Source organism: Manacus vitellinus, unplaced genomic scaffold (genome assembly GCF_001715985.3).
Source record: "Manacus vitellinus isolate BGI_N305 unplaced genomic scaffold, ASM171598v3 scaffold_4_pilon, whole genome shotgun sequence".
NCBI classification, from domain to species: Eukaryota; Metazoa; Chordata; class Aves; order Passeriformes; family Pipridae; genus Manacus; species Manacus vitellinus.
In genome coordinates this window covers 43,939,621-44,083,799 of record NW_021940604.1, presented here as the reverse complement: position 1 = coordinate 44,083,799, position 144,179 = coordinate 43,939,621, and the positions used below count along the sequence as shown (strand labels likewise).

General features: G+C 37.2%; 2 protein-coding genes across 3 annotated transcripts; one reads left to right on the top strand and one right to left on the bottom strand.

Moving 5' to 3' along the window:
* The first annotated feature begins 4,025 nt into the window (after nucleotides 1-4,025).
* Nucleotides 4,026-27,795, top strand: GFRAL (GDNF family receptor alpha like). The gene is made up of 10 exons (XM_018077845.3): nucleotides 4,026-4,048; nucleotides 5,456-5,529; nucleotides 7,278-7,412; nucleotides 13,809-14,255; nucleotides 14,959-15,015; nucleotides 15,611-15,938; nucleotides 17,861-18,120; nucleotides 21,008-21,106; nucleotides 26,629-26,710; nucleotides 27,708-27,795. The coding sequence occupies exons 1-10, from the start codon at nucleotides 4,026-4,028 to the stop codon at nucleotides 27,793-27,795; spliced, it is 1,593 nt and encodes a 530-aa protein (XP_017933334.2).
* A 7,279-nt stretch (nucleotides 27,796-35,074) lies between these two features.
* HMGCLL1 (3-hydroxymethyl-3-methylglutaryl-CoA lyase like 1) lies at nucleotides 35,075-107,422 on the bottom strand. 2 transcript variants are annotated; one of them, XM_029962871.1, is made up of 10 exons: nucleotides 107,350-107,422; nucleotides 105,523-105,642; nucleotides 87,839-87,916; nucleotides 86,686-86,793; nucleotides 83,260-83,355; nucleotides 81,424-81,572; nucleotides 63,047-63,110; nucleotides 59,659-59,847; nucleotides 39,686-39,811; nucleotides 35,075-35,791 (listed from the first exon to the last, which is right to left on the bottom strand). In XM_029962871.1, the coding sequence occupies exons 5-10, from the start codon at nucleotides 83,353-83,355 to the stop codon at nucleotides 35,678-35,680; spliced, it is 738 nt and encodes a 245-aa protein (XP_029818731.1). In that variant the 5' UTR covers nucleotides 86,686-86,793; nucleotides 87,839-87,916; nucleotides 105,523-105,642; nucleotides 107,350-107,422; the 3' UTR covers nucleotides 35,075-35,677. The 2 variants fall into 2 exon arrangements, with proteins under 2 accessions (XP_029818731.1, XP_029818732.1); XM_029962872.1 differs by lacking the exon at nucleotides 107,350-107,422 and adding an exon at nucleotides 106,978-107,129.
* Nucleotides 107,423-144,179: the final 36,757 nt, after the last annotated feature.

Below are 144,179 nucleotides of genomic sequence, written 5' to 3'. Positions count from 1 at the left end.
ATGGGAGGGAGGAATTGCTTTTCCCTAAAAACCATTTGACATAGAAAAAAGTCTTATGTATTCAAATGTTTCTACAAAGCCAATTATTCACAGACTAGATGTTATTTGAATAACTTATGTAAATATTTTTTCTAGGTTTTGCTTTGAGCTAATGTCATGCAATGTACTATCTATCATGGCAGCTATAGTTTTATGAAGTGCTTAATCACTTTATGTTTTAGCCTCCCCCAACAGCTGTTTTACTTGACATTGTTGCAATTGCTCCATGTTTACATTGGTGTTGAAAGAAAAAAAAATTGCATTTGTTTATATATTAAAGTTTTCTATTAAAAGAGAAAAGGAGAATACTCTTTTCCAATTAAAAAAAAAATGAGAAATATCTAAATGGAAAGAATGTTTAAATATCAAATAAAATAATAGGAATTTCTATATTTCTCTGTATAAGCTTAATATTTGAGTATAGCTATTATGTCAATGTTATTTCAAGAAATTATTTTACTTTGTCTCTTCTAAGAAAAGAAAACCCAACTAATTGTGGAAAGCACAGCAGGATTTGATTTTTTAGCTATTGCAGTTCCTTTACCATTAGAAGGCTATTTTTGCTCTTCAACCACAGATAATATAGAATTCTTAAAATGGGAAACAAGATATACTTTTTTCTATATAATTTGAAATGATTGAACAAACAGCTGTTGAATTAAAACATTACAGAAATAGGAAAATGGAATTTGAAAAGTCCTCTAAGTTTTTCTTCTGTTTTCATATAAGCAAGTAAAAATTAAAAAAAAATAAATAAAACTAGTAATCTAGATGCAAAATAATTATCAGCAATCATTTATTTGAGACATAAAATGTCAATTAAGCCCAAATTTTGGAAGGCTACACTTTAAGTTCAGAAAATGTATTTTTAGCTTTACCTTGAAGAGAGAAAGAATGCAGAAAGTACCTGGTTATCCAAGAAAACTTGGACAGCATAGAAGGGGAGTAGGTATACTTTTCAAACATAAAAGGTCACAGGTCACGCACAAAAGACGAGCAAAATTCTTATGCCTTGTCAGGTGTGTTGCTCAGATCCCTGTGAGATTAACAGGGAGGGAAAGGGTACAGGATTTCTCACCTGGGCCAGGACATAAGGAACTAAAACAACAATGTTAGTGATACTCTTGGAAAAGTCCTAATTAGCATCTTTCTAAAGGGGGGTGAACACCACCTGCCAACACAACTTGTCTTCTTTTTGTTGCAACCTTAATGCCAGTGGGATAAATTGTGTTAGTTAAGTCAGTTCTGAGGCAAGAACATCACTAAAGGTCAATGGCAGTTTTGGGCTCTTGCAGGTCTTCTGTGCCATCTTAGAAATGGAGGTTCTGGCCTTAATTTTCTCTTTTGTAACAGAAAATGTCTCTTTTGTTCTCTTTTTTCTCTTTTCTTGTTTTCACTTAGATCTCCAAAATTAAAATATCCCAACATTTTTAGGAATTTCTTTTAGCCATAATTTTAACTTAACAGTACTTTTTATGTGGAGAAAATAAATAAAAAATGAGACATTAACAAATGATTCTGGGTGTTCCTCTGGACAGTTTTTGTTGAGTAAATAGCATATCTTTCAGATACAAATGATACAATCAGAGCTTATCTAAGATTTGAAATTGTAAGGATAGCTAGAGAGTGTTAACTAAGGACTGGGAACTTCCATGGTTATCAAGCTAAAAATTGGTTAAATATGGTTATCAAGATAAAGATTTGGTTATTTTAATGAAAAGACTTTTCATTCAAAAATTTCTGGATTCTACGAAATAAATATTTTTGATGCAAATATTCATGTTTTTATTTCTTTAGTTTTACAAAATTTGAGAACTATCTAGACCTTTTCTTCTTTAGCTCTGATATGTTTTCAGGCATCATTTCATTGCAAAGACTCCACAGCCATTTAAAAATCTGTTGACTTATTGTGTATAGTAGTGATAGGGGGTTCTTTGCCAGTTTTAGGGCCTTTTACTCCAGAAAGATCTAAATATTTGGATACATTCAAAATATTAATCAGATGTATTTCTTTTTTAATTAAAATAATCACTGGGAGAAATAAACCAAATGGTAAGCAGTAGTTATTAATGGAGATAGAAATGGCTGTGAGAAGAGAGGGTAAGATTTTAAGAGCAATATGGAATGTAATGCCCTTTGCATGTGAAACAAATTTAAGCATCTTAAAGGAACTTCTGGACTTCTTATCCATCAGAAGAAAAAAGGTGATGAATGAGCATTTCTTATCCAGTGTACAAATACTGAAAATTATCTGAAAGCTGAACCTTAATTGGGTTTTATTGCCTCTAGCTGTTTTGATATTCTAATATTTCCACTGGCAGGTTAGAAGCATAGAAATGGAGTTCTCATGCCATTGTTTCTGCTTGGCCACAGCAGCACTGAACACGGAGTTTAAATCACGACATATTTGTTTCTGCAGATATAAATTGTTGTGCCACGGTCATTTTGGTACTTTGTCTCTCAACATATTTCACAGCCTTGGAGGTCTGATATCTTGACCTGTTTCTCCTTTCTTGTTGTCACTGTAGTGATAAGCTTGTGTCCTGCAGTCACAATGAGTGCAAGATAATATCTCCTTCTCTCCACCGCCAAAAAGGTTTTTTTCCCCCTTTTCTTCTAGACTGCATAGAGGGTACCATCTTGTTCCCTGATATTATCAAAATTGTTGATATTAAAAATCCATGTTATTAACCTGGTGAGTGCTTTATAGCATGGAAAGTACACTAAATATTAGCTTAACTCAGCCCTCACTGTATGATAACATACTGCTGCATGTTATTATGGTTGAAGGCCAAGAACCAAGGTAGCTCTCAAATTGAAAATTTGTCTTGCAGCTAAAATTATATTCATCTCTCAGACCGTTCTTTCTACAGGTTTTTCTGTGGCTGTTGGATGTACTGGGTGAAGTAATATTTATTGAATACGATTTAAAAACAAACAAATATTTAGCAATTTTGTCACTAGGAGTTTAAATAAATAATGCAATAAAATAAATAAGCTAAAAATCGTGTTAGAAATAAAATGCAAGATTGAATTTTCCTGAGCTAAACAAAAACTAAACAAAATCTGGACTTGGGTTTGTCAATAGGCACAGGATTTCAACCACTACATCTCTTTGACAGATAACCTGAAAGTTCCATTATGGTTTTTTGTTTTAAGCATTCAAGGACCAAATCCAGTTAAAAGTATTCTGTAGTGAAAATAAGATTCATGAGTAGCATGGAGAAATCAATAGAGATCTGTTGTTTCCCCCTCCTTTCAGTGCAAAAGCAAAGAGCACACACTGAAGCCAGCAGGTGTATGAGTGCATGCATTATGGTTGATTTATTTTTTATTAAGTACCAAGTCAGCTACTGACTTTTGTATGGCAAACTGTTTTTGATGTATCTAAGTGAAACTCCTGAAGTTAGACTCACAATCCAGTCTAGATCCAGACTCACAATCCAGTCTGGATCTAGACTAACAACTGGTTAGTTGTTCCCCTGGTTTGAGTCTTAACATGTTCCACAGGTCTTCTTTCTCCTTAACAGATCACGGTCCTATTCCACACCTGAGATGAAAACAAACAAATTCACTTCTAAAACGTGTTGAAAAGTGCTTGCAGCAGATGATCGGACACAGCAACAGGCATTTTCTAAAGAGCTTACAGGCAGCAGTCAAAGACTTGCTCTGTTAGTTTCTCTCGAAATCAAGTGAGAACTGAACGCGGACGGAGTGCCAGATCCCGTGGAAAATACCAAAATGCCCCATCCGAGCGGGACGCACCGGGCCCTGCGGCGGCGGGCGGAGTGGCGAGGCGCGGTGTGGCAGTGTGGCGGTGTGGCGGGGCGGCCGGAGTGTGAGGCGCGGTGGTGGCGGTGGGAGTGTGGCGGCGCGGGTGTGGCGGCGCGGCGGGGCGCTGGGCCCGGCGGGGGCTGAAGGGGCGGTGCCGCTCCCGCCACCTGCCGGCTGGCGCGACCTGCGGGGCTGCACGGCCCCGGCCGGCCATGGCCCGCGCTCCTCGCCCTCGGTAAGTGCGGGGGGCGGGAGGGGACCCCAGCCCCGGCGGGACCCGAGCCTCCCCGTAGCTCCTCTCTGTGGTTTCCCCTTTCGGGTCTATCCCCTCTCCTGCTCCCGGTGAGCCTCCCAGAGACCTGTCGGGATTCGCACCGGCTTGGGCAGGGTCCGGCAGCCCGGCCCCGGGGAGCGCCTCTGCCGCAGGGGTGAGGTAAGGCACGGCAGGGCGGCGGTGAGGAGCCGAACCGGTGAGGAGACCCACGGATGGGACGCCTTGTCTGAGTAAACAGCCACTTGTTTGCTGGCTGGAGAGTGCTGGATGCTGGCAGGGCTACACAGAGGGCTGCTGACACTTCCTTTGGGTTTGAGTGGAGAAACAGGGAAAATCAACAAAGCTGGGACAGAAGGATTTGGTAGAAGAGAATACAATGAGAAAAGTATATTTTTACTTCTGGTGGGGTTTTTGTTGTTGTTGTTTATTTATTTATTTATTTCTGTTATTCCCCCTCTTCTCAAAACCCCACTATTGTAAACTTGTATTCCACTGTCAAAAATATTTTGTATGTAGTTCTTCCCGAGCTCTTGTTACAGTAAAATTGTCCTTTATTGCTTTTCAACTATATTCAAAGTATATTCAGCTATATTTTGCCATTCTCCTTTGGAGCTAGCTATCTTGTTGGTCTTGCCATTGGATAGAAACCACAGCTTTTTTTGATGTTATTCATTATTACCTGCCAGAGAATAATTCTGCAGTCTCAGAATTGGGAAATGTAATTCCTCCATTCCTCAGTTCCCAATCTGCAAAATGCGGGTGCTAAAATGTTCTTTTTTTTCTCCCCTTTTCACTTTAGACACCAAATTCTACAGAACATGGAATTTTACACCTACACAATGAATCAATAGTCACTTGCATAAAAAAACAGACATCTGTGGAAATTTAAATATATGTGTCTTCTTGTCAAAATGGGTCCCTATAAAAGTTTTAGCTACTAAGGTGCCCTGAACTCTTTTAAGCAGGAAACAGTCAGTATTCCAAACACTTGAGTAAATAACAAAAGTGAATGACTAAAGTAGTAACTGTAAATTTAAGCAATTATATAAGCTATAGTACACTGGATTCTAAAATCATATAGGACAGTGTTTCATGTATACTTCTGACAGTGTACCCCTCCATATTGCTAAGGAAACAAATGACACATCCATAATATATCATTAGACCTAGCAAAGCCCTTTCTTTGACTGAATTGCTTTCAATCATTGATTATGCTACTCAGCTCTTTATTTTGCAAAAATATATCCTTGTTTTTGTGGGCACAGTTTCCAGGTGGGTTTGAAATAAGCAACAGTCTTAATCCTTAAAAAGTAGCAGGTGCTGCTAGTTGGCTGCTCAGTCAGTCCTACTTTGAGTATCCATTTTCAGCCACTGCTCCTCGAAAGCTGTTGGAACAGGAGGGAGACAGCAGAGTCTTTGTGCTGCAAATCCTAATCAGATGCGTAAATCTTCTGTTATGTCAGTACCTACAAAATAGGCAAATGATCATTCAGCAAAGTACCTTTTCTTAATAAGTTCCTGCGTTTGTAATTTTGTATTGTCTTATATAGAGAGTCATTTTCACCCCTTAAGTATTTGACAACGTTTTTTCTTCTGTCATCTGAATAAATAGTGAGTAATTTCACAGTTAGACCTTTTGGAGACAGTCACAGAACTAAAATGTTGTCTTAATCAGCCAAAATTGTTCCTATGGGTGGGCCAGCTGCCCCTTCCTCAATGTCAAGAGGCAGGAGCTGTTTCTATCAATCGGTTTTCAAGGTTGACGTACAAACACAGCCTAAAAGAGTATTTCAGGCTGGAAGTCACTGAAATCATCAACAGTCTTGCACAGATCTGAGAACTGGCAGGAATATGCACAACTGAGGAAGGATTAGCACTGGCTATAATAAGCACATGTGGCCTCTTCTTTGGCTCGTAGGGACATTAGATGCTGTTGTACCTGTAGTATTAAATGTTGTTTTATATTTATCAACATGCATCCAGAAAGTGTTCCCTACAGCAGCACTATTATATCACTGGTAAATATCATTTCCAGAACGGATGTCATCACCTCTAAACAGTACTGGCTCTTTAAGATTATTTAGATGAATATTTTATATGTAATTTCTTACCCTAAAATGTATCATTGGAAAAATTTAATTTCTCCCGGTAGGGTCTGGACAAGTCTTGAAGGAATATTTCATGCCTCTTGCACATGATGTTTAAGGGATTAAACACTGCTGGAAACTACTCAAATTCCATATGAATTTACATAAACATTTGGGGGGGGGGGAAGGACACTTGATCTAGAAGATGCTGTGTCCTTCAACAACTAAGGAAAACATTCGCATCAGGTGTTCAGCAGCTAGTTTGATAAAGCCTGAAATCAGTGTCTGAAACTTAGTTTTATAGAAAATAAAGACATGTGGTTACAATTTAGAAGTTGTGTTACCATGGGAATGTTGATGAAACCCCAGGTGATTTTTCTTTTCTTAGCAAGGCAATTTAATTTTCTATTGATAAGTCACAGGTGGTGATACTTTAAAATTTTTTACCTTGAAACCTCCATATCAGTCCTCAGTTTCAGAACTTTTTTATGCAATTAACAGGCTCAGTGCCTGTTAATTGCAGATAAAGGGAAGCAGATAAAGACATAAACTGGGGGGTGGTGCTTTCAAGAAATAATGAATCTGTGAAGTAAAAACAAAGAGAGTGAAGAGTACTCTATTATAAAATAAAGTTGCATTTATTGTCTAACAATTGTGTACCTGTCAAATCTTTCACATAGTTTATTCATAGGAATTCCGGTATAATCTAGCTTGGTGAGATTTCATGCATATAAAATGCTGTTTCCTCTGAATTTTATACTGTTTTTCTTTCTGTAATTTATTAGGGATCTTAGAACTGCAGTAATTTCTATATGTCTGTGCACTGATATCATATATAGCTATGGTTGATGTTACAATACTGGGGTAAAACAATGCAAAATATGCCACACTGCAACTTCAGAAATTTAAATTTAATTTTCCAGTTGCAAAACTGAGGAAAAGATTTCTTCTGTTAAAAAGTAACTTGACAGAAAACTTGAATCTATAGATAAACTACAGTAAATTATATTTCTGTAATCTCTAAAAAGGGAAAAGGTGTAAAGGAAAAGGTCAGTACAATATCTACTGTATTAACTATATAACACTGTATTCTGTTTTCACAGTTTTGTTCATGTATTTCACATGTGTATCTACTGTCCAGACTACTGACTGTCTGCATTTGAGGGAGCAGTGTATAAATGCTGCAAATGGATGTGAGAGTGTCTGGAATGTTGTTGAAGATGCCTGCAATATTTCAGGTAATTCTTTATGGTATACACATCTTTATTTTGAGTTGTTGTATCATACATATTGATAGTCTATCACAGTATTGCTGTGGTAACTGAATGAATCAATGAGATTTCAAAGAGAAAATTACGGCAACAGACAACTTCTGAAATCCTTGACAATGGCCAATGCTATTTTTAGTAACAGTCATATTGTCCTTTCAATAAGGTGATAAATGAAATTTCTGCACTATGAACAAAGTCAGAGTCTGAACCAAGTCAAGAAGTCTGAATTCAGCAGAACTTATACTCTTATGGGATCCAGTTAAAAAAAGCCAGTGTGCAGCTGGAAAAAAGTTCCAACTTTGTTTTACATAATTTAGAAGAGTTGATCTGCTCCCTCCCTGGAGGTGTTCAAGGCCAGGGTGGATGGGGCTTTGAGTAACCTGATCTAGTGGCAGGTATCCCTGCCCATGGCAGGCAGGTTGGGACGAGATAATCTTTAAGGTCCTTTCCAACCTAAACTGTTCTGTGATTCTGTAATCTCACACAATACCCAAAACAATGTAGTAGTTACTTAAATTCTTAAATATTGCACTACAATAAGAAAATAATCAGATAAAGAAAACCTCAAAGGAAGTTGTGTTTTAGGGAGGCACACTGTAATTCTTCAATGAATAGTACCTACGTGTCACAGTAATTCACTTGCAGGCGGTGATAGTATGATAAAGTGCAGGTTATGACATGGTTAAGCCTCCTTGAATTGTTAAACAGATTCTCGCATAAATGAGGGCAGAAAATCAGTCTCTTTCTCTGTTTATTGCACTTCCAATATCTGATGCTTTATTTCCAAATAAACTATGTTTTAAGTAGGGAAAGACCAGTTATTATAAGTTTGACCTGAAACTCATCCTAATCTCTGTGGTTGTTCAGATGAAACTGTTCCTTTCTCCAAAGGCCTGTTATCTTCTTGAACAGTTCTTGGCTATCATTTACCACCTCTCTCTTCCTTTAAATCCGTCCAAGACCTTGCTGTTGCATTTTAAGTGTTCATCTTCCAGGTGCTGTTGCACTATAGTCTGATAGTGTCATTAGACCAAGCTAGTAATGACACCTTTTTTGACTGTTAATGTCAAGGGCCTTGATTTGCTGCTACATTGCTACATAAGCACTAGGAAATGATAAGGGCCAGGGACTCTTTTCTGACTGAATTCACCTGTCATGGGCAGGATGTAGAGGCATCTGTATCTCCATGGAAACTTCCCTTCTGCTTATAATGACATTATTTGAACAGAACCAGGAATGTTGTGATGCCGTAATCTGTTCTGAGCCTCAGCTGCAGCAGAGTTGACAGTGGGAATGCCCCTCTGTCTGTCTTGATGTCACGACCTGATCCCACGTTTGTTTGTGAGGGAAGCCAGGCAGCAGAAGTTGCTTGGCTTCATGGTCAATAAGCCATTGCTGAAACATTCACCTGTAGTGTAATCTACCTGAATGCCTCTGTCTGTCTGATTTGTTGCATAGATTTGATGGCCCAAATGTCCCAAGGCAATATTTAAAATAATTAAAACAGAAAATTATCTGAGAGGTCCTTCTTAGTGTGTCTTTTTCCAGATACTTATCTGCTTTGCAGATAAAAGTATCTGAATACTTTTAAGAATAGATGGACTAAATGAAAAAGACATGATAACAGTTACAGCAGTCCCCAACAGCATTTCCAGAGTCTTAGTTTATAGTCCTCTGAGTCCTATCCTTCTTCTACCTTTTGGGCTTTTTTGGTTTGTTTGTTGGTTTAGGGTTCTTTTTTTTCTTCTGTTATTTCACTGAAAAAAAATAAATATTTCTGAGCTCTGATTTAATGAGGAGTATAAATTTTCTTAATTTTTCTGAACTGAAAACATCTGTGTTCAAAGAAAAAACCTCAGATCACTTAAATTTTAAGGAATCTCATTTTGAATTAGATTTGGATGAGTTCAGTTTTCTTACAGTAACAGAATATTGAGGTTGGAAGGGATCTCTGGAGGTCTAGACTGTGGTCTCACCAGTGCTAGAGAGGAAAACTATGGACTTTACTCTGCAGTCTTCAACTGCAGTTCCCACTGAGACAACTGAAAAGCTGACTATGCAAGAACAGAGATTATCACTCTGGAAGTGTCAACTTCTACTCTGTCATGCTTCTATTTGTGGTCCCGTGTACATCAATTATGTACTTATAAATAAATCTAATTATGGGTAATGGTTGCCAAATATTAGGTTAAGTGGGTATTTTTTTTTTGGAAATGCCTTGGAAGCATATGTGTAAGATAAAATATATTACCTAGAACTAATCACTGGTAAAACAGCAATAATTGAAAACCAGCAATAAAATATTTTCTGCTGTTCATCACAGCTGAATCAATACAGTGTACACACAGACCAATACTGATAATAGATTATTTCTACACAATTTTCCAGAAGTCAGGCAAGGGAACCCCATAAATCTGATGTGCTTCCTGATTCTGTCTGTGCCGTTTGTATGTTCATAGCCCCATAACCTTCCCCTCACCCCTGGTTGTCAGCTGCTGTGACTCAGCTCACAGCACATGGGGCCATTCTGAACACAGCCCTGTGTCTGACTTCTGACCATGACATGTTAGTGTCGTGAACACAGGTGAGCTAAGTGAGACTGGGGTGCTGTATAAGATATACTGGGTTTTGTGGGTTTTATTCTTCTACCTCTATTCACCTCCACCCTTGAAGTGTCCTCGGGATCTTGAAGAAGAAAGTCATAAATTTTGTCAATAAGCTGATTTTTACTCAAGCCCCTCCTGATCTTTGTTGTTCTTTTTCTACCCATGAAATTCATTCTCCTGAAATTCTTCTATTATCCCTTACTCACTTGATAAAACACAGAGGAGAATATCTGCCCACCTTCTTGAGCCTCCCTAGTTCCCATGTCACCATATTATTTCCACCCTAGTTTCTTGGTCAGCGAGTATTTTATATGCATGACCTTCAGTAGACCTTCTGATCTCCTTGGCTACTGAAAGTGTGAGGTCTAAGGGTCAGGGTCATGCTCTACTTCTGAAAATGCAGGAGACAAGTTGAAGATGCAGCTGAAGAGATACAGGCAAGCCCAGGCACCGTCACCACCTCCTTTGCTAATACAAGGGGTGAAGTGGGAACAGAGACTGAGAACTGCAGCTCCTGCTGGCCTGTGACATTCCCCTGTAGCAGTGCATTTTTTGATACGCCCCCAAACCCTCCTTAGCAACAGCAACTGAAGAAAGGGCAGTGCAGACACAGTTTGAAAAAGGGGTGGCAGGATGTGGACGTGCATTGTGGAATAGATGATTCTCGTTCCTTCGGGCGCAGGCAAAATGCAGTTTCCTCTTCCAGAACTTTGCCTAGATTGCTTTCCACTGCTATTTGTGACAGCAACATATAAATGATGTTAAAACTCCAATCACATTAAATCTTGCCCATGGTGGTAGTGACACATAGCTTCTCACTTTTCAGTTTTACTGGAGTGCACAGTCTCTGCTGCTCCAGGCTAGTGGGGAAGCAGCAAGGCAGGAAGCCAGACAGCAGCATTCACAGGGCAGAGAAAATAGCCAAAGTGCTTGGTAGATTAAAACTGATCCTCATGCTGCCCTGGGATCTGGTTGGATCTCATGAACCATGTACTCCTTGTCTGACATATTGCGAGACACTATCTATGAGGTGAAGAGAGCAAATGTGCTGGTTTGGGTACCTGCTTACCTGTTTTGACAAGGTAGCTCATGGCTTTAACAAAATAAAACTTTCTTAAATGGTGTTAAATTGCTTCTTATGTAACATTCTGAAGTAATGTGTAACTTTCTTAATAATAAATAATAAAATACTTTGAAAAACTTTCAGCTCATAATGTGGAGAATTGATTGATTTACCTTTTTACAAAAACTAGTATATGCTCTTTGTTACACATACAAGGAAAATATGACCTGGCAGCCTGTGGGAGTGTCTTTGTCATTGAGTCCAAGTGCACACACAAGCAATGAGCTTAAAACTGGGCTGGTAAGCTAGGGCTTCTGCATATTTTTTTATGTTAACTTCTCCTTTATTTTTATTAAAAAAAACCCTAAAAATCACAGTATTCTTGGACTAATTTAAATTTGTTATCATTCTCAGACAATGACCTGGTTCTGTAGAGTAGCTGTCCAAGGGTATATCCAAATGGCACTTGTAGGCTCATGCTATCCTGACATGAGTTAGAGAATCTGACTTAGTGCTGACATCTCCTCAGCCTGGGGTTAGCATCACCATTATCACAGGACTAGGTCTGCCATCTGTGTCCTCTCCCTCACACTCTGTTACACGGCAGTGCCTTAGCCTGCACTGTGAATTCCTATCCCTATACCAGGCACCTCATTTCTACATAGGACCAAGATCAGTCTCTCAGGGCCTCAGTTCAGAACGTGCCCCTCCACTCCTTTGCACCTTTTCAGTTTGGTCTCTGTGCCTCATCTACTTATAATAAAAGGTATGCCTTAAAGGTTTTATGTACCTTGTAAATGAGAACAGATATTCTGGCAATGGGTCAGATGAAATAAAAGAAGGGAATATTGTACTCGCAACTTTATTATATTACTCTGAATATTATTTAAAATTTGTAAATTATGACAGGTTTTCAAACAAAATTAAGTGCAAGCCATCTTCTGTTGGCAAAGCATATTATTTTTGTGCTTCAATTGAATTGTTTTATATAAACATATCACTTAAGCGCTCATAAACATTAACAACATTATAATTTTAATGGTGAGTTCTAATAATAAGTGCAAGGCAGAAGACACTGTTGGATGTAATAGAATCATCCAGGTCCGGGCTGATGATTACCTAGAATTAAAAACTGTGTCTGCACTACAGACAATATCTGTAGCATCACAACTTTACTTGGGAAACAGTGCAGCATTAATAAAGGTAACTAAACACAGTTTTAACTATGAAGACCAAACTGAGTAATTTTGTAACCCCCATTTTAACTGGATTCAAATTTCTTTACATATTTCTCAAATCTGAGAATTCCTCTGCCAAATTATTTTTGTCTTTTCTATGATATTCACACTCCATATAAAAGAAATGCCATATCTACTTTAAAATAAACAAAACCAATAAAATGTATGTGATAAATTCAGATAGTTTCTAAGGCTCTTGCTCAATCCACTGGAAAGCAAGAGTGAAAATACAATGTGTGTTGAGGGCTACTCATTGCCCAAGGAGGTTTGAGCACCACTGGATTTAGGTTATATATAGACAGATCCAGCCACCTTATGAAGGGGAGTGTGAGGAAATGGGGATGCACAGTGGTGCAGTTGTGTCACATTGTGTTGCAGGAGCACCTTTACTACATCTGGGAGAGGTTACTGGATGTAGGAAACATAGTCACCACCTTCATAAAGCTGTACATAATATGTAAAATGCATCTTTTAAAATTTCTGTTGTAATCAATGGGCCCAGCTCCTCTCAGTTTATTTTATTATTCTGAGAAGTCTTATCCCTTCAGAAAACCTGTCTGTAATTGAGAATTACTCAGTGGACAAAGAAATTGCAGTTTGTGACCCAGTGTCTCCTGGCATAATGATTAGCAAAGCTGACACAAGAGGGCTAAAATCAGCCAGTGAATGAGAGTTTGGAATGCTGATTCATGGCACTGATCCATTACTCCCTGCTGGCATCAAACAGCATACATCAAATAGTAGTAGAATATATGGCTTTATTGCAGGGGAAATAATATCTTGATCTGTTACTCCTTTCCCCAAACAAGAAGGATGCATATCTAAAACTTGACATTGATGTCATTGGAGCAGTTGCTTTTGCTTCTAGCAAAATGAAGTAATTTTATATTTTTTTGCTGATTGAGATGACATTTCTCACTAGCATAGGAAAAAAGTTCATATGGAGTTACACTAGTGTTGAGTTTACCTACAAAGGATAGCATATGGTGTTGGTAGGTACTTTCATGAGTAATTCTCCCTGTCTAACTTAAATTACTATTTCAGGTAATGAATGAACCATCTGCTGGCATTGTGATTTTCTCTTTACAAATTATACATTGGATTAAGATGATAATCCATGATATGTCCTGTCTGTAGGTGGTTAAAATTATGTGAAATGTATCCCTTTATATGCAGTAATTTTAGTGAAGATTTCTTTTACTACTATTTTGCAGCTGAATTGTTAAAGGGGACTGTACTATGCAGATAACAGCACACAGTAAGCATGAGAAAGATTCATTAGTCTGCAAGAGTCTGAAATTATTCTGTGTTTACCTACAGCTCAGAATGAAACTAGGGCTGTTTCATTCATTGTATTGCATTAAGACAATTATCCTTTTCCTGTGTTTTGTGCTGACCTGTGATGATGCTCCATCTTCCATTTGATTTATATCTCTGTTTGTACCTATTTGTACAGAATATTTGGAGTCTTTCTCAAGATCAGACACTGAACTGAGTTTTAGGCAGCACAGAAACCCCAAAGATGAAAGGCACTCAGAAGAATTGGAGAATGATTGCCGTATTGCAAAACAACGCTGTCGAGAGGACCCTTCCTGCTTTGCCCTGTACAGGAGCTTCCAGAGAGCATGCCAGGCAGATGCAGCAAAGTGCAGGTTTCCAATGGTCAACCAGGAGTGTTTGTCAGCATGGAAAGAACTGATGAAAACAGTGCTGGGACAGTGCAAGTGCTCAGAGCCACTTCAGATGAGATGCATTAAAATATGGAAGGGAATATTTAACAACCGTTGTTTACAATACTCTCAAGAGAGCCAAGCTTCAGCACCCAGTGGACATGATGACGACAGTGATGATGATGACTATAATGCTGATGTTGATGATGAGAAGAATCTGGTCACTGACACAGGTTAGTGTTATTCCAGCAGTCTGAATGCTTTCATACATAACAGTAGTGTCCACAGTCAGTAAAAAAGGTTTTCTTAATCATTTGCACTTTAACATTGAAAATGAGTTCATTTTAAAAGGCCTGTTTATAAATGAACTCACAATATGATACAAAAATGATAGCCTGGGTGCAAATACTTCTGTCCTTCAATATGTTAATTTGATACAACCTGATCCAAATCAGTCCATTTTAGCTTTTCTTTATGACTAGAAACAGTATAAGACCATTAACAATAATTTTCTAATAGCAAAAATTGTCGGCTTGCCTTGACTTTAGGTCATGACAAGCAGCTGGTTCAACTTGAAAACTAGTCCACTGATGAACACATTAAGGCCTCTGGCTTTTATTTATTCACAAGAAATCTGACTTTATAATGCAGTAAGCTCTAAGAAACTCTTCTTGAGTTCACAGGTTCTATAATTATGTAAAGAATGTTATCAGCAGCCTTTAATAAACTGTGCTTTGATCCCAGAACTTATAAATATATGTAATAGAGGGTTTAGAATTTGTTAACGGGTTCTACTCAGTGAAACTAATTTGTTTTATTCTTGTTCATTTTTACTACTGGCACTATACAAGCAAGACAGCCAATACTTTAAAGTTAAAAAGCTAAGCTGAGACATTATTTATGACTTATGCCTGTATCTGTGTCTTTTTCTTCTAGACAATATTAGTATGGAAACCAAATTACAATGGGGTTTATCTGCTCTCTCAAAACAAGGTAAGTCTGAATTTACTTATGAATCCTAATAAATCATTTTAGTTCTATTTTCAGATAGTGTACAATGTACCTCGAGATTGAAACTAATACTTTTCATTCAGATGAGTGAGCAAGGAGTCAACAGATTCAACATAGTTTTAATTAAGCCACTGAGTAGATAAGAACTCAAAAATGCCAGGTAATAATCATGATCCTGTTAAATTTACAGAGGAAAATCTTATCCCATAAACATTTTAGGGGCAGAATTTTTTTGATATTTTTGGAAGGTTTACAGTGCAGTCTAGAAATATCTAAACTAACTTTGAAAGCACAAAAATGCCGTTTATATTCTCTCCTTCATTACTTATTACATAGCCTAGCATAACAATGGAGATCTCAGCAGTTTCAGGAGGGTTGCTTATGAGGGCCAAGCAGTGGAAAAGAGAAGTATGAAGATTACACAATAGGCTTAAAAGAAGCATTGCTGAAGAGCTGGATCAGAATTTTTGGGAGTCAGACTTGTTTTTACTGGGAATGTTGCAGAGAGGGTGACTACCGGTCATCACTTGAGAAAAATTTTCTTGTGATTTCATTTTAAAACTGTTATTCTTTTTAGTGTACACAACAAATAGAACCTGTTTGGATGTGAACAGGGAGTGCGTTGAAGATGAAGTATGTAACAAACAGTTGTCCCTGTACCTTAAAGTTTGCTCAGTAAATAAGAAGTGCAACATGGAAGAATGTCAAGCAGCCCTAAGGTTCTTCTATCAAAACATGCCTTTTGAAGTTGCTCAAATGATGATATTTTGTGATTGTATCCAGCATGATGAATCCTGCCACAGAGCCAAAGAACTTCTTCATGGCAAGCCCTGTGCAGTTACTGCAGTTCAAGCCCCATCGTGCCTGAATGTAATCCATATGTGTGAAGAGAATGAATTGTGCAGGTTAGTAGTAGAAGTATTTTGTACAGTAAGGTGCTTTTGAATAATGATTTGGTCAAATCGTTTTTATATATATATGCTTTATATCTCATCTATAACAAAATTATTTTCTGCACTGAATCTGCTGTGTTTGACATCTTCACAGATGTTTGCATCAACTGTAGTAATTCCAGAAGTAATTTCACAAGTTAACTGAAAAGATTAATTTTCAGAAAGGTCTGGAATCTGGTGATGGTTTTTCTTCCTCCTGTATCATGACACATAACACCATTTCTGCTGGACAAACAATACTGTTGCATATTTTCATTACCACTTTCTTCAGATAACACCTGCCCATCTGCCCCTTTGCTCTCTAGCAGTTTGCCCAAGTGGTGCAGCAGACCAGATGAAGTTTGTTTGGTTAATTACCTTTTCAAGCGCAGAGTCTGACCCTTTGTACCCAACAGCCGTACAACCAACTTGGCCTGTTCAGAAAACTTTTGTCTTACTCCCTTTGTCTCCAGCATACCGATTCTTGCAAAAAGTTGGCCTGAAACATGCACAGACCACTAAACTTATGAAGAATAATGCCCTTTCAAGATTTTATTTTATGTTTAAAAAACATGCAACAGGATTAGCCCATATTTGTAGTTCTACTTAATTGCCACCATTTGTGGATGGTCAATTGGCCCACTTTGATTTTCAGTTTAGTTACCAGTTCCCTTGTGAATTAGACCTGAATTTTGGCTCAAAGCTGTGCTCAAATTAACCTTCAGTCAGCATACCAGGAGGCCAAAAGATGATTTTGGTTTTGTACAGATTATTTAGGTTGATGCCAGTGGGAATTACCTCTTTTTATGTCAAAAGAATTGGGCTACACATGTATGTCTGTACCTGTGTAAACATGTAGTATCATAATTGAAAATTTCTGAAGTCCCCATAATTTTGGGAACATTAATGTTTCCTGGCACTGACAATAAGTGCATATAATGAGAAATTAATCTATTAATTATGGCTAGGCATATCTATAAATCAGGAGATGAATAAAAATAATTCCTTAGAACAGAGGTGGCATCTGCTTTGAAAACTTTGCTCGTGTAATGAAAATATTTACAGAAATTTCTTAGCCAGTATTGTAACAGTTCATGCTTTTCCATGTGACTTCCTTATAGCCATTACACAATATCAACAGCAAATTAATAACCTAATTTTATGATTAAGGAAAAATAATATCTTAATGTACAATATACAAGAATTTACCTTTATCATCCCCTAACATTTAATGTAAGTGCTAAGAAATCTACAGATTTCTTAATTAATAATAGATGTTTTCTATTGTCATATACAGTGCATTAAAGGCCAATTTTATTCCATCCTAAGAGCAAATAAACTGAAGATTATTGATCTGGGAAACAAGTTATTTCTTCTTGTAATTTATCTCCGCTATCAATTAATCTTTAAGTTCAGTTGAATTACTTTACACTTTCCTGAGCCTTGGACATTTTGTATTTTGTTAGCATTCAGGGGGACAAGGGGTTGACAAAGAACGTAGACTATTTAATGTAAAATAAGTTGAGTGTTCATTCTTCCTTCACACTGCCCAACCAACTGATCCATGAGAACAGCACCTAGTGTGGTTTCATTGTGATGACTGGTCTGATTCCTCTATCGGCATTTTTTCTGAGTATCAGAGACTGTTGGAATTCACACTATGCTTTGCTGGGGAAATCTCCACAGGTGCTGATTAGAAGAGCAGTTGCTTTTTCTCAAAATCAGAGCAGAAATTAGGCTAGCTATCACTGAATATTGCAATTTTTGAAGGCTTAAGTGGTAACTTGGAAATACACTCTATTTTAGTGGTGATCCTTAAATGTCTTTTCTTGAAATCACAGTTTTTACAGTGTCATTGTATACTTCTTTTCTTCTTTTTTTTTTTTTCCCACCAGGAAAAAATACACATCTTTTCGGTCAAAGTGTTGGAGACACGTGACAAAAAAATGCTATGATGATGAAGCTTGTCTTGAAACTTTAATCAAGGATGACATGCCCTGTTCTGCAAATGCTGATTGCAAAGCAGCCTACATTAGCAACTGGGGCACAATGCTGCACGTGGAGTGTACCTGCCAGAATCTGCCTCCCGTGGAGCAGTCTTTGTGCAAGCTCTTCCATCACATGCTTCACAGCAAATCCTGCTTCAGTGAGTTACGTGAGTAACACATAAAACCTCTAAGAATAATTAAAGAGTATTAAGATGCTGGCTTTCACCAGATCTTTACTATATCTTTGATACCACAGATTTCAGCAAGATTTATAGCTGCAGCTTTTTTTTAAAAAAGTCCAAAGCCTTCCTGTCATTGGCTTAATGTTGTACTTTGGTACACTGTTTTTTACAAATAATATGAGGCAGGATGTTGGTTTTCTTTCTTTTCTTCTTGGAGACTAAATATTAGTCTACCTTATGCTTATTGAGCAATAGACTTCATTCCACAGAAAATACTTCAATTATTTAAATAGGACTTTATATAGGAATGGAGGCTTTAGAATTTGGTCTGCTTTAAAAACACTGGCCTTAACTCAAATGAAATGCCTGCACTTTCTCAGAACCAGTATCACCTTTTATGTGCTAAATAAATCAGCTACTTATTTTTGTTAAATATAAAGGTCCTTGTCAAGTCTTTAGTTAAGAGAGAATTGCTAATGCAATAAATGGCATTGGGAAAGAATATTAATGTTTTAGTCTGAATCTGGAGTGTGCCTTTAAAGCAAAGCTCCTGTTTGTCCCCACTCATAGTGTCGTGGGTTACATCATGGTGTGGTTCTGCATCACAGGGTGGATTTCTTGGATTCCTGCAGCTTAAAACTGCAGGAATCAGTCACCTCTGCAATGCTCCAGCTACATCCAGATTGTCTGGTCCATTGACCAGATCAAGGATCAGAATATCCTCCTCTCAAATCTCCGATCTATTACACTAGCTATTTTGCTATATAAATCCTCTTAGGATATATTACCTGTTAGTGCATCATACCCTATGCCAGTCATCTTCTATATGTAATTATATATATTCTCAAACTAGCTTGAGAGGTAACTATATCTAAATATTACAATGAAGAGCAATGGCTTTTTCATAGTTCTATCTATGGACTACCTTTTGAAAACATACTAATTGTGTACATTTATTTCATTGAAGGAATTAGCTGCTTTTTTAATTCTAGTGACCAAAATGTTACCACTGATAAGAGTGTAATTTTCTTTCTTGTCACTCAAAGTCTATCCAGAAATTATGATAAAGTTGCTGAAACACTGCCCTTAATTTAGTTAATCATTACTCAAACTCAGACTCTGAGAAAATATTAAAAATCATATAACAACTCCCCTGAAAAAGCAGGGGACACACTTAGATTTGAGACTACTGGCAGTGATTTTGCTTTTGAATGTTACTTGTTTGTTTGCTTTACAGCTGAATTTAATGGTCCAAATGAGTGAAGACATTGTTGTATTAGTTATTTCTTTACCTACAAAACAAAAAATATGATCCTCATGTCGGAATAATCAAATAATTGCTCATGAGCTTTGCCATTCCCTGAAGCAGCCTCAGGATAAAATGGTTTGAGGTTATTTTGTGATTGAAACTTCCCTAACCTAATTGAGATTGAAGAACAGAAGCTTACATGCTCATGGGGTGTAACAATTTCCTGGTAGTTAAACAAAACTCATTTAGGGAAACAGGACCTTGGGCTGAGTAAAGGATCAGTACCTACTCTATACTTGCAGGTTATTGTGAATCTTGCTGCTTTTTTTTTCTAGATGTCTAGTTGTAATGCAGCTAAACTGATGATGGTGATGACTATGGATTTTATTATAAGGCACAATTTTAATACCATTATCTGCAAGGCAGCTCAGAGACATGGAGTGACTACTTTGTTGCAGAGCCCACCCATCCCCGTCTGCTGACTCATTCATCTGGCCTGAGTGTGAACTTTGGATGACTTTCACTCTTACAGTGGCAGTGATTTTTAACTCTGAAGTCTTTCTGAATAGGCAAATACCCAGGGCTAGGAAAAGGGATCTTTACCTCTAGAACTGGTGTGAACAGACCCACAAGTGGTGTTTACACCATCTCATCTTCCTACTCTTGTATGGCACTACCTTTGCTAGGAGCAGATGCTCTCGAGGCTGTGCTTACAGGATTACATTTGCTGCAGACTCAGTAAAAGGCAAGAATTGTGACTGGCTGCTATATGAGGCAGAAGCACAGTGTGGATCAGTGCCAGTGTAGGATTGGTGTCACAATAGGAATAGGCAAAAATGTCAGTGAGAGAAAGCTAAAATTGAAGCTTCCAAAATATTTTAACTCTGGGTTGTACTTTTGGATCTCACAGAAAAAAAAAATAAATTGCAGGTAGGTTTATCTATTTTTTATTTGGACAATGTTCCAGGTTGAAAATGTGAGCCTTTCTTATATTGTTTTCATTCCTAAAGGGAATAAAAATTTCTCAGTTTGGAGTTCATGTGAGTGACCATGCAGAGTCTTGTATGGTTTAGCTTCCTGCTCTGTAAACTGTTCTACTTAGGTAAACCCTCTATTTTTCATTTCATTCTATTTTTCATCAGCAGAAGATGCATATTTTCAGATACGTTCACGAAATTATGCCCACTACGAGAATAGGCCTTTGTGAAAAAATGTATTGATGTCTGTCTACTCAGAGAATAAACTCTGTGGTTTGGAAATTACTTCTAAGTACAACCCATTTTTCATCACTTTTATATTGGTTTGATGGGCCCAATTCTTCTGGTGGGCCTATTTTTAAAATAGTTTATGTGAAAAGAGAACTTAAGCTGTTTTGTGGCAGAGAATATTTTCAAAGTGTGCTTGTCCCCCATAAGACAAACTACATGGGAGGTTTAACTGAGATGGGAAAGGAAAAACTGTTATGCACTCATTCAACTTGTTCATGGAGTATCAGTAAGCAGTATTTTTTAAAACTCCCTTTACAAATTCTGTGGTGGTTATCAAAATATCAAACTGCAATAGTCACCTAAATTATTTTTTTTAAGCAATATTTTGAATGGGTAATTTCTTTCCAATATTCAGGTCAAATTTCCATTCAGAAGAATGGTTTTGGCTGGGTAAATACAGAAATGCCAGGGAAGAAGCCTTCTGGAGCACAGCTCCATTCTTCTGCAATTAGTGGTGAGTTTGGGCAGATCACTCCATAATTTCCATAGAAGTACTCTTGAAATATCCCTCATGTATGATAGAAAAGACTAAAGGTTGGGTCCCTTGGGTGGGTTCAGGCAAGCGAGCTCAACCTCTTCCTATCCTGTTCAACCTGGATAGCTCCCTACTTGTTTGGCTTAGCTTATATAACCACAAAATAAAGTTAATGAGACTGAACCAATTTCTCTGATAAGTGCTTTTGAAATAGATGTCTCACGATCACTATATTATAATTGGGGAAAATTAAGCTATTAAACCTTCCAGAGCCTGACTCTCTGTACAGTCATTAGAGAGTAGTAGTCGTAATGTGTAATACAAATTATTAGCTTTGATGTCATAACTACTTTTATCTCTCTTGACTTTTTGTAGTAGTTACAACAACAAAATTAGGAACCTGCAGTAAGTGGTCTGAAAAGGGGCTTGTGTTATGCTTCATCAGACTTTACCTTCTCATACTAAAGAAGGACACGCAATTGTGGATCACGATATCCCATGGGCTGAAGAGCTATATCTGCTTTTATTTCAATGCATTTACAGTAAGCAACTAAGCAACATAAAGTTAAAGGATACTGAATTAATATATAAATTTTCTCATTGTTGAAATAATATTATTTTATATTTTCTTTTGAGGGACCCAGTTACAGAGTGAGAACACTAAAGAGCTTAATGCACAAATATCAACTCTAATGAGAATGACCTGTTCTACCTTGTGGAAGACAGATTGCAATACTCCAGACATTACTAAAAATTAGTTTCCAGAACGGGTCATACAGAACACTTTAAACAGTGAAAAAAATAATCCAGTCTCTGGATGTAGTACAAAATGAAGGGACTTCTATCCTCTCCATCCTTCAACTATTGCTGAAGTGGGCAACCTGGGAAGTATAATAATAGACTAAGGGAATGGGATTCCTGAGACCTGTATATAATAATAATAATGAATAATTAAGCATTTGGCCGTAGTGTTGGCATTAAAACTACTTAAGAATTATGCATGTCATCCAAGTGCTCTGTGTAGCCAGAGAAGAAAGTCAGGGACCCTCAAAAGAAGATTAATCCTATATTTTCGGACTGCATTTTCTGGAAGCATGGACTTCTTTTTACCAAGTACAGAGGGAGCCTGAATCTCTTGCTGGAAAGAGACTCTAGTGGTTAAATAATGCAAGTCATAATACAAGAAATCCTGCTCTAAGTAAGAAAATGCAAAATGCAAGATATTTCACCCCGGGACTAGTTCTAACTGCAGACCCTTTCAGTGAGTAAAATATATTATACATTTCCCTCAGGGATTCAGATAAATATTTGCAAAAAAAGCAGCCTGCACCCAGTTAATTCTGTTCCCACTGAAGTCTGAACACTTTCCAAAACCCTGTCCTTGAAGTCTTAACAGAACTTTGGATGGCCTTAGAAAAATAAAAAGAACGCTGACCAGCCTAAACTATACAATAAAATATTCCTTCTATTGGAGCTGTCATGTACTAGATGGGGACTCTCTAAGCCATAAAAGTCTCATAGGAAGCCAGGCAAGGAGAACAATTTGATTCAGGATATCTACCTGATGATAAAAACCACATTGCAAATTGTTTCATAAGTCCCACAGCCAAAAAACTAACCCAGTATCCTAGTAAATTTGCTAGTAAATGTGCATTACTCAGGCTGCAAAGGGAGTTATCATCTTCACAAAATATTTATCTTTAATGAAATCAAATCCCAAGAAGAATCTCAGGGTGCAGAGGCAAAACAGTTAAATTGTCCAATATGGCCTTTTGTGTGTGTGAAGGCTTTTGAAGTTATTTGCTTCTTGGCTATTTTCTGCTTGGAAAGCAGGAGATACAATCTGCTGATGTCACTACAATAAAATATCAGAAGAAACCTTTACTTAGTTTGTCACTGAAAGATACAAGAAACTCTTTCACCAGTTGAAATGAATGACCATCTACAGATGACCATGCTCAGAAGAAAACTCAATATTTCTTCAGCTTTTTCTTAATTTTTTTCTTCAAAAAATAGCTTACTGTTCAAAAAACCAGATTTCTCCATTCTACTCAGCAGCGTTGTGAATCATCTCATTGGGTAAGACTGCTTTAATAAAAGGAGTCTTTCATAATAAACAATAAGTCTGAACATATATACATATATCCAAATATATTTGCAAATAAATAGAACTGCAGTAGTTCAAAAAATATTATTCCAGCTTTTGGTGTAAAAAAATTATACCAGGATTCTGTAAAAATCTTGACTGGATCTAAACACATTCCCATTCTCAGGGGAGAACAGGCCAACACAGTCACCTGTGGGCTGATAAAACTCTCTTAACAAGATGTGATATGGTCAGAGTCATGACCATGTAAAAGTTAAGGACACTTTTGCTGTAAGCTTAGGTGGGGCCAGAATTTTATGTCATTTTGGAAACAATATCCAAAAATTATTCCATTTTTGGAAAAAAACCCTGATAAATCAAAATTTCTCCAAACTTCAAAGATATTTCATATCTTAATTATGCATTTTCAGCCTGGTTTTGACTTTATCCTATGCAAATTATCTCCACGATTTTACAGATCCACATAATTTAAAAGATTGCTTCCCACACTTTAATTTGAAAAATTAAAAGTGTGTGAAGATAAGCATTGACATTCATCAGCACAGAGCTTTGGAGCTAAGTTAGGGGTTTTTTATGGAAGAGAAAGCAAGAAATACAGAATGTTTATCCTGTTCTTGTGAGATACAATAAAATTGGGCTTGACCCAAGACTGTTGAAATTAATCTCATTTTGTCATAAATTGTAGTGTTATATATTTTCTGCTGAGGAGTTGTGCTGTGCTGAGTATCTAGATAAACAAGTAATTGGCAGGGTTTATCTATAATTATACCAGCTGCTGTGGGAACTGAGATTAGTTCAGCTCCAGTGACTTTAATTTGTAAGGTATGAAACATTGTCCATCTGACTGTTTTTTAAATGTAGAAAAACGCCTGTGACAAGCTGTGGGTAGCCAAGAAACGTCTGAGCACAAGCTGGCATGATGGTCGATGAATATGCACTGTGTATACAGAAGCAGGTAGATTTACAATAGAGTGTAATCCCACTAATTGTTCCAGCTGTTGACCCACAGTTACCCTCTACCAAGCCTCTTGACTGGAAATGTCCGTGTGTCTGTGTAGGCAGCTCCAGCTAGTGCTTCAGTGGTACCTACAGCCCCAGTCGTCGTGTCCCTGAGGACATCATGCAGACACGGGGGCCCTGCTATAGACCTGCCAGGAGGTGAGGAGGCCCAAGAGTTTCTCATGACTACAGGCCACCTCCATGGCACAGAGCAGCGACCCCAGCACCTCACAGCCCCATGGAAACGCCAACCATCCACTTGTGTCTCTGTACATACCAGTAGTTTAACCACAAAGAATATATAAAATGCAGAATTAGCTTTTCAGCCACAAAGTTTTGCCTTCTCCTGGCCTCACAAATTTCCTTCCTTCTCTGCAGCTCTGAGAAAATACATGGTTTCTAGCATGATCTCATCACTAACATCCTTCTTTTGTTCCCAACAGAACTTTATCAACATCTCTTTTACCAGCAATTCACCAAAAACACAACATTTTTTAAGATTTTGACAAAAAAAATAGAAAAATTTCATTTCATTTGATCATTTAAGAGTGCTTTTTTAATCAAAATGAAACACCTCCTACAAATTTTTGAGAAAAATATCACAATGTTTCAGTGGAAAATTATTAGCCCATTTTTAACTACCCATGGCTGTTATTCCTAAAAACTTGTAAGGTGTAACGATTTTCCTAGCATTGTGGTAAGTGATGTACTTTAAAAACTTCTTTTTGCCTAAAATGTGTGTGAAATTCACTTCCACTTCAAAAAAGCAGGAAACTGTTATTCCTACAACTGCTCCTGCACTTGTAAAAAGGTTTTAAAAATGACTATGTGCAAAATTAAGATTCAGAAACTGAAAAAATGCCTACAAATTACTCTTTTGCAAAAACTCATTATCTTAAAGAAATGTTGTAACTTGAGAGGTGGGCCAACTGCTGATCTGGTTTTTAATATATGTTTTTAGCAATCCTGCTCTGAGACGAGAATGGACCTCACACCTCTTTCTTCAAAAATTCACCATGTTAAATATCTTTCAATAGATTGCTGGAATAAGTGTTATGTTCGTTCTGTGCAACTTGTGATGGTTCAATCATTGCTTTAATTTTTGTTGTATTGGAAAACTTGAATTTGAGGTAGTTTTTTGAGACAGAGCACCATCGTACCATAAAAGCCAGGCAAATCCAACCCCCTGTTCAACTCCTTGCTTGCCCTGCTGTAGAATAAATATTCACTCTCTTACTGGAGCTGCTCCAGCATCCAAACAGCCTGTGTTTGTATTACACTGTATGCTACATCTGCTGCATTTATGCAGTGTATACAGAAATGTCTCATTTAGGGTTTGTGTGTGCATATGCACAAACAACACACAAGACATATAATAACTGATAACTTATTCAGAGACCAGAATTTGGCCTTCTCACAGCCCAGATAAGTGGCCCAGTGATGAGGCCAGGAATCCATTTCTTCTTCAGTGAATGTTTCACCAGCTATGTAAGGTAGAGCAGCTAAGGCTCTCTGCATTTGAGTTTCTATGTAAATAAAACTTATTTGATTGTATAAACATGACAGAATCAGTGCAACAGGAAAGTCACAGAAAGGTCTCGTGGTTTTTGTTTGCGGCTCTGCATTTATGCCCTCCTGTCAAGTCATCTAACCTCCACACCTCTCCATACCATGTCCAGGGCTTCCATTACACTCTCAACTGAAATATTTCCTTCAGAATATTTGATCAAAACTGATGGATTCATTCCTTCAGGAAGAATAAGTTTCTCCTCATTTGGAAAACAAAAGTTGAAACAGCTCCCAGTTTTTCAACAGCTGGAATTTTTAGCACATAAGCCACCTAAGTGACTTTTTGGTGAGAAGCCTAAGAGAAAGAGGAAACTGCATGGGAATGGGGCCCAGAAACACAGTTTAAATCAAAATCCCATTTTACATTAATTTGATTCTAGATCAAGTATTGCTGTACACTGTAATTATTGTAATATGTGAAAAAGGAAAAGAAGGCTAGAAGGCAAGTAGGAGCCAGGTCTGCTCTGATACACAGAAAAAAATTAACATTTTAAAATGAATAGGGAGAATACTCTAAAACACAAATCAGAGTAACAAGCTGTTCCCCTGGAGCAGAGTAAAAGGTAGTGCTACTCCTGTGAAGTGCTATTGGAGCTGGTATTTACTAAAAGAAGTCTGAAAATTGCTTTGTACCAACTGGCGAAGGAAGAGTCATTCCTACCATTGTCATACCATTTTAGGTGTTTTCCCTACTTTTAATTACTTATGTCAAAATTGATAGCTATTTTAGCTTACATATGTATGCATTCTAGTTCAGATCTCAAATCTGATTCTTATTACTGAGAAAGTAAACACTTCATGTCTGTTTTCTGTTTTTTACTTTTAGGTGAAACAGTCTACATTATTGCCTACTCCTCCTGCATAGCTCTCATATTAGGAATAGTCCTGTTGACTCTCCTCAACATCAGGTAATTTGATAGGGATATTAATCACGGGTTCTAGGAAATTGGAAAAGCAGAAAATAAAATGTTTTGACTTGGTTAAGAGGTAGACACTGCGTTTGTCTTTAAAAACAGTCCCAGTGATGGAAAGAACTGACATTGTGGGTGTCAGCAGGGAAGAGTGAAATACGATGCGTATCTACAATGCCCTCCATTCATGCAGAGATCCCAGGCTTTAGGAGGTTTCATTTCCTGTCCCATGGTAGGGGAAGGTGAAATCTGAATTCAGAAATTCTGTGAGGCTACCTTCCTAGCCCCATAGCAGGCAGCAGTAATGCAAAAAGGAAATGAGAATATTCAGGATTATAACGTATTTAGAAACCAAACCATGAATGCTGCTATTGTAGTTAATATTCTTGCCAAATGCCATTTTTGCTGATAGGATTCTGTGAACAACACCCATCATCCCCACCATCCTCCCCTCCCACCCCCTGCCCCATATGAGAAACTGCCCATACACCAATGCTTGGTAAGAAAACAGAAATGTGCATTCACTTAGTTAAATGAATATGGCCTTTTCTTAAATGATACATTTTCTTGGACCAAATTAAATGGCCAGATTTCAAGAATTACACTGTCAGATGATAGGTAACAGAACATGATGTAGCAGGAGCTATATATAGTGGAAGGGATATTGAGTCAAATTTCATTATTAAATTCAGAGGCAGATCAAAGAGGAATCACGTAGAAAAATGCAGAAGGCAAATCAAGAATATATGGGAACAGAGACTTCCTCTTTAGGTTTGCAGTTACAGGAATATCAGCATATAAATAAAACTCAGATTTAAAGAATACAGAGGATGGAAGAAAGAACAGTGCATTAATAACAATGAAGCAAATTATTTTTTACCACAGTGTTCATCATAAAAAGAGGGGAATTTTGCCACTGATTTCAATTAAGCCAGAGTTCAAAACAAAAGCTGTACAGTTTATTGTTGAATACATGCACATTCTTTGTTTTCAGAGCCTGCAGAACAAAATATGAGTCAAGAAGTCTCTTGCCAGACCATTCTTCTGAAACATTTATGGCCCATTATAAAAGTCACAGATGAACTACTCTGTTGCTTATGCTTTTTAAGGCTATTCTTGAAAGCCAGCCTGTACAGATGTGATAATAAAATATATATTAGAAAAACTACTATAAATTACGGAATTTTGTAGTTAGGAATACAAAATATTTTTATATTTATTAGCTCATATAAAACCTTTCACAAGCCAAAAGAAAAAAAAGGTAGAAGTGTGCTCTCTCTTATTTGCGTAGATTCACAGATCTGTCCTGAGCTGCACATTTCCTATATTTTTAGATGCACATGGCAGTGGTATAAATACTGCATCAGCAGTGGCAGTCTTTGAAGCCTACCCTTCTGATCTCAACTCATCTGGAAGAAAGAAAAAAAATCAAGTCAAAAACATTTTAGAGAGCTGATAAAGAGCACATTTGTGATAGGTTTGTACACTAGGCTCCCAGATACCAAGTACCTGATGTGGTATTTTTAAGGCAGCAGTCACAGGTAGGCTGCCTGTAATTCAATGGTGGAGCACTTGGGGGCTAGGAGAAGATCAGGATTACAACCCCTTTCAGATCTAAAATGACTATCTGGACTACTGCTTTGACCCCAGAATGTTGTTGCTGGAACTGGTTTTAATTTCTCCTCCAATATGCTTCTAAAAGAAACGAGTGAGGTTTGCCACGTTTAATACAGTAAGTTTAGAAAGCATTTTTTGGTCTGAATGCCCAGTGGAGAGAGCCACTTGCTTGGGGCTGAAGTGCCTGCTTCTCAAGAGAGAAGCTATGACCCATCTCATTATCTGTGTTTCCTATTTGTTGCCTCTAGGAAAGACCCGAAGTGCCTTATTCTCCCCTTGCACTGTACTGGGAGTCATGGTCCCTAACACACCGTTCTGGATCCCACTTCCTGGCTATGGGCTCTGGACTTCTCTCTGTAGCTGAGTTGTTTGGCTAGATTTAAGCTTCTATTTGTTACCAGTGAGTGGTCTTTGTCAAATCTTGGTAACAATCTGGTTCTGGTGAGCACAGGATAATGCACTGGCATTTCTTATTCCACTGTTATCAATGAGTAGCACATGTATTGTCTTGTTATAATAGCATCTGATTAATTAATTTTATTTTGAATGTGATTAATTTTAATTTTGTTTGAATTATCACTAAATGTAATTCAGCTCCAGTTTTGACTATGACAGATGACTGATCTAGGGCTAGAAATTTATGTGATCAGAAAAGCAGGGATCTCTACTCTTCAATGCGACTTTTGCTTCTTACTTTGGTAGCTTGTGAAATGATTAGTGTGAGAGCAAAATCTTAAGTGTGCAGTTCTGCTGGGGAGAGGTTTAGAAATTTTTAACAATTATTAAAATATGCATTTTCCCTGTCTTTATCATCTGCATAAACCAAAAAAACTTGTTCTTGTTTTGCAGTCAAATGTTTTGTCATTACTAAATCAGCATTTGGACAAAAATTCAGAAACAGAAAAATGCAGTTATTTTGTTAATTAAAAAGATCTCCTTTGGCAGTCCAGCAATTTGCAGCACTTAGCTCACCTCCCAACATAGAGGTATTTTAAAGTGGTATATTCATATTCTTCATCTTAAAACTGTGAAGTAGAAAACTGAAAATACTGTTGAGAATATGTTCTCATCAGTGTTGGGTAAAAACATTTCTTTATGTAGGAAATGTACTTACGACATGAACCTTGTGCTGGTTTTCAGTCTGACTTCAAAAAACAGTGATACAATGCTGAAGCCTCCATGTCACAAAATTTGAAGAGAGCCATTTAAATACAGATTTAACTAAACTTTAGTCAACCACAAAAAAATCACGTTCTTAGAAGCTTTTTGTTTTCTAATTATCTTATACTTAGACACTAGAATTCCAACTCATATATGTGCTTAGACACACTGACACTCACAAACAAATATGTAGAACATATTTCAAACTGAGGGTAAGTATGTGAGTTACTCTGAAAGACAGCAAGATATTTAGTGGCTATTGTGTTGCTTCTGTGATTTTACAGGCTCTCTTCTATAGAGATGAATTACATGCTTAATGGAAAAAGTACATTTCCTCCATTATGCATGCAAAAAGTATTATTGTGATTCATATTTCGTAGTGATACTGCATTCTGTGAATTGTATCTAGGTGTTAGTTATTAAATAAAGGAATTTCTGCTGGGATGATCTGTATTCAGGTGATCATGATTAAACTCTGCTTCATGAACAGTTTTGTGATCATAGAATCATAGAATTGTTTAGTTTGGAAAAGACCTTTAAGATCTTTGAATCCAGTCATGATGGAAGAAAAGGCAGTATTTTTGTAAGAGCTTCATCATTAAAAATGTTTCCCCTGAAATATGACATCTTCCCAAATGAGGAAAATTAAGTCTCATTGATGACTTGGAATTCCCAGGACACAGGGTCATTTTGGGTAAGGATGTGGCATTTATCCCCTTTCCGTTGGAGCCAGGACTTTGCAAAGTGAAGACATGAAGATTGATAGGGCTAGAGGAAGAGAGCATAAATTTTTGCCTTACAGCACTGTCATTTGAAAGGGGGAATACCGGGTATTTTCTTTGAGATTGTTTATGCATTTTATCTAAAGATTGTTCCGAATCAATTGTGTAGAGTTTTTGAGACAAGTACACAGAAATAGCTCTTTTTTATGCAGTATTAAAGCTACAAGGCTGTAAAGTCCAGGTCTCCACTTTTCCTGTCTTGCCACAGTGAGTCTTGAATTCTTCAAAATGAAGATTTTTTTCTTGGCCATTCTCACCTGTTTGTGTGGTGAGAGAATGAGCTGCTTGGACAGACAGACGTGAGCTTGACCTTTTCAGGCTGTTGTGGCAATCGCATCCAGGTACTCTGAGTTAGATGTCAGATCAAGCTAGTAACAGAAGATGGATGGGAGCAGCATCAACATGGTCCCCAAAATGGTGCCATAAAACATAGAACACCATTCAGTTATCTCAAAAATTACTGTGGGTGTCTTTCCACCAGGGAAAATACAAACCATTGCATTCAAACTAGTGCAAATAATTAACTGCAGCTCATGCAGAGGCACTTCAATAGTAGCACGGGGTAGAGAATTTTGCTGTTGACTTTGCCAAGAAATCTCCCTGATCAACATGTTGATGTTTCAGACCACATGCTGAAGTCATTTAGTCTCCCATGAAGTATGTAGGGAGTCTTCATCAGACATCACTTGGAGGGCACAGATTTCTACTCTGCATTGGAATATGTGAAGTTAGATAATGCCTCATGAAATTTTTTTCAACTCCTACCTCTACTCCTGGCTGTAGCTTTTACTGTTTAGTTAATGCAGGAAAGAAATGTTTCCCTAGTAACTTAAAAGAGATTTTTCTTCTCTAAAAGCCCACAGGAATGCCAGATAAAAAGGTAATCCTAAGAAAAAGCACTCAAAATTGATTACTAGGTAACAAAGTCAACACAGGCATACATGTCAGTGACAGCTTATATTTGCTAATGCTGTATATATGAGCTGGTTAGTCAGAGCTGCTGATTCTGGTGTAATACATGAGTTTATCAGTTTCAATAAACACTGAGACAGATTTTATCTCAGCTAACACCACATATTGCAAAATCACAAATGCATTTAACCAAGAGGATACATGACAATTCCTTAACAAAATAGTATCTCTTTGACATCAGTTTCAAAGGACTAAGTTGACTTTGGCTGCATTCCTTTTGCCTGCTGTGTTATTGCAGCAATGAATATCACTGCATTACAGCAGGACTGTAGAGAAAAATAATCTTCAAAAATATAACAAAAGAAAAGCATTGATCAGCAAGTCAAGACTGAAAATAAGTATCTTTCATTTACTTCTCCAGACTGATATATCTGTTTAGTCACTTTTCTAGGTACTTCACAGTCAACAGAGAACTTAAGGCAGTGTCAGGAATCATAAAAGAATTCAGTGGCAGAGAATACTGATTTTCAGGTATCACAGTAACTAAACAATATTTCTACCCCTTAAAATAACTCAGTGAAAAAATAGGCAGGTCTCATACATTCACCCTAACTTTTTGGACAAGTATTATTCCATTTCAACAGCACTGATACCAAGCATAAGAACTGTACCTCACAGACTTGCAGTCTTAATTTTGTGACTCCTTAATACAATAATAAAAGTTTTATGAACTCAAATGATGCTATTAAGAGAGGAAAATTAGCCAAAGCCTCTCTGGACTTATTCTCAAGACCAGAATATTTAGTTCTTCTTTCCATAAACTCTGGTTATACATGAAAATGAAACATTAAAGTGCTGGTGCAGAGCCAAATTGCCCTAATACATAAAAGTTTAAACTACAAACCAAGTGCTGCTGGAAGACAAGGGCACTATCCATGTATGGGATCCATGTCATTGCTGTCTTCTGAAAGGCACTGAAGAATGATTATACCCATAGTAATGGAACTGATCAACTTGTCCTCCACACCAGCCGTGCCTTTAGAACAATTTAATATCTTGACTAGCCAAAGAAGACAGTATTTGCTTTTCTAGCTATTGCCAACAACATGGGATAAAGAAAAACTACTGTGAAAGTATTAAAGAAAATTCCAGCAATATGACACTGGTTAGCTGTTGAACCTCCAGAGGTTCAGACCAGAGCACAGAACAGAGACTACCCTGGGAACTCCAGTTTACATACTCCATGGCCTTTTCACATGAAGATGATCTCCATGTTGTTCTGTGAGATCTCTCCAGTGACTTTGATACAGTGTGCTACAGAAGAAAGTCTCCAAAGCATAGAGGCTTTGGTACATCTCATTTGTCTCCGATAAGCCTTGGTGAGGGCAGTCAGTAACTAGTTCTTCCCTCCCACACGCTCTCAGAGCCTTTTCACCATTAACAGCAAAACAGAGAAACAGCATGTCCCCACATTCCAACAGTGTGATCATGATATTCAGAACTCTGTTGATTTTTCTTGATACCTTTCCACAAATAAAAACGTATATATAATTTTTATAATGACACAGTGATAAGAACACCTGCTCATGGAAGCCATGATGCGAACCTTCCACAGCCAGAGGGTTACTTCAGGGTGAAGTGACAACAGTGTACTCAGGGGAGGACACTGGTAGGGACTAAAAGAACAGACACCACTACTGATGGGTCACTCTGAATAAAAGCATAAAGATTAGGAAGTCAGAAGCACTGGAGAACATCATCCCATGGCTTGACATGTTTTTGAAGGAGTGTAGCATAGCTATTGATCTTAAGAGAAACATATGCCTATTCTGTGAAGCTAAAGATTGGGTGTCAAAATGTTCTGCACAGTAAAAATGATGCCAACCCAGGAAAGCAGAGCAGAAGCACTTCACATGCCTAAAAATTTCAGTAGGGACAACATGAGATGTTTCAGGACTCTCAGTCACACTACAAGTAAACAAGGATTTTACAGGGATTGCTCACCTGGACCCACAGACCTAAATTCATCCCATGTGGCGTTTTTGGCACATAAACACTAGGATGGTTTTTGGTTGGTTGTTTTATTGTGGTTCTTTTTATTCTGTGTGTTTCTTTCTGTCTTGTAACAATCCTGACAAACAATCTATTTGTCTGTGACCTCCACCCCAGATTACTATAACTCACTATGTGGTTGAAACTATACGTGTGGGTAAAAAACAGGCTCCAGATATGACTGCTCATCTTTTCCAGTGCTCACATCATTATAGAATAACAGACCAGCTTCCAAGTAGTTTGTAAAACAGATCCAATAATGAACTGAGACATTTTAGCTTGTTCATCCCCATGATTTAATAGGTACCCTGTTTCACTGCATAGGGAGAGTTAAGAGCCTTAGAATTGCAAACTGGACAGCCCAAATGGCTATGATATGATGTGCTGTGCAGAGAGACATATTGGAAAACTCCTCCACAGTGTAAGGATCTCCTACAGCTAAAGCTAGCAAGGCTTCATGGTAGTTAGGAACACAGACTTCTAGAATTCCCACAGAACTGAGCAGAGCTAGTCCTTTTATTCTATAGTCTATGTTCTACATATGTATTTTATTGAACACAAAAATTGTGTTAGTAGTAAACCCACTTATTTTTATCTAATATGCTGTAGTTAGTATATTGAACAAAAAAAAAAGGACAGTGTGTGTTCAGTTCCTAACTTGGCTGACAACTGAAGCCCTCACCACCCACCTTCAAGGAAAAGAACTCTGCAATCTGTTGCAGAGATGTTTTTCCTTGTGATCTTTCTGGTCTTAGGAATTTTTAATTCCATCCTACTCAATGGCACAACTTCATGCAGATCTACTTGAAAGTGTGTTCTTTTTCAGTTATGTATATAGAGGGGTGGTTAGATCCATTGATTAAGATGCCCCAAAAATGTGTATTTGAATCTCCTCAGGCTGAGCAGCAAGCTCAGTCTCACATCATTTGCCTACTCTGACATTCAGGCTAATATTTAAAAGGTGGTTTGCATCACAGCTGCTTTTTATTTTTTTCCAAGGGCTGACTTCATTTGCATTCTTGGAGAAACTAAATCTTGTTTATGTGGATTAAACCTGCTCACAGGGTCTTGGGTGGAAGAAAATTCATCAGGCCCTACATGAGAACTGCATACTTCAGCTCAAAATGAGCCAATTCTATGTCTCCACAGAGAAAACTAAGAGGAAAATTTATTGTTAAATGGGAAGATATTACAGTGTGGTTAGTCACCTTCAGGGGTAAATGGCACTTAAATTAGGGAGTATTTAGGATGTCAATTCTGGCACCAAGTTTAGGCTTAACTACTAATTATTAGTCTAAGTACAGCCTAAATACTGCTGCAGATTCCTCACTTCATTGGATTTAATCCATTACAGAATTTTAAAATCTGTGAATGGTTCAAAACCTGGTTTTATTTAAGTTCATGTTTTGATATATGAGCCATAGTGTCTGCTAAATAACAAAGCCCCAGCTGAAACATGGGAAAAAGAGGACAGAGCTTTTTTTGTGGTGATCCAAACATGCATCCAGGGTAGGTCAAGCAAATCAAGATGCTCACAAAGAATCACTATCAGTAGAGCACAGAAAAAAATTATAAGTGGTTCCTTTTGTGTAAGCTAGTGCAGCAGCATTCTGTTATCCTAAAAGGCTCATGACTGATGAGGGAGAATATCAATTCATAGCCTATAGAATGAAAAATCGAATTGTTTGATGAGACCTTGGATGAAATTTCACCCCTTCTACTACTATGAACCTGAATGATGTTGAAGAGCTTGACAATTTTTGTTTGCTTCATATAATTAGGTTTTAATAATTTGACGAGAAAAGACAACTACAACAAATTTAACATACATAACAAATAAGGAAATTTGCATTATATTTGAAGGATCTGGCAGACTGTCACTCACCACAATGTCTTGGAACAAACTAAAGTTATCTATAATTTCACAGATGTTAAACAAAACAAAATTAAAAAAAGTTCTATTGCTAAAAAATTCTTATGGTGAATTCAGATTTGTCTCCATGTTCATAACACAAGTAACTTGACAGATGAAAAGTAAAGATTCAGATAAATAAAACACAATAGAATGGCCACACACAGCATGGGATCTCATAAACTACTGCAGATATTTGTACTGTTCTGAAAGTCATCTTGATTAAAAATTAACTATGTATTCACTGTTTCTATCCAGTTTTCCTGAAAAGAACTAAAAATTCATTTCTTTTCCTCTGTAGAAGAACCAAGCATGTGGTTCTCTACTACAATCATTTATTTCTTACTTACAAATCAGACAATTCTTAACAAGACAGTACAGTACAATAATTCTTCCCATAATTAAAAAATTATATATTCTATTTTGCTTCTTTGCTGAAGTGGTTTTCTTATGTTTGCTTTCCTGATACAAATGTCCTTGGTCAAGGTAGATGAAAAATGTGATCAAGCTGCAAAAAAAAAAATCCATTTAATTGACAGTCCCAGTATTGAAGGAAGCTTGTGCAACCTTTGAGTTTGTTTTCTTGTTCAAAGCTGTGCAGATGAAATTTCCAGCTTCCATCACTGCATAAAGATTTACTCCCTAAAAAAGAGGTGAAAAATGTTAAGAATAATAAATGTACATGATGAAAATGCTTAGACTCTGAGTTTTTTTGCTCCGGGGTCTAATTTTTGCAAACAATGGGCCTGATTCATGTTGTAGGTCAGTAACACTGATCAGCAGAGTTAGAGTGATCTACAGAATAGTTACAGCAATTTACTGAATAGTTACAGCTTCCCGTTGTTTGGAAGGTTCTACCACTTTGAGAGTGATTTCTTCTCTTAACAGCAGTGGACCAAATGCTGGAGTAATATTTTTCAAACTCAAAAGAATCTGGAACAAAAAACTGGAATTACACCTAGAAGAAGTTGGAAGAAAAACGTAATGTCTACATATGTGCTGTACTTCTTTATCACCCAGTGCTAAGGAACTTGATGTATTTAAGTATCCCATCTGCAGCTCAGGAAAATGGAGGAAACACACTTGTATTGGCAACTGTGTTCAGGGAGAAACAGGTTCCTGTATTCTCATGAGTAAACATAATCTCCTTCTTGAAGGAGAATTAATCCAAAATTACAGTTTACATTGCTATCACACCTGAGCAAAAATTTGCAGCTGCTTGATCTGCCCATGCTAAAAAACATGTCCCTTGAGCAACCGCTTTTTAACTAACATAAGGTACATATCAGTACTGCTTAACTGTGAAAATGAAATCAGATTACTGATTAAAGAGGCAAAAATACTTCATTATCAGTCTCCTGGATTACTTGGGTGTAGTAAAAGTTTTAGAGTTAGATCATATAAGTGGTAATAATACTTGCTCCAAAGGTAGGAATTTAGAAGCCAGTAAAGTTCCTGTAGAAGGGATGCAAAAGGGGACTTTGAACTACCAGTACACTGAGCAGTCACACAAAATTGGGAGAAGGGTGTCACTCAACATTAAAGAGTACAAGGTGTATTGGAGCAGAAATACACTTTCACTTTCAGATTAATATACTAAAGTTCAGACCAAGACCTGATTTAAATACTTAATCCTGTAATTGGTTCTAGCAGTTATTTCCATGTTCTTCAGTAAACTTGGCCTTTTTCATTCTTGGAATTCACTAAAAATGTTAATGAGAATAGAAATTACTTAACAGAAATGTAATCAAAAATATTTTTAATTTGAAAAAATGCTTCAGAGTTTCCAATCAGCACCATGTAAAACATTTGGTCCTTACTTAGGTTTAGTTTGTAAACCCCTATTGCACATAACGTAATATAAAAAAATTTTAATGCATCTGTGCTTTTTAACAAGGCAGAAATGAGCAACATACCGCCATGGATATATTTGGTAGTTAGATTACAGCAGATGTCAAAATAAACTCCCCAAACTATCCAATATTCATGTTTTCATCACTGCCTAATGTGCTATGTGTTGATAAGAAACATACGTTCACAGTTCACATTCATTAAATGGAGTACATGCATCTCTTCTTTTTTTGCTTTCTTATTCAAGTGGTGTGAACCAAAGAGGATTACCAGGAGGGCACAATACTTGGCACTGATGAGCATGACTCACAGATGAGAATGGGACAAGAGTAGTGACAAGTCTTTGTAAGGGTGTTGAGCCAAAATAGCACGTCTTCAGATAGATACTCAGAATATACTATGTAGTAACCACTCCATATATCTACAATTACTCCTTGACACCAAGGCATGAAACCAAAAAAACAGAAAGAAAAGTGCCTTCAATAGTATCTAAGTACTTGGACAAGTGCCTTAAGTCAGACAGAAGGCAAAATCCTTTAATTCCCATGAACTTCAAAACATTCAGCCTGCCAGAGATTAATTTCATGGGTCACTTCTTGATTACGTGTTCTGAAGAACAGTATAGAAGAAGAATCAGTTATTATTTTGATGTATCTGGTCAATCTGAACTCAATAATGTATGATTTTAAATACTATCCATCCTTTGCTTGACACTTCGAGTGACTTCAGTCAACAAACTGAAAGCTTTAGTGCGTAGCTGAGATGAACATGAGAAAGTGCTCCTTGCAAATGGACAGCATTAGCAATTAAAATTTCATTTTGTGCCATTACACAAAAAGGAACGTATTAATAGATTTGTGCAATAATAATTTTACAGAACTGGCAACGGTACCAAAACCAACCAACACTACAAAGACCAAAGCTCATATATTAAAGTAATAACTTTGAGGCTCCAAGTCTCTCATCCGGTAAAACACACTTTATTTAATGGGCCAGAAAGGATTCAAAAAGAAAAGCTTTGTGTTTTTCTTTTGCATAATCCAAAATTTAACAAAACCACCAACAAAGACAACAAAACAAAAGGGCAACTAAGTGTCTCATGATGAGATTCTCTCCATGGGATTTGGTATCAACCTTTAGGACAAGCTAGATTCCTGCTTGGACACCAGACCATTAACAGATTAATCAATCTTATCAAGAAGCCTGGAACAAGGTATATTTCATAAAATCAAACTTTTTATTTAATTGCTTCATTCCACTATGAGTCAGTTGGAAAGGCCAATGGGTATTTAGCCCAAGGAAAGACTACTGAAAGCTTAAGGTAGTACACAGCAATGTAAAGTGAAATGCAACATTTGTCCTACTTATTTCAAGGACCTGTGTTGTTTCAAAAGAATAAACATCATCTTCATGAAGAAAAGCTATCCCAATGTGTATACAAACAATTCAAAATAGAGTCCACTTGTAAAATGGACACTTGTGATTAAACCTTTTCTAAACAGGTGTCTGACATCTACTCAGAATTCCCTAAAAAGCAAATGAAAGCAGATGAACTCTTACAGTGAACTCTGTAAGACATTGAATATGCTTTAACAGTGCTCAGGGAACAAGTTTTATAATCCTTTTATGTCAAGGAACTCTATCAGCATGTATACCACACTGAACTGCAGCCTACAAACAACTGGTAAGCTCCTCAGTAACTCAAATCTTCATATTTCAGACATCAGACATTTCAGTTTCTTTCTGCAGTAGTTTAAATGCAAACCACACACTTTGCAGTTTTGGCAGCTCTTTATGTGTTCTCCTTTGAACTTGACTCTCAGAGTCTGTGTATCAATTAAAGTCGCTGTAATGCTTGAGTTAGCACAAACACATTGTGCTAGAACAACAGTGGCCAACAGGAAGAACAAAGAGCACACATTCATTGGAGAAGGTAGTATTAATTGGTTCCCACAAAAACGGAATAATTAACTTGCCAACCATGCTGGAGATACTAAAAGTGTGCTCTTGAGGTGTGGATGCTCACTGGTAAGGTTCATTAAAGTGCAGCTCAGTGCAGATAAGCTGCTCTACCCTCTACTCCAAGAACAGAGCTGGAAATAAGAATTACTGTGAAGCCTGCTAAGCAGTAACAGGTTTTGTATAATTTTGAAATATATTAAGTGGATACCTGAGAAACAACAATGCCCTCTGCTTGGACTCCAAACACCACTTTTTTTTTTTTCAACTTTGAAGCCAGAAAAATTTACAACAAATTAATAAGCACTATGAACCAAATCCAAAACTGTGACAAAAACTGGGGTCCACTCAGTCTTTCCACTGTAGAGCTGATAAGCCTTCTGGAGCAATGTTTTGTGGCTACTGAGGCAGAGCCTGAGTAGCCTGAGGCTACTCAAAGCAGCTGCTACTAAACTCTAGTCTGCTACCATAGCTCCAGGTAGGGAAAGGGAGATTATTCAGATTATGTTAAATACACAAACCAATTCTACCCTAAATTGCTAATGAAGACAACATCATTCATGTTATGTGTCAAGCTATGTCAAAGCACTGAGTTTGCAAAATTTACAGTTGGCTCACAGTATTTTATTGTACAGCACAAGTAATTGGCAGGTATGTACTGTATGTTTCCTAGAAAAGTATTTTTGTTTTCCTTAAAGTCTAAAGTAGAAAGTAAAAATATCTTACTGTATTGATTCCCAGACCATTAAGCATGTATATCACATCCTCTGTGGCTACATTTCCAGTAGCACCTTTTGCATAGGGACAACCACCAAGTCCTGAAACAGATGAATCCACTACAGAAACTCCCATCTGGAAAATAACAACACAAAACCAAAACATCAGCACAAAGTATTAATTACATTTATTGATAAATGGCAGGCTGTATGGATTAATTACATGCAAAAAATATGCACTTCTCTACAAATGGATGTGTTCCTTGGAGGAAGTTCCTTATAATGGAACAATTAGTCCTGACATCTTTATAAGGTAAGACTCTTCAAACACAGGATATGGAACAAAGAACTAACAGTCCATTACATATGATTTTGACAGATAAGATAATTGCTGCTTTAGAGTCAAACAGAGGTTTATGCTTTTTCTCTCTTTATCTTTCAACATGTTTCTAAGTAGCCTGCATCTATTCTTGTAAATGCTTTCATTGAACCAAACACAATCAATGGAAGTTCTCCTTAGATATAGGTTCTGAGCTTTACTTTGAATATTTTTAAGGGAATACTTGGTGCATGGTGTTAACCTTTCTCATTTTAACTAGTCTTAAATTAAGACTTGAAAAAACACTCAGCTGTCATAAATTCATAATTCTCTGATTTTTATTTTCTTACTGCTGCACCCAAGTGCCTTCTCTCTTCTGATCCTCTCAGCATATTCATGATAAAAAATAGTAAACCAGTTACCAATTCTGCCTAGCAGATAATACTACATTTCCTATGGGATAAAGCCTTCCCTGGAAGACAGACTGGGAGGGAAAAAAACCTGAGCCTGTAATTTCCACTGATTTGAGTGAGCGCTTGCACCCTCTTCATTCTGTAATTAGATTTTAAAATAAAGCTGAAATTGAGAAGAGATCTTTTTCTGTTACATGTTAGGTATGTGATCCAGGACACTGGGTCTCCCTTGTCAGACAAAGCTTTTCAGTCTTCCCCTTGAAGAAGATCAGATGCCTCTGGAGGCATTCAGGCTCTAAAGATAATCACAAGCAGACAAGGGTATTAAGCAGAACAGTCATCAGCTCTTCAAAGACACCAGCTTCTTTCTATCTTAAGTACACTGAGGGTTCTCCCCATAGGGCTAATTTAGGCAGACATACACCAAAACTGTAGAAGGAGAAGTCAGGCAGACTGAATCAGAGTGCAATAACAGCTCAAATTCAGGACAGGAGTTCCACTTTGACTTTGGGTCCAGAGAAATTCATATGTTAAACCATGCCTGTTACTTGCATTTGCAAGTCAGTAAGATCTGCTTTGAGGCCTGGCTGAAGAGAGAGCTGATTTCCCTTCTGAGGGACCTACCTACCCCTGCCAGCTAGTCCAGAACCCTGAGCTTCTCCTTCACAGCCATGCACACAACTAGCTGGCAAGGTAGGCAAACAATATGTCCTGCATTTTGCAGTTGCTAAGACCCCTATCCAAATATACCTATCAGTTGTTTTGGGTATTTTTTTAGTTCCAAAATAAACTTCCCTGATGTTTTGTTGTACTTGCTTCTACTTTTAACAACACTTTCTGTAGTTTTATCATTGGCCTTACAGGCTTTTTAAAGTTCCAACGTTTCTGGAGGGCAATAATAAAAAGTAATCCAATGAAGTGCTGTTCCAGGTCCTTTTCTTGGACAGGGAATGTTATCTTGAGCTAGGTAGCTTCTCAAAGCCTGTAATAAGGACCTCAAAGGAGTTGAGGTGTGCAACTGTGACAGGCAAGACGATATGTTTAATATTGCTCACACAATGAGAGTCTCTAAGGAAGGATATTGTCCTTTAAAGTACACTAATCTGTGACTTATGGAGCAAATCACCAAAGTACATTTCACATTTCAGTCACTTGTTACACACTTTGTGTAACCTACCAGTCAGAAAATGTGTTATATGACACATCTGTGTCTAATACACAAAGGATAAGCATTTATGATAGCTTTCAATTGGAAATTCTCTCTTTTTGCATTAGCTGCTAAGATTCATGCATTTATGCTGGAAGTCATTGCTACAAGCTCCACAGTGGCAACTTTCAGGCTTGCAGGTGTCCCTGCAGACACACACATAAGGCCTCTTAGTGGAAAGATTTAGGGTATGGTGAGGTTCTGCAGAAAAGAGTGTCTGACATGGATGTGCAGGTTGATACAAGCATGCATTCCACTACCATGCCTGCTCTTTCAGTTTAATTTTAAGACTTCAATTAGAAATTGCTGTTCCAGCGATGAAAAGGTAGAAGGTCTTCTCTGTGGTGACTCATGATGGGACCCGAGGGAATGGCCTGAAGTTGTGTCAGAGGAGGTTTAGGTTGGATATTAGAAAGAGGTGTTGGGCACTGGAACAGGCTCCCCAGGTAAGTGGTCACAGCACCAAACCTGACAGAGTTCAAGAAGCATTTGGACAATATTCTCAAGACTCTTGAGGATGGTACTGTGCAGGGCCAAGAGTTGGACTTGATGATCCTTGTGGGTCCCTTCCAACTCAGCATATTCTGTGATTCTGTGAAGGAAGTGTCTTTCATGGAGTTTTCCCCAAACTGTAAGGTTATATTGTAACTTCTAGAGCATTCTTCTTGATGTACTTATTTTCAATAACTTTTACATGGTGATAAAAGCTATAGGCAAATAAATTTATAAGGTACATCACAGCTGTTAAACTCCCAAGGAAGATGAGCAGACTCAGAAACAGCTTCAGTAGCATATAAAGAGTCACATTCTAGTCCCATATAAAGAGTCACATTCTAATCCCAGTGAATTATCTCATTAAATGCTTGTCCTTGTGCAAAAATCGGAAAAAATATCAAGTAAATTGTACTTGTTGAAAAACAGCCAAAAAAAGTTTGCCAGGTCAAAGCTGGGGAGAACCTCTCCCTCTGCAGTGTGTATTACTATCAGTAGCCTGCTCCAGTCGGTGACAGTAAGCAAAACCAAGAAACGATATTCTGCCAGCATTAGAGGAGCATGTTTTCTGAAAGCATTGAATAAATATATATAAAAATTTCTTGATATCCTTGTACAAACACTTGTGATGCCACTGTAATCCTGCATTTGCAGTGCAAGTCTTGTAACACTGAGGAACAGGTTGCTTACAATCATTTGTTTAAAGTGATTGTGAATACATGGAGGAGTACAGGATACTACAGCAACTTGATGGTAACATGGAACACATATCTTTGTCTAGCCACATTTTGTATTCTCAGGCAGCCTTGTCTGCGTTTGATTCAAACTACCTTCCCTGGAAGCTAGAGTAAGCTCAGTCAATTTAGCCTAATGTAGATGCAAGAGCATAAAAATCCTAATGCCTTCTGCTGGCTAAGTAGTGGGAATGGTAACTTGCACATGACTGGCAGTGATAATTGGTCTGTCTTTTCAACATTGACTATTATGGCTAAGCAGAAAGAGGAGAAAGTCTTAATTACAGCTTTACACTGGTAATGTCCTTGGTGTGGTGGCTTTCATCCCAGTACAGGACTCTTAAACCATTACTTCCCAGAAGCAGTGTATAAACATGAAGTCACTAAAACTGCTTCTCCATCAGGATGGATTTGCTATTTGAACATTAGGCCAGTTGTAGACAAGGTCTTGACATGGTGTATATAATACAGCAGCTCTGACTGACCTCCAGATCTGGCAGTTCTTCAAATCAATGCTCTTAATATGCAATGTACAGATGTCTCTGCCTTTAAGATAATGTCTTTTAAAGTTCTCTTCACAGTGCTTCTGATAAGATGTCCACTGCAACATACAACTATTTCAGCAGCAGGGTCAGCTGCATCTGTCTGCTCTTGCGTGTTGTACAAATGTAATGTGTTTGCTGATTCATGTGCAGAATCACTGCAGTTCATCTTCAGTGTGGCCCCATTCAAAAAAGACCTTAAATAATCCATAGTCCAAGCTCCATTCTAACAGTGCTAAAAACAGATGTTGGAAAACATCCTTCAGCAGTGCTACTAACTAATTTGGAGGTTGATATTACAGCTGAGCCTGTCCAAGCACAGTCTGAAATAGCACCTAATAAATAAATTCTCTGCAAGTCTGAGCAGCTATGAAGCTTCTTTGCTTCTGCAGCCATTAAAAGCATAAGGGACTCTAAAAAAAAAAAATCTAAAAATTGACTAAATATGTAAAACAAGGTCTTTTCCTTCATTACATCTCCAGTATTTTTCAGGCTTTTACAGGAGATAACAAGTTTCAAGCTGTTTAGCAATCTGAGCTTGCAAAGTATTCACTGTCAATAGGAGATCTTTAAAAAGCTTACAGTCTCATTGTCACTTCCTGACAGGCACTAAATTGTGCTGACATTCATGAGAAGTTGCACTGCAGCTATTCCATAGGATATGTCCTAGATGAGCACTCACCCAGCTACTTATGTGTGGACATGTGTGAGGGTGAACAATAGCTTGGCTTCCAGGACAACTCTAGTGCTCCAATCTTTTTTGACACTTTGCAGCCTTTCGATAATCACTAAATTCCTGACAGTGGTTCCTGAACACCTTCCAAACTTTAGCTTTGGCTAGCTTTAGCTTACTCTCTAGAGAAGGTAGAAGACTTCTTGCTCCTGTCCCATGCTAACTTCCCAATTCCCCAATGAGAGAGCAGGGAATTAAATTTATCACCTTTGTCAAACAGCCAATTTTAACAGGAAACCATTATTGCCAGTGAATAATAAATGCTTTATGTTTCTCAGTTTGCTTTACTGCCTCCCCATAACTTCTTGTTGGGACAGTCAGTCTCCTTCCTTACTGATCTTTAAACCTGGCTTTGTCTGGCAGAAGTTTAACTTTGTCCCTCTCTTAAAAATGGTAGAGTCAGCATCAGTAACCCCAGGAATGTATGAGGTATAAATCAGAAGCTATAAACCAGGTCTCTCATAAATTAGGCTTCTTCTAAACTATGAGATTTTGAAATCATAATATCAAGGATCCTAGGTATGCATTAAACAGGCAAAGATTTGTTGTGTGAAAAAGTCTAGGGGCTTGTGTGCCAATGCCTTAAAGATAGGTGCATGTAGGTTCAGCATTTGTTCAAGGAAGGGAGAAGGGAGGGAGGAAGAAGTAAAAGGAGGACCCACACATATCAGGTCAAAGGTTGTCCACAAAAGGCAGCACAAGACTAATGCTATTTAATCCTGAAGCCTGGTCAGTGCCTAACTCACACTCTTGGCATGGTATGGTTCTGTCCTATCACTGTGTCTCTCTGGCATCAATCTGCTACCCACACCACTTGGCATGCCATCAGGGAAAACACCTTATCCTGTAGAGATAGAGGTAACCATAGAAATATAAATAACTATGCCAGCAATGCTTCATAAGGTTCAGTGATCACAAAGGCCCTTTCTTGATTTCCATTATCAAGTTGTCTAAAAATCAAAGCTTGCCATTCCTCTGTTTTTCAATAAAACAAATGTATGTAAATAAATATTATTTTGGTATTTGAGCAAGTAGAAGCATAAATTTCTACAATAAGGCAATAAAATGGGGTAACATCTCTCTGTGGAAAGCCCTGAAAGTTATTTGCATTTCCTTCCTACTTCTTTTTCTCTCCACTTTTGCTAAATTAACGCATCACAAAACATGCTTTTCAGAGTTAACGCTATTACTACTGACCACAGGGTGTCACTGTTACATTAAAATATCTAATTTGCCAGTTAATTTCGTTTGAAAATTAATACATTCAGCGGGAAGAAAAGAAAAAATTCTTTTCTCCCAAAATATATTGAGATGCAAGCAATTTGTGGGCAGACGTGCCACACAAAATAGGTCAATACAGAATTCCTTTAACTTATTGCACACATCTTTTCACATTGCTACTGACACATTTATTATAAGCAAAGCTAGCAATGACATCTAGAGTTAAAGTTCCCTAACACTTTCCATCATAAGGCCCTACTTTCAGTTGTTTATTACTTTGTCAGCCTTTAACTGCTGGAACTTATGTTTTCTAAACCTTGTCTCTGCCTCGGGCTGGATTGTTTTGAAAGTTTTAGTGAAAAATGGGCTTGGCCACTTCCAAGAACAAGTTCTGGGGAAGAAAAAATACTTTGTTATGCTAATATTCAATAACTTTAACATGAATTTCTTGGAGATGCTCTTGTAGTTTTTCACTCTCAGATTTGGCACAAGAGGGATACTGATCTTAAGAGATCACACAGTCTGGACTTAGTTACAAGCTTAGGGAAGTTCCACCTCACTGTCAGGACCTAGTCAGTCTGGGGGTTAAAATGCCCAAGGGTCAAGAGACCAGCAGCTGACCATGCTCTTTCCTTCAACCTCAATAAAAAACTGTAAAGCAGTTTCTTTGAAACTGAGTTTGAAAATCTGTGGTTTTGACTGACGTTGAGTCACCTGCACAAAAATCCTCTCACTGGTGGGCTAAAGCAGTGACATTTGTGCTGAGGACCCACTTCTTCAGAGAACATTCATGGATGTTTAGGGGGAATCAATCCAATTCAACACAAGACTGGTTTTGAGATTTTGGAAAGCTAATAAAAATCCTGTGCCATAACACAAGGAATATCGTGAGGCAGATGTTCACAAAACACTATTTGTATTGCCTATGGAGGCTTATTCTGCTCCTTTTAGGAATAAGTACAATCTTTTATTTACAAAACACGGGGTTTGCTGATGCAGGGCTGCGCACAGCTCGAACCCTGCTTTGCTAAGGATCACAAGGCTGCAGGGGGAGCAGGAGGCACACGCCAAGGTCTTGTTGAAACCCATGAAGATGCAATGATCATCAGAACACTGAGCAACTTTCCAGTCTCCCTTCCTTCCCTCCCCAGGCAACCCAGGGCATTGCCAGATGCTGCTGATGATTTGAAGTAAGTAGTTACTGCCCCAGATGCTCTTCAGCAGAAATTGCTGCTCTCAAGCAAACCTCTGAGGATTTAACAGTTTGCCTACTTGCTGTGTCGTGAAATAACCCAATCTATAAACGTGAAATATTTGTTCTATAGATATAAGTTTGGACACAGTCAGAAGACCAATTAAATATACAGAGCAGAGGAGATAATAATCTTGGGATCTGGAGGGAAAGGGAGAACTAGAGAGAAAAGGCAAAGGGCAGTTTTGGGGTAGGCTGGGAGAGAACTGTCTAGTCCAGAGAAGCAAAAACTGTGCCAGGTTGCCTGTGCCCTACATGTAACCAGTTGACAATCAGGTTTTTCTCACATGCTACATACCAGTGTAAATGAATAAAAATAAATCGAAAAATAAACAAAGGGCTTTGAATGGACAGAGAAGACAAAATGATTACTTAACTTGATGGTAAAGTTACTGAGGGTAGTTTTGGGCAGGGAAAATTTTGCTGGGACTGGAGAAAGCATGTTTGGAACTGCCAACAATGAAGGTCCAGTGAAGAAAGAAAAGAAAAAAAATCCACTCACTACCATTGAAGGCTCACAGAAGATAAGCTAAGTAGACACGTACCCATGAAAATAAATGGCAGAATTATCTTATTGGCTGAATTATGGGACATCAGCTGAGAATGGGTTGAATGAAGTATGGAACAGGTAAAAATAATTTTTTGGAATTTAGGCTGCAGAGAGAGCACTTCACTGTGAGCTACAACACTGAAAAGTGCTACTATGGAGAAGCAGGGAAAGACACCAGTCTAGTATTTGAAGTGCACGTGACAAACATGGAACATGTGAATCTATCAATGAAAATGGCAAATCTGACCCAACCATCACAGTATTTGAAAAAGCTCTTTTTTCCTCCATCCAAGGAACACATAACCTAGTTGATATATTTTACGTACTGCTTTTATTGGTATATATACCTTAGGAAGAAACTACAAATTCTTTCAGTCTTGTTTTTCTGTCCTGGTTAGCTTCTACATTCATCATTATCACTCCATATTAGATTTAAGGTTGACCAAAAATAATTTGTACAGTTAATTTTGTTAAATAAAGCCTGCACTTTTTATTCAGACATAACTACTATTTCAAATCTCTCTTAGTTCTATTTGCAGAATCCCCTGAGTGAAACAAAACTTAATTCTACTTTAGTATGTAGGATATAAGGAGGTTCAGAGATTCTGTTACCCAACATTCATTGACAAAACACTCAGCATAAAGAAAAGTAGAATTCCAGGACATATGGTAAACTACCCTTAGAAAACACCTCCTGGCATTGATTACATCATCTGGATTACACAGGTGCACATCCATCTTCTCCCATATATGGAAAATAAGAACTGCATCCTCCATTCAAATGCTTTTAACTTATTTACAGCTAGACCTGGAGACAATATTTATCATCACAAAGTATAAAGCCAAATGTCCTTTTTCTTCAGGAGCACCAAAGATTAACAGATTAGAATGTTTTCCACATGTCCACTTTACTGTCAAGAGAATATTAAAGAAGTTTTCCAGCTTCCGCAGCTCAGCCAGATGTCAATGGATCCCACAGTGAAGCAAAATTGGCAGAGTAGCCTTCTCATGACCCCGGCATTGTTTTATCAAGGATCAGTTTAAAAGTATAAAGGGCCATTTCTTGCTGAGATCTGTAATGTTTTTCAGCCCTTTTCCCCTGCAATTACACAAAAGTGCTGACTTTGTTGAACTACTGATATGCAGTAGTATTTCTTATGACTTCTCTCACACTGAGCTGTAATTGCTGTTTATGTTGGCACAAGAAAAGTACCACATTTTGTTTCCACTGTACATTTCCGGACTCTGGTTTCAGTAACATCAGTGTAGGATATTGTACTGGGCATATGTTTTGTTGTGTAAACATTAACTGGTAATTTACCCTGCCAATCTCCACAGTATGGCCTCTAATTACCAGAGACTGAGGGGCTTCAGATGGACATTTCACAAAATATTTACAGCAGCTATACTGCTTCTTTTTTTTTCTTCACTGGTGTTTGTGTTTAGAAAATCATTGCAAGGGAAAAAAATACACCACCATCAAATAGCATTGTAACAAAACCCCAAACCAAACCGAAATGTATTCATTCCTGTACACCTCATTCTCTAGAGGAACTAAGGAGTAGTTTACCCAAAGAATTAAGGAAAAATCATGGCAATATTGCAGTAAACATGATGATGTGATAAAGTACCAGGTATTTCTGTTTGCTTGCAATTTGATTATTCCCTTTACACCTTTTTTTAACAAGAAAAAAAGTATATTACTTCTATTGGTATTTTTTTGCTTAAAATTCATTCTCACTAAATAGCCCGTGAACTTGCAAATGGCTATGCACATCCTTATTTGATTCAAGACTCAGACAAATGTATTTAACAAATGGGACCACAAAGGTCTTGTTGGAAAATTTAGCATCTACAGCAAAGATTCAGAACCAAGGAACAACCTCCCCTTAAGAGCTACGGAATATATGTTTTAGTCATTCATCTGTATAATTTCAAGGAAGTAGAACTTTACATTTGTGTAAAAATATAAAGTCTTAAGTACAATTCCAGGATGGGATTCCACAGTTAATAATTACAGTAACATGAGCAAAGAAGATGCAATGAAATAGGGCATCTTTTTGGACACCCTAGGCAGAGTGACTCTTTATTTCAAATAAAATTTTCATCACAATGTTCATTACAATGCAAGAAACTTTTTTAAAAAGCGTGACAATTTCTCATCTACCATTCCATTTTAACTGGATCAATTTTGTAATGCTCATCATATTACAATATCTTATCACATTACACTGCCTCCTTAAGAATTCTCCCTTCCAATATATTGACTAATTAAGTGGAAGCATTAAGGTGGGGAGCACAGAATGTAAACTGTCTTTCAAATATTTTTCCCTTATTCTAATTGAAGTTCCTTTTTAAGAAAAAACATTTGCAATGCTTGTCCAATGTATCTGCCAATAGTAAAGCGAGAACACTTTTGTTTAAAAAGGCATTCAAATTAGTACATTAGCTTTTGCTATATATGCACATTATATTGCCTTGCTAAATCTACTATTATTTTGTTCACTTGTTTTATTCTTTAGAGGAAAAGATACTACTTCAAATTAAAAATTCTTACCTATTGTTGCAACTCTCAGTGCAAGCAAAATTTAACTGTTATGAACATTGATGAGAGAAAAAAATCTTTCTTTCTCTGAGTGTTTATGCATTTGAAAGGACTCTGTTAAGCAAATCACATCATTTGTCTCTGGCAATCTGTTACCATATAGCACTCGAAATAAGCAACAAAGCAAAAAATTAAATAAACAAGCAAACATGCAAGCTGGCAAAATTCTGGAGTATATAAAACTATCATTCACTTATGTTTTAAAATTATAAAATGTTTTTATTTCTGAATGCCTGGCTGTTTCAATCTGTAGTGCAATATTTCAAAAGGAAACAAAAAGATAAATTACATAATTTGACTCAGGAGACTGGTTCACTGTTGCTTCTGCACAACACAGAAAGAAAAAATGATTGTCATATTTTCACTACTACATCAGTGTTGGTTTCCATCTTAGCTGAAGAGTCATCTTTAACTTATTCCACTTATGCAAATGCTCACTTGTTCTCATACAGCTACAAAGATACACCCAACACACTCATTTGGAGTGAGTTCAGAACTTCAGTCTATCTGGTCATAGTATCTCCAGATTTTTTACTGTTTAATTTACTCCTAAGAGCTTGTTTAAAGCCACCTGATGTATCTCAGCAATAGGAAGTAACTCTTCCTCCTTTATTGTTTACTGGATGGTAACAAAATTCCTTCCAGGAGCTGTAAATATGCAAGAATGGCCAGAGGTTTAGTTCCACCCCCTCAGCACAGCTGTCTGTAGAGCTGTCCAGAAAGGAAGGAAGCCTCATCCTGTAAACACTGCACTTCCCTACTGGAGACCCTGGGATTTGTGATCTCCCAAGTCTGTTCCTGCCATGGCAAACTCCTCTGACCCTTGCTTAGGTCTGAAATTCAGGTTCCGTGCAATATCCTCTTTTTCAGACAAAAACTAGACACACACATAATGAAAGGTCATGAAAAGAAACAATAATTTTAAGTGGGAACCACTGTAGTAGTTCTGTCCTTATTTTACACTTGTTATTAAACTTGAAGAAAAAACTACTTTAGGGTAAAAAGGGAGAGGGAGTATTCCCATCAAGGAGAAAAATAAACATGTCTAAAAGCCATTTATCTTCTTCTAGCTGATGTATACAGAGTCACAGCCTGATTAAAGTGCAATATGACTACAGGGATAATTTCTAAAAAACAAGTCAAGCAACACTTATAGAAATAATTTATTTTCAAAATACTTTGTAAGTTGAACAAGGAATTAAATTCTGAATAAAAACAGGTTTTTAAGGTACTTAATTGTATCCTCACCAAATTTTGAAATTTTTCTTTTACAATTCATTTTAAAATTATGTTGAAATATTGTATGTTATTTCTGTCACTGCTCCATATACCTTTTTAGTGTGCAGCATGTAAGCTCAAATCCCCAGGGACACCAGTAGCACATTCAGAACTGACCACAACCTCTGAAATCTCAGCTCCAGGGACATCCTCAAATGTCACTACAAATGCCACTAGGAAGGACAGCAAAAGTCTCTCTTTTGTGATGTTAATGCACAGGAAGATGTGCTCTTTTGTGGCTATATATATATATATGACTAAGGAACTAAATGACATCAGGACTGGAATTCAATTGTCCCCTTTGTGTAACAATCCCTGGCACAGCTTTGGCCTGGGCTCCACCAAGCAATTTCTGGCACAGTCTAGGAACTAGTACCATCATTCACAGTTGGCAGTTTGGAAGTCCTGACATTTTTTTGGAGGGTAAGAATTTGATTTTCTGGATGCAATCTTTTCATAGCAACTGGCCATAGTGCCAGAGAGGCCAGGAGATACTAAGCCTGGCAACGCTGTAAAGGAGTGACACAGCAACCACAGGAGTGCAAATCCTATTCAGACATACAGCCTCATATCTAAAATTACTGTGACAGCTAATGAGACAGAAATTGAGGAAGAAATGCATGCTGTGGGAGGGGTGCTGAAAGAGAGAATGGGGTGGGCTTGCAAGTGTGGAGCAGCTCTGAGATGAGCCAGTTGTATAGGATACTTGTGGAAATCCCATTTGATTTGTTGTGAAAGTTGAAAGATGTGGGAGAGACAAGCAAGACACCATAAAACTAAAAGGGGCAGGTAACAGCCGTGGAGAACTAGCTTGTCTTTCTGTGAATGAGAGATTGCTTACGTGATGCTGCCTAAGGCAGAAGAAACAATCTTCAGACCAGTGAAAATTCTTCATTTTCCAGTCATCTTGATAATCTAGATTTTTATTTTTAGGAATTGAATCAACAATTGTTGTAAAATAACAGTTATCAGTTCAATTTCTGAATGCTACAGGCAGTCATCTCATTAAACCTACAGCCAGTCACTATCGATCATGTAAAAAAAAAAACACCTACCTTTTTTATGCAATCCAGTTGAGGTACAATAGAAATATGTATGGGGAATTTGACACTGGTGTGCCCTCACCATTTTTTTAATGTATGCTACAGATCAGTGACTTCAGTTTTCCAGTGCTATATTTTCACAGCTTCTAAAAGTACTAAATATTTATTTTAAATTTGGCTTAGCATTTTGAAAACTATTTTATACTAATTTGTTCTATAAACACCTGAAATCCTTTTTTTGAAAAGCCTTCTTACATTTCCAGCATTTGGAAGTGATTTGTTTCTAGTCCAAAAAAAAATTAATGTCTGTCTCTAACAGAAAGAGCTGGATTACTGCCCAGTCCACTTCAGAACTGGATGATGCTGACTCTTAGACATTTAAATAGTCAAGTTAAACAAGACACAGTTGGGATGATAAAAGGAGGTCTGTAAAAAGACTATTGCTCTGGCCATGTGGACCTACAACTATCAAACAATGACTAGGAAAATAGTGAAAGAGAAAAAAAATTAACATAAGTGCCTAGGAAAACATTAGGATTAAGTGAATGCAGGAGCACAGTATCTGTTCACATCATTCTCTCTTCTTGGCAGTGAGTTGCCAGCACAATATTTACTCTGCTTGAGAACTGACAGAGGCAAAGAATGGCAAAAAGGCCTTACAAAAGAGAACAAAGCAGACACACTAACAGTCTGTATGCGGTATTACCCTAAAAAGCACCTATAATCTGCTGATTTTGTATCTAAATTATATTCTATGCTATTTTGTGTGAGCCTTGTTTACAAGCACTAATTTTTCCTCTTATTATCTGGAAAAAGGTGAAATAAGACAGAAGTGTCTTCTCATATTCTACTAATACTAATTCCTTTACCTTTTACAAACTATAGTTCCTGATATGACAACTAGACAACTAAAGATGCAGTAGAACAGAATCTGATGAAGATAAGAGAATAATTTAGAGTAAATTCTCTGCATCTGTTTGGGTTTTTTTTTTGCATGGGAAGAAGTGCATTCACAAGAGGAAAAAGATGCACAGTAATGAAAGCAATACTGGAATGTATTTTAGGTCCTGATCAACCAAATCAGTATGGCCTTAATGGTGCTAGATTTAATCAATCAGAAAATGATCCATTTTCCATGAAGCTTGACTTGAAATGTACCACTGACACTGAAGAATCAAATGTGCAAATGAACACCACTTACAGGATGGGGAACTCAGAAATTAAAGCATTTAAGATGTGATTAGGAAAACTTCAATAAAACAACATTCCAACAAAAAAGCAGAAGCATACAAGGACACAAGCACAGAAAAAGAGCAAGCAATATCTGGGCCAAATTATTTTTTTTATAAATCTACAGCTTCAATACTATTTGTACAGAAATGATCTTTGGTTTTTAAAAGCAACTTTGGTTTTAAAACCACTTCAGATTTTATTTCTATAGTTGTTGCAATGATTTCTCAATTTATATTGCATTTAGACCTAGAGTGATAAATACGTATGAATTCAATGAGATATAAAGAAAGATGCGTAGATTTGCATGTGGAAATCAATGTTTAAATATGTTTTAAAAGACAGTTGAGGTTTGACTGTAAGCCAAAGGGAAGTTTGTCTACTGTTCCAAGTCAGCTCTAGTGAGTTAATTTGAAGATGAGAATAATCTATACCTGATGAAGGATCTCTTTGTCTGATTAGTATACTGAAAGAGGTTTAGACTTCAGGTTTTTGGTTCAGTAACTAGGGCTGAAAGCTTCTGAAATTCAATCATTATATTAGAAGCAGCTAGAACAATGTAGATTTTTATTATTTGTTAATCCTTTATAATATATGAAGTTTCATTTAAAATGAAAGCCAAAATCCACAAACCCATACATATAGGCTATCTATCAGTATATGCATGTAAACAAATTTTTGCCTCACTCTCACTGCTATTTCAATATCCAATAACAAATATATTGCCCTTCCTATCCTAAAATGTTCAAAAAATAATAATCTTGAACTAAGTCTACCATTTAATTTTTTCCCTAATAATAGTGTAGCAGTTGTAGTAATAGCAATGATTAATTTGTGAACTATCAGGCTATCAAGTTTTTCTGAAACATAGGGATAGAGGTAAAAAATTTTCAGTTCCTCAGAAATTGCATACTATGCACATTCTGCAAAAAGCAGCAGAAATTAATAAAAATACAGTTACTACTTCTTCTGTACTGATCTGAGGAAAGAGCAAAAATTGGGCTGCTATATCTTTTGTACTGATCTGAGAAAAGAAGGAGTGGTGCTGCTTGTTCATTTGCTTGTTGTATTATTTTGCTGATATTACAGGCAACAATGTAAAACCAGTACCTATAAAAAGACCAAAAAAAAAAAAGAGAAAATACTGGAAAGCATTGGTCAGATTTTTAGCATGAACACCTATGTTTTTATTTTCTTCCCATATGTAGGTCTGATTTATTCATTTGTGCAGTATGTTTTTTCACTTACAAAAGTAACTAGCTGACTGCTCATAGTAACAATATTATTTGATAAAATGCAAGTGTGTTGCTACTTTACCAAAGCAGACACTGTCTTTTAAGTTTTCTTCCCAGGAAGAAAATGTCTACCTTGCAGCCTGGTAAATTTTCACAATTGACCTGCCATTTTCCTCCTAACTTATCTGCTTTCAAATAGAGTCTTATTCACCTGTCATGTTAGCTTTCAATATTAAACAATTCTACTCACTTTCTTTCCTAATATCACGTACTCCTTCATGTCTGCTTTTTTAATTACTACCTTTAGCTAAGTGCTATGTCATTTTCATGGGAAGGGAGAATAAAAGGAAACAGAAACAAAAAAGCAAACTGACGTTGTCTAAAGAATTTTGTGTTACTGCCAACAGCTTTTTTAGTTTGCTGACAAATAATTCAAAAGCACTGTTTACACTTCAAACCCAGAAAATACCTAGGATAAATTAGTTCCTACAGAAACCCAAAGGCAGAAAGCTATAGGAAGACCCTTATTTTAAAGGACAGGCATGTTGTAATAGTCTCTCGCTTTACTTAAAATTATATGTATTCCTGTACTCTTATGTTTGATCCCAAACTTTTTCTTTTGCATAGTTTAGAATATTACACAGATTTCCACTTACAAATTCTGCCAGATATCCTGTTTTTCACAATTTTTCACAAATGTAAAATTTGCAAAACCTAATTTCTACACTTTAGAACAACTGCCCTTAACATGAGCATCATGGTATTGCAAATTATTCATTTAATCAGGAAAACCTAGGACCCACAGGCCCACTGATCCACAAGCACAGGCCTAGGATCCACAACCACACTGATGGTGCTTTCCAGTTTGAAAAAATTCTGTTTCATAATTCTATTTGTTTCCTGCCATTTAGCCAACTTTCCACTTATTATATGCCTCCACGCCTTAATATTAACTTCCAGTACAGGACACTATAAATTGTTTTCTGAAAAATCAAAGCATATGATGGCCACTGTATATCCTTTGTCTTCCTTGGCAGTGACTGCCTCAAAGAATTCCAGCAAAATACTGAAGCATGACCAGCCCTTCCTGAATTCTGTACAGCTATTCTCAGTCAAGCTGTGTTTTCTAATATTTCCCTATCTGAACCCTGAAATTAGTTTCTGGAGATCTCTTCAAAGTCTTCTGCAGCTTCCTGGCATATATTTGTAAACAGCAGAGAAAAGCAAACTTGTGAGGTTTGCTGAAACCTTTCCATTTCTATGCTCTCAAAATAAGAATGCAAAAATATTAACATTTTTTCAATATCCTAAAAAATGTGCATGCTTCATATAGCAAGTCTTTCCCACCTTCACACTGTACTACATAATGACTTACAGAGCGCCAGGCTGTGCAGGTGAAAAGAAGTGGAGGGTTACAGGGCTCAGATAATTTGACTGGGCATGTATGTATTTTGATCACTTGCCCACTCAGGTAACTTAGCTTTTTTATCTCAAAATTACATTCTATACGAAGCTCAAAATCTATTCTGTTTTTAAATTTCAATTTCAAAAATAAATTCTAAATCTTCATAAAAACTATTTGTACTCGCACTCTCAAATTTGGATTTTGCAGTCTGAACCTTGAAAGTTTAATTAGAGGCTTGCTAAATTCTTTCTAGTACTAAACTGGGGATTTTATTTCAAAATTCCTGTTTTCTGGAAAAAGAACTAATAAAAAGTGGTTTCATTTGGCATGTAATCAATCTCATTCATTTCACTGTGTCCAATAAGGTGGAAATGATTATACAATGTGGTAAAAATCCTTGGTCCTTGTCAGTCTTGTTTTCTTTAAGTTCGTATTTGATCCCAGTAGTGTAGGGATCAGTTCATACTAATGAATTATGATAGTGATTTGAATTTGATAAAGTTCTATGGGACTACCATGAGATTGTTTCATTTATTGAGGTATCACAGCCAGCCAAAACTCCTCTTTGCCTCTTAGCGTATTCTTTCTCATGTTTGTATATGTGCTATGAAGAAAGACAAACCTATTTCTGTCAACTACACAAGCTTTAAGGGAAAAGATTTCCGTAACACTTCCATTAAAAACTTCCCTTTCTTACGCATTCTGTACACACAAGAGTCAACTGTCAAGGAAACTCAAATCGTCTTAGATCAATGGTCTACCTTACCAGGGCCTCTGCAGAAGTTTCCTGACCCATCTTTTTACCCTTCCTTGGAGGTCTGTAATAATTTCCTATAAATGTTTTACTACTTCTTTTAGCTACATTTTGTTTGTCACATTAGCTAAGCCACATATGTAATTTTACTCAGAATACCATAATCTCTAACTAGATCTCCACATCACTTCCCATCTTCTGAATTTACCTCTTTGGTCAATTTATACTCTGGTATTTTTATATTAAACCATTTAACTAAGAGCCAGTCATGTTTGTACTTTAAATGTTTATTGGTTTGTTTTCAAGCATCACTTCATGTTCCTCACATTTTTACACAGATTCTCTTCATAAAATAAACTTCATTTTTCTATGCAATGCTTTCTATTTGTATTACTCACTTTAGCAACGCAAAAAATTACTTACTCTTTAAAAGATGGCTAATCTCTCTCCCATCTTTCACTACCTATCCTTTTGCTAAAACAACACACATAAAACTGAATGCTAAAATTGCAAGACTACTGCCCTGCTAATTTCTTATACAGATACAGCCTGTCCGTTCTAGATGACTTTGGATCAGCCCCAACCAGAAGAAAATATTCTGGGTAGTATAATCCTGCATGGAACAATGTGATCTTTATAAAAAATCACTTACTGAATCACCAGCACCTCTTTCCACTCTTAGGAGATCTCCCATCGAAGCAATGCCTGAATTAGTGCAGAGTGATTTGTGGCTTTCCAGCTGTCATTCATTAATTCTTAGGAAATACAATATACAATACAATAGTACTCAGATTGAGGTTGTATTTTGCAATGTCTTAGGAAGAGTGTAATTTGTTTGCTGAATGTTCTTTAAACTTGTTTTCAAACAATCACTGTAGCCTATTGTTTCTACAACCCTCCAAATACATTTCAGTCTTGATGAAATATTGTGTCAGTCACACAGACCCATAAAGGGGGAAGGGTAAGGAATTGTGTCTGTGGAGAGTTTGGGCTATGAAACAGCAGCTGAGTTGAAAACAAGGGTTTTTACTCCAGTGCTTTGCTATTCCTGTATCTTTGGAAGAAAATACAGGAAAGCCTGACAGCAAGGGCCAGAAGTTACCTGGGCACGCTGATCCACTGGCTTTGGCACTTCTCAGCATGGCTGACCTGTAAAAGTTGTCCTGTTTTAGAAGGAGTATTGCTTAACTATAACTCACTGAGTAGCTGCTTTGTTTTGACCTGAGACAAGGGAGGATGTTGTGAGGTGCAGACCACATTGGAGGATCCAAGAGCCTGGGGATCTACCTTTAGAATGAGCCAAGGAGCAGCTTACACAAAGCCAGTCAGAGAGACTGTGTAATGCCTGCTTCATCAAGGACTTTTGGCAAAATCTGTGACAAGTTCAGCTCAGCCAAAACCACGGCACCTTTAGACATGCACTGTAGGAGAACTTGAGCACAGAGGGAAGTTTTCTTCTGGGTCTCAGGCACCCCGGGCTTCCCAGAAATCTGAGAAAGTTGCATAGGGGTTTCCTTTTAGGTCTTTTGCTCTTTGAATTTACATGTTAATTATCCTAAACTGCGTATTAGGTACCTAAGAGCTTTTTTCCCTTTAAGTCTTACAAAGTTGATTTCAGCAGTAAATAAAAAGACAGAAGCAAGAGGTAAACTTGAGACAAGAATCACAGCAAATACTGGGGTTAAAAAAGCAGCCATTGTTCAGTGTTTAGTAGGCACCATGACAGCAATTATGTTAAGGAAGGATTTGAAAAACAATGCTTCAAGTACTTTTATGGCCAACTCCTCCCATGCTCAGGGGTTTTCATGCTTTTAGCTATTGCATCTGCAACTGAAGCTAACTGTGAAATTAGCAATTTATTTATCCCATGATACATACACACGCAATTGCAACAGTAAAAGTGAGTAAGGGTGAGTGCTGTGAGTAAAAGTTAGAACCTTTTTTGCAAGATTTTGTCCTTCACTATATAATCAAATACCTGTGGATTCCCATATTGAAACTTTCTTTGTTCCTTCTTGTGGCTTATATCACTAATACTGGTAACACAACTGCTGTTATATCTAAACAACATAATATGAGCTCTGCCAGAATAACTAAGGACAAAGAAAAGTTTCACCTTCAAAATGGCTGCCTGAATTACAAGGAAGCAGAAGATGCCATTAAGTATAAAATAGAACAATAAAGGCCTACAATTTGTAAACAGCTTTTGATTCTGTAATACTTAGTAAAAACTGGTCTCCTTATGAATACATGTGCACATTAAGGTATTTTTCAAGATTATATCTTTACAAAAATGACATTAGAACCTGTAGTCTCTTTCTTGCATTATGTCCTATTCTGAAAAACATATCAACATAAGAAAAAAAATCTCTTATGAAAATTAACTATTTCTGATTATTTAGCCACAGATATGAAAGCTGATTAAATACAAGTTGTTGCTAATCTTACTTGGAAGATATAACTGATTAAAAAAAAAGAATAATGAAGGCATGTCAACAGCAGTAAAATTATCTAGACAATTCTGTGTACATAATTACCAATAATCTGAAATCAAGATGTAATTGTGCATTATTCCATTTTTTATCTAGACACCTTTGTGAAATAGAAATTTTAGTTTAGTGGACCACAAACATACAGTTGTTTCTAAGAAAAGTGGAATCTGAAATAGCAGAAAAAATTAATTTTATGTCCCTCTTTCATCTAGTATCAATGGAATGTAGTTTCCACTGTTTCTTAGTGATTTTGTATGAAAGTGAAGGTAATAAATAGACAAGGATTGACATTTTCTGGTAAAAGCAACCGGAGTAATACCTATTGACAAGCTGATGTGAGAGTGATACTTTCTGAAAGTTTAGTGAGTGCCTTTTCCTCTTCTAATGATCTTTTTAAGAGCAGCATTTTTTAAAATTGCACATTTGAATTAAACTAAGACTATTACTATTGTATGTATAAAAAGAGAAACTGAGTTACCTGTATGGCTGTGAGGATATTGGCTAATGCCTGCCCATACGTGTCATGACAGTGAACAGCAAGAGCGCTCAGAGGAATTTCTTTCATAACAGCTTCCAACATTTTTTTCATACTTCCAGGAGTCCCCACACCAATTGTATCTCCCAGAGAGATTTCATAACAGCCCATACTGTACAGGCGCTTAGATACCTGATTAGAAACAGAAAAACATGAAGAGGTCAAGATAAAAGAATGTAAAATATCGTCAAGAATATACATTTAAAAATACATATTTCTGTACAGGTTTCAGGTTTTGACCTACTAAGGTGGATCTATCTATCACACACACTCTATTCATTCTTGAAAATTGTCATCCGAGAAGATCCCATAGATCCTCTTATTTTAAATTTATAGTTCTGCTTCTGTACGTGGAATAACCAACCAAGCCAAATCCATCAAAAATTTGCTTTTGACTCTCCCACAGAATCCAAGTAAGCAAAATTTTAAAACTACAAATTTTCTGTCAAGTCCTTTCCCAACATTTTTCTCTCTCTGGGGACTCCCCAGCTGTTTGGTTTTCTTCGTGTAGTTTTCAGCTTATAAGCTGTGCCATTTTGTTTGCTTATTACATGAAGCCAAGCACATGGCCAAACTAAGACAATAAATAATTAACAAGAAGCCTGATTTTGCTTTCTCTTGGTGCTTAAAAAAATCAATAAAAACTGAAGTTTTAACATGTTGCAGTCAATATTAATTTTGCTATATTAATTTTGTTTGCTTTTCATGAAATCAAACACTAAAATACCAACAAAGCAAAACTGCAACTTAATTAACATTCTAGTCCTTAAGTTTTAAAAATTTTCTTAATACCAAACAAAATCGTATACAAATAGATCTTACTTATGTAAGTAGAACCCTAAATATTTCTTTGAGGAGTTTTTTGCACGAGTAAAAGAACTGAGGCCTGGCTTCATAATTTTTGCATGAAGAGAAACATATATTCAGAAGCACAAAATCGTGTTTTCACCGACAATATTGCTTTGGAAATTGAATTCATAATCTTTCCATCTTATTTTTGTTGAACTTATTTGGAAACATTTCACCTTACTTTCAGCTGCTGAAAATGTTCGTCCCCTTTAGGATTCCCCATTGTGTATTAATGATCCCAAAAGACCACTCCACTGGAACAGAATCCCAGTCTAGATTTTTAGAAATGAAAAAATACAACTCTTTTCCAAGACATCTTCAGTTGCACTGCACTCTGCTGTTAAAGCAATTCAAGGACTGCATCAGTGGGATTACTGTGAATATGTCTGAGGAAGCTGACAAAGTGCTGCACCAGCAGTCTTGGAAGTGCTGGATTAATATTGCTGTTCACTTAATTCAAAGAGCAGCTGAAAAAGAACTTCACATTGTCTGAATTGCCCTGCTTAAGGCTTGGAAGTGCTATGACTATTGCAAATGTAGTAAAACTGTGCTTTAAAGTCAGACTCACTGGTTCTGACACACAAATTCAATATACATTTTAAGAAGGGGACAATCACCAGATTGCAAAAGAGGTTCTATCACATGGTATATTTTTATATCATCAACACATGGCAGGCATTTTAACTAGAATACCTTGTAAGAAAGAACACAATCATCTGCAGTTAGGGGTGGATTACATCGAGCTACTCCCCAAACCTCAGCTTTTCTTTAAGATCAGGGTAAAGGAAGAAGATGGCTTTTTTTTTTTTCTCCTGTTCTTTCTAATCCATGATTCTAAGTTTTTCTAGATGAGCGTTTCAGTAATAACTGAGACTATATAAACCGCTAGAAATCATATTGCATTCACTTCTTTTCCATGTTGAGTCCTTAGGTCTTTCAGCCTTCTGAAAACAAAGTTCTGAAAGATGAAAGAAGAGAGGATGAAACTCTGCTAACAAGTTCATCATCACCACTGATGTCAGGATTTAACCTTAAAGTGACTCTTACAAAGAGATCTATACTTATTTTCAAGAAGAATGTGCATGCTTGGAAGCTGAATGGGAGTTTTTCAAACTGAATTTTCTACTTTACCATAGTAGGAGGCAGCCCATTAGTTATGTCTTTGTAAGTTTTCAACCTGGATTTTTGGGAGGAGGGTGTGGGAGAAGAGAACACACTGTTTTGTCGGTGTAATTAGGATGTGATTATGAGCTTGCAGCTTTGTTGATTGAATGGCATTGTGTTCTGCACCACTGAGCAGTTTTACTATGCATGAGTCTTGTGCTACTCCCCTTGGGAAAACTGCCCTGACACCAAGCATTGATCAAAGGAGCTCTTCTGTGCAAGGGAGTTGAAAAAAGAAGCCTGTTGAGGAACACGATAACCAATATGTCATCACTGCTCTAACTAAAGCTAACTAACCTTCACATATTAGAACAAATTAATTTAGAAATACTGATTACCTTTCAAATTAGCTACTTTTTTTCAAATATGTGAGTATGTGTGGCTGCTGTGGGAGAAGTATTATACCAAGTTGCTTCTGGAATGTATACTAGAGAAGATACAGGAGAAGAGGACCTGAAAACCACCCATGCAGAACATAATATATTAGACAAATGTGGACTAGCTGCTAGGGCTACAAAGTAAAAGACAATTGTTTGGTTATTCTGCTAGATCAACAAAAATAAGTGATTAAGTGTAACAGAGAAGACAAGTCTATCCCTAGGTGGAAGGCCAGTGTGTTCTGCCTTCTGCCTTTTGAATTCTCTCTCCGCTTTGTTTTTTAACATCCATTTCAGCTTTCATACCCTCTTTGCCTTCCTACAAAATTTTACACTTGTGTTTCACTCACCTCCCTGCTGGGAAAAAAAGGCTGCATTAAGATATCTTCTTCCTTATCCTGTATCCTAAAGGGGAAAAGGGGGCAGGAAGGGTGGGTGCAACTTACTCCATCATGGCAGTAGAGCAATTTAAGAAGTCATATTGGGGCTGAGTTTTGGCTCATGTATCAATCACATGACACTCACCTGAAGCACATTGTAGCAGAGGCTCTACCAGCTGACAGCACAGTATGCTTATTCCAGTATAAAATGGATTTAAAAAAAAGAGGTGGTGCTGGGAACCATCTTGGACAACACAGTCTACTGACATATGTGCTAGAGTCTATTTCCTTAAGCATTTCCTACTTACTTTGTAGAGGAAATAGAACTTTTCTTTTTTCATGACTGATAACAACCAAAATACACTATTTTTCTCATATTTGACTGCACATGGTTGAGTGACGTTATGCACCCAGTTTTAGCATTAGGTATATTTTGTCCTTGTTTTCCTTAATTTTTATCCATTTAAGATCTTTTTATGATTAAGTAGAGAACATGACTTATAGACATTTTAAATTGTATTTTTGAGTCATTAAAAAGACAAGCCAGAAGTTCACTCTTACTTCTGCCACTTTAGCTGGTGTGATATTTCCTTCATATGGGCATCCCAGCGCACACGACACATACCTGTAATAGAAAGAACACACAATGATACTTCTGTTTTATATGTATATATCTACCAAATGCATGTATTCATCCATGTGACATTTAAAAATGGGTTAAATATAATTTTTAATATTTAAGACAGTCAATGCAGAACAAAGATTTGAATGCAAAGTTAAAATTAAATCAGAAGAAAATAGCAGGTTTGTTAATTTTCCTTTTAAATCACAGCTTTATTTACACCCAGTGTATGTCACAGGGTGTAAAGGACTGGCAACAAAGCCAAGTTAATGATGCTGCAGGAGACTTCATTTTTCTTGGTATTTCCTTATGAAGTTGCAAGAGGCAGCTCAAGCTTTGCCTTGCCTAGCCCACAGAAGGTATTCAGAGGAAGATACCACTTTCTTCCTTGTACTAGCTACTCGGATCAGAGAAAGCAACACATGGACGCAAACAACTTTTAACAACCCCACCATCTCATAAGTCATCAGAACTGTGGTGAATGAGGTAGTTTCCATCCTCTCTCTCTGTATTGGCATCTCTGTCCCATTGCCCCAGAAGAATTATAGCTCCATTGCAAACTGCAATTTAGGTAGGCCTTGGGATAAGAAGAAACTGAGAAGCCAAACCATGTCCCTCAGCAGCTACTGGCCCCATAAAGCACAGAAATTGAAAGCCACAACCAAACTTCCATTGTTCAGCCCTAATGCTCTTTTAGCATAGGATTTGGTTTAAATTTCCCCTTTTTAATGACAATTAAGAGCCATGAAATTCTAATTAAACTTCTAATTATTTATCTTAAATTTATTAGGAATACGATTAAACTAACCAGAAACAGCCAGTCAAAATCAAAAGTGTGACTCTAAAAAGATTTACAACAGATTCAGAGGCAGGCAGAGTCCCAGTGGGAGGTTGCTTAATTGCTTTACAGAAGAACAAGAGCCTTCATCACTCTCCTGTCATTCCCTTTTGCTCAACATTGAAGGATATAATGTAAAATTATACACTGTATAATGCAAAAGGGATTGAACAGATGCCAGTTTGTATGTAGTCAAGGTTTGCAGGGTGAAGGATGTATTGTTTCTTTGCAGTTGAAGGAGGAAGTGGTTGATAGAATGTGAAATTAGGATCAGTAACAGGCAAAAAGAAATTGTGAAAAAAGGTCCATATTTTAATGCATAGAACATATTACCTCCCTTATATGAAAGTATGATCTTGGCACACTAGAAATAGCAGCAAGAGTGAAACAAACCTTGAATCTAAAAAGAACTTGATTAGCCCTGACAAAGAAATGGAAATTAATTTTGTTTCCATGAAAGTGGTTGGGTCCATTACATCTTGCTCATAATTTTAGTCCAGATGCCTGTGAGGCATGATTTCAATTATCAGTATGTCATTATGAAAAACAGCTTTTTTGAAACTTGGCCACAGAATTCATTAGATATCAGCCCCAATTATAGATGCCACTGTTTAAATTTCAAAATTATGAATTTTCTTATCTACATTAAAGTCAAAAAAGTAGCTACTGTAAACAGTTAAACACTGCCCCAATTTTCAGTGACACATAACTCAAAAACAATTCAGGATAATTTCCTTATTATTTTTTTTATGCATACAAAGTTTTTCAAATTAAACTAAGCATGAAAAATTTCAGTCCCAAAGGATTGCTTTTTACATAATACTACAGTGCCTAGAGCTAGCAAATACATACACTTACTGAAATTATTTTCAAAACTAGCCACACCACTTTTTTATGAAGTGATCAAGAACAGTCCTAAATACTAAGTAAATGCAAAACATACAGTACATATGTGCACATGTTCCCTTTATTTACATATATCTTTACAGGTTTCTAATGGCTACATATGTCAGACCAAGAAGACATGCATTTGGTAGTGATAATATGGCATGAATGACATCTGGAATGGAGTAGGGCAAACAAAAGCAAAAGCAGACCAAAAGGTATCTAGAGAACAAGGGAATACTCCCTGTGGTTCACACCAGCGAGCAGATTGCCTGAGCTCACATAATTCAGCTGGGCCTGCTGGGGTATGAAAGTATGTGGTGACCTGAGAAATCTGCCTACTACAATACACAAATCTGTTTGAGATTATGAACTCTCCGCATACTTACACCACTGTGACTAGACTTACATTTTAAACAAGGAAAATATGACAGATATATTTGGGCATCTAATATTCAATATTAAACTGGAGAAAATAAGGATCACTGAAAGAATTTGACAGGAAAAGAACTTCCTATCAGAGAGACAACAAAGTCCTGTGGACAGTGAAAGAACAATTCTTCAGTAGAGTTCATCAAGAATGATCTTGGCAGAATTTTATCTAACATTTTCATTTAATGAATTGGAATAAAAAGTAGAAATGTGGTGATAACATTAAATTTTTTGGCACTGTCAATAAAAAACAAACCAAAAAAAGCACTGAGATTCCACTGAGAACGGACAGAAGCAATAGAAAAGGGACTCAGTTGATGGCAATGACAAAGAAAATGAAATGCTCAAAATGAGGAATGCGGTCCAGACATATATCAGGATAAGCATTTTTAATATAGGACATTATAAAATATAAATTCCTTTTGACAAGATCTTAGCATATTGTTACTGGAAATAAGAGATAAAATTTGAGCCATTTGTAGAAAAGTTCATACAAGCTGGAGCATATGCAAGCAAGGGCTGAGTAAAACTAGGGATACAGAGAGCCTAGCATACCAAAAGAGAAAATACACGTCTGTGTGAAAGAGGGAAGATAATCATATGTCTGCTCTGAGTATTTGCCAAGACATCTACAGTGAAGGCAGCGCTGAGTGGGATGCTTTGTAATTGCATTTGTGTGCTTCCAAATTAATAAGCAAGAGTGTGAGGAAATAAGTTTCTCAAGGGAGGTAGATCCGTTATCTACAGATATGTTTGGCTGCTACATTTTTTTTTTTCAGTATGAAATAACCCATAAGGCATCAAAACCACAAGAGAATCCAACCAAAGCAGAGCCCCAGGACCTCCACCCACACGCTTCCAAAATGGGAGACAACTTTGAAGAACATGCTGAAGAACTGCTTAGAAAGAAGAAAATGACCAAAACAGAGCCATGGAGAGAAACAGACAATAAAAATTTAAAGAATAGTCTGGTCAACTGCAGCAAACACTACTGACAAGTCAAGAAGAATGAGGAAAGACTACTGTTTCCGAGATCTTGTCATCAGGGAGTTTGGTGAGAGCTGTTGCAGTTGCAAGCAAGGAACGGAAGCCAAAGTGTGGGAGTTATAGGAGGGAATCACAGAAGAGGGTCCCCAGACAGTAATTATAAACAGCGCCTTCAATGAGTTTAGGAATAAAGAAGAGATAGGCGATGAGATACGATATGAAGAACCAAGTAGGGTCAAAGGTGCAAGTTTTAAGAGGCAAATGCTTGCTTATATTGCAAGTGGAAAAGAGCCAGAGGACAGTGAGAAGTTAAGAAAGAGAATAAGGGAGGGAAGAAATAGGAGGAAGAACAGAGCATGGGGTCACTGGGGCAAGTGGAAGGGGTACACGGAAAGTCAACAAGAAACTTCTGCTGCTCTGACAGTAGAGGAGAAAGGATCTGGGGAGGGGAGAGAGAAGAGAGTGACAGAAGGAAAAGGATACTGTATCTATTTTTCTTAGTGGAAAAAGCAAGATCCTACATGAAGAAAAGCAGCAGAGGAAAAAAGAAGAGTTTGAGCAATAAGTTGCAGAAGCAAGTGGGATTTAATTTGGGAATTCAATTAAGTTGGAAAATACAGCTGTTTTCTAAAAAGATAGCAGGACTGAAAGAAAAAAATACAGTGTAATGAAAAAGACTATCCTAATCTCAGGATATTCACCAGAGACACTCCACAGTATGAGAGCAGAAGCAAACTGGGAGTTCACAAAGCAGATTCTGCAATGGAAGTGTTTAATTCTAAGTATGTGCTTAAGTCTCTGCTGAATCAAGGCCAGATGTAGCTTAACTACATCTTCAGCATGCCATCAAGAAAAGAGCCCATTAAACCAGGGTGGAAAGAAGGACCTTCAAGCGAACATATCTATACAGCTGCTTTAGAAACACATGGGTATATGATGTTTTGTGAAATCAGAATTTCTCCCTTTAATAAAAAGTGATAAAAAGAAGTTTTCTACTTGTTTCACCTGGCAGAGTTTTCCCAGTCTCTTGCCTGTTCTACAGATTTCACTGCAGGTGAGGATCATTTGGTCTTCTACTGAATTGTTTTCTGTGCATATAAAAATAAAAAAATAGACAACTTTACTGCATAATATTTTGCACAAAAATGCTGAACAGTCTCTGGGGATGAAGAGAGAAGGAAGAGAGTTTTCAATTTCTTCCAGTAAGCCGAAACCAAATTGCAATGTTCCAGAAATGGTATAGGCAGTATAAGGTCCCCAAAATCAAGGTCACTAGGAATGGTGATAAACACCACACCAGCCCAATGCCTATGAAGAGAAGAATATAAAACCTCAAACAGGGTAAATGAGCAAACTTTTTTTAACTAAAGGGTGTTAAAAGGAAAACGAATCCAAGCAGAAACTGAACTCCATGTTGTAATCAGCCCTTTGTCAGCTTGTTTCAGCAAGAGTTCCAGAGCCAGATCCACAGCTGCTACCACAGCTGGAGGCATGGAGCCTCCTGAGAAGCCAGTTGCAGACTCAGATGCTGCTGTTTCCTGTTTATTATTATAGTGTAAGTTTGCATATAATTTACCATGTTCACTGCAGATGTATTTATTTTTATTGGATGTTTGTGCTAAAATGTATATGCATCTCATTTGGTGAATTCATAATATCGTGGTTGATATATTCTGTCTCTTTGCAAAGCAAGCCATCAGTTGAAAACAGGCAATCCTTACAAGGAAGAGAAGAGAGCAACTAGAAACAGAATCTCCAAGCCAAGCCCAAAATGTGTAAATAAGGCCAAGATTTTTTTCCCACATTTGAGTTTAAAAAAAAAAAAAAAAAAAGAAAGAACCTCTCCATGTATTTAGTACCCAGTTACAAGTAATATATTTGCTATTCACAGTGAATACTAGAGTAAAAAATATTTGTGACTATTTTTAGAATGCCTAGAAAACACTGTTAAATTGTGAACTATGTTCTAGAAAATAACTACTACTCTAAAAACATAACCAAACAGCTACAATAATGAAGGGCCACTTTACCATTTGATTTTTTAATAACTACCTCAAGTTATCTATGGAGTAATACATAACATACTAGCAAAGATATTGTATTGTAACCTCATAATTTCATACTAACATTTCAAGTCTGACTTATTCCCTTTAAGAAGAAACAGGTAAGAAATGTATTCCTCCTTTTTTCTTTTTTTTAAACAGCTTTTCTGGCCCAGTAATAATATTTTCTCTCTGCAGGTACAAAAACAACAGGTAAAAGTTGATATAGCGTTACTCCTAAACCTCCCCCCCCTTACATAGTGCAATCATCCAGTATGATAGAGTTAGTACAATTGCTCCAACAACCTTTTCTTAACCTGTTCCCAGTACAGAGAAACGTACCAACTCCCCACATCCCAGGAATCTCTGCCTTCATAAACTTCTCCAAGGGACTGTGACCAGCTGGCTTAATACTGTCTAACCCTGTAGGTTTGTTTACCATTCACATACTAAAATGTGTTGCTTCCAAGTCTATTAAATGTTCATCTACATTTTGTTGTTCCCATAACCTCAAATATAGGTTCACTTATAGTGACACGAAGGTGTTTAATTGGTTTTACTATCTAGAGAAAGGATAATGGGCATAAATCATCCTACTATCAATATAACTGTGACTGTGCTAAACTACAGTGTAGTCTTAAAAATGGGCATTTTAAAGCAATGTGAAAAAACACATGTATTCTAGCCTAAGTATTCCAGAATACCAGCAAACACAAGTTCAAGTGTCTGTATTCATAAAACACACTTGAATTGTATTGATTTTTGCAAAACTGAATTGTTGGAGTTTATGTTATGGTACTTCTTATTACGTAAAAAAAAATACAGTATTGTAAGGCCATATAAATATCTTAAGTTATTTAGGATGAACTGTAACAAAAGAAAACATAACATTGTTGAACCGAATTATAAAGATCAGATGGTCTTGATAATCAGAAGTTTTAGACAATTAACATGTTTCTTTATAAACAAAACAGACATCATTTTTAGTTTCTGAAATCGCTTATTATAAAGTATATTAAAATAGAAATAATGTGTTCTTCCACATTTTTTTTGCAAATCAAATCACCAAGGAATTACATATATTGTAACCTGTAAGCTTTATTACAGCATAATATAAAAGGTAATAACAGAAATATTGGACACAATAGTTTGTTTGGCATCTATTTGTCACAGAAAAACATATTGCTATATTTCGAGTATATCAACCAGTATTTGAATTCTATACAAACACAGGTGTAAGTCAAATACTGATAAATTTCAAAATGTTTTTATGTACTGTAAACTTCACCATTCCTAAAGACACAGGGCATAAACAAAGGAATTACATACACCAGTTCAGAATTAATGTGTGATTACATAGGCTTTCACGAAGCAGCAGCTTTGTAAGGAAATGCTTCTAGAGTTATTTTACAGCAATCATTTGCATCTGTTTTCACACTGAGTCTCTAAACATTTGCACAAATGGCCTTAGAAGAGCTATTCACATGAAAAATTTTCAGGTCTGGGACATAAATACAGCTTTTAGTTGCTAATCACGGAGAAGTGTTCTTTTAGTAGAGGAAAAAAAATTACAACCTTTAAGGTTTGTATCCCCTGTTCATTTTTATTAGGACTAAGACAGTTCTATACAGAACTGAATGTTTCAGAGGGAGATAGTTTGATTTTATTTCATTGTCACAGGACACAAAGTAGGTTGTGAGGTACCATTCGTTGAAAAGGAGGAAATGCAAGTCCTTACTTCCTTACTGTTCTATTGTACCAATTTCAATTAATTCCTGTGTCTTTTTAAATTTTGGAATAAATTAACTTGGAAGAATCTAGTATAATCAGAATTTACTTGACATTTTCTTCATATGTACAATAATGATATATTTAACTTAAAAGACAAACCAAGCAACTATTTGCAATTACCATTTGCCACCAATGTTTATCAATCCTGGCTATTTGACTTAATTTTTAACCACAGTAACTTGTGATATTTTTAATAGTATCTTAATTATGCATTAAAAGATGCAAATTTAAAACCAGCACTATTTTGTGTTACTTCACATGCAAGACATGCATAGTAGTAATTTGGTGACCACACAGTTCACAACTGATTTGGCTCAGTGTCTTCACAGAATGTGTCCAAGATGTTAATGTAAAGTTCTTATGCATGTACAAAAAAATAAAAATAAAACCCCCTTATGATGCTAATAAATAGTCTAACTTCTAAGACCATACGCAACATTTCAACTCTTCATAAACATTTGAACTAATTTAGTAAACATTTCGAAAACTGTGGACTGTGCTACAGTTTTTAAATGTGACAGCTGACAGCATAAATTTTCTGGATGATGACCGAGTCAATGTTAGTGCAGCTGTAGTAACAGTAAGACATGCAAAAGCCTAAAGTTTAGTTTCAACTGCTTCAGTGCATTTTTCATAAGATTCAAGGATTGCCAATGATTTATGCTCACTGCATAAATTTTAAATTGCCAGTAAAAATAGGAAATAAAATTTGAACCTCTTAAAATTATTTTTGGAAGTATTTTTCAACTGCACAAATAAGGGGTTAGGGCAAGGCACTAAATTATCCATTTCCTGCAAATAAATAATGCTTTAAACAATAAGTGTTTTAGAAAGGAAACAATCTCTGTATTGAAATGAATACAAATACAATTTATGCATATTAATATTTTTATTACTTAAGTAATTATATAAAAATATTTAGCCTACAAAATTTATATTAGAAGCCAAAACGTGTAGTCCTGGGAGCTTGCTTGAGGAAAGGCTGCAGGTTTTGGCCATGGTTCTTTAAATTAGCCAGTCTCTAAAACAGTGATTAAAACCAAAGTCCACAGAGTACAAATCTTTGTCCTTAAAGTCCACAGCTACATTTTCTGTTACCTTGCAGCACAAAGCCTATTTCTTCTATCTGTTGTAATTTACACAAATTAAAAGGTCCTAATCCTCAGCCTATGCACAGGCTGGGATTCATCTGTTCTTCTGATATCAAAGATAGTTACCTACAGCCTATGCCATCTATAGAATGACCAGCATTGGATAGGACCTAAGCTCCTTTAGTCAAAAGGATGGATCATCCAGAGAGTGTTTCAACTTATCCTAAGGCAAGTACTTTAAAAAGCACATACAGTGAACCACAGCCTGAAGGCTGCCTAATTCCCTATAGGTACTACAGGAAGATTTAGGATGACAAGCTCAGGCTTGTGTGGTCATGCTCAGATCTGCCTCATGTTACATCAGCAGTTGTAAACAATATATAACTACTTACAGTAAATAGAAGCCACACAACAAAATAAAACCTGAAACTAACCTTCTTGCAATCAAATAACAACCAGTCAAACCACGAGCACCTATTCAAAATACTGAATGTCAAGAACAACTTGCCGCAAAGCCTTGGCTGTCTCAGCATTTAGAGAATTTTGCATGGAATGGGATACCAAAATCCCATTTATTTTATCTGTCACTAAAAGCAGCTTCTTTAGCCATCAATGAGGAGGTTTAGAGACATAGCAACACGACCGGTGTGATCAAAGCAATGTCCAATTTATTTTTAAATCAGTTAACTTTTATACAGTTCAGTTTGCTCAGGGTACATGCTCACAACAAGATGATTGGATAGCTCAGTCTGTGCACGCGTCTCATGCTCTCAGTTTATTGGATCTGAGGCTCTGTCCATGCGACCTGAAATCATTCTTGGCATAGAAACCTCTTTCTAATTAATCTGCTTTTAGGGGTTTTTCCTAGATCTGCAGGTGTACTTTTATTTCTAGGTTCTGAAAGTTTTCTTACTATAAACATATTATGTTCTCAAACCTTATAATTAGACACACAGTAACAAGTATAAACATCACATATTTTCACACAGTCTATAAGTATAAACAATACAGCTTGTCACTTCCATGGCAAGCAAGGTCTACAGAGTGCAGGAAAAATTGTTCAGAGAAATCTCTCTGTTCCGGTGACATTTAGCAACAGCTAAATATGGGATTATAGATCATAGGCCTTATTAGTTAATTTGGTTTTGATTGCTTTATTTACAGGAAAAAGTCACCTTGGTTTCTGTGAAATCTCATTTTAAGTTTTTACTTTCTGATTATCTTTTCACACCTTTTTTCATTGAGGAAAAGAAGCCCAGTGTTTTATCTCATTAAATACAATGTAAAACTTCAGAAGTCTTCTACATGTACTGCAATTTTTGGGAGGTAATGAACTACTTTCTCTCAAGTACTAATGAAATCCCTATGGTAGTGCAAGCTTTTGTTGGCTGTTACTACCAGAGAAGATTATGGTTTAGTTTTCTAGAATTAAGCTGGAAATGACAGTCTGCTCCATAATCTCTCTCCTCACAAGCAGCTGCAATGTTGTAAACAGATTTACTCACTTCATGGATTTGCCATTCAAAATTGATGCTTCTTCTTTATGTGTATTTTTTCATTTTTTAACTAATTAAAAGTTTTAAGTCCACCTTCTAGAGCCCTGTTCAACTGCTGAGAGATCTACAATTAAAAAAAATTCTTCTGAATTCTGTATTTCTATATTCAATCTTCTTCTATTTTTTTCATCAAAATTCTACTCAACAAAAGACAGTACAGTGGAGCTTAAAAGAAAGTAGTGAAGTAGATGGACACTAACCAATCCCTTTTTATTATTATTCCTGAGCAATCATTCTGTCTCAATGTGTCCTGGGGATTCCTGTAACTCTGCAACCCATGAGGAGTGCATCTGAATGAGTAAGAACAGGCAGGAACAAGAATCAATACTTGGCAATTATTCTCTTGAAAACATATCAGTCTAGACTCTAATCCATAGCAATATTTTATTCCTCATTAATTATTATTTTGCCTCCTCAAAATCTCCCTGGGAGGAATTTTTTAAAAGAGTACTCAAAGTCCAAATGTATGGTGTTAACCAGTTCTCTTTTATCTTCTAACTTATTAGGATGTTCAAAACATTCTTTTCAATATTTTCATATACTGAAATCCATGTTCAATGTATACTCAAAATTTCTCAGTTACAGTTTGTTGTTATGAAATAAGGCTCCATATTCTGCCATTTAGATTCTCAGCAGGTTTTTAGCAGATTGGCTACTTTATTATTGAGTTATAATAGATCCCCTGGAAAAATACCAGCAGTTCTCTCCTAAACTTTTTGTTTTGTTGAAGTGTAGCATTAGTCCATCATCTTATCTCCTAATGGCTAAATCTCTATTTTTCATTGGATAAAGTAATTCTCAAGCTAATATCATATGATGAAGATACATGTAACATTCACATAAATGTAGCTTCTCTTCAATATACTTATCCTCTCTATTTAGGTTTTTACTTGGGTATAATCCCATAAATTTAATGATTCTGTCAATGGCTTCTTACTTCTGAATGATTCACTTTTCTTAGACATGTAAGCCTATAAGGAAGAAAGTTATAGCTGGAGTGCACTTTACATAATATTCATTCACAACTTTGATCACTTTGCAGTCTATGTGATACTAAGCAGTTCACAGTTGAAGTGTTCAGTAACACACAGCACCTTGTGTGACACTCAATAAAATTGTTCTGCACGTACTGTATGAAATTTGCCTTACATTTGTGCTGAGGAGCCCGAATCTGAGTGGGAGCACTTCAAGGCATGGAGAGACATTTACAGCACCTGAAGAAACTCCATTTCATGGACTTGCTTGTCTATACCCAGCTTTGAGCACTGTTTGATGTATTTTCCCCACTTGGCTGTACTAATCCCATTAGTTTGTATGGTCCCGGACTTGCCCAGGCTTGCCCAAGGTTGTTTTCCCACCAAAGGTTGTTTACCCCCTCACTTTCCCACTTATCCTGCACTGATTGGCCAAAGAGTGCCGCAATACGGGGTGGGTCCAAATTGGCTCCTGACACACAGCTCCTCCCAAGTTCCTCCTCCTTTCCTGTGTTCACCTATCCTGCTGTACCCAGAGATGCCAATCCCATACTCCTCCCCTGTTACCGAGCCTTCCTGACCCAAACCCTATATAAGTCCCTGCTCTACCTTAATAAAGGGCCACTGCACCCCAACCTTCTACCTTGTCGGACTCCTTTGTGCAGTGTTGCGGTCCTACTCCCTCACTCACGAGACCGTGGCATATGGCGCCCAGGCCGTGGGGCAAGGTAGAACGTCCTTCATATTGAAGGAACTCCCTTGTGCTCACCAGGGCTCAGGTGACACCTGGAGAGGTGATCACCCCACCAGTCCTCCTCGGCTGAACAGCAGACTGCGGACGTGGGTCTTCATACCAGGCAGGTGAGCAGCCGGGGACATCCCTACTCCCATCCCCATCTCCAATCCCCTTAAGAGAGGAACTGCTACAGCAATGACAGCTCATCAAAAGTCGATATAACAACAGAATGGGAAGCCATGCACCCCAGTCCAGTAAATGAATAAGGCCCAAGAGAACAGATTAGCGATCTGCTCGCCACCACCTCTGGCAGTGCTGCACTGGACCTGGCCTCCAGAGCGCCAGTAACTTTAACATCTACTGCAAATCTACTGCCGTAGTGTTGCTCCCCACAGGAGTTTGGGGACCCCTAGGCCCAGGAGTCCATGCCCTTCTAATCAGACAATCGTCAACCACCAGGATGGTGTTACATACCTGAGGGACAACAGCTTGCCCAGCTAATCCCCTTTTGCAGCGTGTCACTGGCTGGGGAGGGAGAAAGGGGCTCGGGGCTTTCGGGAGCACAGGTGAGCCTCAAATATTCTGAACAAAAACTATTTCTGTGGCACAACCAATGATGACTTATCAGATAGACGGATGCAGATTCAAAGGCTTGGTGGACACAGGAGCAGATGTTACTATTGTCAAAGACACTGAGTGGCCAGCTGACTGGCCCACTGTATTTCCTGCTTCGTCTCTCCAAGGGATTGGAGGCACGCAGAGGCCTAGGCAGAGTGCACGAATACGCACAGTGTTGAGGCCAGAGGGACAGGTTGCCAAGATAGCTCCTTTTTTTTGCTCCTATTCCATGCACTTTGTGGGGTAGAGATGTGCTAGGCCAATTTGGCACTGTCATGCAAACTGCAACTACAGATGCTCAGGATTTTCACTGAGGGCCATTAACCAGCTGTTCCAAGGACAAATTAAGCTGACATGGAAAACTCATGACCCTATATGGGTAAATCAATGGCCCCTGAAAAGGGAATGGCTTGTTCACCTAAGAGACCTAGTCTAAGAGCAACTAGATGCAGGACACATAGTGCCAAGCTCCAGTCCATGCAACACTCCAGTGTTCTGCATTCCAAAGAAAAGTGGCAGATGGCGGATGCTGCATGACCGATGAGCAGTTAACTCAGTCATAGAACTAATGGGAGCATTACAACCAGGACTCCCCTCACCTGCTATGCTTCCAGCAGAATGGCCTTTAATGGTAATTGACTTAAAGGACTGTTTTTTCACCATTTTCCTACACCCTGATGATGTACCACCCCTTGCTTTCTCCATCCCTGCTTTAAACCATGCAGAGCCCATGCAGAGGTACCACTGGGTTGTTTTGCCTCAGGGGATGCATAACAGTCCAACGATTTGTCAGACTGCAGTGGCAAAGGCTATCCACCCTCTCAGAAAGCTTCACCTCTCAGCAATTATTTACCATTATATGGACAACATCTTAGTCGCCATGGCCAAAGAGACTGAGTTACAAACTGTTATAACTGCTCTGACTAATGTTGTCCAAGAAGCAGGGTTGCAGGTTAGTCCAGAGAAGATCCAATGCTCTCAAACCTGGACCTACCTTGGATGGAGCAAGAAATATCACCCCAGTCACTGACAACTAAGATAAAGGACATTTTAACCTTAAATGACTTGCAGAAATTTTTAGGAGCCATCAACTGGTTAAGGCCTATTTTAGGCTTGACCACAGAGGAACTGCACCCCCTCTTTGAGCTGCTGAAAGGTGATCCAGACTTAACATCTAGTCTGTCCTTGACCACAGAGGCAAAGCAGGCATTAAAGACATGTTCTCAGGCAATCGAGAGCAGACAAAGCAGAAGGAGAAACCCTGAACTTCACACTTGCCTTGCACTTGTTCCTAGCAGGTTCCAGCCATTTGCAGTTTTGTTTCAGTGGGACCAGGCTGAATCAGATCCACTGAGTGGATCTGGAGTGGCTGTTTCTGCCCCACTCACCACCAAAGACTGTGTGGACAATTAACGAAATGTTTGTTCAGCTTGTCATTAAAGGCAGAGGACATCTACAGAAGTTGGATGGACAGGATCCAGTGACCATCTACATCCCAGCAATGAAGGACAACCTTGACTAGCTACTGGCTGAAGATGCAGGATTCCAGGCAGCCTTGGCAGGCTATGACGGTGACATTTCCACTCACTATTCTAAACACAGACTTTGGGCAGAAATGGGTAACCCACCCTTAAAAGCCACATGCAGATGCCAACACCAGCCAGTGAAAGGTCTCACCGTTTTTACCGATGCATCTGGACAGTCCAAAAAGGCTGTATTGACGTGGGTAAACCCTGCCACAGGACAGTGGGAAAAGGAGGTACAGTGAGGAGGATCATCGAACTGACTGGGAACGATTCAAGACCTGGAGGGACTTGTATGGGGCCTGAAAAGACTATTACTCCACGGACTTTCTCGTTATCCCCCAGCATTATACCAAGTTTAATGTACTCCCATGTTAATTCCCCTTAGTTTATACTGTTCAGGGCTTGCCTGGACTTGCCTTCACGTTTTTCCTGCCATAAGTTGTTTACTCCCTTGTTCTCCCCTGGCTTTCCCGCTCATCTCTCACTGATTGGCTGATGGATGCCGCAGTGCAGAGTGAGCTCCCATTGGTCCTTTCCCCTGGATACTCCAAAGTTCCACCCATCTTTCTCCTATTCCCCAATCCCATTCTGCCCTGAGTTGTCAATCCCATGCTCCGCCCCAGTTGTGGAACCTCCCCTTGCCCAAACCTTATATAAGTCCTTGTTTCCCCCAATAAACTGGCCATTGCACCCTGACCTTCTACTGTGTCAGAACCCCTTTTGTGCAGTGTCGCATCCTTATTCCTTTTACCCTCAGGCTGTGGCAGTACAGACCATAAGCCATGGTTCAGTACAAGTCCTAGAACTTGCAGCTATTCATATTGCCTTTGAACTGTTTCCTGATCAGCCAATTAACACTGTTACAGATTCATGCTATGCAGTAGGTTTGCTTTCATGTCTCGAGGCTTCCTTCCTTCGAGACGTTGCTAATCCACACTTACTTGCTGAAATACGTACTGTACGGGTTCTTGTTAACCACAGAACATTTGATTTCTACATAATGCATGTTAGGTCACACACAGAAATGCTGGGGCCTATAGCAGAAGGGAACCAAAGAGCTGATGCAGCAGCTATGTTTACTACAGTGCCTAGAACTCTCGAGCAAGCTAAATTGTCTCATTCTTTTTTCTACCAGAACACATGTTCTCTGAAGAGACAATTTCAAATCACCCTCAGTCAGGCTCGAGACATAGTCATGTCATGTCCAGACTGCCAACAAATTACTCCAATGCCATCCCAGGAAGCAGTTAACCCCAGAGGACTGATAGCTCATGAGGTGTGACAGACAGACATTACACACATAGCTGAGTTTGGTCGGCTAAAATATGTTCATGTTACAGTCGACACACACTCCAGATACATAACTGCCACTGCACATACCAGGGAAAAGGCAAAAAATGTCATAAGGCACTGGCTTAACTGCTTTGCAACTCTAGGGACCCCAAAAAAGACCAAAACTGACAGTGTTCCAGCATACATTTCAGCAAAGGTCGAAACTTTCCTAACAGACTGGGGAATCTCTCAGTCCACAGGCATACCACATTCACCCACAGGACAGGCTATGGTAGATAGAGCACACCATACCCTAAAAGACATGCTCAAAAGACAAAGAAAGGGGCAGTCCATCTGTAGTCCACAGGAACATCTGTGGAAGGCAACATATGTCATAAATTTTTTAAATTGTGACAGTGCAGAGAAAAGTAGGTATGAGAGACAACACAGACCTCAAGCATTTTCGTCTCCCAAACCACTGGTCATGATAAAAGACTTAATATCAGGGCAATGGATGGGACCGGCGGACCTCGTGACATGGGGGAGGGGGTATGCGTGCATATCTACAGATAAAGAATTAAAATGGATTCCTTCCAGGTGTGTCAAATCCTACGGTACACCCTCACAGCAGCAGCAAGAACCAGGCTGATAGTGGAAGAGACTGCAGACAAAGACACATAACTGATGTTTACTACTGAAAATGACCAGTGTGGCAAAAATACAGAATCTTATTAAAAGCCATAAGTGTGCATGTGAAGAAAGAATGAGGTGGCTGCAGGTGTGAGTGTGTTATGAGTGAATGAAAGAGAACTGTGTGAGAATACAAGCACTTTAAACACTAAGCCTTAAAAAGGTAACACTACCTCAGCCACATGGTCACATTAGAAGAATTCAATTCATAATGTTTACCCCCCAATAAACCCTGTTGTCGAAATAAAGTGGAATTTTCCCTGTTCTACACAAACCCTCAGACAAATAAAGGTTAATGTTTCTTGTTTCTTCCAGTTACATAAGTACCACTCAGTTTTATAAAAAACCCTCAGATCAATAAAGTTGTTGTTTATCCCAGTTACGTTACACCCCTTAGGAAAATAAAGGTTCAAGTTTATATCAAGCAGGTTCAAAAGGTTAAAGAGAGAAATTCTAATAAGTAGGTTTGTTGAAGAACCAGGGTGAAGCAGTGAGCTGGGTCACTGTGATACAGTGGTAATTGTTACAGGTTTTACAAGGTTTAAAAATGTACTGGTGTATTACTTGCACTGTTCTATGATTCATCTTAATAATAAAACTGAGGTAGATGTAGGGAATGTGTTTTAGGGATGTTGGATGAGGCACCCTGGGAGATGTAGTCCCAAATGTACTCAAATACACACGGGCAGTAGCAAATCCCATGGTGGTTGGTTAAGAGAATCACATGTTGTTTTAAAGTGCATATAAAAGATGCTGTTTGATTCCATTAAACAGATTTGGTTGTTGGGACTCCAACCAACCGGGTCGTGTGGGTTTACTTATTTATTATATTAATAAAGCCACACATTCCTGGGTTTAATCCTCCTGGAGAACTCAAATTGCTAGTTAGGTTCTCAACTCAGAGTTTAGTTTTGGAAAAATGTGACAAACAGTAGTGGCAGAGAGCTTTTAAACAACAGACCTCTTGTAAAAGAAGTTACTCAGGCAGGCAAACTTACTACCTGGCAGATTAGCAGCTAGGAAGAGTATTTAAACTCTAGTACAAGTTATTGTTTCTTAATACGGTGAACGTCCTTGCTTCTTTATTCAGTGATTTTCCATCTGAAACACAACCAGGCTAAGGAAAAGAACCCACATGTTTATGAGCTATCCTTGGTTGGCTCTGTGTGTGTGAAAATCATAGAATCATAGAATGGTTTGGCTTGGAAAGGACCTTAAAGATCATCTAGTTCCAACCCCACTGTCATGGACAGGGACACCTTCCACTACACCAGGTTGCTCAAAGCCCCATCCAACCCAGCCTTTAACACTGCCAAGGATGGGACATCCACAACTTCACTGGGCAACTGCTCCAGTGCCTCACCACCCTCACAGTAAAGAATTTAATCCTAATATCGAATATAAACCTATTCTCTTTCAGTTTGAAACCTTTCCCCCTTGTCCTGCCACTACAGTTCCTGACAAAGAGTCCACCTCTGGCTTCCACGCAGGCCCCCTTCCAAAACTGGAAGGCTGTTATGAGGTCTTCATGCAACCTTCTCTTCTCCAGGCTGAGCAGCCCCAAGTTTCTTAGCCTGTCTTCATAGGAGAGCTGCTCCAGTCCCCTTATCAACTCTGTGGCCACTCTCTGGACTGTTCCAACAGTTCCATGTCCTTCTTATGTTGAGGGCACCAGAATTGTACACAATATTTCAGGTTGGGTCTCACTAGAGTGGAATAAAGAGGCAGAATCATCTCCCTCAACCTTCTGGCCACTCTTCTTTTAATGCAGACCAGGGTACAGATAGGACTGTGAGTGCACACTGCTGGCTCACATAGAGCTTTTTGTCAACCCCCAAATTCTTGGGTTGGACAAGATGATCTCCAAAGGTCTCTCTCTCAACCTAAACCATACTGTTACTCTGTGATTCTCTGTGGGTGAGGTATAACTAGAAGTCAGATCTCCCTTTCTCAAGACAAATGCCCAAACAACCATGCTGCTGTGAAAAAAAGCGTGCAGTAGCATTACCCCATCACCATTTCTGGAGCAAAGAGAGATCCCAGTATTTATTCCCAGACAGGTTTTCAAGCACTTAGTCTCTAAGATATCTACCTCTATCTATTTTCACATCCAGGTATTTTTTGAGCATGATGTAGTTTGCATTACCAGTAATCCTCAAGGAATCTCACTGTTGAGTTTCTCCTTGAACCTTTGTACACCCTTCCACATTGAGAAGGACCTTTGCAAACAATCTTAAGTAAGTAGTTCTGTGTGATGTAAAAGAAAATGAAAATGAAAAACAAATACTGTTCAAGAGTTAAGTACCATTCAGGATAAAGTTTAAAAGAAAGTACTTCAGAGAAAAAAATAAATACTGGACAATTCTAGACTTTTATGTGCTGGAAACTCCAAAAACTTCAATACCAGGGTTTTCAGAATAACTTATATACAGAATAATTTTTTTCTCAGGAGTAGATTTGTTTTCTCACTTTTACACCTTGATGCCACAGCGTATGAAGTGATATATTCTGAATGCTACAAAAAAAAAATGTATGTAGGGTATTTTTTCAAGGTGCAGGCAAGTGTTATGAACTCTCAACAACATAAAATAAATTTTATTATGTCATCTGTGATGATAAAAATAAATTTGTATAATAAAATAGGTATCTTATAAACACAATTTTTTTTCAATTTACAGAGAAAAGTAGTCACCATTACTAGTTAAAAATGCATAAATTACTAAATATATTCAATCTTGAAAAAAAAAATCACAGTACAGACTATTATTACAAGTTATCTAAAATGTAAAAATTTGGTAGTATACTTTTCTACTGATACCAAACCCCCTGTAACAGTAACTCCAATAATTCTGTATTACTTTAGAATCTTTATATTTACCCACGCACTGGAATATTCATATTCCTTGCAGATTTAGCAACTTCTTCAAACTTTTCTATGCTTTCTTCAATTGAACAATTAATATTCATTTTGCTAAAAGATTCAGATGCTGCGCCAAATACTGAGACTTCTGTAGCTCCTGCTGCAATCTAAAAAATACATTTCAATAAAACAGCATCATAACACTATATTAAAATATTAGATCAAGCACTTAATTCTGTACAACACTCCAGAATTTTAAAGTACATTAAGTATATTATCCATATCTAAAATATAAGTTTAATTCAAATTTTTTTAAGCTATCACATACAGACAGATTGAATCAAATTTTGAGTTCATTCGCTATGGCTATTTCCTTCCTCTTCTAACCAATTAGGTAAACATGTTTTTAAACTGATAAATGATAAAGGTAACAAGATGCAGGAAATCACATGAACCAACTATAAAAATAACAATTATTGATACTTATATTTATTTTTCAGAAAAGGGAAAGATCATATATCAACTTCGAAATATCCATCCCCTGCACAGTCTGTTCCTTCCAAATGCCAGGAAGTCATTCCCATGCTTGGGAAAGCTCTCTGTGGGCATGTGTCTAGAAGCAACAACAATAACTAATAGCGATTTCTTTGTTAGAGCAGCTCTAGGATCAAGGGCTCCACTGGTCTTCGTGTCATAGTTGTTATGGATAATGTGGAAAATGTGTATGTGAGAGCCTGCTGAGAAAGTCTCAGAGCAAACACCAGCCTAGAAAATGTGTAAATGTGGTGACAACTCAAGGGGCAATAAGCCTGAGCTTGTACTGAGTAAATCAACTAACATGAGGCAAACTAGAAGGCTGAAAGACAAATGATAGGAGAAGAAAATATTTAAGCTTAGGAGAAGAGTTAATTAATTAATTCTCATTCTCCAGTGAGAATAATACTCTTGTTTTATGAAAAGGGATGAAGATTTTCCCTTTAGTCTTTGCTTCTGCAGGATAAGGTCTAAGCTTCAGTAACTCTTACAGGGACAAATATTCTTTCAAACAGAGGGGGAAAAAATATCATCAAGAAAGAATGCAGGAATCACCTACAACTATTTCTTAATTGTTTTCCTTTCATTATATCACCAAATACAGTATCGAGATATACTGTATACATATATAGCACAATTAATTCTACTCATACAAGCTACCATTGAGACAAAGTCATGGCACTATAAGTTGACTATTGATAGCTAAGTTGACTATGCACAGGATTCTGTTTCATTCACATGCAGTATAGGAACTGAATGATAGACTACACCACAAATATCCACCAAGAAGTACACTTTCCAAATACAGTTTGTCCTATATCAGGACAGAAGCACAGAAGTATTAAGAATTTTCAGAAAACAAAAAATTGCAAAGATTTGACTATCAATGTATATGTTTTAAGACTGAACTGCTCTATTTTCACACTTCCAAACACTTCGAGTCTATAATTTTGAGTACTTATTTTGTATGAACTGAAATAATTTAAACTTTCAAACCCTACCAAAATGAAACGCTGAATTGCTATAAAGCATTTTCACATCCTCATTCTTCTTCAGTACTTTCTAATAAGCAGACACTCTTCAGAAACTTTTCTAGGGCAAACTTTTCATATACAAGCCCTTTTTATATACAAGCATAATTTAAAGGAACTTAAAAAGACTGATCATTACTTCCATCAAAATATACATACACAGAGTGTAATATCACTCTGTAAATTTGCTCATTTTTCATAATGAAAACTGAGACTTTTCAATTAACTTATTTCTAAGATTAAATAGCTAGTTTATGGTACTGAACTGAATATCTATGAAGGCACTTACAGCAGTGTGAAAACCTTGAAGATTAGGCGTGAGAACCGGATACTGGACTCCAGGATGCCGCTCAATGCCCCTCATTACTTCTTTGTGATCTGCCATCTAAAATACATAAATAATTTGTATTGATCAGCAGTCATTTTCTGATTTTATACAGCTAAACAGAAAGTGGCCTAGACTGTGGGTTTGCCTTCATTACTTTTACAGTGCATACAAAAAATCTAACAACAAAGGGGTTAAATTGATATTGCACAAGTACTCCTTTTTTAATATCTTAACTTTTAAGCATTTGAGTTGCAATCTTTTCAGATCTCTATGATTATAGAATTGGAGCTACGATTTCTTTTTGTGTGTATCTGTAAAAATATAATTTGCATCATAAATTGACAGGCTTGTGATCATGCTGTTCATCAACTGTTATAGCAACTTTAATCTTACCTCACTGGACTCAACAGATGGAATTAACAGAATAACTGACATTTAAACAACATCCAGATCTTGAAAACTTCAGCACTCTGATAAATGCAACTTCACAATGTTAAGCATAACTGAACTTCAAATACTCAAATTGTAATCAGCATATTTGAAAAGACTAAACACAAGTCTATCCCTAAAAAAATCTAGCAAAATCCAGCTGTCTGCATAGTGTAGCATTTTAATGTATTTAGAAGTTTCTTTCTAAAGAAGAAAATACTTCTTTACTATAGCAAAGATCAGAGCATTACTTTATTCAAGGATTTGTTTTCCTTAGTCTCCCCTCACAAAAGAAACTCTGCCTTTTTAAGACACTTTTACGTTTTTCTCATTCACACTCAAGATTGAACATACTACATGTACTAATCAAGATGAATGAAAGACTTATTGATGTAATACAAAACAGGTTATTTAGGTAAGCACATTTTCCTGAAAGAAGTGGATGGAAAATGAAGATTTTTCAATGGTGTGCATTCCTGAAAACAACACAGTTAATAAAACATATCCCTCTTATTTCGTGCCTTAAAGATTTTGAGTTTTAAAAAATGAATAGTGTTTAGTTTTTAAATTAGCTCTCATAAAAGCAAATCTCTCGAGAAAACAATATTAAAATGGATTTCTGATTCTTTCCGCACTGGTGAAAAGTCATTTGAGAAGTACCATATGAAAAGATATATGAACTACAAAGCTTTCATTACATCTTACTTTCAGCAGATACCTTATTGATAGCTACGCAGTACCACAATTCTAAATACATGATATTAAATTACACCACATTATTAACTGAGAATACTACTGGCAACCTGGAATCTTCCTGTCACTGGCTTCCTACTCTGAAAATTAATGGATTAAAAATATCAGAAAAATTCACATATGCCTCCTCAAATGTAAGCCCAACGTATCTATAAGGAAGTGGATAGGAAAAGTGTCTAATAGCCAGACAACTAATTTCTCATCAGGAAACAAGTGATAGCACAAGGCAACTTTTTCTATCTGCTTCTACTTAAACTAAATCAGTCTGATAACCTCACAAAGAAACCTTTGTTAACACATTAATTTTTTAAGAACAATTTTTCCTTAATTTAATATAAATAGTATCTACATTTCTCAGGACAAGGAAGAATGTTTGAAACCAAATGATTCATTAAATGGCAAACACTGGAACTAAATCCACACTTCACAATTACAGCCTGACTTAAAATACACTAGAAAACCAAAATGACACTTTTTCAACCAGTATAAACCTGCCAGATCCAAAAAAATATTATATGTATTAAATCTGTCCCATTACTATTTTTCCTGTAAGTAAAATCCCATCTTTACACATATTTCACGTTACAAGATTTTACATTGTAATAAAATATTTCTTTTCCAAATTTCTTTTAAAATAAGCTTCCTAAAGGTAGGTATTTATAATTTTTGGCCGTTTAAGTTATAGGTGTGGGATCCTGTTTTACATGGCACCTTGCTACTGTGGAACTTTTTCTTGTAGCTTTTTTCAGTAAAAAAATCTCTGCCAAGAACAACAGCGGATTGGAAACCATAAAAAAACTTTAAAATACTAAAAAAAGAAGTGAATGAGTGATCTAAACATAACCGTGAATTCTATTCCCATGACCCATGAAAAAAAAAAAGGAGCAAAGAAAAGACAAAGTCAAGACTGCACTCTCTATCAATGCAATATAATCTTATTTTTTAAATAAAAAAACATTTTAAGCACAAATTAAGCCATTAAAACAAAGTGTTTAGACATGAAAAACTCATGTTAAATTTGGTACTTCTAATGGTTCACAGGAAAAGGAAATAATTAAACAAGAAAGGAAGAAATACACCTTTGCTTTAGACTTTCTCTTCTAATGTTTAAAAACCTACATAAGTCTTTGTTGCAGTTACTGCCAAATTTTGATGACATTTGGAAAATCTTAACTTGGTCACTTTTAACAGATACAATATCATTGTCCCTGCATTGATGCCAAAGAAATGCTGCACTGTCACTCTTCCCCTTTCCTATTATCCTTCCTCTAGACTGTTCCCTCGTGATCCCAAGAACACTGAAATAAATCAAAGGTGTCTCTCAGAGTGCTGTACAGTTTGCTTTGCTAACTCATGAATAAGTACGACCATACTATGTTTTTCTCAGATAAAAGCTGTAAAATACAGCCCTGGATGTACTCTCAGTTTAAAATATAAAACTTTATATATATTTTGACAGATGTGCAACAAACATTGTTAAAAACTGATGTATTTTCTCAAATTAATTAGTTTCATGTTTTAATTTGTAAATAACTTGGGATCCTCACTAAATATAAAGCATTCAAATGCTCCTGTGCAAACAAGTGTGTAATTTCATGAAAAATAGTTTAAATTATATAGACAAGTATTTCCTTACTTATATAGACTTACTTCCTTCCTTGCAGGGAATAATTAATTTGCACAAACAGGACCTATACAGTATACTTTAGGACTAAGCCCAAATTTGCAATGTTAAATCTTACATGAAAAACTGGCACTTCTAATGCCAGTTCAGTTTTGCTGCTGATTTCAGAAAGGCTAGTGTTTCTGCTAAGTTGTACCAAACATAACAATTTTGGACAAATAATGAGCAAATTATTATGATTCATCAAAACTCAGTGTGGCTGCTGATAGAGTGCTAGAACTGCAAAATAAGTAGCATGCCTAACTACTACTCCATATAAAAAGTCCCAAATTTAGATCATCCAAACACATTTCCAAATGTGGAAAATTACATTTCATTTAGGGAAAAAGAAAATAAGGTATGCTACTTTCCTTTTTTACATCAGTGATTATTAGTTTTAGAAGAGTAGAAAAGAAGTAGTAACATTAAATTATATTAATGATTTGTCATTTATATCCTAAATATCTAGTTACAACTGAATGTCACATAAATGGAATGGCATTTAAATTGAAATAGTTCTGAATGGAGATGATTTTACGTACCTGAGGCACCCATTTGGATGAAACAAAACTGGTCACTTCTACTACAGGCAGGCCTGTTTTGGAAAGCCGGTTGATTAACTCAATTTTTATATCAGTTGGGACTATCACCTACACACATGGAGAAATACTTTAGTAAAATATTTCATATGATAAGAAACTTTTGTAAGTGAAATGTTCTCAGTACATAATCAATACTTTTTTTTTTAAACGAACTCCACTGACACATTTTATCATAACTCTACTGTTTCCTCACAGTAGGAAACTTCTGCATAAGGAAGGCACTAGGCAGTATACACAATCCTACTCCATTTTCTGTCCATCACAAAAAAGACACTCCTGTGTCACTGGTTATAGATCTGGCCTTTAAAAAAGCTATTTGTTACTAACCAAATACTAATCTAGCAAAGAAGTAGCAAAGGAAATAGTAACAATTCAACCAGAGAAAAATGTGGGGAAAAAGCTCCACAGCTGAGGCAGAGTAATTCTATTCTGTTAATACTATTAAATGTTTATATTAATAATATTATGAATAAATAATATTTATATTTAATATTACTAATGTAATACTACTAACGTGTTTGATATCAGTAACAATTATATATGTGAGCTTATCCTCCTGTTTGTGGAAACAGATGACTGTTTTGATACATGTACCCTACAGTCTCTTTCAATCTTCTTCCTTGCTTCCCCCTACCACCCTTCAGGCAAATAATATTATCAGAAGAGTAATACTTTTCCCCCATGTCTGTTTAGCAGGAAGCATGATTAAACCCATTTTAGTCTTCTATATTAGCACTTGGAGCACAAACACATGTTACAAAGACAGTCAGTGTTTCATGGTATTTACCAAGTACATCATGACAGAATGCTATTCACTGACAAGACAAATTCCAGAAAAAGAAATGGCAGTTAAGTAACAGAAAGGCTAGTTAGCCAAGTATAGAAAGAAACTGTATGATTTAAAAGCTGGGTAAATAGGAATACACTTTTATTCTAATACAGAAAACAGTTATCAATATGTAAAGAAATAGATATATTTAATAGTGCAAAAGGAAAGGAACTTAATTAGCAGGACGTACATGGTCTACACAATGAAAATAACACTAATGTCTATGTCAAAGTACTCAAAAAAAAAAAAAAGGAGAAAAGTTACCTTTTCATTTTGTAATCCATCCCTTGGTCCAACTTCTACAATCTTTATGTACTCAGGCAGTCCAGATGCTTGAGGTTCCTGAAATAAAAATCAATATTGAAACACAAAACAATGGAGGTCACCAAGATCAAACGTACAGCTTGTACTTGTCCTCTCATATGATTCTGGGTATAACATCGTATTGTCAACAGAAGTTAGCTCAGGGCATTTAAAAATCTGTGAGAACATCTTCCACACCTTGATTTAGGGAATAAAAGTCAAAAGTAGAAGTTAGCTGCGTGAATGCTCCCCTGCTCCTTTCAGGCCACAAATGTTTACTATAAAAATGTATATAGAACCATAAATGAACATTATGTTTTACAGTGAAAAATATTCCCATTTCAAAAATCTTCACAGTGAATAATCCAGTCCTCTAAACTTCTAACTGAATGTTCTCAGTTTAACTGAATAGCTCTGTAAATATTTGCAAGACTAGGCTATAAATCTGAAAAGAACATAGCAGTCAAGAAATGTTGAAGAGATTATTAATGGAAGATGAAAGTTACTCCTCTGAGGATGAAGTTTTTAAAAAAGGATTTAAAGGAGAGCAAGGAAGGCCTCCGGTAGATAAGAAGAATCTTCCAGGTGTAAGGGCAGCTCTGGAAAGGCAGGAAGCTGATGGGGACAGGAGGGAAGGAAGGCAGCAGTAAGGTCAAAGGGCTAAGGAGAGCATGGGGAACTGGAGGGGGAGGAAGAAGAAATGAGAGTAGAAAAGCAGATGAAGGGAAATGAAACTTCTTTTTTTAATATTTAGCTGCTCTGTTATTGAATCAAGTTGACAGGTGTGGCAGTTAATGTAAACTGGGTCTTTAAATCCTGAAACAGTTCAGAACAGTTGATTGGATTGACCCCCAAAAGCTGTGTGTCTTTAAAAATACATCCCATGGTCAACTTGTGGCACTCTTCCTGTGCTCACAGGAGTGGACAGGAGGGACACAGGCAGCCTTGCCTGGAGCTCTGGAGATGCCCTGTTTTCTATATTGTACTGAATACAGAAGCCAGACCAGTTCTCCATTCCAGTGTTTCTGAAAGCATGAGTTGGGATTAACATGAGCTACCTGTGGGTAGCTGTTCCACTGCACCCACCACCTCTCCCAGGAGTTTAACACCACTGGAAGGATGACACTGTCAGCACACAGGGACAGCTCATACCCGTGGGAGTCGCGGCTCCCCCAAACCAAAGTCACTCCATAAATACAGCCACTAATCTCACACCATCCACAAACAACAGAAAAAGCCATATTTCATCCCTCCCTGGCTAGCGTTATCAGGGTTGTTTCAACAAAACAGCTGCTAATTTCTCCTCACAGTAATGAAAAATGAGCATTCCTATGAGCACCTTTGGTTTCTCCCCACGTTCTTGGTGCCTGTGGGTAGTTTTCTGCAGGACTCGCCAAAATACTATAAACATATTTCAGAGCATTTACTGTGTATTTATCTGAGCCCAGTAAAAGAATGGGAAACAGCTGTATAGTATCTATTTGATCACATGGAACATCTGGTAAGTTGAAACTCTGTCAGGCCGTGCTAAGCCCACACCCGCTGACAGTATAAACCTACTTAAATGTGAAGGTAAAACCTTCACATCTGCTGCATATTGTTTCTCTTAAGTTATTTTCACAAATATGGCACTGCCTCAGCACTGTGGGCATAAATCTGGGATATGTCATGATTATCAGATCCTTCTTGTTGCAAGACAAATGCCACAAGTGTGCTATGAGTAAACCTGTGACTGGAAAATGAAGAAGAAGCTAAAGCAGATTATGCGAACCAAAGCTTAATTTAGAGCATGAAAAATGTCCATAAAACTTCGATGGCAAAAATGTTCAATTTCTAGGCCAAATCTTGTAAATCTGACTCAGTTCCTACTGTGGCAACACTTTTGTTGAAATCAAAGAGCTGTACCTGCCTTTACAGAACAGTTCACACAGCTACAGCACGTGCAGTAGCCATTCACACAGACGTTCAAGTGATACCTGCAGCCTGTGGATTTTGAATGGGACAGAAGTTTGGAAGGGACATTGCAGAAAGATATTCAAGTATTGGGTTTTATTTTCCATCTGTGATATTACAGACATACAATTTCTTTGAGCCATAGTCCAGGCCTCTCAGCCCCCGATTTTCTCCAGAGCCATCCTGTCCACTAGTCAGTCCCAACTTGAATTCACTGTTCTTGAACACAACACTGAGAACCACATATGGGATGACTCCCACAGGTGCCACATAATGGAAACTCAAGGCAATACTATAGACAAATCCATACATTCTTCAAACTAATGAACTGACAGCTTAGAGTAAAACTCAGAAACAAACTGGAGACTATAAGAGTACGTGTACCATCTTCTGCTAAAATTACTCTAACATTTTTCTATTCTCTGTCACAGAGTTGAATCAGAGGAGTAAAGGAGTACCTCTTCACCTGAATCTCACCTGTCCTATGAATGAGTACTTGGTAACTAGCTGTTGGGACATTCTTCCAAAACAGAAGTATGTACTTGGTAATGCTGTTGGCAAGAGAAAGGAAGGTACTTTCTGGGAACTATTCTGATCACAACGTCACACTTGCAGAATATTTGCACATCACTTAAATCCCATCTGAAGAAATCACCTGAGCCACAAGGCACTTGCTGTGCCAGGCTCAATGCCATCTGCATTCGCTAACCAAACTTCAAATGCACAGAACACACTGAAGGCTTTAAGAACTTGGGCAGAGTTTACACCCTTCTCTCTTTACTATCCAGATGGTATTAGACCTTAACCAGCACTTGGGTTTCGTGAATTGAAGAACTGAGTTCCCCAAACTCTAACTGGGGCATTTCAAATGTGCACCATGCCCTCGGGTAAGAGGACGGATTTTCAGAAACAACAATAAGACAAATTTAGAGAATTTCAATACCTTCAAGTGTGGCATTAAATGGCCTACAGCTAATAAACAGAAAATATAAACAGAAATAAACAGAAAAATGAAAAACAGTTTTTATATTTTAAGAGAATCAAAAAAAGGTGAACTTTGCAGAAATACACATGTACTTATATTAAACACTAACCATGTCAGGTATATAATTTTGTTTCAGGAAAAATACTTACTAAATTGAACTATATGAAGTATTTTTATGTAATAAAATATAAAAAGTAGTTATAGCAAATACTTAGGAGTTACTGCTTATTGAATAATACAGTATCTCTGTTAAAAAGTAATGACTACGAAAGTATCATGTTTTAAGTATCAAAAAGGAAATAGTGGACATAAAAGACTAAGAGCCTGGAAAATTTGTTTTTCCATGTATCAAGCCTTGCCAAGGGAGAACAAAAAGCATATAAAACCACAAAAAAATTCCCTCCCTCAAAACAGAATGCAGCCAAAGAGTATTTTTTTAAAAATAGGAAAAGCAAAACCAAACCCTTCAGCTTGAGACATCGAATGCCAAATTTCTGTATGGAAACATTCTCCTTCAACTATAAATAGCTGAAAATTCAAGTTTATTATAGAAAATCCTAGTAACTCTTAATTAGAACAGTATAATCTAGTTAAAATAACCATAAATGTAATTAAATTAAATAAACACACTTTTTTAAGCTCTGCCACTGCTTCACTACTTCTAGTAAAGGTGCTGAGGTTCCTTCAGCCTTCTGATTTTTATTCCATGAAGCTCATTCACATGGACAAAAATAGCACTGGTAAATATTACCCAGAGCTACTCAAAAGTAACTGCAAGGACCCAAAAGTAAGGGAGAAGAATCTGGAGATTCAGGCATTTTCAGTCTTTCTAACCAAAGATGAAGCTCTGCTTCCTTTTTCCACAAGGTGGTGGTCTGGCACAGAGGACAATTGAACAAAGGTAGGTCCATCTTGCACAAGGAAGAATTATTTAGGACAGCAGTTTTAAACAAGGATCAGCAGGGAGGTGGCATCATAACTCCATATGTATATCTGCAATGACATGGACAAATGCCCAAAAACCAGGAGAAGGTTATGAGATAAATAATATGACTGCTGGAAGAAGAACAAAGAAAAGAGTGGTCAATCTTCTGAACACACAGATACAATACATAGAGGAAATAAAGAGGAAGAAATTAAAATCTTAGTACATAACCAAATAATGATTGAAGTGGTACTACAGAGACTTGTTTATATAGTTCACACTATTGGAAGGCAGAAATAAAATCTATTAATTCCTAAGTTAAGTAGGGAGAAAATGGAGAAGATTTACCTGTGAGATATAAATGCTATATACAGATATTCAGAAAACAGTGGGCACACCTGGTGAATATTCCTCAGTAAAGATAAGCTGAGTATTCATCCTGGAACTTCTGTTGCATGCTGCTAACATGACTGGGAGAATAGTAGCCAGGAAGGGACAATGACTAAAAAAATCCCTCATCAACACTTGAGAATCTTTCATCAAGTAAATTTTTCTTATGATATCACTGTATATGCATGACCTGAATGGCAACACAGACATACCACAAACAAAGCAGTTGAGAGTGCTTTAGACAACAGGACCAAATTTCAAATTCCAAAATACAAAATCCCATTGACATACTAGATGCATTTCAATAAAAACAATATATTAGAAACACTTATGACTATCCATATCTGATGCTGACTGACTAATCAAAAGAATTTTTGCATGTTGTGCTTTACAAGTCCTATCATATTTCTCCACTGTAATAATTTTGATCCCCCCAAAAAAAGATTCTTGTAAAACTGAGGATAGAATGTACCTGGCTAAACAGCTCTATAAAAAAGGACTGGGAAATTAGCAAACTGAAAATAAGTAAATAACACCATGCTCTCAAGAAAAAAAAAATGAAATGGCAAATCTGATCCTAACCTATAAACTGAGATCTCATAGATAAAATAGTAGCCTGGCACTTAATGAGTATAAATGCTGTGTCTAATTTTGGACTTCCTACTTCAAAAAATAATTCAATCAAACGGAGATTGTCCATGGAAGGGCAAAATATTAAATGCAATTAATCCTTAATGCAATAAATCATTACAGAATAAAATTAGTTAAATGCAGAGTTAACTTATCTGGAATAAACCAAATAATTGTTGAGGTCAGACCTGTTGACCTCTGGAGATCATCTAGTTCAAGCACCACTGCTCAGAGCAGGGTCAACCGAAGCAGGTTGTGCAGAACCATGTTCAGGTGGGTTGTGAGTATCTCCAAGGATGGAGATTGCTGGGCAGCCTGTTCCAGTGTTGACATCCTCACAGAAAAAGACTTTTCTGATCTTTCAGTGGAAATTATTGTACTTCAGACTGTGTCCATTGCCTTTGTCCTGTTAGTGGCTTTGTCTTCTTTATTTACCCTACTAGGTATTTGTACATATTGATAAGATCCCCCGACCCTTCTTTTCTCCAGTCCAAACACTCTCAGCTCCCCAAACGTCTTTTCATATGGCAGATGCTCCAACCCATTCATCATCTTCATGGGATGCCCTCTGCTGGATCTGATCAAGTATATTTATGACTCGTTTACTGGGGGTTAAATCTATAGGTATTAGTTCAGTCCACCTTTTAAAATTGAATTTGTGCTTACAACTTTTATTAGAGGGTTTGTGTGAGCTCATGAAAGAGTAGTAATTTACCTATATCAGAAGATAACCTGAACTGACTGAGAATTCATTGTAGGGATTTCTACACTAAAGTAACAGCCCTAACATTTCCATTGTAATTTCCATTAATTATTAAATTCTAATCTGCTAGCACACTTCTTAAATTGTTGCAGGGCTCTTCAAATGAAAGTCATTCATATGAAAACAAAGGAAAGATGATTTTACAAACAAGGGAATTCAACTAAACTATAAATGCTTATGCTGCTGGAGTGGTCAGTTGTTTGATCTAGTCCTGTTTACAAGGAGGACTTTAATGGTAAAGGTAAAAGTCATAAAGTACTAATACATAATAGTATAATAATATAATATACTAATATTAAATAGTAAGAAAAACCTCTTTTATTTAGAAAATAGAAATTAAGATTTTTAAAAAAAAATAATTCTGTCAAGTGAGCAGTATTCTGATGAACTGGTAGTTCAAAAGGTAACAAATGACATTAATAAGGAATCCTCCAAAAGTGGAAAAAAAATGTTGTGTTAGGAATAATATTCTTAAACAGAACTAGAACATTCAAGTCACACTCAACTACACTACTGATGGACATAGTTATAAATAATAAAAAGCAAAGTACCATCTATATACAACTGTTCCTTTTGAAAATCCTTTAGGTTTTCCAAAGCTACAGAAGACAGGGTTTAAGAGAGGTATTCAGCTCAAGGTTAAGAAACCTCAGCTCATTCCTGCTGTCTAAACATATGTACTTGGAGTCATTCTGGATGACTTCAGAGTTCTGGCCTCCAAGTGCTGCTCAGAAAGGCCATGAGTCCCACTTCGCCCATTTACTGTAGGTCTCATTTCAAATCCACCCAGATGTCTACCTGCTGCAGGGCATCTTAAAAGGCACTAGACACATCTGTTTGTCAGCTGAACTGAGCTCCTAAACAGTTCCCCCCATGCAGGTGTATGAAGGCTTGATAGATGTCTAAATTCTCATTGCAGCTGAAGAAACTTCATTTAATACAGCTGATGGAGACAAAGAGTAATTCAGATCATTGTAAGATTCACAGCTAGTGGCTGAGGATCTCGATTGCTGGGTTTGTTTAACTGCTGGCAGACTGAATGCCACTCCAGAAGGATACAGGTCTCCTGTGCATTTTACAATGTCCAGGATATGACTACCCCATAAGGATGTGTCATGTATCCTTTGTACTTCGAATGGCATTAGGCACTTACGTTTAGGCAACTCAGTCCTGTCCTAGGTCTGCAGTGGCTATCACAGGAACTTCAGATGCTGTACACACTTAGTCTTAATCACCCACTACACAGACAATCACTGCAGAGGTACTAAGTCTGCGAACCAATTTCACAACACAGTACTTCCCTGGTCTTAGCAAAACACAACGAGATGTAGCAAAACAAATAAGGAACTCCTTCCTATATGAAAGAACATCTCCTTCAGACCAAACACAAAATGACACATTTTCCAAAAGACCTACAGAGTTAATAAGCCTAACAGAGGGAACAAGAGAAGGAACTCCTCACTTCCCAGTATTTTCTCCTTTATACTAGAGGAAGAGGTCAACTCGCACATAATTTGGGTGAAACACCTGCTTAATATTGTTTTCTATTATTTGCAGTTTACTCTTTTGCTTACAGTGGATGTAACAGTATTTCTTCCAAGACTGAAGTGCGACACTGAACTACTACACTGGGCAAGTGTTTTTCCCAGTAGCAATATATAAAACCATGAATTTTTAGCCCATATTCTTTAGCTTTAGTCCTGAATAAATCCTTGATTTGTAACTTTTCATCTATAGCTTTCAAATCCCAAAACTGTGCAAGGCACAGACACAGTGAAATGATAGCACAGAACTTAACTGGTGGTTTTATCTCAGGTACACAGTAATGGCTATGCTGGATAGAAAACCAATAAAAGCAGTATTTCCCACTTAACGTAACAATAAAGAGCAAAATCTACTAATACCACCTATTCAAACATAAACATTCATGAAGAAACATACATAATATAATTTTGACATAAAATACAATTACTAGTGTTATTTCAAATAACAGCATATTTCTTACCAACATTTAAGATTTATTAATAATTTACATATTTTATTGTTATTTTTATAACTCATTTGAAAAAAAGCCAGTGAAAGTATACGTATAAAATGTGTATAAAATATGTATAAAAGCAATTATAATGTGAAGATAGTTACAGATCTCCAGAAGCCTTTCTCTTTAGTAAGCAAAGGTAAGAAATGTGAACACTCGAATTGTATAAGTTACACATTTTAAATTGTGATCATCAAAATCATGACATTCCATGCTATGCTACCAAGGACAACTTATATGTCACCAGAGAGTCACACAAATACTTCTGGTGGTCATGGCTTAAAATTTACCACATGCCAGCTCCAGTGGATCAGCAAAATTCCACAGGCAGATGGCAGGCTACCAAAACTGCTGTTCTAACAGCCCTTCAAAGAAGAAGATTTCAGGAACTAGGGACTGAGTGTCTAACAGAAGGAGCAGCTAATTCTAAGAGTAACTGCAAACCATGTTAAGTTCTCTGACATCATGTTGGATGCTATCAAAAATAAAAAGTAATAGCATTACAGGACCAACACTCAGAAAGGTAAAATCAAGCCTAAAGACTGTTCACAATCTTTGAAAACAAACACCTTCTTTAATATTCATGTCTGTATTTGACATCAAATCATTCGTAACCTGACAGAACAAAAACAATAGACCAAATCTGTCAAATAATAGTCTCCTGGATGAGTCTGAATTTTTTGAATTATCACTGACAACTTGACACCTTTTAAGAAACATTTGTTGCTATTTTCAACAAATGCAGAGTACATGGAATCACATGGATCAGTTACAGCTAACAGTTCACACAATCTAAAAGCAGACAGATGCACTGTAGTCACAGATAATTTTTGATAACTTGCAAAATGATGAAGGAATGTATTACAAGAGTCAGGTGGCACAGACAAACACAGTTAGACTTGTGTTACAATGGAATCATTAATAATAAATGGTACTAGAGACCTCTGTTATTAGCAAGAAGCCAACACAGTCAGTCACTGCAGCAAGAATTAAAAATGTATTTTCAGGACATGGTGTATACATTACCTTTTTCTATTTCCCTAAATGCTTCCCTTGGCTAACAAGAAGCATTTCTCCATTAATCAAGTTGGTTTGCAGCCAACTCACTTTCATCCATATCCCTATCTTGGTTAAAGCCTGGAAAAGCAATTATACCCTGCCACCTGGGCTGGATGAAAAAGATACAGAGAACGGAGATCAACAGCATACTGATGACACTGGAGCCAAAACCTCCCACATTTTCCTTTACTATTATTTATGGTAATAGTATTACGGCATGTATGGTGTTTTACAGGCAAGACTAACGACAGAATTATAGACGGGAGAAACAGTGGTGTTTCCACACGCATTGAAAAAGCAGAGGCATGATCATCCTTACAAATCCAACATGTGAAAGTAATTTGCCCTTTATAATACTTTGGGATATCCATGGGGGGGGAAATGAATATATAGCGACGATCCAGCCCATCCACCCTATCAGGTAAGTTGCTTTAAATGTCTCATTGTCAATAAAAGTGAATTATGCACAGATCTTTAAGAATTCAAGTAAAAAGCTGGAAGTAAATCAAAATTTTCAATTATTATTGTAATCAAAATCACCCCCTGTGTACAAAAGCAGGGCCTAAAAGATCAAGTAAATCATTAATTCAAGTACAGGTGGCCCACCAGCACGTTTTCCATAGCTCTCTTTCCAAAAGACACTGATAAAAATCACAGTAGTTTAATGGTTATTTATTTCACCACTGTTGGCAACTCATCCTTCAGGAGAATTTAAAATTTATAAAGTCCTTCAGAAAAATAACACCTGAAAAGTGTTATCATAATAATTTCTCAATAATAGTAAGGAAATTATATCCTGAATACTACACCATTCTTGATGTTATAAAAATGTTCCATTTTCACAATGAAATTAGTCAAACATGAGTATATTTAAAGACTATAATTTTATGCCCATTTAACTGAAAATAATTAAAGGCATAGAGAATTTTGCTTATATGAAATTTTTAAAAAATAGATATAAGACCTTATTTTTAAAATAAGCATTTAGAATAAATTAGCGCTTTCTATGAGCTTATTAAAAAGTACTCATATAATAATGATATGTCAGCTTCTGCTGAACTGGTAAATTTCCAATTTATTACATTAAACAGTAATAAGATTTTAACAATTTCTAATCATGCAAACCTGAAAACAGTGGAGTGGAACAAGCAGAAGATAATGGACTGGTACTGGAGGAACTGTGACAAAGACAAAACCAAACTGAGAACATATCACTTTGGACTATTTGAGAAGATAAAATTAGGGGTTGTCATGGCAAAATGAATCATGAGACTTCATAATTTTTTATTGCTTTCACTTCTAACCTTTGCACATTTATGAAGATTTTTTTCAAATCTCCATATTCTGGATAAAGTGCACAACAGAGGAGAAAGAAATGTGTGTTGTTGTAAAATTGGTAATAAGACCAGCATGAACTAAGCACAAAATAAGTAAAAAATATGTAATGATACTACCACTAGCTGTACTTTTGTTTTACTGTGATACGTAATCTCGACTGAAGGAGTGTTCCAAACCGTCATGATACATACTACTACTTACAGACTAAATGGCAATGCAGCCATACCACTCAATAAGCTCAACATGTCCTGAAATGTTCTTAATGATAGGACTCAACTGGACTTCATAGCACATGAACTTAGGTATCTACATATTTCTGTCTACAGATGTCCTAGGTATCCCAGTACAGCTGATTTATATGTTCACGAAAAATGTCCTAATGTTCCCTAAACACAGCATGCAGGACACAGGACCTGTGCCTCTTTGGACCTGGAGGTAAAGTAGGATATTACAGGGCATCTTAAGGCATCAGCAATGAAGCTTGGCCAGCTGAACCAAATCACTTCTCAGCACTGTCAGCAGCGGCCAAAAGCATATCAAATAACTCAGCCAAACGCTAAGGGCACAAGTCAGATGGCTAATTACAGGCACCCAGCATATCCCAGATGCATCCAACTTGGCCTCCAGCTATTGCACCAGAGGGCCCAAGTCTCCCAAAAATCCTACTTGATATCTGCCAACCCTATAAGCCATCTCAGTTACCTTAATGGTAACTCACATGGTACCAGAGAACAGTGCTTGGGAAATGGATTCAAGTCATAAATATCAAAAAATGGCAGGGAGACAAGAGAAAATTCTCAATCACCACTTGATTCCTCTCAGCATGGCCAACAGCCAGTTGGCTTAGTAGCTTAACTTTCCATCTTCCTCATCCCATTCAGACAAAAGTGAGACACAGCAAGGCCAATGAACTTGCCTATCTTCTGTCTTCTCTTTCCCCAATAAAATCTTCATGTAAACTGTTTTACTTTATATGAAGCCAATATATAGTTCAATTCAAACTCTGTTTCCAGGGTTTTAAAAATTCAGCTGTGATCAGCTGTGGATTCTGTTAAATCTTTTTCCTAATCCCAGTGTCCCACGTGATATACCTTCACCATTTACCTTGTTCCCATTTCTCACATACTAACACCTATATTTAATCTCATCTTAACTACTTGCATTAAAAGTAAGCCCTAAAGCCACATACAGTTCCTTTCCAGATGCTGCTGTTGAATTATTTCCCTATGGGTTTCACCTAACATTCCACCAATGTCCTCTGGCGCTTCAGTACACACATCCTATGCATTCAAAGCCTTTAAACTTCTTTTTCCAAGAAACTCATAAACTAACACCTTTATTCCCATACAAAACAGCTAACATCTGTGGACAAAAAAAAAACAAAAAACACTCAAACAAAGAAGAAATGTCTACCCAGCACAGTTTTTTTACCACTGCACCCTTTAGCAGCTTTTGCATGTAATAAATCTGGGGTTTTGTCACAAGAACTGCTGAGAGTGACTCTCATAAGAATATTTAATCCAAATAAATTCAAATGTAATACAACAATTTAAGTAACTTTCATTCATTTACACCAAAACATAAAATAAATCTCCATTTAACAAGGGAATTATCTAAAAATAGTATCAACTACAACAACATTCTGACAGCAAGTATAATTTCCTTCTTATGACCTGCAGCACCTCTTTCATTCTTTGCAACATTTGAATTTTGTGCCAAATGATGATCAAAATCCTCACCATTGATTATTATGCCTAACCCAGTAAAAGTCTGAAAAGCCATGAGCTGATTACTTCCAACTTTAATACCTTAAGTTTGAAAGGCAACCCTAAAACTGTCCCTGGAAGTACTTTTCTGAAATGTAAGTCATGCATTTATCAGTTTTCTGGTTCCTTTGAATAATAAAATCTGTATCTGATTTGTAATCTCTTATTTAATACAATATTTGTTATTCACTGCAACTTATGTCACTTTCAACATGTTACAAAATAGAGAAAAACTTTCATCTCCACTGCACTGCTTAGTTTTGACGTGTGCATACCATTTTGACATTTCTGCCCTAAAAGGGGGCTATACAAGTGTACATTAACAGAGCAATAATAAAATACTTCCCTTTTGCTGAAAAACAAAAATGCTGAATAAGCTTTACGGGTATTTAGAACAGTACAAAAGTCTGATTTTGATCACGCTCTTATCTCAAGAATTTCTGAAGATCCCCTCTGTTTCTTTAAACATAACTTCTTCCACACTTCACACATGAAAAGTTCTCCATAACCTTCAATTTCCTAAAATTTCAGAGAATCATCACTTTGTTTAAACACCTCAAATATTTATGTTGTGAAAGAACAGGGCGTGTTCTTTGGGACAAGAACCCATCTCAGCTTTATCTCTGCACTGTACCTACACCACACCAGTTTCTTATATAAAGTGAAATTCAAACACATACTTTCATAAACATGTGACTCTTTCAACCCAGAGATGCTGCAAAAATTGGAGCTACCTTTTCCTCAGAAGCACCAAATAATAGTCTTATGATTAAAAGGTAGAGAAAGTAAGTGTAATTTCATGCTAGGTACCCAGCATTCCACCTAAGTGAAAAAAACCCAGTAAAGTATGATCCAAGTCTCTATAGAGACAATTGTTACTACTATTTGTCACCACATCAGACAGTTCGAAGGCACAAAATTTGATTAATTAGGAGCAGTAAATATTTTTCTTTACGAAAACTTCTATATCTGAACAATTGGTAAGTCTTACAGTAGTCCTACAAGGCACTTCTGAGATTTCCTTACTGGAACTAGAAAACAGAAGACCTACAAATTGTAAATAAAATCCTTATTAAAACCTGAGACAAAGATAATATTCCCATTTATTTCGGTAGGCTTTAAATTGGGATCTAGCTGATATCAGGAAATTCACTTATCTTCACTCTCAGCCAAAGCAATGAGAAAATGAAGAAGAATGATTTCAAGATGTACGAATTTTGAAATGATGATTTGACACATGGTGTGTCCGAAATGAGCTGGCATTCAAGGAAATGAGTATCACTGTGCCCACATGTAGGTTTTGAAGGAGATGGAGGTGGGAAAAGTCAGATCGAGACCTTACCAAAAACAGATGTTGGATCTGAGTAGAAATTTCCTGTGCATTTTTTTAATTCCCAAATTTGCAGAGCAAGATCTGTAAAATCCTTTACAACATTTCCAGCTTTATTGTAAAGTTTTAAACTCACTTAATGATCCCAGTATAGCATAAATCTCTATCAACTAAAATGCTCCTGTTCTCTTTCCACTATTCACAGTCCAATGGCACAAAAGAAGTAAAAGTCAGTGACTCCATTTAGGTCAAACTTACACTTTATTATCAGTCTCTTAACTTCTAACATCCTGTTTGGCACCTCTAACAAACCAAGTACTCAGCCTCTTTGGACTTTTCAATGTTCTTGAGCTCTTATCCTGCAGCATATAAAATACCTGACTGAAAAAAACTGGCAGGAGTCTACTGACTGAATCTTCTAAAGAGGAAACTCCTCTTGACTTCAAAGAAAATTCTGGAAAGAGCTCAGCATTGAACTCTCTCTACTCCAGTAAAATTCCGTGGGAGTGTTTTATTTATTACCTTCCGTATCAGCATGTATCATATGACATTCATCATCTCTAAATTCAACAAGAAAAGATACAGCATGCTGATACAAACTGAGTAGTATATAATTTAATTCTAAATTATAGCAATCTTTTCTACTTTATTCTTCTATTTATTTTATTTTTTTATAATAATTTTGTATGCTTTACATCTTATGAACATTAAGAAAATAAATGTTCCTTGGGAATCTGCAACAAAACAAAACAAAAGTCTCATTTTTGGGAGATTCTTGTGATGTATTCACTAAGATAAAGATCCATCTACTGAGTTCTGTATTGGCAAGGTCTCTGCATGTAGAAGAATATGAAGGGCTGGAAATCAGGAACTTCGTAGTCTCTTAGTGATCAGTTAGTCTTCATTTACACAAAAGACAATGCAAAATTTAAACACTTTGGAAGTTCAGGATGAAAACACAAAATGAGATAAGGTATGTAGGTAAAGGAAAGAGAAAAAAAAAAAGATCTTTGCCCCAGGAAATTAACATAATTTCTCTATAATGATTTCATTAATTATCTTTAAATAATGTCATCCTTTTAAAAAGTCAAGAAACAAAACTTTTGCAATATAATGTCCAGGACACCTAGCTTCTTTATTCTTTCTACTTTTATGCAATCAAAAATATCTAAAAGAAAAGAATGTAAATAATGATGTGTTTCTTGCATATTGTAATTGCAATAATAAATTAATAAATTTACAATATTGTTGAAAGCAATTTTTATAGTACTTTTTAACTACATAAATTAAATTAAAAAATAAAAATAGCCTAAACAGCTATTTAGGACAGTCTGCAAACATTAATTTATTCCTGGAATATATCATTACATGGTAATATAAAGAATGTGAAATACAGTATGTCTCAAGTCAGTTGCTCTGAGGTGTAGCTAAAAGACACAAATAAAACAGGTCAACCATCTCCTCTTAGGTAGCACAATACTACAGGACTGTTATTCTTGATTACTTAAAAATAAATTTGAGAGGTTTCTAGCATATGTTTAAAACATGACAGTCTCTTGAAAAATCTAACCTAGCAAATTAAAACCATAAAAATAAGACACTTGTGTGCATCTCTTGATCCAAGAATGTCATGCAGTGAGGAGATGAGGGAATCTCAGGCTTGTGTTTTTGATTTGGATATTTAGGCCTGTAGCAAATAAATCATGGCAATCTAGGCACTGAAACAGAAGTTAGCTGTCTAAATTAGAGGACTCAAGCTTATGTTCATTATTTTATATATTTAGCACCTAGCATTTGTGTTCCTCTCCAGTTATAAAACTGACAATAATGTATACAGTGCTTTCCAATGGTAATATCCTGAACAATTGTTAATAATTCTGGGTAATGCATCCTATATGACAGTCTAAATCTGTGACAGAAATCCCACAAGATAACATAGCACACATTAGCATTATTTGGACAGATTACACCTCTGAGAGTCACAGCCACATCCGGGGGAGCAAGAGACTAGAGCTTTGGTTTTTACTTATTTTGCTTTGTTTGTGGTAGGTGTGGGTAGCCCCAACCAAACCATATAACTTCGAATATACTCTTAATATACTATACCTCTTAGTACACCTACCTAGTACACTTTAAAACACAAGGGTCTAAGAGAAAGATGCTGATTACCAGCTATATTTAGACACTACCTTCTTGTAGAGTAGGATTCCTCAATTTAAAGTGGCAGAAGATGAATATTCACACCAAAGTTGACTCTTTGACCTTAACTAACCTATTTTCTCCAAAGTATTGTAAGTCATGCAATGTAATTAAAAAACTGGACATGGAATTGTCTGTATTTTACATCATTGACATATCTAGTCCTCTATTCCTTATTGTATAATCTTTAAAAGCTCTTATGAATCAAATAATTTTTACTACTATGGAAACCACATCGTATAATCCTTATTGTAAACCTAAATAATACAGGTTTTTCACCCTCTTTACTGTGACTAGAAGGCTCCTAAAGAATGTCACCAATGGACAATTAGCTTTCAAATTTCTACTTTAATACATAGATAAAGTATAAGCACTTGTTTGTGTGTGGCAACATCTTCTTTTATTTTAAGCAGTTAATTCCTTTCCTTCCCACCTTGCTTGCATACCCTCAAGGTCTTAATATATTAAACAAACCTTAGTCATTTTACACTTCATCTCCCTTTTCACAACCATTCCAGCAGTGCAAGACCTCACTTGCCCCAGCTAGAACTCAATTTCTTGAACATGACTAACCAAAACTGAACAGATTCAGTTTTTTGCAATGGCACCCAATAGTTCCCTGTTTGACTGGAAATACTTGATCTAACATATCTGCAGACCTAACTTGATCTTTTTTAACAGCTGTATTGGCAGCTCACAGTCATCCTATGATTTGTGAATATTCCAAGGTTCTTCTTCAATCTCTTCTAACAGATAAAATCAAAGTTTCTAGTTTGGGTTATTGGTCTCAAAGCACCTAATCATTCAATATCCTTGAATTTCATCCCAGTTTTTTACATCACTTTTTTAGCCATCCAGCTCCTCCCTGCTGTGTCCTTTGCATATTCCTAATACATCAAAATTCCATTTTAACCAACATGAAAATACGACAATAAGTCTGCAGGATGAGACCAATGTCAGTTGTTCCTAGATCATCTTTTCTTCAGTCAGAAGGTTCCTGCTAAGCCAGAGGACAACCATCAGCAGCAGATAAACACCTTCCCTGCTGCTCAGCCTGAGTATTTTACAAAACAGAACACAGAGTACGTTACAAACTCCAGTCAAATCCTATGAGTCACCATCAGTAACAACCTTGATTGCTGCAGAAATCTCCATAATAGTGCAACATCTACTCCCACCTCCTTTCTAGGTAGATTGTAGCACGTTTTACAGTTCTGATATAAATCTATGTCTTTAACAAATTCTCATTTGTCATAGCTCTTCTTTAGTAAAAATAAATTAGACCTTTAATATTAAGTTAATCACATTTATTAATAAAAACTGAAGCAATCCTGACAAAATGAAGCTAATTATATTCCCTGCATTAAGCATACCACAGTATTTCTGAAGCAAACAGTTAAGAAACAAGGAAAATGGAGAATGATGAACACACTGCCACAGGAATGTGGTATCTCACGGACTAGTCAGGGGTTCAATAACTTTTTTATGCAATACAGGCTACTCTAAATAAGACTGAAATAGATATTACTAATATGGAGTAGAAGATTTTATTTACTGTCTATCTAGCCATTAGCCCAATTGCCTTTTACTTTTCACCTCTCCTTTTCAATAACTTTGCTACTCAAGCAACCTTATGTTTTAAAGTCAAGTATGGTTCTAAAAATGCTACAAAAATTGTAGCATTTGGTTGGCTAAATGAAACAGAACAAATAAGGGAAAACAAAGACTAAGACATCTCACTACTCACTCTAGGACCTATTATTTCACCTCCAGTACAGCTCCAAGTGGTTAAACCTTGACCTTTACAAATTAATCAGCACAGTATATAACCAAATTCTTATGTATTTGGGATTTTTTTTAGATGAAATTGAACGATTTTATTTTTACAAGAGCCCTAGTAGCAACCCCTACATTTTACTTTGTGTTTAAAGAAAAATCCTGAGGAACTCCTGAAAATATTTCAGCATTTAAATAAGCTCCTTATTTTCATCACCCATGGAAGCACTAAATGATTTCTGGGAAACTGTTCTTGCACCTAAACCCCTTCCCTATTTTACAACCACCACTTGAGCTAGTATGGTTTCTAGATCACATAACAAGGAACACTTTTTTTTTTAACAGGATTGGTATGGAATTCACTCCCACAAAATGAAAACCTTTGTGGGTTGTTTAAGAATCCATGTGAGAAAAATGGAAATTTGAACAGATTCATGTAAAGTCACAGCAAGGTAATGCAGAAGCAAATGTTAAAACATTAACAGTGACTCACTCTGGATTTAATTAGTGTCAATGGGCTCAGTGCACTGTGCAGCTTACACTCACATCATTGTGCACAGGGATGATAAACATCCAATTCTGATGTTTGCTGATGAAGACATCTTTCTGTATCCTTGGAGAAAGAAAAATGAGCATGAAAATGAAAGAAAAGCACTGTAAAAATGAAACAAAAATTACAGGCATCCATTCCAATGAAGAAAACTTTTTTTTTTTATTCTACTATTTTCGGGGAAGATGTTATTGCTTATCTTTGACTGCAAACCCTCTCTGTTGCAAAAGCCCTTGAACCATTCAAATGCTTTGTCTGATGGGGACAGAGACTGACACAATCAAGTGGCATATCAAGGTATTTTGAAAGAATTTTTTTATAACTTTCAGATCTTTCTAAAGGAAATGATGCACCAAAATGCAGCGAAGGCACATGAACAGAATTATAGTGCTTTGCTTCATGCCTTAATACATAGAAGTCCTTTAATTCTGTTTCTTTTTACCATAATAAAACATTTTTCCACCTTTACAAAAAAAAAAAATTCTTGTTTTTTTTCCCCAAAATTTAATGCTGGATGGATACTATTCTCAGAGAAATACGATAGCTGGAAGCTGTATGGGGCTTACCTATACAAAGCTCTGTACTCACAACACTATTGCTTTTGGTATTCCACATATGTATGTAGCTTTTGAGCAATGAGGCTCAGATTATCTGAAGCAAAATTAGTATGTTGCCAGCTTTCATAGCACTCAGAACATTTTTATCACCTCCCCACCTCTGAAGACACATTGCTATCTAAAAATTAAATTTCACTTCCAGATGACAGCGAGAAATGGAGGATGTACCCCCAGTATACCTGAAAATGGAAGAAAGGTGCAACAAAAAGAAGTTCTTTCTTTTTTGAAGACATGATTTTTCAACCAATTTTGTTCTAGGTTTGGCTTATGCTTTTTAATATTTGAAGCACCAACTGATTACTGGAGTTAGAGCTGTAATGACTGACAGTTCAAAGACGATATGCCGGTAGCTTCCCCTTCCTTCATTTCTTTCCTTACAAAGCCATGATTAGGACAGTCATGGCCTATGCTGTTCATCTGGCTGCTTGCCCACGTGCCTCTTCACCTACCTTCCTCTTCCACTCCCCACCACCTCCAGCCCCTCTCCACACCTGTCCATGGCTGACAGACAGGAGGGTGAGCAACCCTTCACTCGCCCCTCCAACACAACCCCACCGGTACTCCGAGCACCCCAGGCCAGGCAGAGGTTGCAGCTGCTCCAGAGATGCTTTTGGCTCTGCCACCGCACCCCTACGGCCGCAGTAACTCTTCAGCCACCAGGAGACGGGCCCACCACACTCGCTTGAAAAATAAAAGCTGCAGGGAGCAAAGGCAATGCCATGGCGTCGCCAAAATGTGTGTCACCCTGCCATTTTATGGTTTTCCCACAGTGGATGCTCACAGGTGGCGAGGACGCTGCTGGGTAGGTTTCTTTACCGCTGCCTCATTGCTGCCCCAGCGCCACCAGCGACACCCACTTGAGTTTGCACCGCCTGGAAGATGGTGCAACACCGGCCGTGCGCTGAAACACGGACCGGGCACGGCCTGGGGGAGAGGGGGACGCTGACACAATCCCGGAGCTCCTACGGGCACGCCGGGACCGGGGCGAGGCGGGAACAGGCGGCTGGCAGCGGCAGCAGAGACGCGGGGGACGGCCTGAGGGGCGGCGGGGGGCGGCGAAGGGGCGGCGGCGCCGGCGGGCCCCGTCCTCCCCTGCGGCGGCCCTCCCCGCCAGGCTGGCACCGTCCCGTCCCCTGCCCGCGTCCGTCGGTACCTGCGCGGCGTGCGCGGCCGCGGGCGGCTCCCCGATCCAGAGCGGCTCCCTGAGGAGGTGCTTGGTGGCTCAGCCTTCAGCGCGAGCACCTGCCTGGCGAGCGCGGCCCGCGCGCAGCACCGGCGCAGCCGCTCGGCCCGCGCGCGACGGCGCCGCGATTGGCGGACGCCGGGCGCCGCCGCGTCCCCCCTCCGCGCGGCTGCGGCGGCCGCCGCCTCAGCCGCCGAACCCCTCACAGCGCCGCCCGAACCCTCACAGCGCGCCTGAAGCCCTCACAGCGCCGCCTGAAGCCCCTCACAGCGCCGCGCCGCCCGCCTCCTCCCGCCCCGGCACTGGGGTGCCCGCGCCCAGGGCGGGCTCGGCCGGCGCCGCAGCAGCCTGCAATGGCGGGCGGCGCGCGAGAGAAACCCCTGAGCAGAGACGCGGCCCGGGGACGCGGCGGGCACGAGCGCGAGGACAGCCGGCCGTGCTGACCCGCGTGTCCCGGACACGGCCGCGGGACACGGAGCCCAGGCGGAGCTGGCACGGCTTTAGGCAGAAAGGCGAAAGAGAGGAGCAAGGAGAAGGGACAGGGCTGCTTCCACACCAAGCCGCGTGCCCTGTTCCCCATCCCGGGGCCGAACACGGCCCTGATCCCTCGGCCGTCCGTGTAACACGAGGCTCTATGCGCACTCTTCCATTTCTGCTTTCCGCTTGGATAGCAGAAACTTAAGAGCATAGCAAATGGAATACTGTTCAGATTTCAACAACTCTCTCCGCAGCAGCAGGTTATATTTTGTCAACTCCTTCAGCATTCAATGTGTCAGCCAACTTTCCAAACTCCCCTCAAGCGAAATACCGAATGCACTGGAAATTGTTTCTGGGTCATTTCTTTTCTGGGGTATCAGGGATTTTTTTCTTAAATTGACTAACCTTTCTCTCAGTAATTTTCTGCAAAAGATTATCAGGTTTACTGCCAAGTCTCTGTTTCAGTCGTCCACAGACAGGCGCGATGCTCTCAAAGCTGGGTATTTTTCTTTTGCTGTTTTGCATTTCATGCGTGCTGTTCTGTGCATCCAAAAATGGTGTTTCCATAGCCACTGTAAACCAAAACTGGATGCTGATTGATTGGCGGGGAAATTTTTGGTTTTCAAGGGTAATGATGGCTTCTCAGAAATAAAATATTTCAAATGCAATTTTAAAATTTATTTTAAAATATTGCTGGTGGTCATCTCTGCAATTTCAAGTCTGTGCCAGGGGGGTTTTCTACTGACTGCAATATGATGCAGTTAATATCTTTTCTTCCTTCTTCCAGTAAAATATTTGTAAACTCAACATTCTTATATTTTCGCAGTTCAAAAATCCACTAAGTTTCCATTAAATGCGGACGCTGGGTGCTGCTTTGATCTTGTTACCCATAAAATTAGGGATAAAATGTAGAAAAGCTGACCAAAAAATCAAGCCTTTCTCTTTTGTTTCCCAGTGAGAGCCAGTTTCCCAACGATGTGGTATACATGAAGGAAAAACAACTTTATTAAGATTTTAAAAAATTATTTTTCTTTTTCGCTTTTCTGTACATTTCATAGCGAGTTGGAAAAAGGATAAAAACTGCAATTGCATGGAAGTTAGAGAATGTGAATGAAGTGTACCTTGCTTGCCTACATACCTGACCTGTTCACAAGTTACTCAAGTACCAAAGTGAAATTTCGTATGGCCTTTAATCATCTTTCTTACAAATATCTCTGAAATTAGCTGCATTGTAACTCTCTGCAGGTAGCTTAGATATCAAACTGCTATCTTCTCCCTGTTAAATCCCTTCTAATGGTGTCACTTCTGTGTCTGTCACTGTTTCTATGAACATAACAATAAAACATATTGCCAGATTGAATGCCATTTTTGTAGGGCTTAAAGCTTCAGTAGGCTCTTCCACCCTATGCCCACTGTGAATATTTTCTGACACAAATCCACTTTAAGACTTAGAGTGCCAACAAATATGCTGAAAAGGAGCATCTTTATCTGAAATCCAGGTGGTGTTGGACGGAGAAGGAAAATATAACAGAGATATATTCTAAAGTAATTCCAAATAAACTTTTTCATGCAACAGTTTCTCACTGTTTCTTTTGTGTTGTACCTCTCATTCTCCCTGCAATCAGCATTTGTTCTTCACCCTTGCCAATTTGGCACTGAATTTTTCAACTACTCCTAAATCCATCCAAGGAGTTGTTTCAAAATCAAGAGATGTATGAATAAAACACATTCGTCTGAAACTTGCATGTTTCTCGGGAGAAGAAGAATTGTGATAATTTATCTTTTGAAAAAAACCGTATGTGTTAAAAGCTTTAGAGTTAAAAGGAATTGTTATTGTTAAACACAAGTCACATAGGTCAGTAGGGTGTGAAAGTATCTCCAAGAAGATTGTATGTTAGGCATGTGCAGTCATCCTGATACTGTTTTTGCTTGCAGGGGCTACAAAATTTACTCCATCCCACTTTGTGAGTTAACATGGAGGCAAATGCAGTACAATATGATGTTTAACCTTGTCTACTTTCAGTGATAATAGCAATATATTTATTAATTGAAGGGTTTGCAAAATCATGTAAAGAATAATGGACATTTCTGACAGATCATGGCATGTGGCAGCACATGGGCCTCTCGTAGTCTGGACATGCCCTATGCTGTTCCTTATTTTGATTCTGCATATCTTTAGTTTAACAATGGCATTTTGGAACAACTTCAGTTTACTAGAACATGTGGAAGAACTCAGATGTGTTTAGTGGTATATCAGGATAGTGAGTAGAAATTGCACATTTTGGCTTTTGGCTCTCCATCTGTCTCTTAAAACTATTTATCATTCTGATATTCTTCTGAATTTATCATTGTCATTGGCTCACACTGTGTTCTGGTCAAAGGTCTTAAAACGTTTATTAAAAGGAATGCTTTTCACTAAAATAAATAATCTCTCATAAAAGTCATGCCACCAAGCCAACCAGATGGGAAGAACAGGCAAATTTGTGTAATATACAGAATAACTACAAATACTACGACGAGAGATGTTTCTGTACTCCTTATTGTTCCCATACAGTTTACACTGGTAGTTGGCAGTCAGATCATTAGGAGTGGAAACATAAAGCTGTTGGATTTCCTGCAGTGTGACACAAAACCTTGGCCAAGAAAGGCATGGTAAAAATAGGTTGATCGTTTATAAGCATCTAAAAGAAAATAAGAAAGTTGTTTAAAGAGTGATTTGATGACAGCAAGAAGGACAGAATCAGAAGCAAGGGAGCTATTCATACTGCTGATAATCATAAGTGCCAAACTGGCAAGTAGCCAAGGTGCCTACTAGGCAGGGATCAAAGACACATATGGTGAGTCTCAAACAACAAATAAGCCATAGAATTCTGGCAAGCATTGAAGGAATAATATGCTCCAGCCCTGACAAAGAAGATGAGGGCTAAAGAAAAAACAATGGGGCTACCAATACTGGATCATACCTCAGGGAAAGCAAAGCTTTCATCATTTCAGTTTTATTGGAGAAAAATGCAGATAACTTCTCACATATGGTAGGTCTGGTTGATCTAAATTGATGGGAAGTGTAACACAATGTTAAAAAATATCCTTTACAGTTGTGGCAGTAAATCAGTGTTCCATTAGCTGTGGCATCATTCAGGGACGGCATTCTTCAGAGAGTTAGTAATAGATTTACTTTGCCAAAGTAAGACTATATCCCAGGTGATAGACACCTGGCATTCGAAACAGACACAATCAAGAAGAAAGTCCAAGTTACATCTTGCCAGATGTTGAATCCTATTCTATGTTCTTTTCTGTTCTTTCACTTATTAAGTCAGATGGCAGGTTTTTTTGCCAACTACATCACAACGTAAAACAAATAAACAAAAAAAATGGAAACATTTTATTCTCATGCCACTAGGCAGCATTCAATAGGAAAAGAAGGAAATCCTGTGAGTGTGGACCTGGTTTCATAATCACGACAGTTATACGTACGTACACAGAGTCATAAAAGAAAGAGGCATATCATTTGCTATGCTATTTTACATTCATAAGGGGCAATGACTTTTACACTGGTAAGAATGGTACTCGGCAGCCCTTTGGGTCTTTGGGTGGTCTCCAAAGTACCAGCACTACATAGCTCCATATAACTGTTATGAGGCATATCAAAGACAGCAGAGAATTGCAGCAGAAAGTCCTTATTTATGGATAACATTTTCCATTTGAGTTGTTTCCATAACTGACAGAAATGCTGATGAACCAAATGTGTCCTTTGTCTGACTCCATCATTTAGACTGTAATTTCTTTGTCTCAGTGACCTGACCTACCACTCAGCAGTATCAGGAGAAACTATGAGCCAATTCCTGAATGGATTTTCAAGGTGCTATTATAATATTTAAGAAAATATTTCCTTTTCAGAGCAAGTATTTTGCCTACTGTTACACAGACTTCATTTCCATCTCTTTTTTCCACATAAATGCAGTTAGTATCTCCATCTCCACCCAGTCTTCTCTGCCAATAAATACTGATGTGATTTCTTATATGGATTATAAGGTGCAATATGCAGTAACCTCTGATTTCCTTCTTCCCTTTATGTTGTTAAGAGCGAACAAAATAGTATTGATTGTCAGTGAGGCTAGTTTTCTTGCTTTTCCAAGAAGTGACCCCTTCACATCCTGTAGGATAAAGAGAAACTATGAGTTACCCTTAGGAAATATTTACTGAATAAAGAGATGCTGGAACAGCTTTTATGCTATATCCATTTCTTTTCAAGTAAAGAGCATTTATCAGAGTTTAGTCAAAACGGGGCAAAATAACCACCTGGAAAGTGTACCTGCACTGCATTGTGGGAATAGTGCTTTCCAAACAGGAAAAAAGAGTTGAAGACCTGCACCTTTTCTGTTCTCTTAGGGAGCAGTTCTTCTGATTTATTTTAAATACCTATTTTAGTATCAAATGAACCATATTCTATGAACCATATGCAATTTCTCTATTTCAAACTTTTCCAGCAAGTGAAAATCAATTAGGCATTATCGAATAAAGCACAAATATATGTAGACAATATGAATCCAAAAGTTAAATTCATCTGTTCCTTTTTTGTTTTATTCTTCTAGTTTCTAAGTTAATGTGCAAAACTTACTTTATGGAAATAAGTGTTTGAATTTTTTTTTTAAGCATTTGCCTTGTAACTGTCCTTTTAAAATTATTTGGGGTACTCAACTTCCATGACCTTGGCATTAAATTGTTGCAGAGCAATAGTAACAGCTTAATTTCTAATATAATGGCCTGTCTGACACTATAATTTTTCTATTTCTTCTGTCACCAACATTACTCAACTTAGGATAAAAAAAATTAAGTTTTCTGGTGCAGTATAAACTTGCCTAATTTGGCAAATAAACAGTAAAAAAGGCAGAGTTATTGTTGAAGAGACAGAGCAAAGTTTATGTTTGCACGTAAAGGATGAGCTTGCCAAGGTAGTTTGCTCAAGGTAGTTTCATATGGCAGTCTCATGTTTTTCAATTTAATTCATGTCATTTTGCCTAAATAATGTGTAATTAAAATGCATATCCATAGTAACTGAATGCAGTTGTTAAATTACCAACACAACAAAAACTTTTGGACAGCATACTACTAAATAATGAAAAATAAATTGAAATAGTGTGTAATGTAGAATAAAAACAAGTATCACATGCACCATAACACAAAGTAATCTGAGATCACCGAGTAAATGTGTGCATCATTTATTTCTCCAGTTCTGTTTGTATTTAACTTCAGAGTCAGATTGCAGTTTTCATCTGAGTCCTGTGATGTAAAATCCTCTTTGGTAGTATGTGTAAGTTCAGAAAAGAATTGTGGGATTTGGCTTCAACAGTAAAGACTGAACCAAGCAAATGAATATTATAACTCTAGAAGAAAGGCTGACATAGGAAATACTGGAATGGTATTGACATTCAGTGATTCCCCTTTCAGCATAATAGTAGTAACAACACCATAGAATAAAATGCTTGGAAAAACTCTCAGGTTTTTTACATCTTCTTTCAGCATCTTCATCACTAATACAGGATGTAATCACATAAAAATTAATGTGCACTACTTGATGTCGCAATTGGAACAATTAGCACATTCTTGAATCCACAGCATCTTTGACAAAAATTTATTTGTAAACTTCATCAGGGGAAAAAAAAACTGAAATACCTTTAAATTAAAATGCTAATGTCAAATTGTGAAGCAGAATACATCATATTGTTGTTACATTGAGGGACCCACAGTTTGCTTAAGCAATATTCTGTGAAAGAGAACAGTGTTCTTCTTTTTCATAACAAGAATGCCATTATCAACCATTCCATGCTAGCCTTAGTTATTTCTTTCCCCATTAAAACACAATTCTTCTCCAAAGCAGGTGTTTGTATACCAGAATGAGAAGGGATTTGTTTCACATGGTAGGTCTGGGGGTTTTAAGGTCTATGTGTCAGCTCATAGAATTATTGCATTTTTTAAGTTGGAAAAGACCTTTAGGATCATTGAGTCCAGCCGTTAACCCAGCACTGCTAAGTCCATCACTAAAACATGTCCCGAAGTGCCACAATTATGTATCAACACAAAAATTAGCAATTTTCTTAAGAAAATTCACCATTTTCTCGTATTTCTGTTTGGAAATAATGGCTTTAAAATGTGTTAGTGTGGTCCAAGTACAACAGGGTGTTGGTTTTAGCTGGGTTGGAGTAACTTGCTTTCATTGTAGCTTTTGTGATGCTCTGTTTTGGATTTGTAAAGTAAATGGTGTTGATAACACACCCATGCTTTAGCTATTGCTGATCAGTGTCAAAACCACAGTTTTCTCACTTTTACCCTTTTGTTTCTCTCCTCCATCCCACTGTGGGGGAGTGAGCAAGTGGCTGAGCAAGGGGATGAGCTGCATACCAGGGTTAACCCACAACAAACTGATACAAGAGTCTATCTGCGTGAGTTTGCAGAGGATTGAAATAAGTATGGACCGCATTAGTCAAACCTCCTACTTAAGGCACTTAAATCAGGCATTGCAGCATTTATGAGCCTTTAGAGAGATTTAGGCTGCATTTTTGTGCCTTAAGAGTAGGGAACTAGGTGTCCACATCACCTTCAGGGAGTAGTTTGGAGCAGTTTAGCTACAGACTTGCTTTTCCACTGCAATTAGGGAAACTTCGGTGTCTTCTAGGCAGGGCAGCATGTTCACATGTTGAACAAGTAGCCACTGAAGTTTGACCAGGAGGAAACATCAAGCACTGACGAATAGCCACAAAGTTGCTGGCTGAGTTTGAGAAGCCTTCAGAGTATTGAACCCATACTTCCCATTTACTAGGAGACAATCCTAAATGCCAAACCAATTGTTGACACTGGATCACTGTACAGCCAGGAATTTGAGTAATAAGGAATCAAAAATAATGTATAGAATATTTTATTAAGTTCTATGGTAATACACAAGTGTTACAGTTCTGATTTTCCTTTGACCTTGGCATATTGCTGGTCCTAGTACAGAAAGATTCTTAAAGATCTATAGTTTTCCTTCAGGTCAACAGGTAAGAAGACTTTTGGACTTAAGACTATTGGGTTTGGGGTTTTTATTTGTAAAAAGTTTTTATTTCTCTTCTGCACATAGAGAACTTCAGTTAAAATTTTTGAGGTGTTTTGTACCATTTTAAGGAACATAATTTGACCCAATGCTTCAATTATTATAAATCAGATTTGTTATTCTGAGCTCAAGGAGAGAGCTAACAAAGGTAAGAGGTAGTTTGAGTTTTTATACTCCTTTTTCAGTGGGCCATTTGAGGAACATGAGGGAAGGGGAACAGGTCACCATGGGACACCAGAAGGCCCAGTACAGACAGGAAAGACAGCATTGTAGCCAGAGGCAGTAGGAGTGCTCCAATGCTTGACAACCAGGAAGGGAAGCTTTAACTTTCTTTCACAATTGGTCCCAGAGAGACTTTGGCTCTTCAGCCTCATTAACATCCATTTCCTGTTGCTTTGCCACAGTGTTGTCATCACACATGTTTGTGAGACAATGAACTCATGTTCCCATTGTAAACACAGTGTTATTTACCTGTGGTACATTCGTGTCTGAAGTAGTGACCACTATATTTAATTTACCAAAACTTTTCTGTTACAGAGGTGTGTCCAACTGTTTCAAAAAGAACAGGGATCTCCACGTCTTGTAGCAAGAATTTGGAGTTTAGCAGCAGTATAGCCAGGAGTCAAGAACATGCCCTCTGTTGTCCCAATGAATATCAGTTTAATTTCTAAAATGTTGAGAAATGTGATTTTCTAGCTATGTTTTGCTCTTTTATACTTGCCAGGGGCTAACAACTAAGCAGTTTAATATTCCAGTTGCTCCGAGCAGATTTTGCTCTTACATGTTGATCCAGCACAGGAAACAATACTGAACCTACATCTGGAGCCCACATAACTCTGTTCCTGCCGCTGGTCCACAACAAACACTTTCAAAGAGTAAAGATTAGTGAGACACTAAAGAGGAGTTCTGGAATAAAAATAAAACTTCATGCTTCTGGGCTTCAGACAATCTCTAAGTATTAGGGTTTAGGATGAGACCTCCTTAATAGAGAAATAATCCAACATCTGCCTACTGTAAGGGGATTTTGCACCTTTATGTAAAACATCTGGTGCTGGCTACCATCACGGACAGGATGCTATGCTTCATAGATTGCACATCTGATGCGTATGGTTTTTATAGTATGGATAGAAAGTTCATAGAATGCTAATTCAGAGAATGCAAGTTCTAAAGGAATTCAGTTGTACCTGTGGACTATTTTATTTCTACTAAAACAATGATTTCCAGCAAGAGATTGTTCAGGTAATGCATATAAGATGCTAATGATGACCATATGAACATATATAACCATGCCTGCATGTTTGCCTTGAGCTTGACTGCATCAAGACATAAAATAAAATATGGTTCCTATCTCAGTTTATCAAATTGACAGAAGAGAACAGAAATAGGGGAAAGGAAAGGTAGTCGTACAAAAAACCTGAGTTTAAAAAGCCTTTTATTCACAAAAAATGTACAATATAGCCAGTCCTGTTCCTTTAAGACAGAAGCAACTGGGAAAATATGGTAGGAGGGTGCAGAATCTCTTGCTGTTCTCTCTTTATCTTTGACATGATTTTAGGAATTAGCATATTAATTATGAAGAAGGGAATGCATTGCTAAAAACATTTTAAGAAAATAAAGAAATAATCTTTGTTTGTCATGGTTAGATATCTGAACAAAGCAGATCAGGGGAATAGGCAGGGGTCTATGAAATTGGAAGTAAAATTCTAATCACAGGGGATAAATTTTACGCTGATGAGGGCTCCACCCAGAAAACAGTGGTATGGAAAAGAAAAAAACAGTTGAAGTGTCTTTTCTGCTGGAAAATGTGAAACAATCAGCTAATTAACGAGTACTGCATGATGAATAATTCACCACCTTTATTCTCATTAATCCTGTAGTCTGCTGGGATAGATTTGGGATCCTTCTGTAGAAACATGAATGGTCTGTAAGGTGGTAATTATTGTGTTATATTCAAAATGTGGTTTATCTGGAACGTACTGTCATGAATTATTGTGCAGTTGGTACTATAGATGTGGAATGAATATCAAATCACAACAGACATGGAATATAAGAATGAATTAAAGAATTAAAGGAATATGAAATTAAAGGAATGTGAAATTTTTACTGCCAGTGGGTGTTAAAGGTCTATGAACAACATCAATGACTTGGGCTTTCCGAAGCACAAATCAAAGTAAGAGTGAATGAAGTCCATAATCAATGAGATGCACATTCAGGATTAATTGGGCATAATTAAAATAAGTGACCTGTTCTGGATATTATGTAAGCAATTCCAACAAAAAATGGAGAAAAGCATTTGAAAGATATGTCTATGAAAAAAAATAATTTACCTTGCTTAAATAGATAGTATAGCTAGTCTGAGAGAAAAAGTGAAGTGGGTATAATTGAAAACATGTTTCCTAGGAATAATATCTGCAAACAGTGATTCAGCTTTTAAAAACAAAATTCAAATTATATTCCCATACCATTAAGAAAGCAAATGATTCCTTTGATTCCTAACCCATGTCATCATGACAAATCAGAAAAGTTTGACTTTTCAACCAAGGTTAAAATTGAGTATGTAACATTTTTTCCTTATAACTTAAAACAAAGGATGTATCTCATGTCAGGTAGAACATTTCAGACTCATAAAAATATTCTTGTTACAGTGCATATTAAGGCAATTTAACTAGGTAGAGATTATTTTCTTTGCATAAAATATCTTGGAAGCTAAGAGTTTAGCAGAATTCTAAGAAATAGTACTGCCTATGTGCATGAAAATATAGCTATAAAAGAAAGATTAAAAATATAGTAATTATTTACGTAGTTGATACTACATGGAATTAGAGAGTTTTACTTACATGCAGATTTAAATTATTCATCATTGTCTGATTTTCTATAATAACCTATGGATTCCAGATCCTGAGACAGTTTACTTACTAGATAGACCTTACAGCTGGTGTTTAGTATCTTAATATGAACAGAAAGAGGTGTCTTAATATATCTGATGTAAACAAAGCAATGTTTTTAATATGGATATGAACCAGGTCATGATTTTAGAGGCTTAGTTTCTCCCTTTTATAATGCCATAATGAATCTCTTCCATCTCTACCACTACAAAAGATAAGATCGTATACAATAGCTGAAAAGACAGCAGCCATAATAACATGAACAACACATACTCAGTTTTGATTTCACAGTAGGTAACGTCACCTAGCAACAGCAGTGAGGGATGATGTCAGAAGACAATAAAGTTGATGGATATGTAGCTGTGAGAAAATCAACTTTATCCGGAAAAGGCTGCCTAACAGTAATTATATAAAGGATATCCAGGCAACAAGGGACAACTGACTTCATACAAGATATGACCCAAGACTTTGATAATGATTCATCTTTTTAGGGGGGGCTGTAGGCTAAGTAAACAGAACATCTTATTTCTGGTGTCACTCAGTACTCTGCAGAAGGAAGAGAGCTGGTTAACAGCCGGTCATTGGCCTGGTTCCCATTCCTAGCCATTACTGGTGCGCTGGTCTGTACAGAGACATACCCTTGAAGTCTAGTGTCCTGCCTTGTGATGCCAAAATACAATTGCAATGCAGAAGTCATCTTGGCCTCAGAAGCAGAATTAGGATTTGCCCCAAAGGAGAAAAAGTACTTTCCCCCCCCTCATACAATAAGAAATCCTGAAATCCTGTGTAATGACAGTCTTTTGTACAGGTGTTACATCTGGGGTCTGGAGGAAGACAAGTTGCACGATGTTCATTTTTGCTCTCCTCTTGCCCTACCCTAATATGTCTTTACTGATATATTCATAATAGATGCAAAGCTCACCTTTCTGTGAAGTCCACTGTACTGTCACCCCTACTTCCTTACTTATCACTGTCTCAAGAGCAGTCATAGCATTTAACACAGAAGTTTCCTACATGAAACTTCTGCCACACAAGGCTCAAATATATCTTACAGTGTTATATGTGAAACTCCGTCCCTGGGATTTTATACTGCTGCCTCTTCCTGCAGTGTTTACTTCCTCTATAGAACTGATAACAATAATAATGTCTCTGGAAAGTATAAACTCCCTTTGGAGTGGAGTTTGTTCTTGAGATGCAAGATTTTAGTCACTAATTTTTGTTTATATGAGTATATTCTCAAAAACTAACACTAGAAGCAATTCTGTGACTGTGATGGATAGGCACAAGAAGTTTTTGATCAGATGCAATATTTTTAGTAGCATTCATCAATATATTCAGAAAAAAATAGATAATCCCTTGGGCACATTAAGCCTTCCTAGTCCATCAATTTCTTGCTCTGGGGATAAGGAAGTTGACTAGTTGACAGATACAGTGTTTTTATGAGAGGACAACAAGTCAGAGTAATTAATATTGTTCTGCAGCAGCCAGTTTCTTCAGCCAGTTAATAGAATAAGAAGTTTAATGTTAGAAAAAAAAAAAAAAAGAAGAAATATGTTTTGTCTAGTTTTACCAGATTATCTGGTAAAACAAACACAAAATTTGCTTCCTCTGGAATATGATCCTGTAGATTTCCATGTGTTCCTGTTAATTTAATGCCCTGTATGTAGTTTTACAGCTGGATTCATGAGCTAAAGCTGTTAAATTTAATTTCTAGCAAGCTAAATAGCTTATGGTCTAGTTTTATTATTCATATTTCTGAACCTTAAGCACTAAGACATTGCCTGTAGGGATGTTTTAAACCAACACATGACTAATCTGGCCCATGAGAGTATGAGTAAAGGAGGGGCAATATATCCACAGCTGATCCCCAATGACTTTTTCTCATTATTCCCACAGTCAAAATAGTATCATTTTAAAATTAGTCCAATAATAAAGAATAAAGTTTGGTGACTAAACTGATGAACTGCTAAAAAAATTTAATAAAGCAAAACAAGACTGAAAGATAAAGTGGACTGGAAGAAGTCTTCTTGGCATCATTCCTCACCTTTGACAGACTCACCTGCTGTGAAAGGAGATAAAGGGCACTTCCCACTTAGATAGAAACTTTTAAAAACCTGATCTGCAAGTTACAGAGTGTGGAAACCAGTCTGAAATGGACCTTGCTCTCCAACTGAAATTTATTTTAAATCATTCTGGAATTTTGCAGACCCATACTAGTTTGGATACTTATCTTAATGATAAAGTATATTTTCTCAAATGAAGCACCAGTCTTCCTTTAAAGCAACTATTGTCTTTTATATTTAAAATCTATTTAAGTATTTCTCAGCAAAATACCGAGTATGCATATTTTCTTCATGAAAAATTACAGGCAAACTGTGGTTCTGTTATTTGATGTATGAGTTATGCTCTAAATTACAACTGCTTTCAATTTGACCTATTTGTTTAGGGGAAAACCTCCATATGGATGAAACCTCCCTCATGTTGGATGAATCCTTCAGAGACTTGCCACACAAGTTTGACAGAGCTCAGCAAATTTGGCAGGCTTAGCTCCAGAAAGGCTCAGGCTATGATAACCCTGGTGTGGCAGATCAGAAACAGAGTACAACAGGAAAGTGATACCAGGGATGCTTGCTTAGCACATGTCTGCAATATATTTTTTACCAAGGTGCAGCCAGTTGTGCAGTATTGTAAACTGGCCTCTTACTGTAAAGCAAAAGCGACAAGCCTGAAAATAGCAAGCCACCGAAACGTGTGTACAGTAATAAGTTGATAGCAAGTCTGAAAAGTATATGTGCAATGTTAGCATAATGAAATGCAACTTTATGACTGTGTGACTTAAGGACTCTGTTTTGTGAGGTGCTGAGCACTCTTAACTTAAGACACACAGTATTTTAAAAAAGGAGCTGTGCAAGGCAAAAAGAAAGGCATTTTATTGTGTCAGCAGATCTGATTACCCAAAATAACAATGCTTGAGTGCATATATCCTATATACCAGCCTTATATGGAAGCTATTGAAATTTAAAAGCCTCAAGTCCATTGATCTCTCAACACCTCTAGTGTCTGAACAGATTATTACGATTTTATTCTAAATAACAAGGTTATGTTACGGTAGAAAAGCATTAGCTACCTTGTTTAATGTAAATTTAGAAATCTATATAAATGTAGCAATTTATGCATAGGAAGCATTGGATTTTATAAACATATGAGTTAAAAGATGATGGTTTCATCATAATTAGTTGGGAGGTGATTCAGGTTCACAGACATGGATGCCTGGTATCTTTAAGCACTGTAGTTAATAAGACATTTGTGTGAGGCTAATAAATATGAAATTAAAGAGGATGCATGCATTGAATGGAATGGGCTGATATGTGGGACTGTGACTTGTGCCTTTCTAGAATGGCTGTGCATCTACTTTGGTTGTCTAACACGTGGTTTAAGGCTAATATAAAAATAAACAACTCCAGGCCCTCTGAATTTTAAGCTCTGTCTCATGTTCTGTCACAACAGCTTCTGTTTTGATTTTCTAAAGAACAAACCAGAAAGGAAAGGAAGGGCATCCATATATATCACACCATCTTACTTATTCAGCTATGGATTTTGCATAATGCAGCAAGGCGAAACAACTTTTCTGTTTGGTCAGTCTTTTTTATTTTGTATTTTCCATGTGGCAGTGGGGAGTGTCGAAATCTATAATATCATATCATAAAGTTTTGGTCGTCACATTCTGAGAATCATCCGCAGTGTTTTTATTTGCCCAGAATTAATGATTCGTTCTTTTGGAATTATAGATTTTGGGCCTGATGACTTCCATATTGCTACAGTGAGAACTGATTTTGTTGGCTCCCAGTAGTGTCAAAAAGACACAAGAATTTTAAAAGATAAACCATAAAAATATTAAACCTATATTTTTACCTTTTTCCTCTATTTGTATTTTGAAGGGGTATTTTCTTTTTATTGTTATTTTCACAACAAAGTACATCTAAAATATTGAATTTATCCATAACTCCAAAAGCCCAAATTTGAATTACAGCATATAATACATCAGCAGGCAGTTCAGAAAACTGGCCTTTTTAAACGTTTCAGAATGGCTGGAAATATCATCTGCCAAAAGCACATGGAACACCTCTTAAACAGATGCAGATCAATGTGCTACAAAGAACACTGAATTCAAGTGCCCTTTAAAACAGTTATCCAGCTTTAAATACAAGCTGAAATGAAAACCAAAAGACATTCATGAGACTGAAACACCACAGTTTGGACTTCCCCAGACTATGTGCTGAAGAAAAAGGTGGACTGTAAAAAGTGGTGAGCTGAGCTTCCATTGACCTTTGCTCTGCCTTATTAACCCTGAAGAGTGCAGTGCTTCAGGACTGTAGATAACTACAGTCATGCTTCAAGAAGAGATACTCCAGATTCAGGATACCTGCTAATGTGCATATAAGTAGCAGGGGGAAAAAAATGAAACATATTTCTTCTGGGTAGTTAAGCAAAATAAAGTGGTTTAGGAATAACATTTCTTTCTGACAATAGAATTTTAAATTCATTTTTTTAAACTCAGTGCAAGTTTCTTTTTTTGGTGGGTGTTCTCCTATGTTTGTTTCAGTGAAAAATTACAGGAGGCTGAAAAAGGGACAATGATCCTCATTTTTGTACTTCAGATTCTCTTCTGTAGATTGAGAGCGCAGTTTTGAGAGCAGTCTTATTTTTCCAGAGCTCATACTGGAAGGAAAAGGAATAGCATGCTCCATTTCTTACCACTTCTTTTCCTTCCTTCTTTGCCCTTTTCCTGTGGTGACAGGAAAAGAAATTTTTGTATGGCCTACTCAAGCTATACCCTCTGTGGAATTATTGTATTTCCTACTGATTCTCACCAACAACAGCAGAAGCAAACCTGTTATCATTGTTTCAAGTGAGTTACCTAAGTTACGTCTTGAACTGACATAACTAGAATTACAGAAAATCCAGAAAAAAGTATGAAATGCTACTCTTTCCTAGCTTTACTGTTGATACCATCTTACCAGGTGCATGATGGAGCCTCCTAAATGCATATAAATGTGTGTTGTGTAAAGAGAGACATATACAACTTGAAGTTTAGCAACCCATGTGATCTCTGCAAATAAAAAGGCAAATATCTGGTGGTGTTTTGATTCAAAAGCATAATTTACTAGTTGTTTTTAGAACACCTGTCTTTCACTGCTCAGGTTGTTAACTGCACCTAACTTCCCATAACTATCAATTTCCTGCTGTTGAGGGTTGCACTCTGCCAACACCAGTGTATGTCTGCAAAGCACTAGTAAGGAAGATGTGGGAGCAGGAGGCCTTCAACTTTTTCTATTGAAGGAAGACAGCAGAAGGAATAGCTGATAAAATGATTAAGTCAGAATTCTGACTTCAACAGGTAAGAAGTATAAGTCAGAGAATAAGGAAACCAACTATTTCTCAAGAGAGTCACAGAAAATTTTACTCTCTCCTATTGACATGAAATGAAGAGAAGAGAGCATGTCAGAGAGTGGGAAATAGGTGATTATCATTTCAGAAGAGCTCAGAAGCAAGAACACCACTGGAGTGAACATGAAGCACAAACATGATCATTGCATTTATTTTTCAAGGACAAAGAAGAAATGTTGTGAGATACTTCAGAGAACACACTAAAGAAAAAATACAAGTAACAAGTTGCAATTGTCCCCTTTGCATGGAACAAGCACCTCTAGAGCACTTTCAAGTAGCTCTGTTGAAATCAATGACCCAGTGGCCTCATTCCAGATGAACAGAAGACAGACTTCACTGGGGTTTCAGTTTCCGCCTAGGTGTGGGTTCAGGGAGTGAGGGAGTGTTGTCAAGGCTGGGGCCAGCTCTTTATTTTGTAAGCCAGAAGGTCCTGAAATTTTAAGATTTTAAATTGCAAAAAGATATGAAGAGGCTTTTTGTCAAAATGAATCCATTCATGATCTGCATCTTATGTCAGAATATCAATGAAACTGGGTTTGATCCCCTACTAAGGTAGCAGGGGGAGACCTTTTTTTGGTTTTTTTTCATGGAATCCAGAGGGTTGCCTATACATTTTCTGTAAAAATACCGTGAAGAGAAGATGGGGATAGTCCCTTTCCTATCCTCCCTCAGTGCTATACCTTCCTTAAATTATGCCACTATACTCCTGAAAGGCTTTTTTCAGGGTTAGAGAGGGAGTAGTTGAACCAACTATAGGTGAAGGTAAACTCAGTACACAAAGGGAGTGATAGCGGTGTCTGCTTTTAACATTCCTCACCATCCTCTCTTTCCTTGAACAGAGGCCTCCCAGTACTTATTACAGCAAAATTGTTCTCTTCCTGTAAGCTAAGTTTAAGTTTGATTGCTTCACCATATTGAAGGCAAAATACATACTTTGAAGAAAGCATAGTTCATATTTTAACATATTTCATCAGTCAAGGCCACAGCTGGCCAATACCAAAAGAGCAGTTAGGAGGCTAAGGACTGTCAACAAAGAACAGTTCTCTACATCACAGAATCAGACACATTTGCACTCAGTTAACAGTTTGCTTAAAAATAGACGAAGATAAGCCCTAAAGAGTGTGGTGCCCGGCAACTCCATCATTATATATACAATAGCAATGCATTGCAGCAGTTATCATCATACCTTACCACTCCATTTGCTATAACAACAGAAACATCCGCTATCAATTCCTTATTGTGTTTGAACATATTTGGAGATATTATCATAAAGCTGTCTCCATGATATGGTCAAAGGGATGATAATCTAGTTTCTTTTAAAAGTGAAATTTATATAATCTTATTATTCTCTACTTAAATTCCTTACTAAGTGCTGATTAAACATAAGCCTCTGTCATGTATGGGTGGCAAAGATGACTGTATGTCACTTCAACTGTTCTTGAGGTTCAGCAGAAACTATTTTGATGGTTGTAGAAGTTAGCTCTGCTTCAAAATTACACAAATCTGTACATAGAGCCAAAGATACAGGAATCAGTGGAGTGCAGGAATGCTCTGGACTATCACCTCTTCAGGGAAAGCCCACTTCTTTTTTATGGCTAGAAGTCAGTCAGGACATAACTTTTCAGTCCTTTTCCATCCCTGTGACTTGGGGATTCATGCACGCAGGAGAATTTAAATCTGCATAGATCAGCTAATCCAGCAGCTGTCTTGCAGCACCTGAGTAGTGCAAATCAGAAAGAATTAGGCTGAGAAGAAAACTCATGGAATAGCAGGTCACAATTCAGTAAAGCATTCAGCCTCACCTCAAATATTTCCATCTGCAAAGCTGTATCTGGAGAAGGCATACAGCATTTACAGAGCACTCAACAAAAGAGTAAACTCTTTGTTATTTTCCATAGCAGCTTTCTAATGAAGGAAAGCACTTGCAGAACAGCAGTAATAACTTTCCTTTTACAGGAGTATAGTTCACTAGAGATGGTTCCCACATGGAAAAGAAATGCCTCAGATATTTTTTAGCATTGCTTTGGCACTTGGGACCTATTTATTACTTCATATACTTGAATGTAATGGCAGTTAACACGCAGTTATGGAGGGGAAGTGATGTAGGATTCTAAAAGATACAAATTGCAGTACATACTAAACTTTAATTTGCTGCCAGTCTCAAGTCCTTCAGCTTTTTTAGGACTGCAAGGCCCTTTCAGAAGTATGGTGGACATGAACTATATTAGCTGTTGGTTAAACCCAGTGCTGCTAGCTAGCTCACTGGGGGAATAATATCAATATGTTCTCTTCTCTTTTCACATCCCTCATGCTGTGGAGAAGACATGCGTAAATAATTGCAGTTTTTATGGAAGTCCAAGTGTATGATACCTGGCCTCCATGGCCAGGTTAGAGTTAGGTGATTTACAACATTGGCATTTGCAGCAATGTGTTCTCTAAATACTAATAGTTTTACTGATTATAGTGAAAGTAATGGTAAATATCACAATTAATTATAAGATTCAGTGCGTGATTAAGACCTGAATTTATATGTCTACATGCACTTGTCTCCATGTGTGCTAGGTGCATGAGCTCCAGTGGCAGCCAGCAAAACCATAGCAAATGCAGTCAATGGAGCTGGAAAAGCCATTCCCAGCTCCAAATACAAAGATAATTAAATCACTCTCTAGACTGTGCTGATTAGATAATTGCTATGACACAACCTTGAACCACCCTTATTGGGATTCGGTTCCCTAAATTTAACATGCCTGGTGCCATTCAAGATGCCATTGTCTCCTGGCTGCCAGCATAGGGAATTAGTCCCCTGCAGGCCTGCGACATCTGTCAAACCTGCCGCAGGTGTCTTGGACACCCCTGAGCATCTCAAATTAAAATGCTATAAATGGGAGATTATCTTCAACTTCATCGCTTTTAAAGTTTTGGATGCCTAATTACAGATTAAAGAGATACTTCTCTCTCATGCTGTTTCATAGTTTGGAAACTGAAGGAAAATTTTTTTCTTTCAAAAAAACAAGAACAGCCAAATACCTTCTATTTAGTCGACTGGTAGTGGTCCACATCCTGCCTGTCATAGTTGAGCACTTTTATTTGACTGCAGAAGTTCCCTAGCCATCATTATAATTTTTCCAGGAGCAATATCAATCAGCAGGCCGTGGAGTTACCGACTTTCTTAATCACAGTAGCTGACTAGAAAATGTTTAATTGGGCACTGAAAAACACTAATTAATCAGAAGAAACTGACAGGTCCTGTTCTGTGAAACCTCTGAAGCCTGGCAGGTAGAAACACTGCTAGATTCAGACTCTTTCAGCCAAAGGATGGAATTGTAACCCCATTTCTCATCAGCGATAGGTGCATTTTATACTCTGGAATTCAAAATTAAATCTCTGCTCTCTCTAAGCATTAAGATGGAGTCATCTGTGAATATGCTGAGAAGTAAAATTTGTGATACGTGAGCAACTTTGAAATCATAAGATTAAATCTGTAGGAGTTTTCTATACTGCATTTAGTTGAGTATGGAGTCAAAAAATCAGTGCTTTAGAGTTAGCCTTCTAAAAATGCATTTAGCTATATAAATTCCTCTTTAACCTCACTTATCCCAGTTCTTAAGTAACTAATTTGTCAGGAAGGTTATAGCAAAAAGTTGATTTAAAATTTTCAAAATTTTAGAGATCTTGTAATGACATGTTAGAAGTGAATTATCACACATACTGTATATAAATCTGTTTTGGATTAATATTTGATTTTTCTGTCTTGTACTTTAAATCATTATACTGCATGATAAAAAGGATACATCGAACAGAAAAGCAAGTATATTATTATTTTATTATTTAGTACTGAAGTATAAAACTATAAGAAAATGTCACTGAGAGTTTGTTGGGATGCAGCCAACTCACCACTGCAAAAATAAATACAGATCACAAATACAAGGGAATCTGTAAAATAACTATGGCTAGTTTTAGATAAGAGCATCCTTCCACTCCTTCAATAACCTTCAAGTTGGGAACTTACAGGGAACTTTCAGTGAGTTCCATGTGGCAAATGTAATCTCAGGAGAGGACAATATATGGAAACATGGATGTGAATTTTTTTTTGTCTTTCAGAATTACCTGCTGGAAAATGGTATACATTTTTCTTGCCTCTCACTTTAAAATATTTGTAGTTTTTCAGAAAGGTGAAAGGGATCAGGACTGCACTGGCACTATCTAATAGTGATAAAGCACATGAAGTCTAATAGTTGCCTTTGTATTCATTAATACAATAATACTACTGAAGGCCTTCTCAGAGTTCAAACAGTACATATATTTTGTAAGTTGTTTAAATTTTACATATTTAAACTAGAAACGTTCTGTGCTCAAGTGAAAAACCAAGGATACAGTCTGAACTGTACTATACTCACATTAAAATGATGAGCATCTTTCAGAAAGAGAAAAAAAGGTCTGTTAACACTCTTAGGCAAGAATGGATTAATTTTTATCTTAATCTGGTTTATAGAAAAGCATTTCCTCTTCTTTGATGTGGTATATGCTAAGTGAAAACATCATACTCTACCCATCAGACTCATGCAAGTGGTCACTCTTTCTTTTGCACTGATGTTACAAAAGGAGATAGCCTGCATGGCTGGAAGGTATCCATGATATTAAACAGTTCATGGGGCTGTGAAGTGCTGAGAGCAATCATGCAGAGCAACAGGCCACAGGAATGCAAATCATCCACAAAGCCAAAAGTGGAGCTAGCAGGTGGCCTCTCCTATTCATCTGATGTCAACACACTGTTCAGATCAAGCCCTTTTAACATCTGGGTAGGCCCACTATTGCTTTTAATTAAATATAATACAGCCATTCAATGTTCTTGCATACATGAAAATCACACAGTAAAAAGCATATCTTCTGCACACTGAGGGTCACTATAGTTATATAAATAAATAGTACGATTTAACTTAGATTGTGAGGTAGTTTAAATTTCATATGCTTTCTGTATACTAGTCAGTTAGAACCTCTTTGACATTTCAGTGACTGACCATATTTCCATGGAAAATGTTCCTGCTCCTTCAGAGGATTTAGAAGAGGAGGGGGAAAGCCTTGTAATTAACTTTTTCTACCTTTGAAACATTTCCACTGTAAAAGATTTTGAACAGAAACATTTGTTCTCAAAATTAGTTTACAGAGAGACTTTAACTGTGTTAACATATAAGCCATGGAAACTGTCATAATATCTAATTAAATTATTACTGATGTTCCAATCAGTAGCAAAAAAACATCTGTAACTGTAATTCTACTACAGAGAAAGTATAATTAAATCAATTCAGTAATGGGTAGCAAACTATTGCAGAAATATACTGCAATGCTTTAGAAAGCTGGAATGCTTCAAATATCTTTTACAAGTGTAATAAACCTTTTTTTTTTAAGTGGGAACAAGAATATTCTTCTGAAGACCCTTTATTAGGATTTAATTTCAATGCATTTATGATTACATTAGTCCTTCTGTCTGAAACAGACTGGAAAAAATAACTTCCATCATTCAGAGCCCAGGGTAGAAAAGCCCATAAGCATGTTTTCAGTCTATCTCTGTGGAGAGCAAATGGTAACAGCATGCTTCATTTTGATTTCAGGAGATAAGCAAAGTAAAGCACACAGTGGAGTGTTTTCTTGAGTGGAAACATTTTCCAGAATTGGAGCCAGAAATGTGTGACAAAGCTGAAGTGCATTATTGTAAAAAATTGGGAAAATAGATGACTTGGGAGGAAAGTAATGGGATGTGAAGCATTTAATGTAAGGTCACAAGGTCAACTGTTGGTAATGGACTGAGAGGTTTAATGTGAATGATGTCTGCTCGGTAGCTCTGTGTAAAGAGAGATAGATGTCCAACCCCTAATGGGCAGATGTGATCATCCCAGAAGTCCATCACAGTTGCCTTTTTCTATTTCTTCAGTCAGAATAGACTGCATCCATCTGGAATCTCAGTCTGTGATGCTCTTTTCAATCCATACTGAGTAGACTGATGTTTGGAAAGAAGCTTTGCCTAAATTGGTCTATATTCTAATTATACTCATAACATGGATATTTGCTCTTCCTCCTCCAAAGCTGAAATTATTACTGAAACAAAATTTTCTCAGTAAGAGACAATAAAACCAGAAACACATCGAACTTCTGCCTCAGTCACTCTTAATGATAGATATTTTTTTACTTCCCTGGACATGCTATCCATCCAAAAATTCCATTTCATTACTTCAGGTGTTCAATAGAATCATTCATGGCTAGGCTTGGTGAACAAAGATTTAAGAAGGACTCTACCCACATTTGTTGCAAGCGTGTTGGTGGCTAAAAAGGCCAATATGAGACAGGCATGTCTGGTTGCAAAAGGCACAGCAGAAAGACTCCTTAGGTGGTATATTCTGCAAGGCACGATTCTTTCTGCGTTGTCTTTTCCCCTCAAGAGTGATCCTGCGTGTGTTCTCAAAAGCATCAGCAGCGTTATAGATGGTGTGTCTCCAGGCCTCCCAATTGGAGGCCAAAGTAGACCAGTTATGATGATCAATATGGCCCAGGTTGACATGTTGTTTCAGGGAGTCCTTGTATCTCCTCTTTGGGGCTCCTCTCTTGTGGTAGCCGGTGGCAAGTTCACCATAAAGCAAGATCTTAGGGAGGCGGTGGTCCTTCATGTTCAATGGAATATATTACAAATAAACAATGTCTAGTTTTCATTCATTATTCTGATATAAAACCCCATATGTCTACTAACAGTCACACCATGTACAAGAAAATGGTACCTCAATAGCACTTTCAGAGCAAACCTCAGGTTTCAGCTGCATAATTTCTGTTGATTTGCAGAAGACTATATGCCTAAAATCCCTATTAAATGCTTTCAAATTTATGGCTATGTAACATTTCCCAGTCTTAACTTAGTCTAACTGTAGGCAAAAATATGTGGTCCAAATATGTGTCTGTGGCTGTGCAAATAAGAAATTTATTGGTCTGCTAGAAGAAAGGAAGTTTAGACAGTGTTACTCCTACTGAGGTCATTGGCAAAACTTCCATTGACTCCACTTGCCACCATTAGGTCTGCAGAGAAAGAGATTTTCTTTCTCTTTTTTGTAAATAATTTACCATGGAATGGATTCAATTGGGTTGGATTAGATTAGGTTGGATTGGATGAGATTGGATTGGGTTGCACTGGCTTGGGTTGGGTTGTGTTGGGCGTAGTTGCCTGAATTGAAGAGAGAGGAGGTGGAGAGAAACTGTAGCTTTACTGCAGGCCAGGAGGCATCACGCTGAATAGAGATCTGCCTCTTCAGCTGATGGCTATTAAAGAAAAAATATGTAACAATAATGCAAATTACTGCATTCTGATCATCTGGCAGCTGTTATTAGGCAACAAGAGCCAACAGATTTACAAACTGCATAGTTAAGGAACAGCTATAAGTGGTTATGCAGATCAGACACTAGCACTGAAGCATTTTGATGTTGTATAAACAGAAAAAGGACACTCTCCCATGTAATTTTGATAATTGCATAAAATCTCCACAGTTTTCCATGCTGAAAACATCTGTTTCATATATTATTAAATGTTTCTTTTTGAACATAAGGGAATTTAAATATATACACTTAATGAAAGATCTTATCTTATGACTGTCTTTTATGAACTTTTTTTACCCAAATATGCTTTCTGTAGTTTGCAATCTCTTCAACAAAGACAGAAACATCATCTGAAGTAATTAAATGAAAATAAGTGTTTACTGAAGTATAGCTTTGCAAAATTTTGAAATCAGAGAAAGACAGTAAAAGTTCCAAAAGCTCCGGATTTGTCTTAATTAGTAAACCAATTTGGCAATTGTAAACCTATTCAGAATGTTTCTGTTATGTCTTGTAATGAAGTGTAGTGGTTTTGAAAATAAATCATTAGAATAATTTTCATAAATCTTAGGAGTTCATTTTAAAACCCCACTAAAATACTTCTCCTACCAATCTGTTTCTTAAAAGTCTTACAATCACGTTAAAAAAAATGGTATTTTGGAAGCCATGTCCAGAGTGCAGATATTCCACCTCCACGTGGTAAGAAATTTCAGCATTTTTTGTGAAATTATTGGTCTCCCTTAGGCACTTCAATAAAATGTGTAGGGTTTCAGACGTATTATGTTGAAGTATCTACACTTTTTTTTTGTATACGTTTCATATGGGAAGTAATTATGTTTTGGAGGTATTATCTCTGTTAAATACTTAGTGGCCTATTGTACGCCTGTCAAATCTATTTTGCAAATATGATATTCTTTGGAGGAATTCTGAGGCACTCATACAGATTTCAGCTGGATTAAGTGCTGTAATGAAAGTGCTGCCTAAGTGTATTTTATACTACGATAAGTACTTATTTCAGAATCCAATTATACCTGTAGGAATATATTCTATGTCTGATTATTTGGGAATGCCAAAGATATATAGTGTTTTGGCAGAATAACTACAACTCTGCTGACTAAGTTAATGCTTTTGAAGAGGTGATTGGATGAAAGTATTATACACAACCTGAATTTCCTCCTCCGGTCTGCGAAACAATGGCATTTACTTGATGGAAGTGAGAACGAGAAGGCTGGTCCTCTCTCATGTGCTCTTCTTAGCTTGTCCTCTACAGATATATGATTGGAAATGTAGCTGCTATACCTTTTTAAATTACAGCTTAAGGAAAATAAGAAAAAAGAGTATGGTGGTCAGGGCTAAGTAGCTCACTAAAAGCTAGGCTAAGATCCTCCAGCAGTACAAACAAGAATGAAGGAAAAAGAGAAAGAAATTGGTAGGCAAAGGATGGGTTACCTTATTATTTCATTGTGAATGTTTTTTAAGAAGTAGCAATCTTGAATTTTTACTCTGTGTTGGATTAACAGTGATTAAGAATAATAAATAACATTTCTATTTGGATTTGTTGCCATTTACATCATTCTCACCTAATGAGAATTCATTGGTAGTGTCTTCCCCTTTGAGTGGTAGCAAGTTCTTTTGATGATGTCTTGATGTACATTCAATAGCATTTCACTTTTACTGGTTCATTGGCTACGTGAAGACCTCACATTCAAACAAATTCAATTTACAATCAGTTTGAAATTAATTTAGTTGTTTTGTTTAGATATTGGCTTTATGAGCCATTTAGGACAGATTATGTTGTTATTTATCTTTTTTATTATCTCTAAATGTTAAATGATTCTTATAAATTTGCAAAATAGTTTTTATCAAAATAACATTGCTTTTAGTATTAAATATGTTGCTGTTGTGCACATAAAGAGCAATATATACAAAATCTGACTGAGAATGTAATTACAGTTAAATAGCATTATCATTTTATTTATAATTATTTATAATTTATTTATAATTATTTATATTGTTGCCCCTTTTAATCCTTAAGCAGCTTTACTCTTCATTACTTTTGTCTTTATTATTGACCTTTCCTTTTGTCTTTATTAAAAACAAACTAACACATTCCTTTATTATCATTCTGGCATCTTGATACAGTGAAACATTTTAAACTTTTAAAAGTTTTACAATGTGTTATATGATAGTTCCCACACAGAATTGCCCACGTCTTATCTTTAAAAAAGTTTAGAAAACTGTATATTTAGCAGATATCCAAAACCACTTACAGACAAGCTTAGAATAGATGTCCAACAGATTCCTTAGTCTGTGATTTTCAATAATATGGAGGAAGGATTTTAGGCAGACTGTAGGTGTTTATTAGATCAATGCTGTTAGGAATAACAGACACATTTTTAGGAACACAGGAACTGACTGATCTGAAATGCAGGCAGCAAACTTCAAGCTAATTGCAGAATGATTTTAACTTTATTAATTTAACTGAATTAATTAAATTGCTTAGACCATTTGAATAAGGAGGATGCCAGCAACAGGAAAACTTATCAAGTTTGTTGCCCTGAAAGAGCCAAGAGACACATTTTAGGGAAATATGTTCTCCTAAGGATTGTAGTTCAAAGTTACAGGGATTTTTTGAATGTAGTTGAAATAGAATGGAGAACATTCTATTCTACATATTACAGTGAACAACTGCTCTCCTAAGATTCCTCCAACACCTCCTTGCCAAAAGCAAGCCAGTGGTTCTGTCAGGCAGGTATTTAAAGAGACCTTTCTAATAAATTCAGGATATCGAAATGCCAGGTGTACAGGGAAGAAAATAGTTTGGAAAGCAGTATAAGGGCATGCAGAGATGAGTTTTTCTCCAGTTGATCCTCCACATCTGTGCAGTTCGAACTCCAGTAGACTGTAATGATGTTCTCTTGTTTGGGCACGTTCTGAGAAGAGCATGTTGATGTGGCTTAACTACATCTGACTTGCAGGTGCCAGTTTTAGGAAATGGAATTCATAACACTCTGCATTCTCTATAGAATCAATTGAGAAAGTTAGCCTCCTTGGGAAGGTGTGGATAACATCAGCCTACATGACTATGAGGGATACATCTAAAAGAGAGTGTTCGGATACTGTCCTGCTGAAGGTGCACTGCTGGACTACCAAGAGTACAAATTTTGGAACCTAAAGGAGTTATGTTTCTTAAAATAACAGTGATGAGACAGTGAAACGTTGCTGAGAGAAACTGTGGATGCCCCATCCCTGGAAGTGTTCATGGCCAGGCTGGATGAGGCTTTGAGCAACCTGGTCTAGTGGAAGGTGTCCCTGCCCGTCTGCCATGGCGTTTAGAACTAGATTATTTTTGAGGTTCCTCCCAACCCAAACAATTCTATGATTGTATGAGTGCTCAGTACATAAGATCAAGAATATGATTGCATTTTTCATCTATATGCTTTACACTACTTAGACAGAATAAAGAACATAATCTTGATAGCAAAGACTAAACCAGATAGTTTATTATTAGATTATGCTGATAGATTTGGCTAGAGAAATATTTCTTAAATCAGTGTACTGATGGTAATTTTTTCTTCCATGTGACTATGCAGTGAATTTGACAAATATAACCATCATCATTTTCACTTCACAAAGAGCTGTGTTATAACACAGATTACAAGAATGAGAGCACACTCCACTTAATTCTATTGACATTACTAAAACCAGAAAATGTGAGATGACGTCAGACAAAGTTCTGTTAATTTTCAGATTATTAATACCTTTCATTTTGTAACTGTCTATTCTAATTCTATGGAAAAGAGTTTTGTTAAATTGAAGTTCTGTAAAAATTCCTGTAAAAATTAGTAACTACATCAATTTGTAATCCATTAAAGTAAAAATATCTATAGTGTTCAGAAATTAATCTGGCAATAATGTGTTATCCTTTAACTAAAGAATTCAGTGCTTTGCTTCAAGATCTTCTTAGCACTTCACTCATCCAGACCCCTACAAAGTCCTCAAGGTATGCAGAATGATATATGGTGTTCTGTTTAATCACTGAGCATGTGAATCGATGCGAGTTTTTTAGATGGGAAAAAGTGCTCAGAAGACCATACTTTTATGGTCTACACTTCTTTACTCATGTATAAGCAAACACAGATGAGCCCAACATTGTATATTCTCTTGGTGAAAGAGTATTATAATCAAGCTGATATTCTTCTCATTTATATAAGCATGGGCTTTTTTTTTCCTGTTTTGGAATCTTCTTAACTAACATAACCCATCTGTGACAGCTGCTGTTGATAAAAACTCACTGAAAGCTGCTCTGCTTGAAAACATCATGTGCTGATTTGGGGTTTGGTTTTTTTCTTTCCCAACACTAAAAAATTATTAGAAATGATTGATTGGCTTTTTAGTCTGGTATTGCTTTGTATTATACAATTTTCTTCTGGTATGTTTGTAGGAAATCTTAATTTATTTGGTTAAAATTCATGACACTTACATGAAGAAATTGCCAAATAAAGTAAGAAAGTGCTTAAGTTATTAGGTTCATTATCCATGAGTGGCAATTCTAGAAAGAAGGAACAATCAAACTGAGGATTTTTTCAACAATTGGAAAATTATTTTAGGCAAATAATAGAGTTAATAATTAAAAAAAATGGTTTAAGAAAATTTTGTAAAGCAGACACAGTAATAAAAGATTACATGTTAGGAAACAGAAAATAATGCACATTGTGATTAAGACTTTTGGAAAAAAAATCTGATCGTTGTTTGCATCAATGCAAACTATATAGTGTTTTCTATATTTATATTTTATAAACTCACATATTTCATATGAATACTAACAGGATAGAAAAGCCTTTTGTTCTGGAATTTCCTAAATTCTGAGTATCTGAATACGGTATTGGATTACAATTCTTTTATGTATGAAGAAAGTCTGGGGTTTTCATTTTAAAGGAAATTTAAAAAAAAAAAAAGAAAATTGAAGATAAAAGAGAAGAGAAACCTAATGTAACAGCCCTTTGATCTCTCACTACACCAGACAAAATTTCTTCCACTTGAACAAATGAAGTAACTTGATATCACACTTAGAGTGGTCTTCTTTGTTGATTATCACTAGGAGGAATAGGTCACCCTGTTAGCATTTACTGATAGCAGCATGATAGCAGAGAGGAGTGTTGGGTTCTGGATGGAGAAGAATTCCCTTTCGTAAGGATGGACTATTCTGTCTGTTGTGATGGACCCCTTTTGGTCCTTCTGAGATGCTTTGGTTTTGCCCTCTTCACAAATCTGAATATCTGAGTTTTGCAGTAAATACCTGAATTTTTTTATTCCACACAGAATCTTTGTCCCAGAGGGATTTGCAAAGCCCATCTGTCTGCTGTTCTGGTCAGAGAAGTAGCTGATTGGGCTTTTGAATGCTGAGAAACATCAAAGGAATGGCTACTATGTGTGGGCAGATCAGGAAGAGTAGTGAATTCAGTACAGCAGAGAGAGCCAGCTCAGTGTGGTAATTTTGTTATAACTTTTTCCATTAGGTGCACAGATATATACTGCACATATTTGGGGACCCTAAATTGAGTGCTATATATTAGGGATGCAGCCAAGTCACCAGGTGTCAGAGCTAGAGGATGGTCCCTGGCCCTCCTAACTCACTGAAAGATGGCCACCAGCATTTTGAGGCATGTCCTAAAGACTTGTAGGATGGGTGTCAGCCACATGAGTTTTGACAGCAGTACAGTCTGGAGTCCTGTCAATGAAGAGACACTAGATTGCAGCTTGCAACCAATTCATGTTCCTTCAGGTGGCTGCAGTAACAGCAAACGAAGTTGCAGTTACAGGTCAGGTTGCAATTTCTGAGGTGTTGGCTTAAATCTCAGCAATATTTGAACACATTATCACTGAAAGAATATTCCTCTAAACCAGCAGCTGCCAGTGTGCTAGCTACCAAACTGGCAGTCATGCCTGCTGCTGTGAAGGCATGAGTTCTCACCAGAGAGGTGTGCTTTTTAATGTGGGAAAAGTACTGCTTGTAAAGCAAAGTATTGGTGTCCTTAACTTTCAGGAAACTACTGAAGGGGTTTGCCTGAGAACTTCAAATAAATGTAAGGGGCACATGTCCCTTACAAACTTTTGAATCTGAGGTGAGTTGTTGACTTGAAACATTTCAGATCAAATAGTTCAATTTCAGCAACTGGAAGCTGAGTTTTGTAGTGGAAAGTTCCAGGAAACTTTAAATAAATAGAGCTGCCACCCCTGCTTGTAATAAAAATTGCACATCCACAAAAGCACACACATGCACTTCCTCAAAAACCTCATTTATGCCCACATGTCTGCTCCTGGACAGATCCAGTGGAGTTGGCCAGAGGTAGATGGGAAGGATAGAGAGTTATGAGAGCAAGTATGAATAGTCTGGAGTCAACCAGAAAATGAGACTCCCGCCTCTGCAGATGTTGCTCACAGGTTGTGTCTGTGCAGCATGTGTAAGTGATAAACTTGAGAGCTATGAGTAATTGGAATATCTTACAGGTTGTATGTGTGCAGACATGACCAAAGGGCAGCAGCACAGGCCGGACACCAGTTCTACTGATAATACAGCGGGTGGCATCATTCCTCCTCATCAGCACTGAATCAGCTTCTCTGTTATATTCCCTGACTGAATGCATAGCTATCAAGCAGGACAAGATCCTCCCCAAGACAGGAGTAGAGACACACAGAGTGTTTCATTGCACCCCTTGACATCATTCCCATTAGGCTAGTTGCCATTAAGTGTGGATAGAAATGTGAACTGTGCTTCTCAGAGAGTGGGTGGCCTATTTAATGCTTGCAGTAGTGTGTGGTTATTAATGTACCCTCTCAAAACAGAGGAAAACCGCTAAGGTTGCATGTTGAGGAGTTTAGGGGAATCCCATAGACTGACAGCTTCAAGGAATTCTCTCTAATGAACATGGGTCCCTAAGAAACAAACCAAATAGTAATATATTATGAAAATTAAACCTACTTTATTAAAAGAAGGACTTTATGATAGTATTTGGACTATTTTTCAGGTTTCTTGGCTCACACTTTCCTTCCTGCTGTTCCAAACTTTCCCACAAGCACTGTCACAGCTATAGGCTTCAACAGCCCTTCATCTGCTCTTGAGGTTCTTATAACTTTTTTTCCCCATTAAAAACTGCACATAGAGCTCTTTACTAGTGCCAGTTTTTCTTTATTTTAATATAAAAAAGTAACTTAGACTGGGAAAACTTCTTTCTTGAAATGAGCAGTGACAGCAACAAATGCTAACATAGAAGGAGAAAATACCAAAAATATTCTTCTGTTTCTGTTTTGCGTACTTTTTTTTCTCCCAGACTTGCACTTATATTGCTTATTGTGTTTCTCTTTTTACAGTGGTGGGCTCACCTTCCTCACCATTCTGGTTTTCAGTCCCATAACTAATAAGTATGAGGGAATTAAAAAATAAAAAAAAAAGTAAAAAGTATTTGGACAGTAGTCAGATCCATGGCTCAGAAAACAGTCATTCTCTGCTTTGGGCAGTGGGGGATTAAAGAGTGGGTGGGTACTTGTTTGAGCTATTTGGGGAATGTGTAGGTTCTATATGTTGGAACCAATAATCCATTTACTAGTACTTAAATTTGGCTATACAACAGTTGTTCTCCAAATAGCTAAGCAACAAATAGGGTGGGGGTATAACTTTAAACTTGTTCCTATAAATCATAAATAATGTGAGAGACTGTTCTAATACTCTGGTACTTTGATTAATGGGCAAAAAAGGAAAAGAATCATCATATTATGAATAGTTAAGTCTGCAATTGGTTGCATTTTAATACCAGACGGCAGAACTGAAAAGAGGTATTTGCATATATTGTACTTTAATTATAAAACAAGATGTCTATTTAATTTCTTGTCTTCTAGGATCATGACAGAGTTAGCTTTTTGCTCCCTTCATAAAATAAACTGTATAGAAGCATTGTCCACTGGTCTCTGGGAGACATTTAAAACAGCAGCAAATATCTAAACAATACTTATGACATTGTTCTCATAAGAGAAACAGCTGTTGTCAGGTCATATCTTTCCAGAAAAGACTGAAGACATTACATTCACAAAGATATGTCGAAACATTAAATATAACTTTGTATGCCTAAATGTGTTAACAATTTAACACCAAAGTGCTAAAAAGAACATCTTAGCAATAGTTTACAGCAGTAAGAAGGTGGTGGTGGGGGTTCCCTTGAAATGTTCTGTTTCAGTCACCCTAAAAATATACATAAATCCTGATAAATTTATATAATAGCTTCATTTGATTTTCTTCAAGTCAAATTTTTCACAAAATATCTGGTGTGAAGAGCCTTCATCTGTTCTTTTTATCCAGTAGTTCAGGGGTTAAAGTACTAATCCAGGCAGTAGCTAATGAATTTTCTGGGTTCAAGTATTTTAACCCTTATCTTTAAAGAAGAACTTGAAAGTTAGAAACCCTTCTGAAAGCAAGTGGGCAGACTCAGCTTCTTCTGTTGAAGTGTTGTTATTTTATGCTCTAGATCAGGGACCGAAACACAAGCAACTGACAGTTGAGTGAGTAACTTAACTAGAACCAGCATTTATGTTGCTGAGTATCAGGAACATAAATCAGCCCTGTCCTACACATTACTGGGTATGGCTCGTTAGCCTCTTCCCTTCTTCAGACCAGTCACAAGACCAATACTGATACTGTCCTGCTGAAAGAGACGTCATTAGTTTGGACTTTGTTGCTCATACTCATTGGGATCATGTCTTATCTTCAGTTTGGAAACCACTGATCTAAGATTTACAGCATTCATCTGGAGGAGGATGTTCAAAACTTAAATTTCCGTGATTCAGAACACATATGGCAGAAGACAGGATAGTGCTGGAGACTCAACCCTAGCTTGTTTTGAGGTATGTCTCTCCTGTCACTTGTACAGGAATATGTGCCTCACTTCTTAATCACTGGAGAGTTTTCCTGTTGGTAACTTTTACCTTCCATACTGTGGTTTCTGCCTAATACTTCTTGACCAGTGCTTCACTGATTGAGAAATCAAAGCTTTTTCTTCCTCTGTTTATTTTAGATCGTCCCACCACGTACACTTCTTAAAGTGTAACATTATTCATTCATTCTTTCCAGATACCATCTTCAAGATCTTACTCTGCTATTCCTTTCTTACTTGAACAACAATTTTTTCCTGAAGTGTAAGGCACAAAACTGGGCACAGCAAGACTTAATCAGAATAGAAGGATTCTATATTCAGTCCCACATTAGAAGAGACCTTCCTTGATACTTCAGAAACTCCTGAAGACTTCTTACTCTGTCGTGATTTACATCTATCATATAGAGGCCTTAGAGCCTTGTCCACACTCCTGCTACAGCTCCCTGCAAACACTGAGTGGGTTAATGATTAATTAAGCTCAGATGCTTTGGCTTTTTCCTACATCTGATAATTCATTCTGCCACAACAATCATGGAATTATAACAAAATGAAACAGTCATTAAGAAAACAGCTTATCCTATGCAATGGCCACTAAGAAGTTAGCAGTCTTAAGGCAAGTGACTAATCCAGCCACTTTTTAGACCTTCCCTTAGCCAAAACACAGCATCAAATGTCTTTATTAACTCAACATAAAGTATCCAGGAAATCATCACCCAGGTATTTAGGATGTGAGTATAGCAGGCTGAACAAACAATTGCTTTTTCTATGTGACCACAGAATCAGAATATACCATGCAGTTCTTATTTCCTCGCTCACTAATCAAAGTAACATGAACTAATAGTTTCTTAAATATTTCAGGAGTTAAAACAGGAATTCATAAGGAGTGGCAGTGAGAACCATCACACTACATTCTGCTAGAAGAGGCTGGAAACACTTCAAAAAAGAAGTAGGTAGAGGGCTTGAGTAGGGCATCTTTTAAGGAAATACCCAAACTACTATATTGTGTCTTAACTATGAGTGCACCGACAGTGGCAAAACAGGGTTATGAAGGGCACCTTAGACTTGCTGTGAACAAAACCATACGATTTAAAGCATTTGGAAATTTCTCATTTTCAAAATTTGTCTTTATTTTTCACTTGGCAGGAACAATTAAAAAAATGCAAGTCAAATTTGCAACTGTTTCTGAGTGACCTCAAATTGTATTTCAAAAAAAAGTTTATGAAGGGGTAGAGATAATTGTTACTGGAAGAAAAAAAAAGTCATCCAACTTCAGTAGTTAGATACTGTAAGCAGAGCATACATATGAGTCTCTATTCAAAGCAAAACACTGGAAAAAAAGCCTGCAAATTTATCATGACAGTATAATAAAAATTTAGACAATATAAACCACTTTAAATTGCTATAAATAGTAACTTTTACTGAAACTCACATGCGGATGAAGTTTTCTTAGTATGGAAGGGCAGGAGATTAAAGATGTTCTGCCAAAAAGCAGGATTAAAAGATAGAGTTCAAATATATACTTAGGGCTGGGAAAGATGAGGCATGGTAGTAATTATTTTAGAGCTCCACCAAGCACCTTTGTCCAATTATCCAAATGCTTTCTTTTTCAGAACAGCTTAGAGGAGTCCAGAGTAGCTGGCTGGTCTATGGAGCAGATGTAAGTACTGTTGCTGGAGATCGTTAATCTTATTGTCTTTAAATTTGGTATTCTGTAGAGTGCGAGAAAAATACTGCCACTTATTCCCAAAGGTTGAGGGCAGGTACAAGAGCTGTATAAGCACAAAGAGACTTTGCTTCATAAGAATTTTAAAAATGTATTCTTTCACTTCATATTTTTTTCTTTCTCTCACCTAGACCCCAAGCATGAGATTCCTCTTTCAGAAAAAAAGTTTGAGTTGTCTTCCTAAGGGACCCATTTCCCTGGTTGCCTCAACAGTCTCACCCTGGATGTCTGTTTTTCTTGAATTCTCTACAACTCTGTATGTGACAGTTTAAATGAACTAAAATATTTTGGTTAATGTGCAGGAATCTTCATAATAATTATTTTAGCAAATACTTTTTATTAAGCTGATCATCTTCAATTCAAAAATATTAAAGAGTGTAAGAAAACTCCATCCAAAGGTTGCTGCTAACATCAGAAGGTTCTCATAGAAAGCTCATAGAAAAACTTTAAATTATTACTAAGACTGAAAAATAACAACAACAACAACAATCATAATAATTGAAATTTTCCTCTCCTTTTCAGTATATATGAGACAAACTGTCAGATTAAAATAGGAGTAGGCCATGCTCTAACTTTCTCATTGGTAGAAGAAGGTGGTTATTTGTGTATTGAAAAAGACTTATTCCAGAGTCCTGTTGCATTTTTTAATTACATCAGCTTCAAAGTACAAAACCCTCCCCAGGGGTTTTCTCTTCATCACTAGAATAATTAACACAATGGTAGCTGTATCACTAGAGCAGTTATTACCAACATAATGTGTCACCCCTGTATTTGCTTTACCAAACAAAAGAGTTGGGTCAATACAAAATATTAGCAAGAACCTTTTATCTTACTCTTTTCACTTAGTTAAATTTTTAAATTAAAATCTTTTCAAATGCAGACATAAGCTTTAGCTTTAAAAGTGCCAAAACAGAAAGATTTTCTTCTTTTGGCTGAAATTTTGCTCTGAATTCATTGACATTTGCTGGTTGTTTTAATACTCATGAAACTCCTATTCTGAATGAGTTTACAATGTCAAAACGTTTCACCAGATGTACTTAAACACAGTGACCAAGTCACCACTGTGTCTTCTTTTTGATAACCTAAGCAGATTGAGGGGGTTAAGACATTTTCTCCAGCTCTCAAACCGTGTTGTAGCCTCTCCAATTTCTCAACATCCTATGCAAAATGCAAACACCAGAGATGTCTGCAGTGTTTTTTAGTATCCGTCTCATGGATGGATTTGGAAGAAAAAAATAATCTCTCTAGTGTGTCAGGAGAACAGAATAGGACAAATATTTTTGGGAAAATCCAAAGTATCAAAAGATAGTATGAACACAGTGGAACTACTCCTCCTTTTCAGCTGAGGATGAGTACAGATAGCAAGAAGATTATGGCTATGTCTGTGGACAATGAAGCAGGTTTTCTGTGAACAAGTTCAGAGTGCCCTGCGCATTTCATTGGAAGCAGTATGAAGGCTTGTACCTTTTAAGCATCATTTATACAGCAATGATTTCAGAAAGATGGTGCCTCACTTTCAGAGAGGAGCTGATACTGAATGAGGAAAAAGCAGTTTCTCCCAGGACTGTGCTGGTGTACATCTTGAGTCTCACTGAGGAATGAAGGGAAAGATATGGAAATGTGAAACGGCCCATCCTTTGATCAAGCATATCTATTCCAATCTCTACATCCCTGTGGATTTGATTCAACACAAAGCATGTGCTGCCTTGAGGGCTCTGTGTGTGCTTACTGGAATTTTTGTAATGGAAATTAAGAAGATGGCCTGGAAATCAGCACAATCTGAAGTTACTGGCAGAGGAAGGTGGGAGGGTTTAGTCTTCAGGCACACACTCTTTTGACAAGCCTGCCATCAGTCCTATCTCCTGTGGCTCCTTGGAAACAACTGTTTCACAGGGATGTAAGCTAAGTCTACCATTAGAAACAGCCCAGCATTAACATCCCAAATTTTGTGTCCCTGTAACCCACTACACTGATCTTGCAGACACCTTCCTCTGCACAGCCAAGCTCAGTCACCAAGATTCCCACATCTGTTGTCAACCTTATCTTGATAGTTTTTGTCTTATTTTAATTCTTTTTTTTTTAAGCTTATTTTATTTCTACACTCCTTTCTTATTTTTTGCAGCGTTCTCTTCTGCCACAAATGCCCAGAACATCCCATGAAGTACACTGGAAAAGCCTATGTGCCTGGTATGCTCCGAAAGATGGGGAAAAAAAAGGCTGATAAGAAGAAATACAAATGCAAATATAATCACAAATACATGGTTTTTCTAGCATCACTCTTTTGGAATCATCTTAGAAATTACATGTATGTAAAGAGAGAGATACCTAAATTGAATCATAATCCCACTACTGTGTCAAGTACCAGTCTCAAAGCCAGATAAATCACAGAAATTTGTGGCACTCTGTTTGCCGCAGCAGACCGTCTACGCCAAAAATACGCACCAGAGCACTTCCAGGAGGGGAAAAACGTCTCGGGCAGGACTAAAAGGAGCAACTCAAAGAGCAGTGGCCACTAGAGTGGAAACCTAATCCCGTTAAAGCCCATGAAGCATAGTGGAGCCAGGATTTCACCCCAGCCTCCTTTTTCCTGCTTTAAGTGTGTGATTTGGCAGGGGAAAAGTTCAATTGAAGGCACACAGTTAGGCTATACATACAACAAAGAGGCAGCGAAGGGGCAAAAAAGAGCAACACAAAGGATTACTTTAAAGTTAGACCTTGGCTCCTTTAGCTTTACACAATGAAGGACAGCACACAGGATAAAAGCAGACTTCGTTTTGTAAAGAGATCTAGGGATGAAACAAAGGACTGTAATTGTACCTCCTATCTGCAAATCTGAGGTGGTGAAGGAAAAGAAAGTGGGTGGATGGTTAACAACGATAGCTTGAAACCCTGCTTTGTTAACAGTA

Bases quoted from the DNA above. Each gene is read 5' to 3' on its own strand.
- HMGCLL1 (XM_029962871.1), bottom strand. From the start codon at position 83,355: ATGGCAGATCACAAAGAAGTAATGAGGGGCATTGAGCGGCATCCTGGA. The intron at 63,111-81,423 runs GTAAATATAAAG...TTTCTATTACAG, and splicing joins ATGAATATTCCAGTGCGTGG to GTATGTGTCGTGTGCGCTGG. The intron at 59,848-63,046 runs GTAAGAGTGAAC...GTTTCTAATCAG, and splicing joins CACCAGCTAAAGTGGCAGAA to GTATCTAAGCGCCTGTACAG.
- GFRAL (XM_018077845.3), top strand. From the start codon at position 4,026: ATGGCCCGCGCTCCTCGCCCTCG. The intron at 14,256-14,958 runs GTTAGTGTTATT...TTTTTCTTCTAG, and splicing joins GAATCTGGTCACTGACACAG to ACAATATTAGTATGGAAACC. The intron at 21,107-26,628 runs GTGAGTTTGGGC...TTTTACTTTTAG, and splicing joins CCATTCTTCTGCAATTAGTG to GTGAAACAGTCTACATTATT.